The sequence below is a fragment of the Microtus oregoni genome, unplaced genomic scaffold, assembly GCF_018167655.1.
Source record: "Microtus oregoni isolate MIOR12 unplaced genomic scaffold, Mior012 000038F_ref0000394, whole genome shotgun sequence".
Lineage (NCBI taxonomy): Eukaryota > Metazoa > Chordata > Mammalia > Rodentia > Cricetidae > Microtus > Microtus oregoni.
Window position 1 is genome coordinate 348,491 of NW_024543097.1, and position 144,179 is coordinate 492,669.

Below are 144,179 nucleotides of genomic sequence, written 5' to 3' on the forward strand. Positions count from 1 at the left end.
TGGTATTGTGCTTGCATGTATGTCTGTATAAGGGTGTTGGATCCTCTGGAACTGGAGTTACAGACAGTTGCGAGCTGTCACGTGGATGCCGAGAATTGAACCAATGTCCTCTGGAAGAACAAATAGTTCTCTTAACCACTGAGCCATCTCCCCAGCACTAGGGGGAGTTTCTAACACATTGATTTTTTTTTTTTGGGAGGGGGCTTCCCTTATTATCTCTTAATGTGTCATTTTCCTCTCCAGCAGCCTGGCATTATAGGCATCTGTGGCCTGGCACTGCTGCTCCTGTTCCACTGTTGCCCTTAGCAACATTTCAGCTAGGTGCTGATTATGGCGCCAATTCTTCCTGATTTCTTTTTCCCTACACTCTCCATTCTATTATATATCAGTCTGGTGATGTCTCAGAAAATTCGAAAACAACCTGCCTCAATACCCAGCATGACTGCTGTTTGGTATACACCGAAAGGGTCCTCAATAGTGCCACAAGGACCTGTGCTCAGCTATGTTCATAGCAGCGTCGTTTGTCATAGCCAGAACCTGTAAACAACCTAAAAGCCCCTCGACCAAAGAATGGATAAGGAAAATGTGGTACATTTACACAATGAGGTACCACAAAGCAGAAAAAAAAAAAAAACGACATCTTGAAATTTGCAGGAAAATGGATGGATCTTGAAAACGTCATTTTGAGTGAGGTAACCCAGACCCAGAAAGACAATTATCACATGTACTCACTCATATGTGGTTTTTAAGCATAAAGCAAAAAAGCCAGCCTGCAAACCACAATCCCCGAAAACTTAGACAACAATGCAGACATTAAGAGAGACATACATAGATCTAATCTACACAGGAAGTAGAAAAAGACAAGATCTCCTGAGTAAATTGGGAGCATAGGGATCTTGGGAGAGGGGTGAAGAGGAGGGGAGAGACAGGAAGGGGAGTAAAAAAAAGTGTACAGCTCAATAAAAATCAATAAAATTTAAAAAACTACATATTCTTATAATTTGGTTTTGAGGTTTTCTGACCAACATCTTTTCTGTTTCTGTTTTGATTTGTTTTGCTGTTTTAGGCTTTTCTTCACCAGGAGCCTCAATCTTAGGAACAGTCTTCTTCAGTCAGGAGGAGGGACTGTGGAACGGGACAGACCTGAAGTCCAAACCAGGGCTCTTGAGCCCCCTACTATAAGATGATGAGTCTTTACCTTTGTAGGTGTGGTGCTGGGTTTTGTGAAGAATTAGCTAGTGCTAGTGCTTACCACAAATCTCCATCCCGGCATACCTCCTCCCTGCCCCAGTGCTGAGGTTTCTGTGTAGCCCTGGCTCTCCTGGAATCCCCTTTTTTTTCCCTCAAGAAAAGTCTTTAGAATGGCTTATTTCTAGGCATCTCAAGTAGACTCCCCTCACTCTGGACATTTGCCAAGCTCCTGGTACTGTCCAGCAATCCGTGCTGTGGGTTGCAGTCTCCAGTCTGCATTCTGACTTCCCTTGCTCCCAACAGTTGCTTCCTGCTCTGAGGTCTCCTCCTTAGGGTCAGAGCGGCAAAGAGAAGGAAGGCCCCAAATAAGTAGCACAGTCTCCATACTTGTCCCGTGGTGATGCCATTGGTTTCCAGCTGTGAGCTATTCCCCACAGAGAGCATAGGCTAGGGCTGGCCCTGCAGGAAATATCCACTTGGTGGGTACAGGGACCTTGTTCTGCATTCTTTCCCTGTGGGAATTAATGTACTGTAAACCTGTACACCTCAGCCCCTGACCTGGCCATCAGCTCCCATCTGGCTGGCTCTCCTTTGGCAAGAGGGAGGCCCTTTGCTCTCTGCGATCTGTCTGTCTGTCCACATAAGATCAGAAATGCCATTTCTGGAAGGATTTATGGTACTGCAATCAGCAGAATGCTTTGGGGTAGAAGAGGAGGTGACTGGGGAGTTATGTTGTGCAGCATGCAAAACAGCTCCAGACCTTCAGTGGCAGAGCCCTGTGTTTCCAGTAGGGGGTTCTGGGACTGGGTGTGGAAGAGCTACCTGCGGACATTTGTGTTCACAAGCGCACACTCTTCACCGTGTGCCTGTGTTTTCCTCTGATTTCGTTGTGGCAGGAAGACAGACTTAGCTTTGAGCTGACAAGATTCCAGGGAGCTGGTCTTGGGTGCTCCAGTGTGTTTTTCTCTGGATGCTACTGTGGCTAATGATGGTTAAGTGTCAGGCTGGTGATCAGGTGTTCTTCACAGGGGGAACTTACTTTGCAGATGAGCCTTGATTCATAATGAGGTGACACCTTGATAAACGCATTGTAAGATGAACACATCTTAAATTGAAAACAGATTGAATTCGCCTAAGCTACTGCATATTGTTTCTTAGCAACACACCGCACAGCAGAGTACCATTTTTTTTTTCCTCTTGGTGATTATGTGGCTGACTGAGGGCTGTGGTTTGATGCTCTGCCCGATGTCTGAAGTGTTTGTTCTATTGCTAATGCAGGAAAAGATGAAAATTTAAAATACGAAGCATAGTTCCTGATGTCTACATATCGCTTTCTCCTCCAACTTAAAGTCCTAATTCTGAAGCCCATCACCTACGTCTGTGTGTGTCTGTATACCAGCAGCCCACGGGCCTTGTCTAGTTTTTCCCCAGCTTATCTAGGGAGATAGTTACTGTCTAAAACAGCCCTAGTGGTAAGAGAGCAGGTTCCAAGTGCGGCTCAGGTGAGAAAGGAGCAGGCAGGACAACAAAGCCCAGGGGAGAAGAGAATCTCTGTGGTAATTACAGATCCTAGAGAACAAGGGCCCTGCAGAGCCAGTGGGAAGGAGAAGCTGCCCAGAACAGAGTAGCAGACAGTGGGAGGGGGCCAGAAGGAGAGGAGGACAGGGTAGTCAGGGGTGGTGGTGGGGGGGGGGGGATAAGCACAGGATATTACCCCAGCAGGATTCCCGTGGGGGAGTCTTAGTTGGGGACTTTGAGCGGGCAGAATGAGGCTCTGTGGCAGAGGTAGCCAGAGTAGGGAGTCTGAACTCTCTATAAGGGACTTGGGGACAATTCAGTAAATCAAGTAAATTATATCCAGCTGTTCTCTCAGGAGGTGGCTCCAGGACGGGGTGGTATAAGGCAGTGGACTCTACCCATCACCTAGGGAGGCTGGGACAACTGTGTAAAGGTCCATGTGAGACTGAGAGTGGATGCTGAGGCAGGGTCAGTGACCATGACCATGACCGTCCAGTACAGCTTTGTGTTGTGTGTTATCAGATCCACCAGGAGCTGCACTCACCCAGCACAGAGTGGCAAGCAGACACAAGACACTGCTTTAACATCATTCAACACTGTTACTTTCTGGTTGTTCAAAACAGCAAGTGATTTTGTTTTAAAGGGAAAAAGTCAATAAAAAAAAAGCCACCGACTTGAAAATAGAGTGAAGTAAAACCCCACCTACAAAATGTTTTTAGAGCGTTTATTTTTTATTTTATTTTTCAAGACAAAGGTTTTCTGTAGCTTTGGTGTCTGTCCTGGAACTAGCTCTTGTAAATCAGGTTGGATTTGAACTCACAGAGATTGCCTCCCTCTGCCTCCAAGTGCTGGGATTAAAGGTGGGTGCTACCACTGTCCGGCTCAGAGCGTTTATCAAACAGTTGGTAAAAATATTCATTTAGAGGCCAGGGAGGTATAGCTCAGTGGTTGAACTCTTAGCTGGCATGTGTGGAAGGGTTCAGTTCTCAGCACTGAAAAAGGGACTGTCAGAATTCACAGAAGGTAAATGAGCCCGGGGGAAGACAGGATGCATGGTATTAGTTGGTCTTTGTCTTTTCAGCTTCCCAGATATTGGCATTTCACATTTTAAAGCTCTATCTATCTATCTATCTATCTATTCATTTATTTTTTTAGACAGTGTCTCACTGTATCACTCTGGCTGCCTCTGCCTTCAGAGTCCTGGAGCTAAAAGACCCGCTCCATCACTGCTTGGCTGCCATGGTTTTTATTCCTCTCTTCTGAAGGTAGATTTTGTTCTTGGTTGATTTAAGTTAGTTATTGTCCTTTTGTTCCTCATAATTTTTTTCCTTGAATTTTTTTGTTTATAATATTTGTTCTTTTCACATCAGCTACTGTATTGATTGTGTATGTGTATTTAGAGTGCACATTTGGAGTCCAAGGACAACGGCAGAGCAGAGGTCGGTTCTTTCCTTTCAGTTGGAAATTTAGCTTTGTTGTTGCACTGCCAGTAAGTGCTTTTGCCCGGATTTGTCCTCTGTCGACTGCTTTTCAGGTTCATTTAGACTTTCGTCGGGTAGAGTTGGCTGCCTTCACTGCTCTGCCACCTAAACTCAGTTTGTCCCTGGGCAACTGGTATTCAGGATCTTGTATGCTGGGTGCCTGTAGCATTTTGGAGCACTGAAGCGATTCTATGTTAATGGTTTTTCTTCTGCTGCTGGAATTTGAGCCCAGAGTTGTGTGTGCTCTGCAATTGTCTTACTATGGAGCTACATTGATGGTTTTTTGCTTTTTATTTTTGTATTTGTTGTACAAAATTATGGATTTTGTTTTGACATTTCTATACAAACATATAACGCTTTTTTTTGGTCATATTCACACCTCCTGTTTCTTCTGCCATTCCCTTCTCTTTTTCTCAGATACTACTCCTTCTTTCCTGTCTTTAAAAAAGATATGTGACCTCTGTATGTGAGTAAAAATAATCTTCATCCTGAATCGGATGCATTTTTCTTATCCTTAGATCTCTGATTCCAAACATTTTCCTGTAGGTGGCATGATTTGTTTCTTTGTTCGAGCATAATGAATGCTCTGTCGTGTTTGTGTATTCCACTTTCTTTACCCACTCCATAACTTGGCTATCGTGGATAATAAGTTGATAAATGTGTGCGTGCGTCTCTGTGTGTGCTTGTGTGTGCTTTTATTATACGATTTGGTTTCTCTGGGTATGTTCCCATATGGTATACTTGGCTCTTGTCGATACAAAAATATTTTTAACTACGCTTGTTTGTTTATTGCGTGCGCAGACGGATTCGCTCAAAAACACACACGTGCCTGCACACAGTAATGCGGGCCTAAGTACCACAGTGCCCTCACAGAAGTTGTGTGTGGGGGGCACTCCGTTGTTTCCTTCTCTTATATGGGTTCTCAGGATGGCAGCCAGTGCTTTTACCGTCTCTCCAGTTGACTGAAATCGTTTTGATTTGTTTTGTATTTTGAGACAGGGTTTCCGTTGCAATCTGCAGGCCTGGTCCGTCACCTGTGAATCCTGTCCCTTTAAGAGAAAAGCTCCGCCCACTCCCAACTTCCCCCCCCCCTCCTTCTGCAGAGTCAAGCAGGTCCCTGGACTCCCCGACCTCCCGCCTCACCTCCAGCCCTTTTATTTCTTGTGAGGAAATTTCAGCCTCTCTCTCTTCTCCTCCCTTCTCCTCCTTCCCTCCTTGCCTTCCACCTTCATAACCCAGTAAAAAACCTCTACTCCGGCTTTCTCCGTCTGCTCTCACCCGCCTCGGCCTCCCACCCGCCAAGGCTTTGGGTGGCCCGCCGCGGCCCCTCGTGGCCCCAACCTCGGCTCCCCAACCTCGGCTCACACACCGATTCATAAAAGGTAACGGTTTGCCCTGTGCTGCTCTGAATGTCCTGAAACTCACTCTATAGCCCAAACTCGTTTCCAACTCGGAATCCACCAGCCTCAGCTTCATGAGTGCTGGGATTAAAGGCCTGCGACTTCGCATCCTCGCTAAAGAAGAGAGGGTGAGGGCAAAGAGGAACTCAGGGAATCCAGGTAAAACCGTCCGCTGGAGGCGAATCAAGGCATAGCCCATTAGGGGAAAACGAATTTTGGTAGGACGATTCGTCAGAAAGTTCCTTTTAACATTTTCTGTAATGGTTGAACTAACAGGGAACTTCTGTGGAACTTTCCGTGGCCCCTGGAATGCCAGGAGGTTTAGAAAGTGGGGAATTTTGAAGCTGATGATTAAAACCCTTGCTCACTGGTAAATACAGGAAGGACAGTGGGGGGGGGGGGGGGGGAGGAGGTAGGCTTCCCTTGGCTTCGTTCAAGGATTATCACCTTTTGGCTGAGGAGGCTGAACATTCACTTGCTGAGGCGTGGGAGGTTATTATAAGAATGAATTCACAGGGTTTTTGAAAGCGAATGACTCAGGATCCTGTGCCAGCTTTCTTCACAGTGCCGGCAATCATTTGGTGACGTGCTCAATTTTGGAGCTTGTTGTGTTTTTCCTAATTATTTTGATTGCAGTGCCCAAACACCTACCTTTTGTATTTAATTTTTTCCTAAAGTACTACCCACGTAAAACTTTACATTACATTTACAAGACTGACATTTTGCTAGTTAATGTTAAGGCGCACCCGAGTGCGTGGCTGCCTGAGCTTACTGGTTTGAGACCATTTACAATGGTTGAGAGAGAACACGAGGCTCAAGGGCTTCTGCCCTGGTTTGAGATTTACAGTAGTTGCAGCCAGAGCTGAGACTGTTCAAGAAATCGGGTCTGAGCCAGTGATCTTTCCAGTTTTTGTTGGTGATAGAAGATTTTCTCAGGACTGTCCTTTCTGTCCATAATTTTGACTACATACACAGTCAATTTCGTTGGACTAGATCAGATGGTGCTATGCAGGGTTTTCTAATCCTCCATTTTACCGCAGGAGCCAGGAAGAATATTTTTTTTTTTTTGAAAACAGGGTTTCTCTGTGTTGCTTTGGAGCCTGTCTTAAAACCAGCTCTTGTAGACCAGGCTGGCTTTGAACTCACAGAGATCCCCCTGCTTCTGCCTCACTAGTGCTGGGATTAAAGGCATGCACCACCACCGCCTGGCACTAAAAGAATTCTTGATCCCCGAAGGTCCTTAAAAATGTCAATGCATTTGCCTTTTTTTGATCCAAATAGAAGATTTTAAGTCGCTTCAATGGCGGGATGCATTCCCTATGGGTGAAACAATTATGGAAAGTCTGTCCAAGAACAATTCCATTAAATCATTTGGTAAATTTTAATTTAGTCTTGGGGGTTTGGGAGCAATCCTTGGGTGGTGTGAACGTCATAGCAATGCAAAGGTTTAAATGGTAGGACGGCAGCGGTGGCTGCCTAAGATATTTGATGGAGTTTGGAGTTGCTGGGACTGCCGCGGTGTGTGCCTATGATATTTGATGGAGTTTGGAGCTGCTGCAGGGCTTACGGGGAAGAAATTTGCTTTTTAAAGCATTAATAATTTAAATGATATCCGAAGTATTTGGTGACTTTCCCCATTTCCTCATTCCAGATGTGACAAGCAGTTCATCTTGTATAAGATGTTTTGCTTGCTGCTCTGCCTCTCCATAGGTGGATTATTGGAGGATAACTTAGGAGCCCCAGAAGGGTCATTGTAATTCAAGTTTTGCTAGTGAGAAAGAAACAAATAATGTTAGTATAGTAGTGGTAAAGGTCGCAAAAGCAAAGATTTGACCCAAAAGAGTGAATTGAAGTGACATTCCCGTGAGAGCAACTGGGCCACACAGAGAAGTCAGAAAGCCCTTATAGGGAATCAAGAAAAACCATCTAGGGTTAGTGGAGAACCCCACTGAGTCCATGGAGCCCTGAGGAAGAAGTCTAGTTTAGAGGTGTCTTTCAAGAGACACCCAGAATAATGCGGGTCGGCTCTCCATAGGACTGTGTTTCCATTCAAATCTGTTGTAGTAGCTTAGAGCGGTAGGAACCTGGCCAGTGAAGTGACTCAGCAATAAGGCGCTGTGGCCAAACCTGACAACCTGAGTGTGAAGCCCAGAATTCACCAAAGGGAGAGAGAACAGACTCTCTGCCCCCTGTAGTGTTCCATATCAGGAGTGAGTGCACCCCCACCCCGCCAACACACACACAAATGTCAAAAAAAAATAAAATGGTAAAAACGGATTTTGTTCAATACTTATTGACAGGAGCGGAAACAGCTAAGCTCTGTTCTGATTTGGTCGTGCTAAGGGAACGCTGGGAGAGTAACTTCGGAGAGAATTTCAGGAGCCTGGAGAGCAGTGAATCCTGAAGCAGCTCCAAAACAGTAGGGTAAGGAGGTATCTAGGCAGCAGCCACCAGTGAAGGAATGGGGTCCCATAGACCCGCGATTGCTTGCATCTGCTCTTGGGGGGGGTCTCAACTGTTTCCTTCATAAGAATCTGGATAAATTAGTGGTTTCTTCACCTTTTCTATCATAAGACCCATCCCAAACAAACAAAAACACCCATGTATCAATTCTAAAATCCAAGTAAACAGTTAAAGCCAAAAAACAACAACAACAACAAAAAAACCCAAAACAACAGCCAAATAAACAAAAACAAAACCCCCGGAAACATATATTTCCAACAAACATTAAAAATAAACAAATTTTCAACAGCTCTCCCAATTTTACATTTGACTTTTCAGATTTGCAGTTGACTTTTCATAATAATTGTTCAAATGTATTTTTTTAGGTAAAAAAATGTCTTTAATCATAAAGGATTTATTTTTTTCTCACAAATACCTTAAAAGTCAATTAAAATACACATAAACATAGTATTTACACAAATTGGACATCAGAGGACAGTTGTAAAGCTGAGCCAGGGGCTAAGGACCTGGGCACCTGCAGGATGGCTGGTCAGCTGTGGCTCCAGGTGTCCTTAATCATCTCTCTGGGGCAGGTAGAGCAGGGGGACAGAAGGTGCAGCTCCAATCTGATGGCAGCAGCATTACTGGTAAACTGTGGCAGCAAGGCCCCTCTCCAGATGGTTTCTTCAGGTCATGGGGCTGACAGGAGACAGAGCAGCTGGTGGGATCGGAGTGCCTGGGGCAGAGTGGGTGAAGGGTGTTCCTCTCTTCTGGAGGACAAGGGTGACACCAATGCTGGCTGCAGTGCCTTGGGAACTGTGGCTGGAGGCGGAGTTACAAATGGGGGACTGAGGGAGGGCTACAAATGGGAGGGCTATGAATCCAGGTGAGGTTCATAGCTGGCCATTGTGTCAGATGCCAGGGCTGCTTTGGTTTCGACACAGAACATCCTATCTATGTGTGGCCTATCTTCTCCATGAGGCGCAGGAGAAGGAAGCAACTGAGTCACTGTGGTGACTTGGAAAGTGCTTGTTTGTTGGATGCTTGCTACCTCCTAAGGATGAGGTCTGGGCAGCCATATGAGGAAACCAAGTCTTTAACATCCCCTTCCACTTGCAGCAAAGTTCCTAGACAATGTTCTCCCATCTGAAGCTTTCATAAAACACCCACTCTACGCTGGATTTGGTCCATGGCCACACTCTGCTAGAAGTTACTCAATCCTCTGTCGAAGCGGGCCAGTATTAGTCCAATCAGTAGATCTGTGAGGGGCCCTAGGGACCTTGGAGTTTTTTACACTTTTGAGCAAAAAGCAGGTCTCCCTCTGTGATTCATCCCTGTTTGTGTAGACTAGTCTCCAGTTCACTGTCTCTTGATCTTCTGATCCTAGATCCTCACTGTACCAGAGGAGATGCTGTATGTTTGTTGGTTACCAGAAACCCTGGGTCGCTGTCTGCAATGCCTATAACCTAGACTGGGCTGGGCCCCTCCCCTTTGCCCAACAGGGTCTGGCCTGAGCTAGCTCTTGCCTTCCCTCTTATTATCAGAGGGGAAGCTAAAGTCACTGTTGACAGGGCATGTGGAATAGAGGAGGAGGAATAAGGAGAAATGCTAGAGGGAGAATCCATAGGTAGAGCCTGAAGTAGGACCAAAAGATGAAGAGGCTCCTGGAGGACCACAACAGAGAAGGGGCTCACGTAGTACCAGAGATCAGAACCTCCAACTGAAAGTAAAGAGGGAGTCTGCAATGAGAGTCAAAGGATTTGAAAAGGTACCCGGAGACTGGGGCGTTCTCAACAGGGTAACACATTCCCCCCTCCCTCCGCCATCCATTCTCTCTCTCTCTCCCTCTCTCTCCCTCTTTCTCTCTCTCTCTCTCTCTCTCTCTCTCTCTCTATATATATATATATATATATATATATATATTTATTTTTTCTCTTTCTTTTTATTTTTTTTTTTTTTGATTTTTCGAGACAGGGTTTCTCCGTAGCTTTTGGTTCCTGTCCTGGAACTAGCTCTTGTAGACCAGGCTGGCCTCGAACTCACAGAGATCCGCCTGCCTCTGCCTCCCGAGTGCTGGGATTAAAGGCGTGCGCCACCACCGCCCGGCTATTTTGTTTTTATTTTTTTAAATTTATTTATTTATTAAAGATTTCTGCCTCCTCCCCGCCATGGCCTCCCATTTCCCTCCCCCTCCCCCGATCAAGTCCCCCTCCCTCATCAGCTCAAAGAGCGATCAGGGTTCCCTGACCTGTGGGAAGTCCAAGGACCGCCCACCTCCATCCAGGTCTAGTAAGGTGAGCGTCCAAACTGCCTAGACTCCCCCAAAGTCAGTACGTGCAGTAGGATCAAAAACCCATTGCCATTGCGACATTTGCCGCCATCCATTCTCAACAGGAGTAAGAAAAAAACTGGCTTTTTCACCCCCATTCAAAATCCATACCGCTGGCCCACACAGTGCTCCTGACCCCACACAGCCTTTCTTCCTTTGGGTTCAGAGCAAATACCCGACTTTACACCTCTGTCTGCTGTTTGGGGCTGTTTCCTTCCAGACCTCATAGTGAGCTTATCAACCTAAAAAGCCACCCATAGTGGCTCATCTGTGCACAAAAATCCACCAAAGGTCCCTATCTGTTTAAGTGTTTTCTAGCAAGGGAAGGTGCACACGATCTCCATGTAAAATAAATTAGTACAGTTTGTTGGTTTGTAAGCTCAGGACGCGGTTTTGGGTGCACAGATTTTGGAGGGGTATACAAAACAAATGTCTTTTATGGGCTTTCTCAGAGCATTCGCAAGCAGTTTATTTCTACATGCATGTTAGAAGTTTTCTGCCCAACAAAGGCAGAATTGGAGGGCTGTGGGATTATTCTAAGAAGGCTAGACCTGTTAGAAACCCAGTGACTTAATGCCAGTCTGATATTGTTGTACTGACATTGTATTTGTAACTTCAAATACTTGGATCTGATTGGATATACCTAGCAAGCAACTGTGTAATTTCTTGGTTATGTTTTTCGCAGTGATTCTGTTTGTTCGTCAGATACACAGCTGCTTGAAACACTTGAAAATCAGCTTTACAAATGCTTAGTTCGATGTGGAAGATTTTGTCGTTGCTGTAATTAACATTCGTTTGATTGTTTTTCTCCGTGTGTTCGTGTGTGCGTGTGGTACAGTGTTTGTGTGGAAGTCATAAGACAACTTGTGGGATTTGGTTCCCCCACCCCACCCCCCGCTTGTGATTTCAGCAATTGAACTCAGCAAGGAAGTTCCTTATCTCCCAAGCCCAGTATTTGGGTTTTTGTTTTTGTTAGTTTTTAGTGCTGGAAATTAAGACCAGGCTCTCTATGAGCTAGTTCAGACAGCTGAACTACATAGAATTTGTATTTGATATGTGTACCGAACTGGGGCACCGGATTGTGAGACACAATGTAGAAATTCAAGGGCAATACGTTTTAAAAGCCCTTTTTGTTATCAGCGCATGTTGCAAATGGAAAGTATAAAAGTTGTCCTTGAACGGGTACATCAAAACTGCATGTGCTTTGCTGTGAATCATTTGGAAGCCATACAGTTTTACAGGGAAGGAAACTGTCTTTCAGGCCAATGAGTGAGTTTAAAGACTGCTACAGACAAAACACTACAGCCTTTTAGGAGAATTCAGAGAGACCATCAGCTGCAGCACAGATAGTGAAAGACAAGTGTGCCGTTTCTCAGGACTCAAAAACACTTGCACCAACTTAGGGCTGCAAAGAAACAAAGCTAAGGGGTCTCCCTGATGTATGTGAAAATCTGATTCTGAGTGGAACGCTCTGTAAACGATGCATTTTATTAGTCAGTGCTAAAATAACGCTGATAAATTAAGATAGAACATTGGCATTATTAGACATAGTAATACAATTGTGACTCTTGTATTGTGTTCATTTTAATTCTAAGGATATTGAGCAAAATGCTTCGTTTCATTTAGTTCTTGTTAAATCATATGATCTTTGGTGGTTTTATGTACTATATAGGAACCACTTAAGAACATGCTGTTTGTAGTTTAAATATATATACATATATAGATATATGTGTTTTGTTTTTAGATTAAGTTACTTTTGCTCAGAAGAGGGTGTAAAAGAGAACAGCCCTCAACCTTAAGGTTGAGAGGGGCAAGGAGGCCTGCTGCCTGTGAGCAGCGCTGTCTCTAGGTGGCCATTCTCGCCCTCTATCAAGGTGGGGTTTCCAGCAGTATCAGTGATCTTCCATTCCTGAACATGGACCTTCTATTCTTGCAAGAGCTACATGTTTATCGTTTCAAGCCTATTTTACAAAATGTCGCACAAGGAGGCATCAGAGGTTATCATCAGGTGTGTTGGCTAGAACGAATAGGAAACATCCCTGGTGACAAGCGGCTTGCGGAGGGGAGCATCCTAGCGACATTCTCGGTCTTCTCCAGGATAGCCTCCTGGCTCCAGTGTTCTCATTCGGAACCCTTCGCAGTGAGCTGTACCCAGGTCTCCTGGGCAGCCTTGCAGTCCCAGGCTGTCACACTTCCCAGTCTTATCTGTAAATCTCAGTGGCACTTGTGGGTGCCACTCCTGTTGGGAATTGAGGACACCTGTGTCTGGACTGTGCATAGGGGCATAGGGGCACCCAGCTTCACTCTCCAAAGCACTCTCCGCTGTAGCACTGGGAGCACTTGGCTCCCTGTTGATACTGGTCTGAGGAGAACAGGGGACACTGCTGAACACAGGTGTCATCAGTGTCCTCTCAGGTAGTGGTTGGTGACTGTCATCTGTGGGGCTAGAGCAGACTAACAGCTTACCACTGTGGACTTGTTGACTCTGTCTGGCTGCAAATATACTGTGTGGTGTTCTAATTGTTCTAACTAAATACACCCTGCACTCTTTCTTTTTCTTTGTGGTGCTGGGCCCAACAACCTGAACCTGTCCAGGTCTTATTTAAGTTAGGCAGCCACCTACTAGAGCACCCTGTCTACTTCTTCCATACTTTTTTTTTAAATTTCATCTCTATATTTCAGAAAACCTACCTAAAACCGGAGTACAACAAATAGAATATAATTAAAATAATTGAATATATAAACTATTATAATTCATATCTGAACACTGATACTTTAGTCTTTTTTGAGGGTATAGAGTTTATTTAGTGAGTTATGGAGGTGGAAGGGAAGGGGAGAAGAGAGAGCGACAGAAGTTGCCTCTCCAGTTGAAAAAGACCACTATGTTTTTGGGCATGTCCTTGAACTGACTGACACACAAGCCGCTGTCTTCCAGCCTTTGCAAGAATCGCCCTTCGGTAGTAGTATCTCAAAGCTCGTCCCATGGTTTCATCGTTCATATCTGGTTTCTTCTTGTGCTTTCTCCAAAGCTTCCACACGTTTGACTATGCTCTTTTCTGTCTGAGTCCATTTAATATACTTGGGACAACTCCCACAGCGAGGTTGTGCTTCCTTTCCATCTCTGACTTTCTTCTTGATTCTTAGCCCAGGAGACCCATTTGTACCTGGTGACTGCTGGATTTTTGTTTTGCTAGCAACTCTTTTTTTTTTTTTTTTTGGTTTTTCGAGACAGGGTTTCTCTGTGGCTTTGGAGCCTATCCTGGAACTAGCTCTGTAGACCAGGCTGGCCTCGAACTCCCAGAGATCCGCCTGCCTCTGCCTCCCGAGTGCTGGGATTAAAGGCACGTGCCACCACCGCCCGGCCTTGTGGCCAACTTTTATCTTTTCCATTGGTTCATGGCTAAGTGGTAAAGTGGGAATAGGTGAGTCACCGTTGGTTCAGACTCTTCCTAGGTCACCCCCGCTACAGTCTCTGTAATGACGTCTGGATAAACTCTGGAGGGACAAACACTTGCACAGGACCTTTGAATGAAGGGCTTCAGCAGCTTCAGTTGTCTTATCCGTACAGCCCGCATTACTGCTGTGAACTGATGTCTCAGCTCTTGTTCTTCCGCCACATTCTGCACCATGTAAGTGTCCCCGCTATACACCAGAACCTGGGCAGCATAGCCCTGCTCTAATCTTGCACTGGGGACTGACTCCACAATCACTGCGGGTGGGGGGGGGGATAGTTCGCCTCCGTTGCTGCAAAGCTCCAGAACGGAACCTCCACTGTCAGCCAGTGCCGATGTCATTGTTTATTCCCCGAGGAAGTTTCAAATCAGTGTAATGTAATTAGAGCTCATAGATGATGGCCGGGATTATAGGTTTCACTTTCGTGGTTTAATTCTACAGAGATAGAGTAGATTAGACATCCAGAAGTCCACTCTTCTTCAGATGATAAACCAGAGGGTAATTTGAATGTTAAGTAGTCTCAGCATCCTTCATTGCTTTCACAACTTGTCAAGAGCTAAATCTTCCCTGGAACCACTGCTCTCCCTTCTCGGCTCCTTCCCCTTCCCCTCAGGGAGCTGCAGACCAAAGTCGGGCAGCCAAGGGGCCTCCCTGGTCAGGCCACCGCGAGCCGAGCGAGACAAAACTGCACTGCATTGCTCAGCGCTGCGCCCACCTAACTTCCCAGCACACCACCCCAAAAACCCCCAACCGCTGAGGTGATGGAAGCAACACCAGTTTCCATACTTTTATTCCAAAAGTGTTCAGTAGGGCTGTAGATATGATACAGTATCAAGGTAAAGGTACTTTCTGACAAGCGGAAGGATCTCCAAGTTCCACTCGCTGACCCACAAGGCAGAAGGAGAGAATCGAATTCTACAAATGTTCTCTGACCTCGACATTGGTGTTTGTACATTTTTTTTTGTTTTTTCTCACTTTTTTTTTGTTTGTTTTTTGAGACAGTCTTTCTCCGTAGCTTTGGAGCCTGTCCTGAAACTAGCGCTTGTAGACCAGGCTGGCCTTGAACTCATAGAGATCCGCCTGTCTCTGCCTCCTGGGATGAAAGGCCTGTGCCATCATCACCCCCCCCCCCACGTTAACAAATAAAAGAGTACTACTGTTTAAACAAATAAAATACATATATAAAAGAGTACTACTATTATAAGAATGTGCAATTAGAGCACGTGTGTGCTTGCGTGCATGCACAGCAGAAATAGTGGAAATAGTCATGAAATAACTAAATAGTGAAGAAAATTATTGCTTGCAAGATTTTTCTTCCTTTCTTTTCTTTTTGGCTTTTTGAGATGGGTTTCTCTGAAGCTTTGGATCCTGTCCTGGAACTAGTTCAGGCCAGCTTCTAATTCACAGAGATCCAACTGCCTCTGCCTCCCAAAGTGCTGGGATTAAAGACTTGATCCGCTGCACTACTGGGCAGATTTTTTGAAGCTTCCTTTGCCCTCGTCCTGTGGGAGCAGTTTGGGTTCAGGTCCTGACACAGGGAAGGGGCTTTAGTGTAAAGAGATGAATTGTCCTGAATACCAGATGAATTTCACACAAGCCCCTGGATCTGATTAGCTCCAACCGTCTTTATTTATTTAAAAAAAAATTTTTTTTTGTATGGTCCCCAGGTAAAACTCTTTATTCAGTCCAGGCAGTCATGTTAGTACAGTAAACTCAGATTTTGTGAAGAAATGAGATTCTAACCTCACACGCTGGATCAATGGGTCTTCTTGGATAAAAAAAAAAAAAAAAAAAAAAAAAACCCGAATGAGCAGAGCAGAGCAAAGCTGGTTAGAAACCAGGCATTCCCAGGTCGCAGGGCTTGAGTGGCTTTCCCTCCGCTGCGGCTGCTGTTCCTTTTCCTCCTCTTCTTTGTATTTGGTTTTTTTGTTGTTATTTGGTTTTTGTTTTGTTTGTTTTTGTTCTCCCCTTTTCTTTTCTTTCTTTCTTTTGTAAAGATTCATTTATTTGTGCGTTTTATGTATATAAGTGCTGAATCTGATCCCATCATGGATGGTTGTGAGCCCCCATATGGTTGCTGGTACTTGAACTCAGTACCTCTGGAAGAGCAGTCAAGTGTTCTTAACCACTGAGCCATCTCTCTAGCCCCCCCTTCTTAAATTATCTATATTGGGCTATATGTTTTTCCTCCACTCTCCTCCTTTCGTCTCCCTTCCCCTTCTACCCTCTCCCATGATCCCCAGGCTCCCAATTTACTCAGGAGAGCTTGTCTTTTTCTACTTCCCATGTAGATTAGATCCACGTATGTCTCTCTTAGGGTCCTCATTGTTGTCTAGGTTTTCTGGGATTGTGAACTGTAGGCTGGTTTTTCTTTGCTTTATGTCTAAAAGCCACTTACGAGTGAGAGCCATTATTCATACATTGAAAACAAGCATGTTTTTCCATACCAAGGAACAAGTTTTTCCCATCCTCCAACGTTAACCTCTGGCAAAAACAAATATGTCGAAATGTTTTTTTCCCCTAACTTTTACATCAAAACATCTTTAAACCAAAACCAACACTTATCATTTAGCTACGAGTAGATCTGTCACAGTCCTTAGGGTATAGGACATACTCAATTTAAAAGGCGATTGGGAGCCGTGAATAGAGAATGGTCATTTTTCATAACAAAGGCAGGCGTGCTGGAGTTAAATTTGTAGAACTAGTTAACCCTGGGAAAAGCCATTCCTCAAACTGCTGCCTCCAGCTTTATTGTGAATATAGGAACTACGACTCAGTGGTAAAAATGCGTTGAGTCTGGACTTAGATTCTCAGAACTCTGTGGAAGGAGAAAGCCAAATCCTTAAATTGTCCTTTGCTCTTCACGCTCCCCTTGTGGGATGCACACACCATGGCGCACACATGCTGGGACACATGCATGTTGTAGCAAGCACACACTCCATGACACACGCTGGCACGTTTGTGTCATGGCACCCTAGTTAAAAATAAAGAGAATAGAAACTAGGAACTGAGTTCGAGCTGGGTGAGAAGCAGGGGGGGCAGCATTCTCCAAGGAGGAGCACAATCCCCCACACTGAACTATAGAAAATCAACAGTACAGCTTTTCTGGTGTTTCGACTGAAAAGTTTCTGTACCCTGATAAACCTCTCTGCCGATGCAATAATTCGAATCAGACCAAATCAAACCAGATTAGAAAAAGCCCAGGTTTAATGAAAACTAATGCTCCCAGGTGACTCTCCAGCCCCCCAGAGAGGAGACTGGGAAGGAAGACCAGAAACCACTGTTCTCTGGGGAACAATTGAAATACCCTGTGGGAATGGTCATGAGTATTTTTGAGGAGTGGGCATTGTTTGGTGGGCTTTCTCAGAGGTAGACTGGACTGAGGCAACTCCCAGGGGAGTGGGCTTGGGATGGAACTTCCACTCAAACATTCCAGACTCTTTGGGTATAAAGATTCCAGGGGCTGGGGTAAAACCTGAACCCAAACACTGACATTATGGAATTTTCTAATGCTCTTTGCATATCATGATACTTGAATGCCAGTGATTAAATTTTTAGGAATATAGTTTGTGGAAAATAAAATTAACCTCAGTGTTTTCCTTATGGCAGCTTATGTCTACATGGAACAATTAGCTCTCTTCTGTGGTGCCTGGGTGGCAGTCAGCACCTGCTGCCAGAAAAGCGTTGTGGCAGAGCCTGACAGCACGCGTCGCGTCGTATACTCTGAGTGAGGAATGGAAGGGCTGTGGGCTTAGATTCTGGGGTAGCTAACAAGGTCTCCACCAAGCAGACTGTCCTTTCCTCTGCTGGTTGCTGAGTAAGCGTAATTCCTATTAGAGACACAGGCATAAGGCTCAGATCTCTTTGAGGTTGAGTTTTAAATGTTAATTGGAATTTTTGTTTGAGATGCGCATCTCTGACTGTCCTGGAACTCATCCCATAGGCCAGCAGATCCACCTGCTTCTGCCTCTCAAAGGTGTTCTTGGTGATTATAAAAGAAAGGGAGGGAAAATGACAAAGGAAAGATAATTCGTGAATTGATCGAAACTCTACTGCAGCATCTAAGAAAGACCAGAGAATCTAAACTTCTCAGTCTGGGGAAAAGAGAATGCCCTCCAGTATGTTCTGAGAAAGACCTTAAAGGTGAGAGATTGGGGCCGCTGAGGTGCAGCCTCAGTGAATGTAAACCTTCACGAAGCTCTGACGCTAGCTGCTGTAGCTGATGGCCTCAGAGAGTCTGCTAGCTCCTGTTAGCAGTCTCACGTTAGCCTCGGCTTCTGTGTATAATGGTGATGCAGGAAAAAAACATACTGCTAGGCTCCCAGCATGAGCGTGGATGGAGTAACTCCGAGTGCGCTTGGAGTGTCAGACTGCCTAACCCGCGCAGATGCAAGATATTAACAGTGTTTTTGAAGAAGTCGTGCACAACAGGAAAGAAAGCAAAGCTCTCAGTCCGAGAGAAGGCAAGACGTGGAGAACGTCTCAAAGAAAAGTCTCACGAAGATTTTATAATTATTTTAAGCAGGTCAGAAAATATTACCCACTGGAGTTCCTTTTTTAAAAGATATTTTATTAATTTATATAATTTATTTGTGTGTGCGTTCTACTTCCATGGTGGGCATTGGATCAAGCTCAGATTGCTGGGCTTTTACAGCAGGCGATTTTGCCGATCTCATGGGCCCCAGGAGTTCGATTTTAAACACCCAGTGCACAGTGTTCTTTCAGCACGAGGACCAAGCGTCAGGCAGAAAGGGGACAAAGCTTTTTCTTTGTCTCTCTGGATCTCCTTTCCTTTGGCTGTTGGACTGGGGATTTACATTGGAAGACATATGACAGCCTCCATCAGTACAGTACGTTTGATGAGGAATTGGATCAAACTTGCTCTCTCCTAGCATGGTGTTTGGTTGGAAGCGTCACCCCAGCCCCTGGCATCCTTATACCCAAGAGTCTGGAGGGATTGGGTGGAAGTTCCATCCCAAGCCCCCTCCCCTGGGAGTTGCCCTCAGTCCAGACTCCACCTCTGAGAGAAAGCCCCCCAAATGATGACTCCCTCCCTAGAGATGCTCAAGACCACTCCCACAGGGTATTTAAATTGTACCCCAGAGAACAAACATGTGAGTGCTGGTATCCATTAAACCCGGACTTTTTCTAATTAGGTTTGATTTGATCTGATTCGGATTACTGCGCCAAGAGAGAGGTTTGTTGGGGAGCAGGATCTTTTCAGAAGGATTTATGGCTAACTGACCAGCTCGTGAGTTTTGGGTGCCTGCAGCACTTGTGTTTGCCTGTTCATAGATACAGTGTCCCTAATTTAGTAAGAAGAGAGAACAGACACTAAAATTATGACCTATAATTATATCTGTGGGATCAATCAGAAAGTCTGGCAGATGGATGACAACTAAGCATTTGGCAGTAAATTTTCTTTGGATATTAGATATAAACTTTATAAATAATTTTAATATACTAGTAATGATGTTTACAGAATTTAAAAATTATTTATAGAGTTAATTAGTTTAAAATAATTTATATTTGAAAAGAATAAGTAACACTGATATTAAATCACTACTTTCAGGGATTTGCCTAAAGGGAATATTGTGGCCTTATAATTGTATTACCTTGTAAAAAATAAAATGTATTTAGTTTAAATGGATGCTGTCTGTGTGTAAAGAGCACTTGAGTCTATGCCGATTGTTATTAAGTACTGAGTGCCGCGCTCCATGGACAAACCTCACTGTGTGGTTTCTGTGATGTGCAGAATGAGGACCGATCTCGCCGTCAGGTCATCAGCCAGCCCGTAAGTTTTCTGTCTGTGTTCTTCATCATTCTTGATTGCTAGAATTAATCTCATTGTTTGGGTTTAATTTTTATGTGTTCTTGAAATCGATTTTTATTGTAAGCAAATCTGTGCCTACTTTAAAAAAGACTGGAAACAGAAAAGAGAAATCTTTGCCAAATCAAAACAAAGCAACACACACACACACACACACACACACACACACAATCAAACCCAGGACCAAAAGCACCCAAGATTCAGCATCTTGTTTCTTCACTGTTGTGCACTGGCTCTGAAAAAGCCTACATTTGAAGACTGGTAAGGGGACCGCGCGATGGCTCGGCGGAGAGGCAGCCTCTCCCAGAGAGCAGAGAGCTGAGAGCTGCCGGGCTCCTCCACACACACACACACACACACACACACACACACACACACACACAGTCAACACTGCTGCCAGTCCATAAAAGACTGCCGGTGCCGGTGGATATGCTAAGTTTTTGGCTGAGATCAGTTCTCCAAAAATAGGGGAGATGGAATATATTTTTTTTTTTGTCTCAAGTAAGCCAGTGAGGGGAGTTCAATGGTGGGAAGCCTGAAAAGCAGACTTTTCGTGGAGCTGGCGCGATGAAACTCAGTTGTTAAGTGTGTGCTGGAGCAGGCTGTGAGCACTGTTGATGCAAGTTTGAGCCATTTTCAAGTCTGTTTGGATTACAAGAGACCCCTTCTCTCAAAATTAAAAAATTATAAAAAGGAGGGGGCAAGGATCTGTTCATGATCTTGCTTCCTATGTCTTTGCTCACATCTGACACGCAGAAAGAATTTTCTTGTTTGTACCACTATTTGATGATTTACTAATTTTGTACACATGAGCTACTGTGTTTGCTCATGTGATATGGATTTGCTCTCTTGCGGGCTCTTCCCCTGCACTCTGGTTTCCACACGCAGTTACCCTGGCAGCCCCTCACAACGCCTGTCCAGCTCTGCAGCATACTCACCCAGCCACCTTTAGAACGCGTGCTTTTCAGCGACTTTTTTGTTTGAACAGGCGATGAAGCAAGGACATTATCATCTATCTTCAAATTTTCAAAAATCCTTTGACAGTTTCCCACATTTATAGAAAGAATTTTGGTCGTTTTCACTCTCAGTCCCTTCTCTCCAGTTCAAACCCTTATCAACAAGCCCCCCCCTTCTATTTCCATGTCTTCTCTTCTGTGTGACCCACTGAGTTTAATTAGAGTTTCTTGCTGGAGCACGGGTAGGAGGTAATTTACTGGTGCACTGGCCACTCATCAGTGACTACATCACTGAAGAAAATGACACCCTCCTCCCCCATCAACCATTAGCTGTGAATAGTCCCTCAGGGAAAGGTCTGGCCTCTTGGGCCCCTCTCCCATCCACGATTAAATGTAGACAGGCCCAATCTTGTGCAGGTTTTGTGTGGATTGTTACAGCTTCAGTGAGTCCTGATTACAGCAGCTATGTCAAGCACAGAAGACGCTTTTTGCTGTCCGTGCATCTCCCGCCCCGTGGCTCTCACATTCTTTCTGTTCCCCCTCCCCCAGGTTTCCTCTTAGAGCTGTCCCACTCAGGGTTGCGCCCTCCACCGTCACTCGGGCCAGTTATGGGTTTATGCAATAGCGGCTGCCAGCTGCAACAGGCAGCGTTTCTGGTGGTATTGTTGTGCTCTCTGCCATTCAAATGGAATTTTTGTATGTTTCTTAGAGAGGAGACGACAGGAAAAAAAATGGAAATATTTTGTGACCAATCTCATTAGTTTTAAAATTATGATTTAGATGTGAAATGTGGGTGAATGGTTAACCCTGAAAGATGCCGTACACTTTCAGCGACGCTCACGATCAAGCACAGGATCTTGCTCACGCATGTTGAGCAAGTTCTCTACAGCTATGCTGCGTGTGCGTCCAACTCCAGCATACACTGGTTTTTGTTGTTGTTGTTGTTTTGTTTTTCAAGACAGGGTTTCTCTGTGTAGTTTGGCTATTTTGGAACTTTCTCTGTAGATCAGGCGGCCCTGGAACTCACAGGGATCCACCTGCCTTTGCCTCTGCTTCCCATGTGCTGTGATTAAAGGTATGCTCCACCACTGCTGGGCTTTAACATATACCCTTTATTATTTGTTTTTTTTTTTTGAGAATGACTTTCTGCTATAGCCTAGGCTGGCCTCAAATTTGTAATCCTTTAGTCTCCTTTTGTTGACACAGGTTACAGGTGTGCATTGCCCCGATTGCACCTCAACTGCTTTAAAAATATTTTATAATGCGTATGAAGATTGGAAAACAGTTGGCAATAGCTATCTCCACCCACGTTTGCGGGTCTGGAGAGAGAACTCGGGCTGTCAGACTTGGTGGTGAGTGTCTTTACTCACTGAACCGTCTCATCCTCTTGTGTGTTAGGATTACAGGTATGTGTCACGATACCTGGTTCACACTGTATACTTTTTAAAATGGTAAAATGCCAGACCATTGTGTGAACGCTTCCTAGTGACTTCACTGGACTATGAATAGGTACAATAAAGCAGTAATAGATGTGGAGGATGGATAACAAAGTCCCCACATTGATGCTGGTCTAAATTGTCTTATGACTCAGCACTGAGCTCTAGAGTGCCTGTGCAGCCTTTCCCAGAAGACATCAACCTATTGTTAACTGAAGTGACAATAGGAACGTAGATGCTGTGGAAATGATTTCTGGACATAGATGAGCATCCCTTTGATTTAGGGGAGAAAATCTGAGAGAGTACAATCCTAGGATCCTGTTTTTCCAAGGGCAGGTATACTGGGGAGGAGATGGGTTGACTGAGGTGATTTTAGCTGTGTGAGTTCTTGCTGTGGGGATAGCTCTATAGTGCATTGAAAAGGAGTTTTGATCTTCATCTTATTGATAACGAACTCTCCCATCCCTTGTTACCGGCAGACAGAAATTTGATCTGATTGGCTTGCAAATCTGATGCAGAATGACACCTTTCTTACCGTGAATATTGGTGGAGGAACAATTCTGTGCATCAGCCGTCAACACGTAAACATGTAAACATACCCTTCCAGACTTTCTACAGATTATATACACCATACATCATATGTGCATCAATGCATATAAGGAGAGATAGAAGTAAAATTGGTTAAGATGTCTCCACAAAAAAAAAAAACAACCTTTCTTCCATTCAGACCTTAATTTTTGTGAATCATGTTTTGAGTCAGTTGTTGATTGCTGTGATTTTTCCCATCCGGTACAGCCTTCTGTGGCACAAAAATGCCAGTGATTGGGCGAGATGACTCAGCTTGCCGCATAAAACTGACAAAGTGAGTTCAAGCCCTGGAACCTGTGATGGAGGAAGAGATGTGATTCTTCCTGTTCTCTGACCTCTACTCGGGCTCCTTGACGCAGGAGCTCCGTCTCGCACACCTACACATGTGCACTGACACTCCATATAAAATAGTAACAACCAACTGTAAAAGTTTTAAACTTCGGGTAGTGCACAAGATCTTAGTCATTCAAGCAGCCCACCCTATCCCTACCTCTAATTTTGGTGCCAGCACTTTGTTGGTCTGCGCCAATGGCAATGATTTCAGGTAACATCCAAGCCACACTATCTCTGTTTTCTAGTAAAGTTTAAAAGGGATTCTAAGTGATCAGCCTGGCTGTCGGTAATAAAAATGTCAGATATTCAAGGTTTTTCCCCCTTTGGTACAGGATTAGATTTGTAGCCGCATGCCTATTTGTGTTGTGTTTTAAGTCATGGCCTAGCTGTATCACCTGGGCTGTGAGTGACACATTGCCCAGCTACGCTTGTTGTTCCGGCTACAGGTCCCACAGAGGCACTGAGAAGTAACATTCTTGGTGAGTGATTAGGGACTGCCATCAAGGTAATAGGTTTTAGCCCATCTCATCACCTTCATTTCAAAGGACTGGGGAAAACTTTTTGCTTTTAGAGAAATCCTCTTCTCAAGAAAAACCATCCCTTTCCTTAGAAAAATGTCTTCAAGTTTATTATTTGTGTGTGTGTGTGTGCGCGTGCGTGTGTGTACACATGGACGCGCCACACTTTGTGTGCGCTCTCACAAGCTTGCACGCTGTTTTCAAGTTAAAAGGATGCCTGATGTCTGATAATTCCCTTCCTTGTGGGTTTCCTTAAACAATGCATTTTACTTATTTAAAACGAGGACAATTTGAACAGCTGCATACATCTTTTGTATGCGGAAGCAATACTGCCACCTGGCCAACAAAATCAAGAGGCCCCGAGTTTCAAGATGCATTCTGATTTCAGTGATGTTGAAGTGGGAAGATTTTTTTTTAAAAAGCGTGCCTTAGCTGAAATACAGTTATGTGTGATCTGGTTTCTTCAATAATTCCAAGGCTGATTTCTGTAAAACAGTTTCTCTTAAAGAAATTTGTATGTTTGGTGTTTTACAAACAAATAGTCTAGGGACTGGGAGAGTTTTGCCTGGCGTTTGTTGTGTGTTGAGTGGCTGAGATGAGTCTCCAGAAAGGCAAAACCAACAGCTCCTTCTAAAGCCACCAAGAATATTTTTACACAAAGCGTGGCTCCTTAGCCTTGAGCGGTGCTTTCACTCCCAACACGCAGGAGGCCAACGCAAGAGAATTGAAAGTTTGAGGCTGGCCCGAGCTACTTAGTGGACAGACACCCTGTCTGCAAGAGCAAAGAAAAAAAAAAAAGGTAACGATTATCTTCTTTATCACAGATTATTAACATATTCAGTAGTGTGTCTGATTTGGTTTTGTGTCCCTCATGACACTTAATTGGCTTTGCTCACCACAGCGTTTGTAGGAGACAGGGTAATGAGTGTAATTGGGGATAAATAAGTATTTGTTAATATCTGTAATCCTTTCTTGCTTAATATAAGGCTTTGAATACCTTGCCTCTTTAAAGGAGCTTAGGTCCTTGCCTTTGTTAAAGGGGGCTCATAGGATTCATTTTATGGTTACTCTTCAGCAGCGAAACGCAGGACGAGATAGCAGCAACCTTAAAACAGTGTCTAGCCCTAAGTAAACGGATCTTTGAAAAAGCAGCTTTTGGTTGAGACACCTCGCTCGCTGCAGACTCTGGGCAACCAAGCGCTCTCTCGCTCTCTCGCTCGCTCGCTCAATTAACCCTTTGAATGCTGTTCTCCTCGCCCGCATTCACATGTTGCTTTGCGAGACATTTTTCAACTGGTCATTTGGATCTCATTTCACTGCAAGCTGAAGCTTAGCTCTGGGTCCCTGCCTCAAGTCCCGATTCCGGTGGGGGCCGCGTGGGGCGGAGCCCACAGGAAGTGTGCGCTTTAAGAGCGGGAGGAAGGGGCTCGCGGCGGCGGCGGCGGCGGCGGCAGCGGCAGCGCAGCGGCGGGGGCTGGCGCGGGGGCCGGGGGTGGCGCCGTGGCCGTGCGTCAGAAGGGGCCCAGGCTTCGCACCTTGATTGACGTCAGAGCTGCAGCGGGGCTGCGGTGACTTGGCCAGTCTTCGGAGCCTCGTCCCAGTCGCCACTCGGAGCTCGCGTCGAGCGACACGCGCTCCGCTGAGCTCCTCTCCTCGGCCTCCGGCGGGTGTGGCCGGGGACCCGGCGGCCCCGAGACCCCCGCGGCTCCGGCGGACTCCGAGCGGAGCGGCGGGCGGCGCGTCCAGGCCGGCGGCGAGCCGCTGCGGCCCGGAAGGAGTGCGGGCGGCCTCCACGGAGGTGAGTGGCCCCGGAACGCCGCTTCTCGCCCGGGAGCAGCGTGGACGGCTCTCCTGGGCTCCCGCGCTCGGCGCGACGGACTCTGCCGCCCTTGGGCGCGCAGCTTCGGGGCGGCTGCGGGGCGCCGCGGAGGGAGGCGGTGGGTCCCGGGGCTGCAGGGGCGCGGGCGAGGCCCGGGCTGGCGGCGGGCGGGCCGGGCCGGGAGGCGGCGGCGCCACCTGTCCACACACCCCCTTCCCCGCGGTGCCCGCGCGCTCGGTCCCGGGGCCTTCCCGGCCGGCCGCGCCGCGGAGTTTTGCAGGGGACCGTCGATGCTGGGGCGTGCGAGTGAGTGTGTGCGCGGTAACGATCGCTTTCCTGCCCTCGTGCAACAGTTGTGTAGAGCTAATCGAAGACGCCATCGCCCTTACTTGCTCCCAAGGCCCTCCGGTTTTCTGACGACAGTTCTGGCTAGCTCGTGAAAGGAAAGCAAAAGATGCGGGGTCGCAAGGCACTGAAACCGGTTTCTGTCCCCAAGTAATAGTATTTTTTTATGTGTATTTGTTTTTACAGCAGTTGTAATGCTCCGAGGGGCGGCAAGGGGCATGAAGAAAGCCCATAGCAAATTGCATCCACTGGAGAGTGTCCATTAGCAATGTCAGGTTATCGGCCCCTTTTTGAGGATGTATAAGTTTATGTACTCGATTTATATGCATGCTTTACAGAAACAGGATGTTCATTTACTGTTTTCACTTATACATCGAGGACTTTTTCCGTATGCTCTAAAACCAAAGCGTAAAAGGAGAGCAAAAACTCGTTGAAAATTTGATTACGTATTACTGCACTAGCCAGCCTATTGGCTGGAAGAAAGCTGAAATCAGGGTAGCAACCAGTTTTTATAAAATATTGTTTACTCTGCCTAATAATTTGGGGCACTGTTTTTCATACTGCAGTTTTCTACAGGTTGACCAACATCTTTAAAAAAATGAATTAAGGTAACATAGAAAATACCAGAATGTACTGTACTAGGGTATTGTTTTGTGACACCTTAAAAAAAAAACTGCGTGTGTGTGTGTGTGTGTGTGTGTGTGTGTTTGTGTGTGTGTGTGTGAGGGGGGGCGCACGCCTTTACTCTCAAACATTGGGTCGCAATAAAAGAAATTTTATTGTTTCCTTTGGTCTCATGCTAATTAAACTTAAAGTCACCAAAGCACTTTATACGTTTAGAATGGGACAAACGATGGAATTAACCTAAATGTTATTTTTATCCTTTTCATTTTTGGAGTAGTGACATTGTACACCACATTTGATTGTTTATTATTTGTTTTTATCTAATATTAAAACAATTACTTATAAATTATTTCAAAAAAATCAAAAAACGTTTTATAGCTATCAAGGAGCTAAAGCCCCATTTGTTCAGATCACCAGTCACCCTGGTTTTTAGTGTGAGACCTGGGAGGGGACAATATTGTCAGTTTGCCTCCTATCTTTTGATAGGAAAATGCATATAGATTAAGTGCTCACGGTTAGCTATTATTATTTTATCAGGACCCAATGGAAGTGTCCAAGATGTTTGTCGCCATCGGGAAGCCAGCATAGCATGGATAATCCAAAAGGAAAAAAAAAGCAAAGGTGAAAATTGGTTGCTAGTGTAATATGAAGGAACTGACACTGAGTTAAAAATACGGTCTTTTTATATATGGCTTGGCCATGGTTATGATTGCTTCTCATATTTCCTACTGCTAGACAGCTAATTTAGATTATGGGGTTTGTTTGGAGTTTAATTTTTTAATTTATTTCTTATTTTTGACACAGGGGTCTCCGTATGTAGCCCAGGTGGCCCTTGAATTCATGGTCCTTCCGTGTCAGTCTCCCAAACTAGCTCAGACTGTTGTATTCTAAAAGATAGCTTTCTATTGTTTTTATTCATTGATTTATTTATTTATTTTAAAGTTGATGTCTTTTGTCAGGCAGCTGAGAAGTATTTCCTACGAGGATTCTGAATTTCTCTAGTTCTCATTACAGTGACAGTGAGTTGAAAGGCAATATAGTTCTAAACCAAGTCAACAATATTATTGGTTTATCTCTTCGCTCAGTACACTTCTCAGATATGCAAGAGATTTTTTTACAGAGAAAGAAGGAAAGAAAGAAAGAATCAGCAGCAGCAGTAGCGTCCCAGGCAATTCAGATATCTCCATTCACTTCCCTAGACTGGTTTATGCAATTTATCTGTTACAAAATCCAATGAATGTAGAGTGTGAATGCTGTCATTAAAAATGGCATTAGAAATTTTATGAAAAATAAATAGACTGCTTTGGACTAAAAAAAAAGCTTTTTTTGAAAAGCTGTAACTGGGTATGACATCTGGAAGAGGTTGGAAAAGATGGAAAACAATCATAATTTTGCTCCTGGGTCTGAAGATGCGTTTAGGCTCTTGTTCTGTTTCACAGGGGTGAAAGGGAATTCGCAGGGAGCGAACCCTCGGTCTTTGAAGGAAACACGGCTTGAAATACAGGTTAATTTGCCCTCACGCAGAAGAAAAGGCAAAAACTCTCTAAACAGTGAAGCACAAAACCCCAACCCAATTTTAAATATGTATAAACGGATATATTATACATTTTAAGTTAAAATACTAAGATTATGTATATATGTGTTTTAAAAATTATTGGCTCATCAACTACCAGTTCTTATCTTGTTGATGAGAGAGATTTTTGCCTTGCACAAATAAAATGAAGGACTAAATAGCCGTTAAACATTCCAATTTGGAATTATATGTAATGGTGTGGAAAGGTGTTTATTGTATGTTTTTGAACGAAAGTAGAGGGTGATAGAATGGAATGTCCAGTATCAATCCCTTTCTGTAAAACATAATGAATGATTTATATTCTTTATTTACTTGTTTTTACCATTGTGCAACAGAAATGTCTTGAGTGAAAAATAACGTATTTTCCTTTTATAAAATTTCTTTAAACCATTAATATACCTCTTGTAAAAAAATTGCTACCCTTTTTTGGTTGGCTTTTGAATACTGCCGTGTCAAAACGCACCCCACTTTTTCTGTTTCGCTGCCCCTTAAATTCTCAAATCAAACCTTTGGTTCAGCAGAATTTAGTAATTTACTATCTTCAAATATACTTGACACCTTTTTCTTTTTATACCTATGTTTGTTTGCTTCTTGGACAATTTCCCCTAACTTTATTGTAAGTAAATTCTACTGATTCCCAAAATTTGGTTAAAAACCAGTATCTCCCTTTATATCCTCAGGCACCAGATCTCTAACTTGATCCTGTAATTGAGGCCATTATCACATTTTTATTGTCGGCAGTAGTGGAGCCAGGCCAAGCCTCGCGGGCCGGTGCCCTGGGCAAGTGCTCTGGCACAAGCTTTGCTCTGCCTCACGCTTACTATTTTTTTTTACTGTGGTGGTTCTCAGATACCACTTCACACTTTTACACTGATTTTCCAGTTCCATTTTACACTCCTCTGTGGCGGGAGAGCTTGTGTTTATCCCCTCAAACTCCTAAGATAGAGTTCTGCTTCAGGCAGGCATCTGGCAACATATACTTCGAGTAAGAAATGGTCTTATCGGTGCTTTTGGAATTTTCCTTTACAAGTGGTCCTGGGTACAGTTAACACCTGACCCATAATTAAAAGGAATTAAAACCCCCGGCCATTCTGCTTAATTGTTGACTGGCACCAAGAGAGGACAAGGAGTGACTATATACATACAACTTAAAACTAGCATGGCAGCCGAGAATTGGGTGCTGGGCCCAAACTTAGTTTCACAAGTGTGTTTTCCTTTCAGAAATTTACCAGAAACTTCTTTTGGTTTCGGGCAGGTTTTGCTCCCCTTGACTAGCTGAAGGCACGCGTGTGGCCGCACCTTTTACAGCGCCGAGAGTGCACGGGAGGAGGGAAGTGCTTGTTGGGCTCATGGTTGCTGTTCCACTGTTTGCAGAAGTGTGTACAACGTGTGCAAAGTGCTCTGTGTTCAAAATTCAATATTTTCTTCTGTTACTGGATATAATTGCATTATTTTTAAATGTCGGTATACTTGTTCGATGCACTATAGATGTAAGACTTCCTATCTAAAGAGTGGTTTTGTTTGCATTTACAGACGCCCATCCAGATCGATCCAGCTGAAGACATACTTGTCCTTTTCTGCTCAAGGTAATCCTCTCGTTACTTTAAAACACAAACATCCAACCAGGTTCTAGTAGAATCCAAAATCTATATGAAAAGACCTATTGACTCATGCAAAGCAATATAATTCTAGACCCTGGATAAATGATCCTTTTGATAATTAAAATTTTATTAGTTCATAAAATGAGCTGATGTTCTTGGGTCAACTTAGAATCAGCTTGAATATTTTAATTGTGTAATATAAGAGTGTTGTCTTTCTATTCCAGAAGGATTGGATTTGGTAAGTTTTAGGTCCTGGAATGTTAAATTTAATTAAGGACTGCCCACTCACGGTTCTGTTTTGTTGTAACTCACTGACGTGAAAGGCGGTAGAAACGACAGGTGACCTAGCCTTAGGAGCAAAGTCTGCAAGGTTTACTGCTTGTGTACGCGATGGTGCACTCATTTTCCTCTTATTTAGTGAATGTATTAAATAGATATTTAAAGAGTGGCTAAAACATTTCTTATTTTATAATTTTCAAAGTTTAGTTTTATGTTCTGGGATTCGCTTAGCTTAAAAATATATCTATGAGTTTTGTCTTGTTCTCTGATTTTCAATTAATAAATCAGGTAAATCAATGGGAAAATCCAGTTTCAAAATTTCACATATATTATTTCAGATGCTGGTTTAATTGATTTATTTTCCCTATACATGTGGGAAGTCAGAAAAAGCAAAGGTTTTCAGTACAGAGTAATAGGGCAAGTGAATATTATAGCAGAATGTTAACTTAAAAAGGCTTTTGCACTCACTCTCAAGTTATTAGTTTTGAGGCTGTAATTTCATTCTTCAACCGTTTTTTTTAATAGGTAAGCCTTTTACATCGTGGAATAATTTTACTCAGAAGTACTAACGTCCCAGAGCCAGACTTGGTGGCACAAACCTCTAATCTCCGTGCTTGAGAGGCTGAGGGTTAGGAGTTGAAAGGTAGCCTGGGCAATGAATGCATCAGGACCTTTTCCAACTTCTCCCTCTACATACAGCACACTAAATGATTCTGTTGTATATTTTTCAACAGACTAGAATATTTAAATAATTAGAATTAAAGTGAAAAACTTATTTGCAATTCTGTTTTCAGTTGTAACAAACCAGCAAGTACAAGGAATTGAATTTATTAAAATAGCTGCAACTATGTATATATAGTTGCAACTCTGTGTGTGTGTGTGTGTGTGTGTGTGTGTATTAGCAACAAATTAATTGTCTATGTGTCGAGATTCTCTAGGGAATCAGTCTCTTTTTAGCAGAGTAAAGGTAGATTTATTTAGAAAAGTAAGAGAGAACTCCTGAGAGAGGAATACCATTTTATTTTATTTTTGCAGAGCAGCAGGGGGTGTCCTTGAGACGCAAAGCATAAGTACGGAGAGTACACCGAGTACGCCGTTAGGGAGCAGTGTAAGACTCACGAGCCCCCTTTTAAATACCGTGGAGAATATCTAAACATCATGAATCCCAGACGCTAACTCAATCCTACTGATTCAGAGTTTGGGGAATGATTTTAGCATTCAGCTTGATTTTGAGCTTGGATGTATTATGGAAGGCTTATAGTTTATGTGGGTAAAAAAAAAGCTAGTAAACCATTTATTGATCAAGAAATCTCAAAAGACTAGTAATAAAACTTCTCCATTGTATGTGGTTTATACAGTTAGAAAGGTTTGTAATTCAGAGGCCGCGCTCGCTGCTCTTTGTATTTTTAGCCCCTCTGACTGCCACCCGGCATCTCCACTTGTACGATAGAGAATTAGATGTTCTCCATGGTGCCGTAAATTCAGATAGCCTGGAGTTTTTGTTAAGAACTCAGGAGAATAGTCGTTGTTTCGGAAGGGTTGAGTAAGTATATTAGAGTAGTATGATCTTTAGAAACCTAGTGCTGTATTATTTCATCTGGAATCATTTTCTAGCAACTCGGAGCTATAGAAATTGGTGTGAACCTTCCTTGTCTTGAGAGAGCTGCGGCAAGCTACTCTCTCTAGTGCTGCGCACCAGGACGCAGTAACTCGCTCTCGCGCCTGCTTTGTATTGTCTTCCTCACAGGTAGACACAGGACTGACGGAAGTTAGACATGATGGTACATGCTTATTATTCCCCTACTCAGGAAGTTGAGGCAGAGGAATTGTGATTTCCAGGCTAGTTTCTGGATTACACAGTGAATTCTAGGTCAGTTTAAGGTATATAGTGAAATCCTGCCTCGAAAAACAAACAGGAATGACTTTGAGCTATTTTCCTAAGAGTAATAAGGAATTACTGTTTATTAATGTTATTATTATTTTGAATGCTTTTTTTTCTTCCTTTGTAGTTTGACCATTCGAGGCCAGTAGCCTCCTGACTGACTAGTTAAGATGCAGAAAACACAAGGGTATTGCAGCTACTGCCGTGTGCAGTACCCTAACCTGGAACAGGTGAGAGGTTCCCACCGACATGATAAGAACACTTAGCACCTTAGTTGTGAGTTTCTCCTGTACATTCGAATAGATTGGCTTATTCACTCACTGAATGGAATTCATTGAGAATCTGCTGGTTTGCAGATATTGCTTAAGAATATGAGCATATGATCCCAAACAAAATCAGTTTTTTTTCATGGAGTTTACAGTATAGTTTAGTAAGATAGAAAAATAAGTAATCATATAATTTTAATACATAATATGTCAAATTATGATTAGTTTTATGAGGAAAGCAAAATAAATGAGAGAGTGCTATTTAAGCAGAATGGCCAGGTGAGGGTTTAAAAGAAAGTGACGTTTCAGTTGGCGTTTGAAAGACGTTAGGTACTACTGCACGTAGCTGGAAGAAGTGTTCCAGGCAGGAAAAAACCCAGAAGGGGAAGAAGATTATGGTAACCACAAGTCAAGAGGCCAGTACAGCTCCAGTGGAAGTTGGGCGATAGGTGCAAAGTCAGAGGTGGAAAAGGAAGGGTCATTGACTTTGTGAAGCCTAGTGGGTTAGCTGGGTGTGGGGACACCCACCTTTAACCCCAACACAGACGGGTAGAGGCCACTGATCTCCATGAGTTCAAAACTTATCTGCTCTACAGAGGCCTAAGTCAGCCCGAGTCATGCAGTGAAACCCTGTCTCAGGTTAAGGTGAGAACACTGACTTTTCTGCTGGAGAGGTGGGTGGCCACCGTAGTGCTATGAAAAGGGTGGCTGTATTGTTGAACTCATATTCTGGATGCTGACGAGGAGAATAGTTGGTATGGGGATTTTTTTCCTATTATTTTCCTGCGATGTAATTCTTTCAGCATAAACTTCCCCCTATTTAAAGTGACGTTCAGAGATCTTTAGTGCATGCATAAAGCGATATGTCTAATTTTCATCTTTAAAAGGAAACCACATCCCTCTGAACACCCATTCTGTACTCTCTTGGGTCTCTAACCTCTGGCAACTACTAATCTACTTGCTGATTGAAAAGATTTGACTACCCTGGATGTTTCCCCAACATGGATGCGTGTGCTGTGTGCCTTATGTCTGACTTTTCAATTAGCATAAGATATTCAAGGTTCTTTCATATCATAGCATGTATTAACACTTCATTATGGCTAAATAATATTCCATTACATAAGTAATACCACATTTTATTTATTCATTCAACAGTCGATGGGTACTTAGGTTGTTTTTACTTTTTTTTGGCTACCATGAATATTGCTGCTATGGGTATTTGTATATAATTTTTTTGTGTGAACATTTTCAGTTCTCTCAGGTATATATGTAGGAGCGGAATTATTGGATCATGTGATAAGTTTTTTTTTTTTTTGAGGAACTGCCTCACTGTTTTCCAAAGTGGTTCTACTATTTTATGTTCCCTCCAGCAACACGCGAGGGTTCCAGATCCTCCTTCTACAGCCATTTTGTGGATGTGCAGTAGTATCTCACTGTGACTTTGATTGGCATTTACCAGTGTCATTGGCCATGTTTTCATGTGCTTATTGGCTGTTTGTATGCATTCTTCGGGCAAATGCCTATAGAGTCTGTGTATGTTTTAGTTGGTTTGTCTTTTTTACTGATGAATTTTAAGTCTTCCTTCTGGCTAGCAGACCTTTATGAAGTAATATGATTGTGATATTTTGTTCTATTCTGTGGCTTATCTTTCTACTTTGTTGGTGTGTAAACCTTTTAAATTTTGCGAGGTGTGGTAATCCCACAATTTAGGAGGTGAAAGCAGGAATGTTGCACGTTCCGGGCCACCTTGGACCTATTGCAAAAAAAGTTTTAAATTTATTTGTTTTTTAAATTAAAGACAGTTCTTACTATGCAGTCCACCGCCCAGGTGCTGAGATTGCAGGTACTTTGGGTTGTCTTTGGTGAAGGATTGCCCAACCCAACATCATGAAGACATATGCCTAAGAGTTTTCCTAAGAGTTTCATAGTTGCTCTTATAATTAGGTCTTCTGTTCAATTTGAATTAATTTTTGTATGGATGAGAAGTGGACTCCAGTTTCATTCTTTTGCTTGTGATATCCAGTAATCACTATTCTTTTTGTTGAAAAGACTAGTCTTTCCTGTTCAGTTGGCACATCTGTTGAAAAATCAGCTACTTAAAGTCACCGTAAGAGTTTATTTCCTTGTTCTCAGTTCTTCTTTATTGGTCTGTGTATGCATCATAATGCTAGTGCCAGAGTCTTTATAAAACACACATTTTAAACTGGCACACAGTAAGTATTTGTCAGACAGTGGTGAAGTCCAGCACTGCAGACAATGTGTGATGACCGGATAGGATAATCGGCCTGTCATCTCAGACATTTATTATTCCCTGTACTGGGAAATACACAGTTAATCGTAGTTACTATTTCTGTTCTGCAGCGTTAGAAGTTATTCCGCCCATTCACCTACACCTCCCATCCCGTAACCACCCTCTTCTCATCGCTCTGTCCTTGTCCTCATCCATCTGTGGATGGGGGGGTGGGTGGGAGGAACTCCCTTTTTGGCTGTCATGAATATTCTGTAGTAAACAGAAGAGTGAAGATGTTGCGTTGGCATATCGACTTTATTTCCTTTAGATATGCAGCAGTAGTGGGATTTTTCCATTATAAGAGGTTTCGTTTTTAGTTTTCCTGTTGTCTGTACTGGTTCTATGTTTATTATTAGTCTTGCAGCACTACTCCCACTTTGTCACATCTCATTAGAACTTGCCATTTTGAAATCGTTTTGTTAGTGACCCTTATAGGGTCGAGAAAATTGTCTTGCCTTTGGTGATTAGTGATATCAAGCTTTGTCATGTATTGGATCGCTGTTTGTATATTGTCTCTCAAATATGTCTATCTAGGTTAGTTACCCATTTTAAAAACAAATTGTATTTTGATATTGAGTGTTTGAGTTACTTATATTTTCTGGAATGAATCCTTTGAGTGGCCGACGATGGTAGCTCATGACTTCTTAGCAGTCAGGAAGTATAGAAGTAAGAGTATCAGGAATTGAAGGCTAACTTTAGCTACATAATGAATTGAGGCCAGGCAGAGATACATGAAATCATGTCTCAGAAAACTACCACCACCAACAAAGCCCAGTATAAAGGGAGAATCATTTGCTGGTGAAGTAGCTCCATGGGGAAAAGACATGCCACACAAATTGAAGGACTGAGGCAGAGAGTGATGTGCGGCAGTGAACAGCTAATAGGCAGAGATTCTGTTATCTATCTCTGTCTGTCTACTTATATTTTATGCACATTGATGTTTTGCCTTGGGTGTTAGGTCCCATGGAACTGGAATTAAAGACAGTTGTGGGCTACCATGTGGGTGCTGGGAATTGAACCCAGATCCTCTGGAAGAAAAACCAGTGCTCTTAACCACTGAGCCATCTCTCCAGTTCCTGAGACCCTGTTTTTAGGACTCGAGGTTGTCCTCTGACTTCTACATGTGTGCCACGGCACGCTCATGGCTCTCAGATTTTCTTCTAGTAGTCGTTGACAGAGGTTTCTGTACCTCTGGTTCTGCAGCCATTCAGCCCCAAAGAAAGACACAGAGGTTTAATTAATTATAAACTGGTTGGCCTAGTAGCTCAGGCTTCTTATTAATTAACTCTTACATCTTAAACTAGCCCATTATTCTTGTCTATATTAACCATGTGACTTGGGACCTTTATCCTTGAGGCATTCTCAGATTGCTTCCTCTGCAGCTGGGTCACCAATGCAGACTGAACTTTCCTCTCCCCAGGATTCTCCTGTTCTTCTTGTCCCACCTATACTTCCTGCCTGGCTACAGGCCAATCAGCATTCTATTAAACAGGTGCAAGAAACAAATTTTTACAGGCAGGGTAGAATCATTGTCCCACAGCACCCCCCCCCCCCCCTTTAAGGAAAAAAAAAACCCCAAGAACTTTGAATCTAATCTCCTTTGTTTAGCTTTTTCTCCTGACCATTATCCATAACAACTTGTAACCAACACTCTAAACAAAGATAAATATTCATAATCCATTTTTGGGGAATGTGGGCAAAGTTTTCCAGGCTACTTCCTGCTGATTGAGGGCACTGATAATCTTATGGGGACCTAAAGAAAATTTAAGGTTATGGTCAAGTCCTGACTGGAAAATTCTGTGAGGGTTGATCATCTCAGCCAGCAATCTTGAAGCTGTTCTGGATGCAGAACAAAGAGGAAACCCCAACAGAAGTTCTCTGAAACATTGCATAATCTGGGCCATCGTCTCCTATTGGAGATTCCTCAGTGGGGGGGGGGGGGGTCTTTCTTGATCAAACCTGATTTTTCTTAGCCCGGAGTGAATCCACAGCCTCTCATTTCCTGTGGAAACAAAAGCAAAACCTCTTCTCCAAAATAGCTTACCTTTTGGCTTAAATTTTGAAATCAAGGCATTTTAAAAATATATATGTTAGATTAATCCAGCAGCATTTATGATCAAATATCTTTTAGCAGCTTTTGCTCCCTCCTCAGCCATCAAACAATTGAAAGACAACACAATAACATACAGTATCCAGACTCTCTGTGTCTTTTCCATCTTTACGTAGCTTTATTTTAAATTCTATTTCTTTTATTTTTATTTTTAACTTTTTTGTTTTTTGAGACTAGATTTCTCTGTCTATCTTTTTGCTGCCCTGGAGCTCACTCTGTAGACCAGGTTGTCCTTGCACTCAACAGATCTGCCTGCCTCTGTTTCCCAGGTATTGGGATTAAAGGTGTGTGCCACTACACCCAATTACTCCCCCCTTTTTTATTTTAAGGACTTTATCCTTTTTCTTTTCTCTCCCAAGCCTACAGATATTTTTAAATGTAAATCGTTTAGAAGTTTCTTTTGTCTGAATCTGTCCTTGTGCATCTGTAATCCTTTCCTGACATGGTGGAAGTCTGTTCACTGCCTCTGAGACTGCCGGGTGGGGGCCACGCTCATCACCTCAATTCTGGTAACCAGTTGGCTCATGCTGTCACCAAGTAACCTGCAGCCTGTTGCCCACAAACCCCATTCAAGTGCTCAGCCTCCTGAAAGAGCCAGAGTTTGGGCTAGCAGCAAGGCTCAGAAAGCTGACGTTTCAAAACTGTGTGGCTTTATTCAGCTATCGCTGAATCAGAAAAACCTCTCAAAGGAGCCATAGCATTAAGCCATGCTTAACTCTGTTCTTTCTGTGTCTAGAATTACTTTTTAAACTCTCTCATGTTTTAAGTGGATTTAATTGTCCGCGTTGGCACCATTTGTTGACAGAGGTTTCTGTCCGCCCCCCCCCCCCCCCCCGACGCCCCCGTTCTGCAGCAGTTCAACCTCAAAGAAAACTACATTGTTTATAAACTGGTTGGCTTCTTATTAATTAATTCTTACATCTTAAACTAGCCCATTATTCTGGTCTACATTAGCCATGTGGCTTAGTACCTTTATCTGTGAAGCATTCTCAGATTGCTTCCTCTACAGCTGGGACATGACTGCAGACTGTGCTTTCCCCTCCCCAGAATTCTCCTGTTCTCCTTGTCCCGCCTCTACTTCCTGTTTGGTCTCCCTGCCTCTCATTCCTGCCTGGCTACTGGCCAATCAGCATTTTATTAAACAAGTACAAGAAGCAAATCTTTACAGGGTAAACATTGTCAAAGCACTGTAGTTTCATAGTATTGGGTCTTATACTTAGGAGTGTGTCTTAGTTACTGTTCCATTGTTGAGAAGACACACCATAACCAAGGCAGATGATAAAATAAAGTATTTAATTGGGGGCTTTTTTACAGTTTTAGAGAGTGGTAGCCAGTAGGCATAGTGCTGGAGAAGTAGCTGAGAGCTTTCACCTCTTGTTCCACAGGCAGCAGTCAGAGAGGCTGTGTCTGCCATGGGCTTCTGAAACCTCAGTGCCCACCCCCAGTGACATACCTCTTCCAACAAGGAGAACCCTCCTTCAACAAGGCCAGCCCTCCTAATCCTTTTTGTTTGTTTGTTTGTTTGTTTGTTTTGAGGCAGAGTCTCTCTGTGTAGTCCTAGCTTCCTGCTATGTAGACCAGGCTGGCTGGCTTCAAACTCACAGAGATTCACCTGCCTCTGCCTCCAAGTATTGAGATTTAAAGACATACATAACCACTGCCTGGTTTCTTTTTCTTTTTTTCTTTTTTGAGGTGCGTGGGGGGGTGGCTAATCCTTCTAATCCTTCCCAAACAGTTACTGGGGGCCAAGCATCCAAACATAGTACTGTATGGAGGCTGTTCTCATCCACACCACCAGTTGATAATATGATATATTTGCATTGGTTTTGTATATAGTAAGATATTGAAGTCTAGTTTTACTTCCTAATATTTGATTTACCATCATCATCATTATCTTTATTGAGATAGGGTCATACTATATGTAGCTCTAGCTGTCTTGGAACTCACTATGTTGATCAGGCTGACCTTCACTCAGAGAGGTCCTCTGCCTCCAGAGTGTTGGGCTTAAAGGTTTGAGCCACCACATATATAGATGTTGAAGTTTTCCAGCACCATTTGCTGAAGAGACTTAACCTTAGCTGGTGCCTTCTATGTCCTGTCAACTGCCCTTACAGTTAGGTCTAGATGTATCAATTATTCCTTTTTTTTTTTGTTAAGTTTCTTTGGTGCCCCACCTCTTACGTTAGTTACTATGTTAGTTTTGTAATATGTTTTGAAGTTGCTATCATACTGGCTCACCTTTATTCATTTTGCTCAAGATTTTTATGGCTGTTAAGAATATTTTAGGTTCAACATGAAGTTAGAATTTAAATTTATGTGGGATTTTTTTGCTTCTGTGAAGGTCATTGGTATTCTGATATGAATTATAATTGAATCTGAAGATTATTATGAATACTTTATATTGTAATCCATGTTCATGAGCTGTCTTTTTGTGCTTGGTTTATTTGTCATGTATCCTCCTCAGTTTCACTCTTCATACTTTGTTACTTCCATTGTAGAGATCACTACGTCTGGTTAAATTCATCTTTAGATGGTACTATTGTTATTATTATTGCTATTGGTATCTTTCTTGGTAAACGTAGCAATATGTAGAACAGCTGTTTTTTGTATGTTTTTATATCCTACACCTTTATTGAATTTGTGTTTTAGTTTTTAAAATATTTTAATGGAGTCTAGGTTTTTTTTTCCCCCTTTCTTAGTCAGTAAAATTATGTCATCTGGGGCTGGAGAGGTGACTCAGCAGTTGAGTGATTATTGCTCTCGTAGAGGACCTGGATTTGGTTCCCACTGCTTACATGACCATAACTACGATTTCAGGGGCTCTGGCACACTTTACTGGTCTCCATGTGTACCAGGCATGCATGTAGTGCACATACATACATGCAGGCAAAACACCTATAGGCCTGTAAATCTTTTTTTAAAGGCCGCCATCTACAGATGAATAATTTGATACTATATATATTATTTCCTTTTATTGAGCTGATCCTTTTGTCATTATGTCTTGTTTCCCCAGTTTTTGACTACAAGTCTATTTATACTATACAAATGTGGCTATGCCTACTTGGTTTTGTTTACATGGTATGTGTTTTTTTCTGTTCCTAGCCTCTAGGAAGTGTTGTTACTTTTTTGATGAAATAAGTTTCTTAGAGCAGCAAGCATATTATTCTTTTTCTTAAAAAATCCCTATTGAGCCAATCTACATCCTTTGAGAATTTAATGTTTATATTCAAGCTTATTATTGATAAGTAATGATACACTCTTGTTGTATTTTTAATTTTTTTCTATTTTTGATATATATTATTCCTTACTCATCTTTGTGCTTTGATGATTTTCTGTATATGATTCTTCCCTTGTGTATCTGATCAACTGTTGAGTCTTATATTTGCGTATTTTATGATGGTAGTAGTCTTTGCCTTTAATATAGAACTGTAACAGACATATATTTTAGGTATGGATAGACTGATGGTGGGAAATTACTGCAGTTCGGAAAGACTATATTTCTACATTTCTGAAGGATAGCTTTGCTGGGTATAGAACTGTTTGTTTTTCTTTTCTTCAGGACTTTGAATATTTTTCATCTTGGCTAACAAGTTTTCTATTAGTCTAGTGGGAATTATCATTTATGTGATTTGATGCTTCTCTGTTGCTGTCTTCAGAATTCTCTTACTTTTAGTGACTTGACAGTGATGACTGAGAGATATTTGTTATCTTTCTGTACCATAACAAAATACTGAGATAATCAACTTATATGCAGAAGTTTGTTTTGGTTCTCAGTTTGGAGTTTGTTATTGATAGGTTCTGTTACTGTGGGTGTGTGGTGACACAACACAGCTTGGCATGGAGTGTAGACAAGCTGTTGACTTCGTGTCTGGAATGTGAAAAAATAGACAGAACAACAGGATCCCATAGTAGTCACTGGAGGCACACTCTCAGCGACCTAAAACCTCTGAAGGGTTCTACTGCTGCCAAACTACCTTTCAATACATGGGCCTTTAGAGAACGTTTGAAATCTCATCTTCTTTTGGTTACTTTTCAAGGTTTTTTGGACAGCCATATGTTTTTCTAAGATAGAAAGTTTTAGGCTATGAGGTTGAATAGGTTTTTCTTTCTTTTTTTTTTTTTGGAGCACAAATAATACCAACACGTCCTCATTTTGTCATCTCCACTAAACATCATAGGCTTTCTTTCTTCTTTTTTTAAAAAATTTATTTATTTATTAAGGATTTCTGCCTCCTCCCCGCCATGGCCTCCCATTTCCCTCCCCCTCCCCCGATCAAGTCCCCCTCCCTCATCAGCCCGAAGAGCAATCAGGGTTCCCTGACCTGTGGGAAGCCCAAGGACTGCCCACCTCCATCCAGGTCTAGTAAGGTGAGCATCCAAACTGCCTAGGCTCCCACAAAGCCAGTACGTGCAGTAGGATCAAAAACCCATTGCCATTGTTCTTGAGTTCTCAGTAGTCCTCATTGTCCGCTATGTTCAGCAAGTCCGGTTTTATCCCATGCTGCTTTCTTTGTTCTTAAAGTTTTTTTTTTTTCTAAGACTGGGTTGCTTCAGAAAAGCAGGCAGATTCTGATAGGGATTGTGTTGAATCTGCAGATGAATTTGTGGAGCATCCATTTTAGCATTGAGTCTTCCAGTTTGTGAGCAGGAAGTATGTATTTCCATTATATAAAGCTTCTTAGAAACCTTTCTATGTGTCTTGGACTTTTCAATGTACAAGTTTTATACCATTATGTTAAATTTATTCATTAATATTTTTGATGCTTTTGTCTTGTTAAATTCACATATATATATATACATATAGTATATAGAACTATAATAGCTTTTTAAAATATTTATCTTACCTCACTCAACATTGTAGAACTTATTAGCTCTATTTTTTTGTGAGTGTGTAAGATTTTTCCGTGTACGAAGTCGGGGCACTAGTTCCCTAACATGCACACCCTTTTTCTTTCCTTGAACCTCTCTCCAGTTTAGTAGGTAACCAGTAGACGTGGTGAAGAGACATCCTTGTCTCTCTTGATCTTAGGGAGAAAACTTTTATTGTGTCGATATTAAATATGGTACACAGTGTGGTTTTATATAAAAGACCTTGTTAGGTTTAGGAGATGAGCTTCTGTTCCTAGTTACTTCCTAGTTTGTTGAGTGTGTGGACTTGTCACGTGCTTTTCTGTGTTTGTTATTTAAGTGCATTAGTTCAGGCTGCCATACTAAGACATAGCACTACTAGATGGCTTAAGCAACTTGAATTGTTTTCTTACTGCTTTGAAGGCTATGAAGTCCAAGTGAAAGATACTAACTTATTTATTTGTTTATTTATTTCTCTACCTTCCAAACTTGTACATGACTGCCTTTCAGTCTTCTTGTGGTGGGAGGATAATCTCTCTTCCTCTCAAGAGGTCAACAGTCATTGCCGTATTAGAACTTCATCCTTTTGGTGTCATGTATTGCTAAAACTTCCTTAAATCGTGTCCAAATTTAGTCATATTAGGGGTTAGAAGTAAAGCCTATGAGTTTTGGCTGGTTTTAGTCAGGGTTAGTGTGCAGTTCCTCCTGATCATCTTACATTCCTGAGATGGATCTTACTTGGCTATGGCGTACAGTTACTTCTCTTTCGATATTGCTGGATTTTATTTGTTAAGTTTTTGAGGATATTTACATATATATATATATATATATATATATATTTGTAAGGAGTGTTGGTCTGTGACTTTCTTGTGGTGTCCCTGTGTCATTTTGATATTAGAGTAATAACAGTTTCATAGACTGAATTGAGTAGTGTTCCCTTCTATTTTTATTGGAAGAGTTTTATGAACCATTGTATATATTTTGATAAAGTATTCATCGTAGCAATAGCTACTGTTTTCTGACCAGTGTCTCAAGTTTTGCTTCTGGGTCTAAGCTATAATCATGTCATAGGTGAAACAATTTATAATGATATTCTGGTTTTGTAAATGTTGAACTGTTTTTATCTTAGATGATATCTAAGATAATTGTACAATATGTATAAATTCTATGTGGTAGCATTTGTCTTGTTTATCTAATAGGAATCAATCAATTTCCTTGTAAAAATTTTTTTGTTGTGCTTTTTTTAACCCCCTCTATCCTTTTTCAAAAGTTTTTTTTTTTTTAATGCTGGTCATAAACAGGCAGTAAGTAAATAAAGTCTCTTTCTCTTATGATTGATAAATTGTTTCATTATGTGACTGGACTTGTTGAACCTTTGGTTTGGAAAACTACTAAGGCAGTGAAGAAATGGACCTAGACCAAGTGGAGAATTTGATAGAAAACACTGGGAGCCAAAAGAAAGGAAACAACTGCCAACCTAGAATTCTCTGCTCAATAAGTATAACTTTTAACGTAAGGTAAAATAAAAATATTTTTAGAAAACAAAATTTAAGGGAATTTGTCACCAGCAGACCCCCACTAAAGGAAAAACTAAAAGGAGTTCTTCAGGCAGAAGGAAAATGATTCCAGATGGAAGCTCAGAGCTATCAGGAAGTAATGAAGAACAATGGACAGGTAAATATGTAGGCAATCAATAAATCATGTTTGTGGGATTAATAGCGATGTAGTTTGGGAGGGTAGTAAGTGGAGTTAATTTCTAAGGATCTTCAGTTGTTGAGGAGAATAAAATAGAGAATAATTTTATACTTTGATAGTTTAGACTTGTCATTTGATCCTTCTAGTAGACTAGGAAGAGGGTCTGTGACTACTGAGCTATCAAAATGGGGAAATCAGAATAATAAAGAGGAAGAAAGAAGAGAAACTACTCATAAGAATAAGAAATAACATGCTGGAGAGATGGCTCAGTGCTTAAGAGCATTGCCTGCTCTTCCAAAGGTCCTGAGTTAATTCCCGGCAACCACATGGTGGCTCACAACCATCTGTAATGAGGTCTGGTGCCCTCTTCTGGCCTGCAGACATACACACAGACAGACTATTGTATACATAATAAATAAATAAAAACAAAAGAATAAGAAATAACAGAGTTCCGAGCATACCCAAGTGAACATAGACTTACGGCTTGAATTAAAACTGTGTTCAATGGCCGTGTGTGTGCATGTTTACTTTCATGGTAGGGCACTTGCATGCTGTGTATGGCAGCAACTCAACAAAACTATATTTAAGGCTTTATGGGAGGTCTTCGCCATAGAAATAAGAAAGATAAAGATAAAAATGACTAAAATGATAAAGATAATTGGGTAAGAAGATAAAAAACAGTTATTTGTCATAACATGATGACGGACTAGAAACTAAAGAGATGAACTCTTAGAATGAATGACTGTGGTTAAAGCCTGTCGGAGCCGGGCGTGGTCGCGAATGTCTGTGGTTCTGTCTTCTGAGGAGGCTGGGGTAGGAGGATCTTTGATTCTTTCTATGCATTTGGGATTAGCCTGGATACCATTGGGGAGCCTTTGGCTAAAAAACAAAAAACCCATGATGGTTGGAGCAACAGAAAAATCATATTCATATATACAGATACTCTGCAGAAGATGAGACCTAAATCATTTACAATAACATCAATGAATATAAAATGCTGAGGACTAATTATAATGAAATATATATAAAATCTTTACATATAACCTGTAAACACTGAAGGCTGAGGATTTAGCTCAGTGATAGTGTGCTTGCTTTAGCATTCTTTAGGCCCTATGTTTAATCCCTAGCACTAGGTGGGAGAGGGACCTAATATTTTCATGGATTGAAAGAGTTATTATTAAAAATGTCCAATTTCCCCAAATATTTGTACTTACCCAATGAAATTACAGTAAAAAAAATCACATAAATCCTAATGAAAATTAAGCCAATGTAAATACGGAAATGAAAAAGATGAGAACCAGGTAATATTGAAGAAGATCTAAGTGGGAGAATGTAGTCCACCAGATAACCATTCTTACTCGCCTTTACTCTTTAGACAAGGTGGTGTTGGTGTAAAGTTAGAAAAGGCGCAGAAACGCGCTCCCGAGATAGATGACTGTATTGGATCTGTGGCAACGGTGACATTGCAGAGCAACCAGGAACAAGACTTGCTGCTAGTAAATGCTGGTGTGCCAATTGATAGCTAGTTGGGAAAAAATTAAAACTGTTCTGTCAAATCATTCTGTGTGTAAAAATCATTCCAAATGATTTATAGATGCGAGTGTTGTAGGAAACATAATAAAGGAACTAATATCAGACAAGAGAGACTTCATGATTTGTGAGGAGGAGCTTTCAGCTAACAACAAGAACAAAAAAGAGCATGAAAAAAAATTAGGAAAGTTGGCTGCAATAAAATTAAGAAGGTGGTAGATGATTAAGGAAATGAGAAGACCGGCTGCAGGAAGGAAGTAAGAAGACCAGCTACAGAGAGGAAGTGAGAAGACAAGACGAGCCACAGAGAGGAAGTGAGAAGACAAGACCAGCCACAGAGAGGAAGTGAGAAGACAAGACCGGCTACAAAGAGGAAGTGAGAAGACAAGACCAACCACAGAGAGGAAGTGAGAAGACAAGACCAGCCACAGAGAGGAAGTGAGAAGACAAGACCAACCACAGAGAGGAAGTGAGAAGACAAGACCAACCACAGAGAGGAAGTGAGAAGACAAGACCGGCCACAGAGAGGAAGTGAGAAGACAAGACCAGCCACAGAGAGGAAGTGAGAAGACAAGACCGGCTACAGAGAGGAAGTGAGAAGACAAGACCAGCTACAGAGAGGAAGTGAGAAGACAAGACCGGCTACAGAGAGGAAGTGAGAAGACAAGACCGGCTACAGAGAGGAAGTGAGAAGACAAGACCAGCCACAGAGAGGAAGTGAGAAGACAAGACCGGCTACAGAGAGGAAGTGAGAAGACAAGACCGGCTACAGAGAGGAAGTGAGAAGACAAGACCGGCTACAGAGAGGAAGTGAGAAGACAAGACCAGCCACAGAGAGGAAGTGAGAAGACAGACAAGCCACAGAGAGGAAGTGAGAAGACAAGACCGGCTACAGAGAGGAAGTGAGAAGACAAGACCAGCCACAGAGAGGAAGTGAGAAGACAAGACCGGCTACAGAGAGGAAGTGAGAAGACAAGACCAGCCACAGAGAGGAAGTGAGAAGACAAGACCAGCCACAGAGAGGAAGTGAGAAGACAAGACCAGCCACAGAGAGGAAGTGAGAAGACAAGACCAGTTACAGAGAGGAAGATGATACTTGAATGAAGAGATTATACCCAGAACAAGTAAATTCTACAAGTTAATAAAGAAGAAGACATCTGTTTGAAAAACAGGAAAAAGAGCTAGCGTGGTGGCATTTGCTTGTAATCCAATATTCTGGAGCTGATATTGAATTCAAGGCTAGCCTGGACTTCATAATGAAGAGCCTGTCTTAAAAAACCAACATCAGGATGAAATTTGAATGGACACATAACTAGAGACAATCTGGATTGCCAGTAAAAATTAAAAGCTATCATCAGATTGTGGATTGAGGCCACAATATATGGCATTGAACACCTTCCACAATTGCTAAGATGTGAAAAACAGAATACCAAGAGTCAGTGAAGTAGAGCAATGCAAAGATAAGATAGACTCTTGGTTGAGGCATAGACTGTTGCAGTCACATTGGAAGAGTAGGTACTGAAGCTAAGCATACGTGTATTGTATGACACAAAAGTTGTACCGCTAGTAATATATCAATGTGCGTGCCTTGTCACACAAGACAATGAGATTCTTTGCAGCATTGTTTGTAATGTACAAAATCCATCAAGAGCAGAATGCATAAACTTTGATACTTTCATACAAGAGAATACAGATGTGTACATGAAGATGAGCAGAATACAGCTAATGTTGAATAGTGTTATGAATGCATTGTTGCCTGAGAGAAGTTCAGTGCAAACAAATACATGTTGTATCGTGTTACTTATGTCAATTTTAGAACCTTTCCAAATCATAGCATTAGAAATCAGGGTGATAGTTAGACTTGGGGAAGAGAGAAGAGATGTTAGATTGGTGTAAGACAGAAGAGGGATTTCTAGGTGCTTATATTTGGGGATAGATGGTTATGGATGTGTTTATTCTGTGACGGTTTAGTGTGCCACATATGAGTATTTTGTGTTCTATGTGATCTGTATGTAAAGCCGTGTGAGCTTGTCTGTTGTGGTGGCACCTGCAGCTTACACAGATGTGCTACTCCGTGCACATTGTCCTCTCTCTTGCCTTAGCAAAGGACAAGATTAGGTTTCAGTTGAGACTTTGTTCCCTTGTCCACTTGTCCTTTATCTAGCTCTGGTGATGGACACTGGACAGTGGGGGAGTTGTAGCAAGAGGATCTGGAGATGTCCTACTTGATTGCTCCTGGGGATAAGGTAACACTGAAGAAAAAGTCTCATGTCAGCATGACAGGAAATAATTCCAAGAGCTGTAACAGTGGTCAGGAATTAGCAACTTATTTTTTTAAAATAGTCCTTAACTATATTAAAACATGATTTAAAAATGTCGCTAAAGCATGTCATTGTATTATAAGGAACATATGCAATTAATACGCCATTTATACTAGCTGCGTAACAATGGAAAGCTTATAACCTGCAGTTTGGCTCACATTCAGATCCTGGCTTTGCTGTTTGCTTTTATTTTATATTTGTGCCCCACTCTCTTTGTGTCAAAAGAGGGCGCTGTTCTTGCAGAGTGCAAACACAGTAAGCTTTTAAGCTGGATTGAAGAGCCCTGTGTGTGGCATATGGTCTGTTTTAGCCTGTTATCATGTTGCTAATCCACTAATACGGGTGCCTGTGTAAAGCTGAAGGCTTTAATGTGCTTACACTAATATTCTGCCAAGGCAGGATTCTTCTTAGTCACTGAAGAAAAAGAAATGAAGCATTTTTGGAGTTAATCTTTGTTCTTTTATAATACCATAATCCAACCCTGTTCTCTCTTCACAGTTTTTTTTTTATTGTAAAAATACTCACTGGAAAATATAAAAATTTTAAGAAAAATTAAAAATTCTCCATAACCATATCACTTAAAAGCATACTTTTAAGATTTTAGTACATTTTCTTCCATTTGCTTGTCTGTATATATTTAAACTGTAGTTTCAGACAGAGCCATACATACAATTTTTCTTTTAATACATAGTATTTATTTTTATTATGGTTTCTTTATTATTTTAGGTAGCTGCATGGTATTACATTTTAGTCTACATTATAATTTAAGAATATTATGCAGCTTCCAGTTAAATACTATATATGGTGTATTAAGTATACTTTTTGATGTCGTTCTTTGTATTTAGAGGAACGTAACTATATTTAGGGAGACACATTATTACGGTTTTAGATACATATATTAGAAGTGCTACATGGAAAGAATATCAACTTACATTTCTGCAATACATACATGAGTCCGTTCTGTTGGCGTGAATGGCGGTTACTCATTTAGAATACCCACTGCTTCTCTTGCAGCACTTGCTTAGTGCCCAGCACAGAGACCTGACCAGACAGAGTCGGCGTCGGACGACTGCCGACGACAGTTTGATGGAACGCTTCATGCAGGATGTGCTGGACCACCACCCAGACAACTACCAAGACAACAGGTAAGGCCTTTCAATGGAGTATCACCCTATTCCATCCGCCCACCATCTGGCTTTGGAAATGCTGTAGCCCAGACTGGCTTCAAACTGTTTCTCAAGTGATGAGATTATATATGAATGTTTCACCATACCTGGCTTTTAAAGTCTGTGATTGAATTAAAAAAATAAAGTGCAGCTGGGTAGTGGTGGCGCACACCTTTATTCCTCGTACTTGGGAGGCAGAGGCAGGCGATGTCTGTGAGTTCGAGGACAGCCTGGTCTACAGAGTGAGCTGCAGGACAGCCAGGGCTAGACAGAGAAACCCTGTCTTGAAAAATAACAAAGAAAAGTACAAAATTATTTTGTGTTTATGGAACTAGGGACTAAACCTAAGTGCTCAAACAAGGCAGGCAAGCATTCTGCTCTGGCTGTCTTCCCAGCCTTGAAGGGAACTGTCTTCTTTAACCAATGAAAGCAAACAACTGCAAAGGAAAGCCATTGGCTACAGTCTGGATGCAGGGCTAGGAGGAGAGTTAGCACGTACCTAGCCCTAAAGTGAAACTTTATCTAGTAACTGCCATTTTAATGTTTATTTTACTTATGTCTTTAAAGATTTATCTGTAGGGGGCTCTGGAGTGATGTCTCTTGCAGAAGCCCACATGTTGATTGACTGACATCCCCTTTGGACCTCTACAGGCATACATGTGGTGCACAGACATGCAGACAAAACACTCATATGCCTATTATAAGAATACATAGTTTTAATTTGATTTGTGTATATGTTTGCTCTTGCGAGCATGTGCATGCACATATGTGCGTGTGCACCTACATGCTGAGCTTTAGTATTTTCTGGGCTAGGCTGGAAGCCACCAAGTCTCAGCAATCCCCCTGTTTCTACCCATCTCTGAGCTACTTTTACAGGCATGTACAGAGTTCCTAGTTTGTTATATGGCTGTTGGGATCCAAACTTTGGTCCTCATGACTATGCAGCAAGTACTCGTAACTGCTAAGCCATTTCTCCATCTCAGTTGCTTGTGTGATTTTACTATGCGCCTGGGATGCTAGCCGAAACCTAGAGTGCTGTAGTATTAGTGAGTCCCTGGCTTCAGTCCTCAGCCCTGCCAATAAACAATTCACTGCAGAAAATATGCACAAAGCTATGCTTTTTCCTAAATAAATGTCTTAGGCTGAGAAGTGATTATGTGTTATTAAGGTCTTTTTAGGTGTGTCATAGGATTAAATGTTGGGTAGAGGTGGAGCAAAATGTTTTGAAAGATTAGTAACAGAAAAGTTGGTCATAATAAGACAATATAGCCAAAGTAAAAATCTAAGACAATTTTATATTAATGGATTTGTGTGCTGACTGAGTAGAGGACATATTAGATTGAATGGTCTCTTTATGCACTCTGCCAGGATCTTGATGTCTTTTCAAAAGATTTTCAGTTAAATTTTTATTATATATTTTTTTCATCTCTGTATATGTGGAAGTTAGAGGACAACTTGCAGGAGCTAATTTTCTCTTTTAAGTACCATGTATGTTTTGGGAATCATATATAGGCTTGGTGACAAACATATTTACCCTTTAAGCCATTTTTCTGGCTTTCGATAGCTACCCCCACCAATCAGCTTGTTTTGGTTGTTTTAATACAGAAAATTTTGTAACATTTAAAAGTTAATTTTTAATTTCCTGGGCTTAAAGAACCCTAGAAATCAGACTATAACAAGTATGCAAGATAAGCAAAGCAAAATGGGGCATATCTACACAGACTTTCCCAAGGCGCACACCAGTCATAGGAAAAGAAACATGCATTGCAAGACACGAATCTAGAATTTAGAAATGATGAAGATGTTGTAATGGGGAAATGTTTTTTCAAATGTTGTTTTTCAGTAGGAACTGGTAGAAAGATAAGATTAGACTAACCATGGGATCATACATGAGACTTTCAGACTTATAAACCTCATAAGCATTTCTTCAACAAATGTCTGTACAACTGTCTTAGACACCTTAGCCACGGCAACTCATAAAAGAAAGCATTTAACCTGGGACTCTTGGTGTCTGAGGGTTAGAGCCCATAGCGTCATGGTAGGGAACATAGCAACAGGCAGGCCTGGTGCTGGAGCAGTAGCTGAGAGCTCACATCCAATCTACAAGGAAGAGGCAGAGAGAGAGAGGGCACTAACTGGGAATGGTGTGGGCTTTTGAAGCTTCACCTGCCCCAGTGACGCACCTCCTCCAACAAGGCCACACTTTGTAATTCTTCCCACCAGTTCCACCAACTGGGGACCAAGTATTCAGACATATGAGCCTGTGGAGGCCATTGTCATTCAAGTCATCACAGCAACTGTTTCTGTAGTTTAACTTCATAGGGCTTGAACTTCTAGGCGAGAGTATATAGATCATTATAAATCAGCAGGTCTCAAAATATAGGTCATGACCTCTTTGGGGGTCAAAGGGCCCTTTCACCAGGGTCACCTAAGACAAACAGAAAATACAGATTCATAGCAGTAGGGACTGGAGAGGTGGCTAAGATGCACTGGCTGCTCTTGCAGAGGTCCTGAGTTCAATTCCCAGCACCCACATGGTGGCTCACAGCATCTATAATGGGATCTGCTGCTCTTTTCTGGTGTGCAGGTGCACATGCAGACAGAGCACTCATAAAAAATAAATTAATGAAAACAAGGATTCATAACAGTAGAAATATTAAAGTTACGAAGTAGCAACAAAAATTAATCCCAGCACTTGGGAGGCAGAGGCAGGCGGATCTTTGTGAGTTCGAGACCAGCCTGGTCTACAAGAGCTAGTTCCAGGACAGGCTCCAAAACCACAGAGAAACCCTGTCTCGAAAAACCAAAAAAAAAAAAAAAATAATTGAATGGTTGGGGGTCACCACAACGTGAACTACATCAAAGGGTCACAGCAGTAGGAGGGTTGAGAACCCACTGCTGTAAAGGCTTTATTTTTTTAACTTTTCATTTTGGGATAATATATCAGACTTACCAAACACATTGTAAAACGGATAGAAAAACTTGAGCCCTGAACGTACAATTAAACTAGGAACCACTCTTATGGATGCTGCTGGCTTCTCCGTAGTTGTACTCTGGGCATGCTCTGGCCCTGTGCTGGGACCACCAGTGCTCACACGCTGTCCTGAATGCCCTGTCTCCTTAGTCGCCCTCCAACTTTGTGATTTCACTATTACTTATTAACTCACTAAGTCTATGACACCTCTTAAGAGCGCTGTATTTATTTTATGACCAGCAGCCCGGTTTGGACTTGTCTGGTGTTTCCCCATGACTAAACTAAGAGGATACATCTGGGCAGTAATTCCTCAAAGCTGAGCTTGTATCCTTTGGGGCACAAGATATTGACATGTCTAATTGGTGGTAATTTCTTTTAATTACTAAACTCATTTAGGATACAGAAAATACTGGCTTTCATTATGACGTTTGGCTTGCATTCACCCCCTACTGCCTTTGTGCCTCCACTCCTGCTAGTTCATTCTTCAGACATGGATGACGGTAACTTGATTGACTTGTCTGATTAAAGCAGTGCCAATTTACCCACTGAACCGTTTCACTGGCCCTAAAGTTCCCCTTTAGCTCAAGAGCTATGTACAAGTTTTTTTTTTTTTTTTTTTTTTTGGTGTGGTAAAGTGACAAATGACTCGAAATTGAATTATGGTTTGTTGCTATTAAATACAGATAGATAGAAATACAGATGCAAATAGAAGCTTCTAGGTGGTTGTTGCCATATTGTTCTCTTTTCACCTTCTTTTATTTTTGGTTCCTTCCATTTTCTGTATTGCCCCCCCTTTTCTTTCCCTCCCTCCCTCCCTCCCTCCTTTCTTTCTTTATTTCTTTCTTTATTTATTTTTGTGAGATAGGGTTTCTCTGTGTAGCTTTGGAGCCTGTCTGGAACAGGCTGGCCTCAGACTCAGAGGTTCTCCTTGCTAAAGATTTACTTACAAAACAAATAAGGCAGCCAGGTGGTGGTGGTGCACTCCTTCAACCCTAGAAGGACTGAATCCTTTGAACTCAGGAGGCAGAGGTAGGCAGATCTCTGTGTTTGAGGCCAGCCTGGTCTACAGAGCAAGTTCCAAGACAGCCCGGCTACAAAGAGAAACCCTGTCTTGAAAACCAAAAACAAAGCAAATGAAGGTAATGTAGAGTTTTGAAAAAGGTGAAAGTGATTCCTGCATTATCATTTCATTGATTAGATGTCAAAATTGTGTTTTTAACTATAGGGTAATGTTATTTTGATGAGTTTGTAGCACGAATTCTAATTGGTCTTAATAATAAAACCCAGAGTCAGATATAGGGGTTAATACTGAAGATCAGAGAAACAACGCAGACAGCTACTAGAGAGTTCTTTTACCTCTATCAATGCTCAAACTGCAGGAGTGATCCTGTTCTCAGATTGCATCTCCAGACTGCTGTCTGTCTCCACCAAACCTCAGACTGCAGTGAGCTCTTGTCTCCTCCCTCCTTATATTCCTCTCTCCTGCCAGCCATATCCCTTCCTGTCTCCACTTCCCTAGTGCTGGGATTAAAGTCTTGGGACTCCCAAATCCTGGGATTAAAGGTGTGAGCCACCACCGCCTGGCCTCTAGTGGTTTAGCTCTGCACTCTGATCTTCAGTCAAGTTTTATTTGTTAAAACACAAAGTATCACTACATTTTCCTCTTTTTGTCTAAAATGAAAAAAGAAGGTTATAACTAATATAAGAAAAACTACATGCAGTAAGCACAATAACTATACAATATATACAGGCAGTAAGCACATCTGCAATGTCTAATCCATTTGCATTTGACAAATTCAGAGAAAATACTCCATCATCTATCCTATCTTGGTGAGTCCAAAGTGTTGTGCTGCTGGGGAACCTCCTTCAGCCGATGACCTTTGAGACACTGGGGCGAGGCTGGGGGTGGCCTTGGGTACTAACGATTTTATCTTAACAAGCAAGCATCCTGGGGTTTAGAGAAGGAGAGAGTGGCACTCAAACACCAAAGCCAGCTTTAATCTTTAACTGGACTGGGACTACAGAAAGACCATTTGCATTACATGTCTGTAGAGAACAGCAGAAACAAACATTTGGGAAGATTTATGAAATTTTATCTTGGTGGAAATGTGATATACCAATAGGCCAGTTTACTCTTTTTCTTGGGATATTTTTTTCTGAATGATTTGCCATTTTTCTTCAGACGTCTCATTTGTCCAGTGGTCTTTGGATTCCTTAGTTGTATACCTTTATTCTCCTGAAAAGCCAGAAACAAAACCCTTCCCCAACTCTAATTTTGGGGAGGTTCTCTTTTGGCAAGTTATATCTGATCAAGGGAAAAGCATTTGTTAGTTTTATAGGTTAGTTTAAATGAAATGGCCATGCTGCTTGATGAACTATCACCTCTTCTAATTAAGTTAGTTATTAAGGCCAATTAGAATTTGTGCTATAACAATTATGTTTATTACCCACAATCCAAATAAAATAAATTACCAAGGGGCTTGAGTGAGGGCTCAGCAACGAAGAGAAATCAACTGCTCCTGCAGAGGACCCCGAGTCAGTTCCCAGCATCCCTGATGGCTTACAGCCAACTCTCACTCCAGTTCCATGAGATCAGTACCCTCTTCTGACTTCAGCAGTCACAAGGCACACACATGGTGCTCTTAGATATGTGCACATAAAATAAATCTAAAACACTTTAAAAAAGATGACTTTTAGTTTGGGTTTCTATTGCTGCGAAGAGAGACCATAAAGGAAAACATTTAATTGGGGTGGCTTACAGTTTCAGAGGTTTAGTCTATTATCATCATGGCAGCATGCAGGCAGACATGGTGCTGGAGAAAGAGCTCAGAGTTCTACATCCTGATCCATAGTCAGCAGGAGTGTGTCCTACTGGGTGTAACTTGAGCATCTGAGACCACAAAGCCTGCCACTACAGTGACACACTTCCTCCACAAGGCCACACCTCCTGATTTATTGTGCCACTCCCTGTTGGCCAAGCGGTCAACACACGAGTGTATGGGAACCACTGCAGTGACTTATGGAATGAAAACAGTATTACTTCTGAGAGGTTAATAAAAGAGCAGCATAGGGACTTGTGGCTAAAAGCACTTGCTGTGCTTTCAGAGAGCCACCTTTGGTTCACAGCACTCACATCAGGTAGCTCACAAACACCTGTAATTCTACTTCTAAGGGCTATACTGTGTCTTCTGTTCTCTACAGATATCAGGCACACATGTGGTGCACACACATACATGTGGTACATACATGTGCACATACATGCATGCAGGCAAAAACCACACGTAAAAAGTAAGTCTTTAGAAAAATGCCAAAGCCGTTGCTGATCCATGCACACATGCTTTTAGACAAATGTGGCATTTCTCAAGTCTAAAAACCTGGCTGACCAAGAACTTGGTATGTAGACCAGGCTGGCCTCAGATTCACAGAACTCCACCGGCCATGGCCTCCCACGTGTTGGTATTGAAAGAATGCACTACCACACCCAGCTGTAGTTTCTAATTACTATAGACATTTAGAAACATTTGGTTACTAAAGTGCTAGGGATTTGTTTATTACTTTTTATGGTAACACATTATTTTATTACATATTTTAAAAATATTTAATGTAAAAAATACCAATAGCAAAAACACAAGAATAGGAAATCCCTCACAGGTTTGCACATCGTCCTGCAGGGTCATTCCTGTTTCAGTGTGCTGCTGCCAGAGTGAGCACCCGTTTGTTGTGTCTGAGTACATCCCAACACAGCCTTGATATGCTCCAAGTCTCTGGAGTTCTGAGATTGCAGACGTTTGCCACCTTGCTGTTGCTAAACTTTAGGATTATATGTGTGTGCAACAGGCTACAGCTTGGTGCTGAGTGTCTTTGTCTCACCCCCTTATTTTTTGAGATGGTCTCCCTCAGCCTGGAACCCCCTGGGGTCCTACGCTGGTGCCTTAGATGTGCTGCCTGCTCCTGGTTCTCAAGCCTCTACCACTGCAGCGTCTCCTCCAGCTTTAGGCTGGAGTCTTCTAAAGAAAATTGTAACAGAAAAATTAAAAAGTGCTAATAAAGAGAGTTTTTATAAAGTCAGGCATAGTGATACACACCTTTAATTCCAGTACTCGAAGGGAGAGTCAGGTGGATCTCTGCTTGAGGCCAGCCTGGGCTACAGAGTGAGTTCCACCACAGCAGGGCTACACAGTAAGACCCAGTTTCCCCCAAAAAGAGGGTCTTTATAATATGACTTAACTGAATTTATCTAATATTAAATGCCTCACCATTAGTCTGGTACATTTGTTGTAATTAATGAACTGATAATACTTGTTCATAACCTGTCTATAACTTGTTCAAATTCCTTGAGTAATTTTTTTTTAAGACAGGGTTTCTCTGTGTAGCATTGACTGTCTCCTGGAACTCATTCTGTAGACGAGGCTGGCCTCGAATTCATAGATCCCCCTACCTCTGCTTCCTGAGTTCTGGGATTAAAGGTGCGTGACACCACCACCTAGCTTCTTTAGTTATTTTTAAATTCGGTTTTCAAACTAAGATTTCCAGATTAATACCTTTTAAAAAAAGGAGACCAATACATATTATACATATTTCCTGTATTCCTGTTGAGGTCACTACTACTACTACTTCTTCTTCCTTCTTCTTTTTCCTTCCTTCCTTCCTTCCTTCCTCTTCCTCCTCTTCCTCCTCTTCTTCTTCCTCTTCCTCTTCTTCTTCTTCTTCTTCTTCTTCTTCTTCTTCTTTTCTTCTTCTTCTCCTCCTCCTCCTTCTCCTCCTACTCTTCCCCCTCCTCCTCCTCCCTCCTTCTTCTCTCTTTTTTTAAGATTTATTTATTTATTGTGTACACAGCGTTCTGGTGCCTGCAGGCTAGAGGAGGACACCAGATCTCACTTGAGATGGTTGAGAGGCACCATATGGTTGTTGGGAATTGAACTCAGGACCTCTGAAAGAGCAGCCAGCACTCTTAACCTCTGAGTTATTTTGCCAGCCCTAGGGCTAGCTTCTTACGTGTGCATCTGTAGATAGAGTTAACTGTATAATTTGTCTTGTTTGACATTACTCTTAAAAACTGAGGTTCCTGGGTATCAAACCCAGGGTCTTGCACATACTTGGCAAGCGCTTTACCAACTGAGTGACATCCTAAGTCTCTGGGTCAAACTTTGCGACATTTATTGTGATAACTGAAAAATGGATACAGGGATTCATTTACATTTCTGTATGTTCACAAGCCATTTGTTTATGAAATAGCAATTGGTGGACTTACTGCGTCTTCTATACCAGTTAACATCCTAAAGTGTACAATCTGGAGTGATTATTTATGTTCTTTTTTCACTAACAATGATCCATACTGGAAAATAATACCATGAATTCTAAGCAAAAAAACTAAGGTATTTTAATGTTTTTTCCTCATTCATTTTAGCTCTGCACCAAATGAGGCAGCAGCAGCAGCACCACCACCACCAGAAGCAGCAGCAGCACCAGCAGCAGCTGAGTCACCGGAAGTGATTGTTTTGGATGATTCGGATGAAAAGGAGGACGACAGTGAAGAGAGCAGCGGAGAGATGCTCTCCGAGGATTCGGAATCTGTGGAAGAGATAGAGTGTAGGCCTGGCACTTCTCAGGAATGTGCAGAGGTTCCAGTTCGACCATCGGTTATTCAAAGGCTGGAGCGGGGGCAGCAGCAGTCCTTGGAGTTGGCTCGTAGGGTTGAGAGTGGTGTGAAAACAGTAAATGCAGTTGGTGGTGTTCAGGCTACAGCTAGAGGAGAAGGGTTAGTGCGTCCCCCGGTGATCTGTAATGCTCCTGCCAGCTCTTTGCCTAGAGGCTCTGTCGAGAGACCAGTTGCAGCTAACAGTGTTCCCCGGTTAGCACTGGCAGTGGCTTCAGATTCCTTTCCAGCTTGTGACGCAGAGAACCTTGACACATACTTTGACCCCCCAGATCAGGGCTCTAGCAATTCACAGTCTCGACCCAAAGCAAAAGATCCAAAAAAGAAACCTTTAAGTATTAATTTAGACAAATTGCTTGCACAGAGAGATCTCAGAGCTAAGGGTGCGTCTTTTTCCCCTGTTGTACGAGTGCGTGAGCTAACAGGTGCCGAGCTTTGTTCTCTGAGAGTTGAGTCGTCTTCTGAGTCAGGGGCAGGCGCAGTAAGAAACCTCAGTGAGACTGACACACCCTCAGATGCAGCCCGTGAAGGTGCCATTCCAAAGCGTCGTGAGGCATCTCGTTCAAATGTAGTTCATCCCCAAGAAGAAGCAACTTGGGTTCTTAACAGGCCATCACTTCTGAGACAAACGTGCTTGGTGAGTTCTGAAGTGCAGCTCGATCGTGGCTCTCTTCAGCCAGTACCTGGTCATTCCCAAGCTGCCGTAAATGACTTAAGTCATTTGGAGGAAGAGGAAGAAGAGGAGGAGGAGGAGGAGGAGGAGGAGGAGGTTGACCTAGAGTATGAGAGCTATGAGTCTGGAGGTTCTGACATGAGTTTTGATTGTGCGTCCTCTTGCCAGTCACCGAGTCTGCTGTCTGAACTGAGCCCTATAGAAATAAACGAATCAGAAGAAGCGCAGGCTGATGTCCAGCCTAATGATGAAACACCTACTGTTTCCGGAGCAACTTCCGGTAATGGCAGCAGTTCCCGTCATGGGCATACCAACCGTTCTCAAGTGATCACACAGAACACACGGCTCATCCGTTTGGTTGATGAAAGCTACGAGTCTAGCGGCTCTGAAGTGAATTTCGATGGCGAGGACTCTCTTCCGTCCACCAGTCGCGGTCCCCCACTGCTGGCGGCAGCAAACCTTCCTACACAGATGGCTGTCCACTTGGTAGACAGCTATGGAAGCGGCAGCTCTGAACCATGGGAGGATTCTGGGTCCTCAGCTGATGAGATTCCAGCAGCAGTGGGACAACAACAACCTCTGCAGGCCACCCATGCACACCTGGTTGATGAGAACTATGGGTCAAGTAGCTTCAGTTCTGATAGTGATGCGGCTCCCCAAATGCCTGCTCAAGAAAGAAGCCCGAGAGGCAGAGATGCCCAACAGCAAGATGAACGCCAACCCAGCAGTGCTGGTGCACGTCCTGAGCATGATGAGCCCCAGAGAGAAGCAGAAGAACTCAGTGTTCCCAGCCAGAGTACCAGCCGTGGAGATATGAACTGTGAGTCTCATGGTCCTGAAATGGGTTTTCTTGCTGATGCTCAATTAGAGGCTGACCAATCTCCAGTAAACCCTGAGGACATAGATGTTGACCTAGAGGATCAGAGTGTTCACTCTGGCATTTCTAATCTAAGTTTTGATTCCCATGCTTCTTATCAGTCAGCTAATGATGAACCTCAAGGGGCTTGGGATGAAGTAAATCTTGATGAGTTAAATGCTGACATGGACGCTAAGAGCTGTGCCTACTCCAGTTCTGAGTTGACATTTGATTCCGATTCCCCTCTTCTGTCAGCTACTGAGCATTCTCTGCTGGATGCTGAAGGACTGAACGAAGATGACTTTGACCTGGACGAAGAGAGCTGTGTGTCAAGTAGCTCTGACATAACTTTTGATTCCGACATTCCCGATGACTCAGTAGCTGACCAACTTCGAGTAGCTGTTTATGAGGAGGAACCTGTTGATCTGGAAAATAAGAGTTATGAATCTTGTGTTTCTGAAATAACATATGATTCTGATATTCCTCTTCATTCAGGAAACGATCACCCTGAAGTAATCATTCAGGAAGAAGAAAGCGCTCCCTTAGAAGGGAAGGATGACAACCCCAGTGGTTCTGAGATATGTTTGGATTCTAATACTAATTCTAATACTAAAAAGACAAATTCTCCTAAAGAAGAGCAGGTACACATACAACAAAAGGAAAATGAGCCTACTGATTCTGAACTAAGTTTTAATTGCGATACTCCTCACTCAAAGCCTGGATGTTCTGAAGATCCCATGACAGTTCGTGTTTCTGAAACAGGACTTGATTCTCATACCCCCTTTCAGTCAGTCATTCGCAAAGGTGAAGTAACTATCGAAAATGTATGCCCTCAGCAAGAGACGCATGCTCAGTTGCCAAGTCAAAGTGCAGAATCTCATTCTGAAATCAACTCCGCTTCTTCTGCTTCTCATCCAGTGGCAGAACCTTATGTAGGGAAGAAAGCCAAGAGAAAGACGAAGCATCTGGAGGAAGTCAGGAGTGACGATGAGTACAGCGACTGTCAGCCAGCTACTTGGAAAGGGGACCATGTTGACTCAAAAGATGAAAGTACTGAGCCTAGAGGAACTGGAGGAAATCTCAGTGCTACTGGTTGTCTTGATCCAGACATCAGCCAACCTCAGCTAGCTGTGAACGAAAACCATGTTGAACCGGAAGACACAAACAGCAGACCTGGTGATTCTGAAGCAGATGCTGATTCTGCTGGCCACTTTGACTCACTGTCTCAAGAGGACGATGTGATGACAAAGATGAACGAGTGGAAAGAAGAGGCAAAGGTTCTCGAAAAGAAGATCAGTGAACTTATCTATTCAAAACTAATACATGATTCCACTGCCTCTTTTCCTTCTGCAATGGATCAACTTGAACTAGCTCTTAAACAAATAAATCTTGATAGTACCGATCAAATGTCCTTGGAAAACAACAGCCAGGATGCCAGTTCTGCAACAAACTTGGATTTGGATGTCTCCGTTCAGTCAATAGCTGAACCACCGGAAACAGCTGTTTTGGAGCCTGAACACGCTGAACTTGAAGGTAGGAATCACGGGTCTCGTGATTCTGAAGTAAGCTGCGATCCTAACTACTCTGTCCAGCCGGAGGCTGACCAGCACAGTGACAGTCATGAAAACAGAGGTCAGATGGAGAAAGATGACCTGGAAGGTGAGGGGGATGAAGTGCAGGGTTTTGGAGTCACAAGTGCTTCCAGTGTCCCTCAGTCATTGGCTGGCCAAACTGAAGTTGAAGTAGTTGAGGAGATCAGCTGCTGGGAAGACTGCGGTGATTTGGAAGATAACACTGTTGAATCTAGTGAAACAATAAACTTCCATCCTGACGAACCGCTCCAGTCTGCGCGCAATACAGCTCAAGAGTCTGTTCAAGAAATAAATTTACTGAGGGGACAAGTTAGTCCGCATGATAGTGACTGTGAGCCCTGCGTCTCTGCAGTGGTGCCCATTTCAAATGTCATTTTTTGCTCAGTAATTCAGAAGCCACGACATTTGCCTGAAGCGAGCATTGATCCCTGTGATGGTCCTGAAATGGGTGCTGATCCCAGTGATCCTTGTCAGTCAGTAGCAGGCTGTCTTCAAAAACCTGTCCAGGAAATGAATCTGAAGGAAGACTGTATTTACCTGGAAGATAAGAGCTACAAGCTCGTTGATTTAGAACCAACTTACTACCCTGATGATCCTGTTCAGTGTGTGACAGCTCCATCTGTGGACAGTGTGTCTGTCAGAGAAGTAGACGTGCAAACAGAGAATCAGAATGATGTAGAAAATGAGGCCTTTCAGCCATATTGTTCTGAAGCAGTGTGCCGTTCCGGTTCTCATCTGCAGTCCGACGTTGGCCTACCTCCAGTGTTTTGCGGAGAAGCAGACCCCGAGAGGAATGAGCTTGTCACAGCGGGGTCTAGCGAGCCTGCAGTGCTGTACGACTCTGATGTGTCTTTTCAGATAGTAGTTAACCAGCCTCAAACGTCCGACGGAGAAGCAGAATCCCCACAGGTGGTGCTGTTGAATGTTGTGCCCAGTGACAGTGATTGTGACCGGGAAGTCATTTCTGATTCAAATATTTCTCTTCAGCTAGAAACCAATGATACAAATACAGATTCTGCTGGGCCTGCAGCAATGGGAAGGTCCTACTGTAGATTCTGCCGTTGTTATTATGAAGCCTCTCAGTCAGCGACAAATCAATCCAAGGAAAGTTTCAGAATAATAAATCGGAACAACGACTACATTATTCTGGGAGATCCCACTTGTCCGTCTTGTGGTCATGAACTCAGTTTCCCTGCTGATTCCTCTGATCAGCCCTCTACCAGCCAGTGCCACGTGTCTGACCGTGTCTGTGCTGCCCCAGAGGAGCAGAGCCCCCAGCCTCACTGCTCTAGCAGAAGCTGCAGTCTGGAAGATACAACTCGGCCAGTGATTTGCCAGCCGCAGGAACCAGCCCAAGGCCCCAGTTTTTGGGACGTTCCAAGAAATGTTGCCTTTCGAGACAGGAGCTGGGCATCAAGCAGTTTTGCAGCTCGGCATGCTGCCCGTGCTGTGTCGGTGATCCGCCCGACCACTGTGAAGCACATCCCTTTGAAGATACCAGATGCAGATCCAGAACCCGAGCGTCGTCGGGCTGATGGACCTGATCCGGACCCTGACCAACCTCAGCCTGCTAAGAAAAGCCGCGACCTTAAGAAGGTAACTTTTGACATGAGAGTAACCAAGTACGAATATCTACCATATCCTTGGTACCCAGAAGAGTATGCGCAAGCGTATGCAGAAGAGTATGCACGCGAGTATGCGCAAGTGTATGCAGAAGGGTATGCACGAGAGTATGCACAAGTGTATGCACAAGGGTTTGCACAAGGGTATGCACAAGAGTATGCTGAGGGGTATGCACAAAGGTATGCACAAGCGTATGCACAAGAGTATGCACAAAGGTATGCACAAGCATATGCACAAGAGTATGCACAAGCATATGCACAAGCGTATGCACGAGAGTTTGCACGAGAGTATGCACAGGGGTTTGCAGGAGGGAATGCACAGGAGTATGCACAAGAGCCTGCACAGGCACCTGCAGGAGGGAATGCTCAGGAGAATGCAGAAGGGAATGCACAGGCGCCTCCACAGGAGAATGCAGAAGGGAATGCACAGGCGCCTCCACAGGAGAATGCAGAAGGGAATGCACAGGCGCCTGCACAGGAACATGCAGAAGGGAATGCACAGGCGCCTGCACAGGAACATGCAGAAGGGAATGCACAGGAGTATGCACAGGAACATGCAGAAGGGAATGCACAGGAGTATGCACAGGAACATGTAGAAGGGAATGCTCAGGAGTATGCACAGGAACATGTAGAAGGGAATGCTCAGGAGTATGCACAAGAACATGCACAAGGGAATGCACAGGAGCCTGCACAGGAACATGCACAAGGGAATGCACAGGAGCCTGCACAGGAACATGCACAAGGGAATGCACAGGAGCCTGCACAGGAACATGCACAAGGGAATGCAGAGGAGAATGCACAAGAGTATGCAGAGGAGCATGCAGAGGAGCATGCAGAGGAGCATGCAAAGGAGCACGCAGAAGGGGATCCTAATGAACTGGTTCATGAAGCCTCACCTCAAGTCCCTCCGCCATTTGTTGAAGAAACTCAGTCGCAGGTGAGCGGAGATGAGGCGGAAATACACACACAGGACTTTCACGGTCATCTCCACGGTTACTACCACGGTTGCCCCGAGACCGAGAGGGGCGCCGCTTCGGTTCACGCCGCATCGGTTCACGCCGCATCTGTGCACAGTGAAGGTGACGCTGGAGACGCCGAGGACAAACCATCCTGTGCCCCCGCGGAGGGCCGCAGTGTGGCTTCTCAGAACCGGGTGGAAGGAGTCAGGCCTGGAACCCAAGCAAGTCCTGGGAAGAAAAGAAAGATGGCCGGACAAGAGGGAGAGTTGCCGAGAAAGAAGCATTTCTACTATGACAGCCAGAGAAAGGAAAAAGCCCCGAGTGGGAGCAGCGAGTCGCCTGCAGCCCCGACGGCGCCCGTGCAGCCCAATTCCTTGGTCTGCATTTTCTCCTCTCTGTGTATGACGGAAGGTCAGTCTTTGAGCCAACCTAAGGCGAAGCCTGACAGCGACGGGGCCTCGCAAGCCGCTCCCAGCCGTCCACCTACGACAACCGTGATTAATGCTCCGCAGAACCCGATGGGACCGTACGGTGACACAGCTTGGAGAGTTGGCGGGGACCCCGGTCAGAGCGGCGCCAGCGCCAGCACCAGCGCCAGCACCAGCAGGCCGAGCGTGCCTTCGGCATCCATCATGGTAGCGCCCAAGAAAAGAACGATTCAAAGGTTCCTCGAGGATCAGTCTGCATCTGCAGAAAAGCCGGCTACGGGCGCTGCTGAAATTCCTGAAACTCCCGATGCTAATTCCCAGCAGACTCGTTTGAATCGTGACAGTGCCAAAATGTTTCTCAAATCAATCAAAAAGGAGCTTTTGGACAGTAAAAATCAAAAGAAATTTTGGAAAAAGAAGATGGCAGCTACACATCTCAAAATGTGTTTACTCAAAAATGCTTACAAAACAGTGGTTCTCCGGAAAAAATCAAAACTAGCTTCAGAAAAACTGGCTATGTGGATTCAGCTGAAAGCGAACGATATCCTTAGGAAGTACGGTAACAGAGGCCCTGGTGTGCGCAGGAACCGACAGTCAAAGACTGTTCTTATTCGAAAGCAGCTGAGGAAGAAGAAGATGGTCGCCAGGAAGATAAAGGAGGTCAAGAAAGCAGCCGAAGAAGCGCGCTCCCGGCTGAGCCTCTCCATCAGCCCGGCCGTGCCTGAAGAGCCCCAGCCAAGCACCGCTGCAGGGCCCGCTGAGCTGCCTGCCAGTCTTCCCGAGGCTGCAGGAAGAAGGCGCTACCGGAAAAAGTACTACCGCAGAAAGAAGCTTCTTCCTGTGAGAGAGTATGACCTGAGAAGCTCAAGTTCCGCCTCCTGCTCCGACAGGATGGTGACGCGGCTTGCAAGCAAGTCGAAGCAGTGAGGCCAAGTGAAAGCGTAGCCGAGCGACATCAGTCCTTCACTGGACGGAACACCTTTGGACTCCTGACCTTACACTATTTTGCTACAGATATTATTTTTCAGAGATTTTATATTCATTTAAAATTAGTGTTTAGGGTCCTTTTTTTTTCTTTTAAAGATTTAAAAGCAAACTTTGTCCCGTTTCTGTGGAAGAACTTCACCTTAATTTGTCTTATAATTTAGCACAGTAGATAGAATTTTTTCTCTTAACTCATGTTCATATTCATCTCCTCTGAAAACCTTTCGTGCCAAAAAGTTATAACACTGCAAGAATGGACACAGCAAACTTATCAACGCCACCTTTAAACAAATGGACAGATATCTTCTTAGTCACCATGCTTCCAAGTCGAATCATCACAAGGATTCGGACTGGATAAATCAAACAATGACACTGTGCTTTCTCAAGTTTTGAATGTGATTGACTTGAATGATCACAAAAATATATTTTTTCTTCTAAAGGCATTCCATGAAATAATTATTTCATCCAGTTTTTAAGTGCCTGGTGATTTTTATAGACAACAGGAATTCTTTCTCCTTCATTTACATTGGACCTGCAAGTCTATAGCTTTCCTCAGTTACACACACACACACACACACACACACACACACACACACGCACAGAGAGAGAGAGAGAGAGAGAGAGAGAGAGAGAGAGAGAGAGAGAGAGCTGCTCAGTGTTATTAGTAACCTTATACGGAAAAAGATTTTACTGATATGACTAGACTTTTAAACTACCTTTTCCTCTTTACTGGGTAAATTTGTCATCTTACTAATATTTCAGATATTTTAACGTACCGAACTGAAGCTACTGATTTGATAATAGCGTGTCGGCTGGCTATTAATTGTCATTAGTGAAAAACTTTAACATTTCAGAAAACTTAAACTAGTAACTTAACTGAATGGAGACCCATTTTACAAGTGAAAAACAATTTATACATCAATCAGTTTATCTTAAACTATCTAGTTATCTTAAACTAGGTAGCTCAAGGTTAAACCAATTTGACGTTTTTTCTTAAGCAGTTCAGATAAAAGATGCTTTGACACCGTGCGAGCCTCAGGTACTCGAGAATATTCCTTTAAGGGCATTGACTGAGCTGGTGCAGATGCACCCTATCTCTTGTTCAGTCAAGACCTTGATCTTTCTCTGTCATTGATGTTACAAGGAAACACAAAGTTTCCCTTTATTGTGTAACTACTATACTTAATTGAAACTAGAGTCAGTGTTAAACTGTATCTTGATTTCAGAAATAGAACTGTGTTACCTTAGAATTAGTGAAATATCAATGTGATTTTGTTTCAGGGGCCATTATTTAACCTGTGAGTTGTTAATGGTGATAACTATTGTCATATCTTTACTTCTAAATATAAATGCTAATTATATTGCAGAGTGGACAAATGTGTTTTTTTAGTTGGCAAGTAACCTGTTTAGTTTCTTCAACCTTGCCTCCTTAGATACAAAAATTTTTATTCCCTTAAAAAAAAGCTCAATGAGACACTAGTTTTTTTTGTTTTTGTTTTTTTAAAAGAAACAATCATCAAATTTGAATTAAGGAAGACAACTCTGTTTAAAAGTGAGAGTTCATACCAATAGCCCAGCACGTAATTATGTCAGATCATGTCTATCATGATGATGTTCTGCAGTGAGGATCATTCTTAAAGTTCAAGTTCAAAGCTGTTACAGTTTCCTTCATCAAACTGGAAACTCTTTTAAGTACCATTTTAAGGGAGAGCAAGGAAAAGATTCCTATGTAGAATTCTCATCACCCAAATATAAAATGTCTGCTACAGAAATGATGGTTCTCTTTAATACTTCACAAGTGTTTATTACATTCTTATAAGGAATATTATTTTAGGCCAGCTTGGAAACTTGAAATTATAAAACTTGTTAAATTGGAAGTGAATTTTTCAGAGTTTGATAGGATGCAAGATGTGCCCCTTTATCTACATAAATGTTAATAATTTTCAGGCTAGGTTGAAACAATTGGTTATTTTGTGTAGTCAAGAGTGCATTATATTCTTTTAATAGTGGTACATCAAGATTACAACCATAAATGAATATTTTGTTAATCTTGCTCTTTTCCGTATTGTGAGTAGCTTTGTACTGTAGTTGTCCTGGTGTGTGCAGTGTGCAGTGTTGTGTAACGAGTGGTTTTGCATTTGTGCATTGAAATTATTTATGTAGTTAGGACTTTGCGTAACCCCCCCTTTTTTTTTTGCTTAAAGAAAGGCTATATTTAAATATTCAAATAATTATATATTTCGATGTAAAACTAACGTGAAGACTGATGTATTTTTTATAATGCAGTTTAAAGTGTAAGCTTCTTTTAATGTTACCAAGATAAATTTATTAAATATTGAAATTTGTGTGTACTCTCTCCTCATGTTAGAATCTTTTCCTGGAAATATTTAAAAAGAATCACAGAGTAACCAAGTCTGTAAACTCTGTAAAAGGCCTGAGAGATGATAAATACGAGAGGGCAAATGTTGATGCTGGCGAGAAAATAGTCTAACCAAAGACGCACAGCTTGTGCTCAAATCAGTAGTTATTTCAAAAGACTAAACAAGCACTACCTTGCCTGGTAAAGTGATGGGGCAGCTGACTTCGCTTGCGCCCCTGTCCTGAAAGGAAAGGAAGACCCCACACCTTCCATTTGTCCTCTCTTGTAGCTCCATGGCACAGGACAGCGGTGATGGGTGACGTGGGCGACATGGGAGACAAGGGAGATAGCTGGGTTTGACTTTTACAGAATTAGGTGTTAGAATGAGAATTATCTTAATGAGAAATCACTTTTTAGTAAAGGACCTTTATGTTTAGAATTATGGAATTACAGAATTATACACCAAAATGCCAACTTGAGGAAATGGAAGGAAAGGAGATTTAACGTTTCCTCGTCTCTTATTCGAATGAATTCAGATATTAAGCGGGGGAAGGAGAGTTTAAAACATTTCCCTATGTCCTCATACTTTGTATGTGTAGACTTCTAAGTATTTTAAGCCATGGGCTTTGTTTTTAAAAAATTATTTGCTTTGAATAAGGATCAGGTTCAGGATGAAGTAGTTTCTGTTTCTGGGTCTTTACGTTATTTCTAGGTTTGTTTGTTTATTTTAATAAACTTTACACCCGGAAAGCAATTTATTTACCAGATTTGTTACTCCCAAATTTTGTGTATGTACATATTGAGCCCTTGTTGAGTCCAGCACATTTTCCTAAGCTTTAACTATATTTGGGAGCCTTGCTGGAGTCCGTAGCGATTACTATGAAGTGAGAAAATTGAGGCATAGAGTAGTTAAGGCCATCTCGTCTAGTTTCTCCTTTGTTTTGTTTCCCTCTGCATAGTTCATGGAAATGGTACCTTTATGTTAGTCTTTATGTTGGTTTCTGTTTTGTTGTTGTTTTTTGTTTTTTTGGTTTTTTTTTTTGGCCTTGTTTTGTTTATCATGATTAGGTTTTTCTTGTGTTTGTTTGGTTTTGAGAGTCTCCTATGTTATAGCATGCTGAATATTTTGGGGTTTTTAAAATTACTTTTTAGCAGTTAGTTTTAAATTTACTTAAATTTTTATTTTTTTCATTTATGCCTCTGAGAGTTTGAACCCAGGGCCTTGTGCGTGTGAATCAAGCACTCTGCCCTTTTGTACCTCCCGGCTCTCAGAGAGTTTTTAATGATAGCACTGCCAGAATCTTTGTCTCCTGTCGGCAAATGAGAAAGCCAGCGTGAGAAAGCCTTCATGGCTCCTCTTTATTTTCTGATTACTTCTCAAATTCAAGACTGGATAGCGCGGTTGCCGTTTGGGGCGTTTGTGTGGCTCAGTTGAGTGGTGAATGCCCCCTCGACCTCTCCTTTTCCTGGCATTCTTTTCCCTGTGCTCAGTTTGCACCTTGAGCACCCCCACACCTCCTCGTGCTCTCAGTCCTTTCATGAAGGATTGCTTACAGGTAGCTGAAATCTGAGAATGAGAACCACCAAATTGCTGGTTTTAATCAGATGTGCCCCAGAGCCAGGGACTGTGTTGGCGGCAGCTTCTTGGTTAAGTTGTTCTGCATATTTAGATACCGGCAAAACCGGGAAATCAACATTGATCTCATTTATCATCTCCGCAGACCTTATTAAAATTTTGGAAAATTGCTCAAAATGTCCTTTGTAGGTCCTGGATTTGATCCACAATTGTGGACTTTATGGGTACTTCATTGGTTTCCTGGGTGTGGAGCAGTTTCTCGCCTGTCTGTACTTGGTAGCATGGCATTTTGAAGGTACTGGTTTATTTGTGGAATATCCTTGAGTTTGAGCTTGTCTGATGTTTTCCTTTGTACCCTATGCATATTTAGAATTCTGTGTTCTTCTCAATGTGTATTAACTGAAGCCATGTGACGTAAGTTTGAATAAATGTGGTGATAGCATATACCCTGCATTTGTCTTTATTCTATGGGAAAAGTCTTTGGAAAACACAGAAGTGGGGTTCTGCATCTCATAGAGGTTTTTCAAAAATATACACGTAAAATTTTCTTATATCTCTGTGTGTGTTCTGATCTCTCTCTTTCTCTCTCTCTCTCTCTCTCTCTCTCTCTGTGTGTGTGTGTGTGTGTTCTGATCTCTCTCTCTCTATCTGTGTGTTCTGATCTCTGTGTGTGTGTTCTGATCTCTCTCTCTCTCTCTCTCTCTCTCTCTCTGTGTGTGTGTGTGTTCTGATCTCTCTCTGTGTCTCTGTGTGTTCTGATCTCTCTCTCTGTGTGTCTCTGTGTGTGTTCTGATCTCTCTCTCTCTGTCTCTGTGTATGTTCTGATCTCTCTCTCTCTCTCTCTCTCTCTCTTTCTCTGTGTGTGTGTTCTGATCTCTCCTCCCTCCTTCCTTCCCTCCCTCCTCTCTCTCTCTCTCTCTCTCTCTCTCTCTCTCTCTCTCTCTCTCTGTGTTCGTTCACATGCGCTTGTGTGGAGGTCAGAGGACAATTTTCAGGAATCAACTTTCCTCCTACCCTGTGGGTTTTAGTGATCAAATTGATACCATCAGACTTGGCAGAAGTTCTCTGCGCTTGGACACCCATCTCACACACTTTCATACAGATAACTTTTGTGCTGATCACTACTGAAAATTTGGTACTACATGCCTGTAGTCCTAGCCATTTGGGGGAGGCTGAGATAGGAGGGTTCAAGTTCAAGGGTGAGCGTGACCGTATAGTGAGACATCCTGCAAACTGGGGCAAATTGTGATGATGGGGACATTCAGGAGGCCCAACCAGGATCATTGAGAGTACAAGGTACAACAAGACCCCGTTTCAAAACAAAATTTCACAAAGAAAAGTTCATAATCATAGAAGACAGATGGCAAGCTTATGTATTTAGTAAATATCATCTCCCACTCCCCCAATATCCCTACGTGCTTGGCCCAACTGTGGGTTCCAAGAATCCAAATGTCTGCTCAACTGTGCTTCTGTGCTGAAATAGGAGTAGTCTTTCCCTGCATTTCTTCAGTCACAAACTTTACCCAGCATAGGCGGAATCATGTGCGAACGTTCCTTTCCATTACTCAGATTAGAGAAACGTGTTCTATAGAAAAGTATCAGCACTCTGTAGTACAAATCCCATGGAGTTTGAAATACTCTATGGGATAATAATGAGATCCAATTTCTTTTCTTAACCCCTGTCCAGTATTTATGCTGAGCGTTCAATATATAAGCCTCCTGTGGATTTGTATTATATGTTACTTAGAGCTCAGCATTCCAGGCTTGAGAAATTGTCTTCTGAGAGACAACAGATACATGGGAATGAAATACTTACTGGAGATACCAGGGCACAGTGGTCATGGTTTTTGGAAGCATGAAGATTCCAGCCCTGCAGCTGGGCCCATTCTGCTAGTGAACTGCCTTGGACTTGAACATGTGTGAATAGAAGAATACACTACATTTACACAATTTCTACTGTCTCACTTGTCTACAGGATTTCCCACAGCTGATCAATACATGAATGGATTTAGCATCAGTGTTATATTCACAATAAAATACTATACAACCACACCCCCAAAAAATTTACTTAGGACAATTTGGGTCAACTTGGGGAACATTATTCTAAATGAAGTACGACAATGCACATAAACCAATAATAATCTCACTTTTGTGTGGGATCAAATGGGTAACTCAAAAGTGGAGAGGAGAGCCTGATTGGGGGGGACAAGGAAACGAGAGATCTCTGGTCTGTCACCACTCTATAGGCCTTGGGACCTGGAAGAATGGAGCTGATGAACAAGGCTGACTAAAGTCTCCTGCGATAGCCGGTGGTCATGGCTGCTCTGTGGTCATGGCTGCTCTGCAGGAAACTCACTCCCAGCCACTACACCTGGGGGTCGGGGGAAGGCGCGAAAACACACTTCAAGAACAATTCCATGTTCTAAAGAAACTGGGGTCACAAGACTCTTGGGGTTTCCTCACAAGCACTCAGAATTCTCACAGGACTCCATTCCTGGACCATGTTCCAACACTGTTCTACAGGTATAAGGGTACAATCAGGAGAAATACAAGGTCATGATTAATATATATTTCAAAACTGAATGATTTGTTTAAATGCTCTCACTACAAAGAATATCTGAGGTCATGGGTATTGTTGCTCTGATCTTTCTACTACAGAGATAAAACACTATCATTTTTTTTTACATCAAAAATTGTTAGTTAAAACAAAAACACAAACCAATCTATACTTAAAGTGATTAAAATTTGTATATAACCTACACCTCAACTAGGTCTACAAATAATTCTTTCCTAATGCTTGTCTCCACGTCTGTGGCCACAAATTTAGTTTAGAATATCATCTCAGAAATATTTATTTATTCCCAAGAGTCTGGAGCTTCTGGAATGTTAGAATGAAGACCTCTGTAAATAGGTCTCCTCAAGAACAACGACAAAACTGAAAGGTTCAGCCGGCCTTTTTCGGTCTCTAGAAACTGGAGACCTGTAATACTATAAGGGATGTGAAGGAAAATCTTCCAAGTCCCAGGGATGTGTGACTGACAGTGTTTGTGAACTGCTCACATTACAAATCCAGCTCCACTGTAGCTTTGGACCAACAAATCTTGCATTTTGTTGCTATGAAAACCCGTAGCCTTGTGGCTCCAGAGGAGGTATTACTGTGGGGCCTCTCCAAAATCCTGTCCCCAGAACTGACATTCTGACACGCTTCCTGGGAAAGCCCCACTTTTGAGGGGAGTTCTGTGAGTTTGTCCTGATGAGGAGTGAATTCTCCTAAGCACTGCCCTCAGGTCATTTCTGTTGAACACTCCCTGGAAATTGTCTGACATCCTAACTACCTAGGACAGTGTTACCAGATGAAGCAAACAAGAACCGGTTAAATCTGGACATGTTGGGTCATACATAAAGTGTCAACACGAGAGCTCTGATAATTCCCGGTGATCTATAAGGTTACACAAAGGCTGGATTCATGCCCCCAGAAAATCTAGAGAAGTCCTCATCCTTGTCTGACTGACTAGAGACCCTATTTAAGCAGGAAGCTGGGGCTAAGGCAGAGCTGTCAACTGCCAGAGAGCTGAGGGCAAACGCTGACCACACACAGAGAGCATTCTCATGGGGTATTAGCCCTGACCCTTCATTAGCTGACCACTAAGGTCAGTGATTAGAGAAGCCAATGCATTCACAGTATAGGGAGGGAGTACAGACTTCACACCAAAAGCTCATGAAAATCACTAAACTATCAATAATTTTCAGAGTTGTCATATACAAGATACTAGTTTGGGATCTGGGAATGAGGGTCAGTGGAACAGTGATTTTCTGCTGTGCACAAAGCCCTGGATTTGATCCCCAGCAGTACAGCCTTAATAACTATGCTGCCTATGTGGGAGGGTAGTGGGGGTGCAGTGAGGGGTTTACATGTTCTCCTGTGTACACGCGTGGATGCCAGAGACTACACCGTCTGTCCAGAAAGCCCCAGGATCCTCCTGATTCCACTTCTAGCATCATCATACCCACTTTTTTTTAACTGTGGTAGGATTTGAACTCAGGTCCTAATTCTTGTGCAACAAGCACTTTAACTACAGATTCATCTCCCCAATCCTAAAATACCTATTTTTTTAATTAAAAAATGGAAATTCTCAAACAGTAAACTATGACCATACACAGAAGAAGAACCAGATACAGTTAATAGAAAATGTCCTTGAAGGGTGAACTTGCAATGAAGACAATAAGCCAGATACTATGAATATATAATATATATGATTTATAAATATCCATTTAAAAGCGAAACCAAAAGAAATTATGTGTGAGGAATTTTATTAGTCAGAGTTCTCTAGAGTAACATAAAGAAAGAACGATTTACAGGCTGTGGCCCAGCTAATCCAACAATGAACGGCTGTGAACAGAAAGATCAGGAATCCAGTGGTGGTTCAGTCCACAAGGCTGCATGTCTCAGCGGATCTTCAGTCGATACTGGAATCCCAAAGAAGTAAGCTATAATGCTAGGAAAGGAATGGATTTCCTAGCAAGGTGAGGGCCATCAGCCAAAGAGCAAAAGAGCAAATTAAAGGTGTGTGTCTTCCCACCTCAAAGGCCTGGGTTGGAAGTAGATCACCTTACTTCAAATTAAGTAAGCAAAAAAAAAAAAATCCTTATAGGTGCACCCTCCTCTATTTTGGGGTTTTAATTAATTCCAAATATAACCAAGTTGACAACCAAGAATAACCATCACAGAAAGTATGAAAATATTTTCTCAAAGGATACCAATAAAGAGAAATTAGAAAAAACAAGAAATTGAAATAAAAAAGCCATTAAATACATTTTTTTCTATAAAAGTGTGTGTGTTCAGGAGAGTTAGATAGCTCGGTGGTGAAGAGCACTGGCTGCTCTTCCAGAAGCCCTGGGTTCGGTTCCCAGCACCCACTTGGCAGCTCTCAACTGTAACTCTGGTTCCAAGGATCTGATGCGTCGCACAGACAAACATTTGGGCAAAACACCAATATACATAAGACAAATTAAAAAATCTGTATGTTTTGCTTTTCTTGCTGGTTACAGGGCTCTGGAAAGGTGCAATAATTATGCAAGTATGCGATGCTCAGCTTCACGCCAGATGCTTTTCCTTCTTAACACTTGGTGTAACTTGTACATGTGCACTTCTGTGCGCCTGTTTTCCTCAGCGGCACATAGACTTCATCAAAATTGGCTCAGTCTACTTTATTCTCCAATATTTGTCCAGCCTCTAACAATATCTTCCTGGTAATACATTTGCAAAAACTGTGTTGAATAAATTACTTATGACCAAATTAATGAAGGAAAGGAAATAGTACCTCACAGCCACCCGTAGATATCGTTACCTGATATCAGTGCTCCACACATTAATATCCTTATTTTGGAGGTTGGGAAAGTCACTAGGTGTTTAGATTTGGCTGAGATACCAGCTAGGCAGGGGTGCCCTCTATGCAGGCTGGAGTTCCTGTCCTGTCTACTTACCCCTGCTGAGGGTGGTTGTGTGGTTGAGAACCTGCTCGAATCATCTGCAGTGGGCACACAGAAATCATTATTTTCCTCAGTAGGTTAACCCATTTTTTTTTAAATTTTAGTCTTTTATTTTTCTCTCCTACATTACATCCCAGTGACAGTTTCCCCTCCTTCTACCTTTCCTCCAGGTCCACTACTCCATTTCCTTTTTTTTTTTTTTAAGAAAAAAAAAAAAGAGCAGTCCTCCCAGGGATAGCCACCAAACATGGCCTAACAAGTTACGACAAGACTGGGCACAAACCCTCATATCAAGGCTGAATGAAGTGACCGAATAGGAAGAAAAGGGTACCAAAAGCAGGCTAAAGAGTCAGAGACACACCCTGCACTATCACTGCTGGGAGTCCCACAAGAACCCCAAGCTACATAACCATAAGGTATATGCAGAGGACTTAGCTCAGACCCATACAGTGTCTGTGAGCTCCTAAGAGCCCTGATTAGTTGATTCTGTGGGCTGTGTTCTCAAGTATCCTCAAGTGTTCTCAACCCCCCTAGTGTTTAACTGTGGGTCTCTGCCAAGATACCAGCTAGGCAGGGGTGCCCTCTATGTCGGTCACTGATGACACTGGGTGAGGCACTGATCTATGAATATAACAGAATATCATTAGGAATCATTTCATTGACTTTTTTTTTTTTTTTTTTTTTTTTTTGCCAGTTATGGCTTCTGGCCACCCAGGCAGTGTCAGGTACGGGCTTCCTCTCATAGTGTGGCCCTCAAGTTGAACCAGTCATTGGCTGGCCACTCCCACAAGGTCTACACCCCAGCACATGTTTTTTTTTTTTTCCATTCAAAAATTTTTACTTCCTCCCCTCCTCCCATTCTCCTCCTGCTCCCCTACTCTCCTCCCTCACCCTCCAGCCTTAAGTAAGGGCAGGATACCCTGCCCTATGGAAAGTGCAGGGCCCTCCCCCCTCCATCCAGGTCTAGGAAGGTGTGCATTCATATAGACTAGGGTCCCAAAAAGCCAGTACATACAGTAGAAACAAGTCCCAGTGCCTTTATCGATGGCTTCTCAGTCAGCCCCCATTGTCAGCCTCATTCAGAGAGTCTGGTTTGATCAAATGCTCATTCAGTCCCAGTCCAACTGGATTTGGTGAGCTCCCATTAGAACAGGCACACTGCCTCAGTGGGTGGACCAACCTCTCGCAGTCCTGACTTCCTTGCTCATCTTCTCCCTTCTTCTGCTCTTCAACTGGACCTTGAGAGCTCAATCCAGTGCTCTGATGAGGTTCTCTGTCTCTATCTCCATCCATTACTGGACGAAGGTTCTATGGTTGATATTCAATATAATCATCGGTGTGGCTATGGGACAAGGCCAGTTCAGGCACCCTCTCCTCTACTGCCCAAGAGCCTAGCTGTGGACATCCCCGTGGACACCTGGGATCCCCTCTAGAGCCAAGTCTCTTGCCAACTCTAAAATGGCTCCCTTAATGTAGATATCTTCTTCCCTGCTCCTATATCTGCCCTTCCTCCAACTCAGCCCTCCCACTCCCCCAAGCTCTCCCAATCCTTTCCTTTTACCTTTTCTCTCCCCCTTTCCCCTTCCCCCAACCCCACCCTTACCCCTACCCCCACCCCATGCTCCCAACTTTTGCCTGGTGTTCTTGTCTGCTTCCAATTTCCAGGAGGATCTATATATGTTTTTCTTTGGGTTCACCTTGTTATGGGACCTCCTGAAACTGAGAAGCTTCTATAAAACAGAGGACACTGTCATTAAAACAAAAAGGCATCCTACTGAATGGGAGAAGATCTTCACCAACCCCACGTCAGACAAAGGTCTGAGCTCCAAAATATATAAAGAACTCAAGAAACTAGACATTAAAATTCTAAATAACCCAATTAAAAAATGGGGTACTGAACTGAACAGGGAATCCTCAACAGAAGAAGTTCAAATGGCCAAAAGATACTTAAGGTCATTTTCAGCTTCCTTAGTGATCAGGACAATGCAAATCAAAACAACTTTGAGATACCATCTTACACCTGTCAGAATGGCTAAAATCAAAAACACCAATGATAGCCTATGCCGGAGAGGATGTGGAGTAAGGAGAACACTCATCCTTTGCTGGTGGGAATGCAAACTTGTGCAACCACTTTGGAAATCAGTATGGTGGTTTCTCAGGAAATTGGGAATCAACCTACCTCAGGATCCGGCAATACCACTCTTGGGAATATACCCAAGAGATGCCCAATCATAGTACAAAAGCATTTGTTCAACTATGTTCATAGCAGTATTATTTGTAATAGCCAGAACCTGGAAACAACCTAGATGCCCCTCAATGATAAAGTGTGGAATATATATATATATATATATATATATATATATATATATATATATACACACATTGGGGTACTACTCAGTGATAAAAAACAATGACATCTTGAATTTTGCATCAATGATAAAGTGTGGAATATATATATATATATATATATATATATATATATATACACACATACATACACATTGGAGTACTACTCAGTGATAAAAAACAATGACATCTTGAATTTTGCATGCAAATGGATGGAAATAGAAAACACTATCCTGAGTGAGATAACCCAGACCCAAAAAAATGAATATGGTATGTACTCACTCATTAGTGGACTCTAGCCATAAACAAAGGACATTGAGACCATAGTTTACAAGCCTAGACAACCCCAGTACATCTTGTAGGCAGGACAGATTATCCATCAAAGGTTTTGTGTCTGGGTTGATGTCCCAGTCCCACTGCTAGGAGCCTTGCGTGGTTACAAAGGATGACCAGTTTGGGCTCCATATACCTGTTACTAGGAGACATCACTAGGGTCACTCTTATAGATTACAGGATGTTTCCATAGCACTAGGTTTTGACATCACCCTGATTCCAGCAGTCCCTTCCAGTACTGTCTCCCCCCATTCCTCCCACCCCCTGACAGATCCCTCCTTTTTCCCATCCCAGGCAGCCCCTAGTCCACCCTTGACATCGATTCTATTTCCCTTTTCCAGAGAGATCTGTGTGTGTCCCCCTTGAGACCTCCTTGTTACTTAGCCTCTCTGGGTCTGGATTATAGCATGATTATTCTTTACTTAACACCTAATACCCACTTATAAGTGAGTATATACCTTGTTTGTCTTTCTGGGTCTGGGTTACTTCACTCAGGATGATGTTTTTCTAGTTCTGTCCATTTGCCTTCAAATTTCATGATGTTATTGTTCTTGATAACTGAGTAAAACTCCATTTGCTTTATTTATTCTTTGGTTGAGGGACATCTAGATTGTTTCCAGTTTCTGACTATTATGAGTAAAGTTGCAATGAACATGGTTGATCAAGTGTCCCTGTGGCAGAATAGAGTGTCCTTTAGGTATATGATCAACAATGTTATATGTGGTGTGGTTGTTTGAATGTAATTGTCCCGCATAATTTCATAAAGAGTGGTACCATTAGGAGGAGTGGCTTTGTTGGAGTGGGTATGGTCTTGTTACAGGAAGTGTGTCGCTGTAGGGTTGGGCTTTGAGGTTTCCTATGCTCAGGATACTGCCCAGTGTGTAGGTCAACTTCCTATTGCCTCTGAGTCAAGATGTAGAACTGTCAACTCCAACCCCATGTCTGCCTGCATGCTACTGTGCTCCCTGCCATGATGATAATAGACTCTAAAACTATAAGCGAGCCCCCTCAATGAAATGTTTCCCTTTATAGGAGTTCCTGTAGTCATGTGTCTCTTCACAACAATAAAAGCCTAGTTAAGATAGCTGGGTCTTTTGGTAGATCAATTCCCAGTTTTCTGAGGAACCACCATATTGATTTCTATAGTAGCTATACAAATATATATTCCTGCCCTCAATGAAGGAGTGTTTCTCTTACTACATCCTCGCAAGCATGAGCTGTCACTTGTGTTTCTGTTATTAACCATTCTGACAGTTGTAAGTAGAATGTCAAATTAGTTTTGATTTGTATTTCCCTGATGGCTAAGGACATTGGCCATCTCTTTGTTTCTTGACCATTTGAGATTCTTCTGCTGAGATATCTCTGTTTAGATCTGTACCCCATTTTTAAATTGGGTTATTTGTTTTATGTCTATTTTCTTGAGTTCTTTACACATTTTGGATATTAGCCCTTGAATGTGGAGTTCATGAAGATCTTTTTTCATTCTTCAGGCTGCCATTTTGTCCTGTTGTCCTTGGCTTTACAGAAGTTGTTCAGTTTTATGAGGTCCCATTTATTGGTTTTTTTTTTTTCCCTTAGTGTCTGTGGTGCTATTGGTGTTCTGTTCAGGAAGCTCAGGAAGTCTCTTGTGACAATGCATTCAAGGTTATTCTGTACTTTCTCTTCTATTAGATTTAGTGTATCTGTTTTTTTCTTTTCCTTTTTTTTTGAGACAGTGTTTCATTGTGTAGCACTGACTGCCCTGGAACTCACTCTGTAGAACAGGTTGACCTCAAACGGTGTATCTGTTTTTTGATCCACTTGAGTTTGGTTTTGTGCAGGGTGATAGATATGGATCAATTTGCATTCTTCTATATCCTGACATCCAGTTAGACTAGCACCATTTGTTGAACATGCTTTTTGTTTCCATTGGAGCACACAGAAATCTTAAACTTTGGGTCTTTTCATTTTTTAGTTTTATTCCCATTGTCTTATTTTAGGTTTTGCACATACAAAAGTTTCCTTTTATAACAACCATGAAGTTCAAAACTCTTATTAAAAGGCAGAACTAGAAGACATGTTATCTGCTACAGCAAAAATGTACTAACTCCAGTTAGTAATTGTCCACCAAGGCCGGTGTGACCGACAAAGGCAAGGGCAAGACTGGGGGTGCCTCAACTTGAAAGAGAAAAAAGGCCTTACAGATTCACAAGGCCAGGATCCACATGGGGCCTCTAGGGGAGGAACACTAAGACACACTGGTAGCTTTCATACAACCACTTTGGCTATACAGACAAAGGCATGAATCAAAGGGAATCACAGCCTTAGCGAGTTTTTTTTAAATCTATTAGACTATAAGAAGATGATACCAGCTCTTCTGGCCATCATCCATGAGTTTCTCTTTTCCTCTTTAAATAATAAAGAGTTTCTATTTATTCTTTGAGAATTTCATGCAATAAATGTTGGTCATATTCTTCCCTCCCAACCCCAGAGCCTCCCTCACCCTCTACATATCTGACTTCATATATATATATATATATATATATATATATTTTTTTTTTTTTTTAAAAAGCATGAACAAAAACATGGAATCTTGTTGACAGAGATTGCTGTCCTGCTCGGTCCCACAACCAGTCTCAAAGAAAACACACAGAGACCTACATTAATTATAAACTGATTGGCCTATTAGCCCAGGATTCTTATTAACTCTTACATCTTAAATTAGCCTGTGTTAGTGTTAGCCACATGGCTTGGTACCTTTTATCAGCAAGGCATTCTCATCTTGCTTCCTCTGTGTAGGGGTTATGACTGCAGACTCAGACTTTCCTCTTCCCAGAATTCTCCTGTTCTGGTTACCCTGCCTATACTTCTGCCTGGTCACCCCTGTAATGGATTATTAAATGCTACAAGTCCCTGGTAGCTTGCTGCGGGTTGCTGAAAGCAGCCAGTCACAGGGAGGGACGGTGCATGAGACCACCTGGCAGGTCTCCAAAGGTGGCTGGTCCCTGGTGGTAGTGAGCCATGTGGTGGCTGGCTGGCAAGAGACAGACAGATAGGCACACCATGCATATGACATTTAAATATTTAATTATTAAAAAACTTTTCATAACAAAAAGAGACAGTTTGGCTCCTAGCAGCAGCACTCTATTTCCTCCAATGAAGACAGAAGACAAATGGGCACAGAACAACATCCATCTGCAATTCACTTCAACTGCCAAGCGCTGATCACTGGGAAAAACTGCCTTTCATCTAAACTGAAGGTCTCCAGATGTGGACAGAATCACTGGAATCGACAGCCTCGCTGCTCAGGTCAAGGTGGGTTTGTCTTCCTACAGATTTCTTAGCCCACAGGATCTTCTGGAGCCTGGCAGGCCCTGCACTAACAGCAAAAGTCAAATGTGACCTTCAGTGACCAGCAGGACCCTGAGAAGTAGCTCTGGGTGCCAAACAAGTAAGTTCTGTGTCATTTTTTAATCAGTAACTCAAGTAAAATTTTATCCTTCTCAAAGATATCTGATGCAGTCTGACAGCTGAGAGGTTTTGTCAGTTTAAAAGGACAACCTCAATAAACAAATTTCAGATCAAATTTCTCTCTCACGCTGCCTTCCATAGTCTTCAAAATACTTTGCATTGTACAAAAATATCTGTCATAGTCACTCTGACATAAATATGCTACTGTTTATATAATGTATATGTTTAAAACTTAGAGAATTCTCGTGAGTTCCAGGGAACTGAATTGAAGGATCCACTTAAACAGGTCAGATACACCCCCCTCAATTCCCTCCTTCTAAAAAAATTTTTTTAGGGGTGCAATGAACTTTATTGATGGTATTCAAGAGAGTAGGGCTCCCTAAGCCCCCTCCTGCTATTCTGGGGGTCTGGGATGGAAACTGTGAGGGAGATGCTCAGTGTTAAGGGTTAGTTAGGCCAGGGACTGCTCAGCAGCCGAGGACCTCTCTCTTGCTGTGTCCTTGCTGGGATGGGTGGTCCAGGGCGGGCTTCTTACTTCTCGGAGGCCATGTAGGCCATGAGGTCCACCACTCTGTTGCTGTAGCCGAATTCATTGTCGTACCAGGAAATGAGCTTTACAAAGTTGACATTGAGAACAATGCCAGCCCCAGCATCGAAGGTGGAAGAGTGGGAGTCACTGTTAAAGTCACAGGAGACGACCTGGTCCTCAGTGTATCCCAGGATGCCCTTTAGTGGGCCCTCAGATGCCTGCTTCACCACCTTCTTGATGTCATCATACTTGGCAGCTTTCTCCAGGCGGCATGTCAGATCCACGACGGACACATTGGGGGTAGGAACACGGAAGACCATGCCCGTGAGCTTCCCGTTCAGCTCTGGGATGACTTTTCCCACAGCCTTGGCAACGCCAGTGGACGCAGGGATGATGTTCTGAGCAGCACCACGGCCATCTCGCCACAGCTTCCCAGAGGGGCCATCCACAGTCTTCTGGGTGGCCGTGATGGCATGGACTGTTGTCATGAGTCCTTCCACGATGCCAAAGTTGTCATGGATGACCTTGGCCAAGGGGGCTAAGCAGTTGGTGGTGCAGGAAGCGTTGCTGACAATCTTGAGGGAATTGTCATACTTGTCATGGTTCACACCCATCACAAACATGGGGGCATCGGCAGAAGGGGCGGATATGATGACCCTCTTGGCCCCACCCTTCAAGTGGGCCCCAGCCTTCTCCATGGTGGTGAAGACACCGGTAGACTCCACAACATACTCGGCGCCGGCATCCCCCCATTTGATGTTGGCGGGATCTCGCTCCTGGAAGATGGTGATGGCCTTCCCGTTGATGACAAGCTTCCCATTCTCAGCCTTAATTGTGCCTTTGAACTTGCCATGGGTAGAGTCATACTGGAACATGTAGACCATGTAGTTGAGGTCGATGAAAGGGTCATTGATGGCAACAACGCCCACTTTGCCAGAAGTGAAGGCAGCCCTGGTAACCAGGCATCCAATACGGCCAAATCCGTTCACTCCGACCTTCACCATCGTGTCTCTGGAACGAGGCTGGCACTGCACGAAAAGAAGCAGCTGTCTCTAGAACAGGGAGGAGCAGAGCCAAAATTTTTTTTTCCTTAAACTTAACTTTGTCCTCTGTTCTGCCAATACCTTAAATAGGCATAAGAGACACCAGACATTTCCATGCCACCAACACTGGACAGAAGCAAAGAGACCAGCTATGCTAGGATGTGACCAGCACCTAGCCTTCTCAGGTTACCCCACAAATAAGCAGGAAGAAGTCTTAAGAATCCACCGCCCCAATTCCTTTAACTTGCGGTGCCTAACCTCCTGCCTTTTTTATTACAAAAAGAGATGGGAATGTAATGATCTGTCTCTTTAAGAGACAAGCCATGCCCACTTCCTCCCCCATCTGCTGAGGGAAGCTGATCTTCAGCTTCCAGCCTAAGTTCTTCCTCTTTTCCATCTTTTCTCTGAGAGGCAGTTTCCATCTCTCTCTCTCTCTCTCTCTCTCTCTCTCTCTCTCTCTCTCTCTGACTCTCTGTTCTTCTCCCCTTCTCCCTTCCCTTCCACAACCACTAAATAAATATCTAACCTCACTCTGCCTATCCATCCGTCTCTTGCCTGCCAGCTGCCACATGGCTTACTGGCACCGGGGACCAGCCACCTTCGGAGATCTGCCACATGGTCTCATGCGCTGTCCCTGCCTGGGACTGGCTGCTTTTGGGATCCCACAGCAAGCTACTCAGGGATCCTGCAGCAATTTTTAATAATCCATTACAACCCCGCCTATACTTCCTGCCTGACTACTGGCCAATTAGCGTTTTATTAAAACAATGCAAGTGACAGGGTACAAGGCCATTGTCCCTCGGCAACCACTTCTGCGGATGGAGCCTGCCCTGGCAATCCACAAGTTTTTTGTTGTCCCCTAGATACTGGTGAGATATAAACCTTTCTATCTCGTGTATTTGTAATATAAAGACTCTAAAAGCACCCTGTGGCAGTCTAGAATCAGCTGACCCTTTTGGTTTTGAGTAGTCCGTTTTGTTGTATGGGAAAGGGAGTCTATGCAGCTGGAGCTTAGGGTGACCCTTCATCTATGTAAGTAATAAAATGTCTACATCTCAATAGACCTCAAGGCACCAGACTGGTCTAATTGGCTGAATGGCTAATAGCGAGGGAGAAGGTATGGGTGGGACTTTTGGGCAGCGAGGATAAGGAGGAGGAGGAATTTAGGCTGGGGGAAGAAAGGAAAAGAGCTTCCAGGGGCCAGCCAGACAGACATGGAGGAAGCAGGACATACAGAATGAAGGAGAGGTAGAAAGTCCCTAGGCAAAGCACAGATGAAGAGAAAGAGGTTAAAATAAATTGTAAGAGCTAGTGGGACAAGCCTAAGATAAGGCTGAGCTTTCATATTTAATAATAAGTCTCTATGTCTTTGTTTGGAAGTTGGTTGGTAGCCCAAAGAAAAATTCCAACTACAATGCATAAGAGGTATTTTCTTTCCTTTTCTTTTTTTTCTACTGAATTTCAGGGAACTAGTCCATGACCATTATGGTGGGGACCACGGTAGCAGGCAGGTAGACATGGTCCTGGAGCAGTAGCTTTGAATCCTGATCTGCAGGTAGGAGGCAGAGAAAGAGTGAGACTGGGCCAGGAACTGGCTTTTGAAATCTCAAAGCCTGCCCTGAGTCACACACTTCCTCTGACAAGGCCAGACACCCTAATCTTTCCCAAACAGTTCCACCAACTGGGAAACAAGTATATTTAAATATGTAAGCCTTTGGGGACCATTTTCACTCAAATGACAGAGAATGCCGTCGGATCAGTATGGATTGTCACCTGTGAAAAAAGAGGGTGAAGAGAGAGTTACAGACTGTGGTGCCAGTTGGAGGAAACCTCAGTTAACTTCTCCCCCCAGGAGTTCCAGTATAATAATTGTCCAAGATTGAGTTTCAAGTTCTCAGTGATGGTTTAGTAGATGACACATCTGGGAAGATCCTGGGCTCAGCCTAAATGTGTAGTGGCCCCTGATTTGCTGGAGCTGGAGATTGTCTGCTGGCTGTTCATGAAAGCAGAACCACAGAATTCAACGCAAGGTTACACTCGTGTTCTCTGGGTGCCCTGCAGATCCAAGGCAATAGACAGGCTCTTCCCCCAGTCAGACAGAGCAGGCTGGTTGCTTTTCAGGTGGTATTTCTGTATGGGTTTTTGTTTGTTTGTTTGTTTCTCTTCTTTCTTTTTTTTATTATTATTATTATTTTTTTTTGAGACAGGGTTTCTCTGTGTAGCTGTGGCTGACCTAGAACTAACTGTAGATCAGGCTGACCTCAAACTCAGAGATCCACCTTCATCTGCCTCCCGAGTGCTAGAATTAAAGGTGCGAATCAGCACGCTCAACTCCTGTGTTTTATGCCTGCAGAATGACCACTATAAGATCTAAAACCATGGCGGTGACAAGAAAGACGGAAGAAGGAAGATAAGGCCAAACTGTACATAACTGTCTGCACCTGAGAGAATGCACCATCATCTACTGCATGACACATAGTGTCCGTGGTCGTCAACTTGCGACTAAGTGACTAGCTGTGTTCTCTAGTGTTGGCAGGCTTGATTAGGATCCCTTGTTGTTAACCCATATGCTGCCTCCTTGTCTGCCATAGTGACAAGTTTGTGTCACTATGTGCGTCAGTTTCTCTGGTCTTCAAATGAAGGATTACTGGCATTTACTGACTGAGCCGTCTCATTTGCTTAGTTGTTTCTTTCCTCTTCTGTGGTAGTTGCTTTCTGGTAGACTTTAATGTGTGATACAAAATGTATACTTCATTCTCATTCCCATTGTTCACCCATTTGCCTCTACTCTAGAATTTCTTAAGGTAGCTGTGTTAGTTAAGCTTTCTATTGCTGGAAAGAGACATTATGATCATGACAAATCTTATAAAGGAAAATATTTAATTGGGGCTGGTTTACAGTTCAGAGGTTAGTCCATTATTGTTATGGCGGGAAGTATGGTGGCAGGCAGGGAGACATGGTGCTGGAGAGAAGCTGAGAGTTCTAACTACATCTGGATCAGCAGGCAGAAGGAAGGCAGCATGAGCCACTGGGCTTCTGAAACCTCAAAGCTGACTCCCAGAGATCCATTTCCATCAACAGGGCCACACCTACTTCAACAAAGCCATAGTTCCTACTAGTGCCACTCCCTGCGAGCCTATGGGGGCATTTTCGTTCAGATTACCACACTAGCCTTCCTTTCATTGCTGGCCATGATTCTACAAGATAGGTATTTCCCTTTATTACTTACTTGCTGTGGCAAAATATCTGATAAAAGCAACTTAAGAAAGGAAAGGTTTATTTTGGTGTACAGTTAATGGGTACAGTCAATCATGGTGAGGAAGGCTTGATCGACAAGAGTATAAGGTGTCTGGTTGCATTGCGCATGCAGTCAGACAGCAGAGATAATCCTGGTGTGCAACTTGCTTTTGACCTTTCACCCAGCCCAGGACCTTAGCTCCTAAGACAGTGATGCTTGCATCCAGTGTGCATCTTTCCTCCTTCAAGGAAACATAGATGTGTGCCTGCTAGGTAATTATTACTCCAGTAGAGTTGACAGTGATAATCAAACACCGCCACTTCACCCCTTATCAACCTGACACCCAAACACAGAATTTTTAATTCATAATCTTCTACTGCTGACTTTCAAAGTTTTATGTTTCTTGTAATGTATAATGCATTCTGTTCAGTTTCAAAAGGTTTCTGGTCTTTAATATTCCCAATACTGTTTAAACATCTAAAGTCTCTTCTGAGACTCACAAATTTTTTTAAAAAAATGCTTAAAAAATTAAATGTATATGAATGTTTGCCTGCACGTATGTATACAATGTATTTCCTGGTACCCAGAGAGGCTGGAAAAGGGAGTTGGGCTATCTGAAACTGGAGTTAACAGATGATTGTCAGCTGCCATTTTGTTAATGGAAACTGAACTCAGGTCCTCTGCAAGAAGAGCAACTGCTCTTAACTGAGGAGTCACTCTAGACCCATCTGGACGAATTCTTAACTGTGACCCCTTGTAAAGACTTTAAGTTATAAGCTTCTGGAAAGTACTGGTGTTGACAGAATACATCTTAAGGCCAACTTCTCAGCACAAAGGAGATTTATTTGCCCCAGAGAGATAAAGACAGGAGATGGAGGACAAAGAAGAGAAAAGGCACAAGGAAGAGGGGGGAAGGGATGTTTGTCCCAGAGGGACAAAGGACTGCCTCTGGATTGGGGAGGAAAGAGATGTGGCCCATGGGCAAATGGTGGTTTATAAAGGGAAAATGGTATTGGTTGGGTGTGTTAATCAGGGCATCAAAAAGGGGGCTTTTGATTGCTGGACTTCAATATTTTGATAGCTAGATTTTGGTGGTCAGCCTCAGGAGGAGGAAGTGGCCAAATAAGGGAATAGACCTTGCTGTCTGACTTTAGGAATGGCAGAGGGAATGGAGACAAGGCAAGTGCTGCCAGAGCCACGTTGGTCATGCTCAGACCTACCAGAGCCCTTCAATTGCACCATACAGTGGCACAGAAAACATCCTCACTCTGAGAGGGAGGAATGGGACATAGCAAGGAATGACTGGATCAAAGTAAGACCTAAACCCAGCAAAGAAAGCACCAAACCCTGTAGGTCCATGTCCAATATCTGGGGCTTGTGAAATCATCATCTGGGCTCCAACAGAGTTGGGTCATTGTTCTGACTGGTTTTGTGTGTCAACTTGACACCAACTAGAGACATCAGAGGAAGGAGCCTCAGTTGAGGAAATGCCTCAGTGAGATCCAGCTGTAAGGCGTTTTTTCATTTAGAGATCAATGGGGAAGGGCATTATTGATCTGGTGGGTGGGGCCATTCCTGGGCTGCTGCTCCTGGGTTCTATAAGGGAGGAGAAATATGAAGAAAAGGTTCAAGACCATGATGGGGAAACCCACAGAATCAGCTGAACTGAGCTAGTGGGACCTCAGGGACTCCAGACTGACAGCTGGGGAACCTGCATAGGACCAAACTAGCCCCGCCTGCCAATGCAGGTAGACAGTATGTGGGGCCACTGGTAATGGGACCAGGCTCTAACCCTAATCCATGAACTGACTTTGTGGAGAGACACTTTATTCAGCCTAAGCATGAGGGAAAGGGGCTTGGTTCTGCCTCAATGAGGTGATCAGACAGACTTAGTTGACTTCCCAGGGGAAGCCTTACCCTCTCTTAGGAGTGGATACGGGGTGGAGTGGTGAGGAAGTTGGGGGAGCAGGAGGAGAAGAGGGAGGGGGAACTGGGATTCGTATGTAAAATAAATAAATTAATTAATTTAAAAAAATGGACCGAGCAAGCCATGGTAAGCAAGCTAGTAAGCAGCACCCCTCCATGGCCTCTTCATCAGCTCCTGCCTCTGGGATTTGAGTTCCCATCTTGACTTCCTTTGATGATGAACAACAATGCTAAAGTGTAAGCCAAATAAACTCTTTCCTCCTCAACTTGCTTTTTGGTCATGGTGTTTCATCATAGCAATAAAAATCCTAACTAAGACAGTCATCATACCAACAACTCTGTTGCCTGTAGCAACCGTGACCTCTCTCTGGGGTCAGCTCCACTTGCCTTAAGCTTTTCCTAGCAGACATCCCATGTTCTGGCATTGCCAGACCGTTCTGGGGTCTCCATTACAGAGTAGCCTCACCTTCACAGCTGTGCAGACTGATCTCTAGAGAACGCTTTGCTAGGGAATCCAACCATGATACATCCGCCTAGCTTTAGAGACTTTCTGGACCCTTGGTGGGTACCTCCATGATCCTGCATCACTTGGCGTTTTTCATGCCTAAAAGCCCAGTATCATGTGGACAACACTGTCAAGTTCAACTGTCAGTTCAAGAAACAGTCTTGGTGTTCAGCTTGCTCTCCCTTTGCTTTTTAGCCCAGGTCTCCAGCCTATGTTCTCTGACTATCTTCTCTCCTTAGTTAAGCCTCTAGAAATGCCTGCGCTCACATGCCCGAGTGCATGTTTCTTAGGTGATCAACCATCACAGTCACCTTGACCATCTCTTCCCTACAAAGCCAATGACCTCATGTACTGGCTGGTGGAAGCTCATGAGGCCTCTAATGCTCAAGTTCACCTCTGATTGGAGCCATGACTCAGTCTCCATTTATTTCTTGCTTTGATACCCCGAGCTAATTTATTTGTAAATGGCATTCAGGTTTTCTTCTCTTGCTTTAGCTGGTCATACACTCTAGGTGGACAATAAAGGAGAAACCTTAAAATAGGAGTCTTCCTCCTCATGCCACTTACATGTGGTGGGTGGTTCTGCATGTGCTCAAGCCCAGATGTACCTTTTCCAGCCTCTGCGAGACTTGTACTGCACAGCTGTTTCTTACAACTGGACTCTACTGCTCCAGAGCAACATTGCTCTACATGAGTCACTGGGTGATTGCCTCTCCTACTGCCGGCCTTAGCTGGAACCCCTTTACAATGTTGGTGCCCTTCTTACTGCTCTGCTGATGTCCTTCATGACTAGAGTGCCACTTGCGTAGTATAAACCACTGATTAACCTTCTGTCCTAAGCAATATATCAGAATGCTCCATTCCCCAATTCTAATTATTTTCTTCACTTCCTCCCAAGACAATGCTCGCATTTCAAGCTCATCCAGCGAAGGTTACTTTTTTCTTTAAGGTTTTAAAGGCACTTTACCAATGAGTTTACTCTGTGTCCTTGCCAGGCTGTGAGATCCTGCCTTCTGAGAGTGTCTCTCCATCAGTAAGCTCATTGCTTGGACAGGATTTGATTGAGCATACTTGAAATCTAACCTTCTGTGCCTTCTGCTAGAACATCCTATCTAATCTCCTTTGCCATTTTCAGCACGCACACACAGTTGTGTTGGGTTGGGCTTTAGATCCTAGTAATTGACTTGGCAGGTGGGCAGCGGGGGTGAGCTTCGGAGAGCAGAGACAGCTAGTTGCCTTGCAAGGAATCGTGCGGTCATTGTAGCATTTTACTGCTTAAACAAAGGGCTAAATCAAGCTGTTAATTTGGGGAAGGTGCATTGGGGCAGGTGTGTGTGTGTGTGTGTGTGTGTGTGTGTGTGTGTGTGTGTGTGTCTGGGAGCCTCTGGGAGTCTCTGGGAGCCTAAGCCTCTGAGGATTCATCCCTTTCTCACGTTTCAGGGTCCGGCGCTTTTTATCCAGAGCATGGGTCTTCACACAGCCGTCTATTACATGAGTACTCAATCAGCTGGGAAGTTTGGCAATCCAGGATTTGTTCCACAGCTGTGTTTGTTCTCTCACTGCAAGACATAAAGCGTTTCTGGAAGCTGCCAGGGAGGCCCTTTGGCTCTCCCATTTAGGTTTTAAATGTTTGCTAACTGCCTTCATTTTCCCATTATCCCTTGTCTGGCATCAGTACCATCCAGTAACATCCAGCCATTTTCATTACCTTTGTGTGCACCGTTCACTCACACACCTGAACTGTCATGCTGTCCCGAAGAATCCTTTCCTGACTAAACAAGCAACTTTAGCATCAAGGTCTTCACCTTGTGCCTAGTTTTCTGGAGTTTATTCATGGCACTGGGGCAAGGGGTCACCATTCCCTGCCGGTGAGTGAGTGACCTAATGCTAGTCCATTCTGCTGCTTTGGATCACTCCTGGTATTAACAGGCAGAATCACAGTCGCTTGTGAGGAAGATGCCAAGCTGAGGCTGACAGAGCAAGATCTTCACAGGAGTAAACCTGTGACGTGAGAAGGAAGAATAACAGTAGAGATGGCAGCTGAGCTGAGCGGGAAGCGCTAGCACTCAGTTCATTCAGTGGGAGTTACGGCATAAATGCTACTTACTGACCGAGTGCTCCCAAGTTGAGCAAATGTCTGATCACTTACGTACCTTCTATACTCTGTTATTGCCTTGAAGCTGACTAGGAAACATGTGGCTTCAGTTTAGTGTGTCAGTTTAAAAGTACTGTGCTAGGGGCTGTCAGTCAACCATGCTGAGCCACACACTCTTTCTTGATGGAAACCCAGGTACACACATCTATAGCTGAGACAGTGCATTAGTGATTAGTTATTAGTTGAAAAGTTTGCCAGTGGTGAGTCAGGAGAGGACCTGGTTATACTTCTCTGGTGGTGTAACCATTTAGTTATATGAGAGAATAGTGCTTACAAGGGCAATAGCATGGGTTGGATTTTATTGAGTGGTATTGGTGTCAATCAAATAGATAACAGAAAAATGAAGGCAGCCAGGAAGCTGTGAATGAGACTGTGCCAGGTTGATGATTCTCAAGGATATGCCCTTCCTCCTCTGTGAATGCTACCTTATCTGTAAAATGGGTCTTTTCAGATGTAATTAAGGGCATTGAGAGGGTCTGGTGACAGAGAGAGAGAGAGAGAGAGAGAGAGAGAGCAGAAATGAAGATGTTCTAAAGAGACACCTGTGTTTTTCAATCTGCTGAAAGGATGGACCCCAAAGAAATGAGAATTCCTTCAGAAATCTATGCGGGGAGAAGGAAAATGCGTTAGCCTGAAGGGGGAACATGTGGTTCTAACCACTGGTCAGAGCATCTGGATTTTCGTTTCAGGATTAGAGGAGAAACAATGAAGACCTAGGCAGAGACTGAACTAGCCTCTTCTCTCAGCGTGTCCTCAGAAGGAGCAGAGACTTGCTGATCCAGCGACTTAGGGCTTTTGATCTACAGAACTGGAAGAAAATAAATACTTGTGTCCTTGGGGGGGGGGGGGGAGCACAGGTGTTAATGCATTTCTTTTTAAAATTTTTTAGTTTTTTTCTTTTTATTGAAAATAGATTTTTTTCTTTTTGTTGGGCAATGGTGCGCAGTTGGTTAAAATCTTTTCCCAGTCTGTGGGCTGCTGCTTTGTCCAAACGACAGTGTCCTCTGCCCTATGAAAGCTTCCAGTTTCCTGAGCTCTTATTTATTAATTGTTGATCTCAGTCACTGTGCTAATGGTGTCCTGTCCACCAAGTCTTTCCCTGTGAAATGAGTTCAGGACTATTCCTCACCTCCTATTCTGTCAGGTTCAGTGTATCTGGGTTTCTTGAGGTCTTTGATCCGTTTGGAGTTGAATTTTGTGCAGGGTGACAAGCATGGATCTATTTGGCTCCTCTAATGCACATACCTAGTTTGACCAGCACCATTTGTGGAAGATGCTTTCTTTTTTTCCTGTTGTATACGTCTGGCCTCTTTATAAAAATTAGGTGTCCATAGATGTGTGGATTTATGTCCGGGTCTTCAATTTGATTCCGTTGATCAACATTGATTGTTTTTGTATCAATGCCATGTTGTTTTTATTACTATAGCACTACAGTGCAACTTGCAACTGGGGATTATGATTCTCCCAGCAGTTCTTCTTATTACTCAGGATTGTTTTAGTTATCCTGTGTGTGTGTGTGTTTCCACATGGAGCTGAAAATTGTCTGTTTAAGATCTATAAAGAATCGGGTTTGAAGGTTCATGAGGATTGCGTTAAATCTGTCGAGTGTTTTTGGTAGGATGAGCATTTTTACTTTGTTAATCTGGCTATCTGTGAACACGGGAGATCTCTATCATCTGGCATCTTCTTCAGTTTATTTCTTAATGCTGTCTTAGTTATGGTTTCTATTGCTCTGAAAAGACACCATGGCCATGGCATATGCCACCACTGCCCGGATTCCCATGGCTTAATGTTTTAATCATATAAGTCTTTCACTTGCTTGGTTAGAGTTACTCCAAGATATTTTACATTATTTGAGACTATTGTAGAAGATGCCATTTCCCTATTTTATCTCTCAGTCCATTTGCCATTTGTATATAGAAAGGCTACTGATTTTTTTTTTAAATTTTATATCCAGCTAGTTTGCTGAAAGTGTTTATTAACTGTAGTTTTCTTCCAGTGGAATTTTTTGGGGTCGCTTATGTATACTACAAAATCATATACAAGTAAAGATACTTTGATTTCTTCCTTTTCAATTTGTACCTCCTTGATATCTGTTAGTTACTTTTTTGTTCTTGCTAAGTTCTTAGCTAAGTAAAGCTAAGTACTATGTTGAAGTGATACGGGGAGAGTAGACAGTGTTATCTTGCGCCTGATTTTAGAGGAATTGCTTTTAATTTGTCTCCCTTTGAGTTGATGTTGGCTGTGGGCTCACTGTGAACTGTCTTTATCATATTTAGGTGTATCCCTTGATTCTCTAATCTCTTCAGGACTTTTATCATGAAGGAGTGTTGGATTTTGTCAAAGATCTTTTCTGCATCTAATAACATGACCTTGTGGTTTTTGTCTTTCAGTTTTTTTACAAGATGGATTACATTTACCAGTTTACATATGTTGAATCATCTCTGGGATGAAGCCTGCTAGATCAGGGTGGATGACAGTTTTGATGTGTTTTTGGATTTGGTTTGCAAGTATTTTATTGAGGTTTCTGCCTCTGTGTTCATAAGGGAAATTGATTTGTAATTCTCTTTCTTTGTTGGGCCTTTATATGGCTTGGGTATTAGTATAACTGTGGCTTCAGAAAACAAATTGGACAATGTTCTTTCTTTTTCTATTTTGTGGAATAATTTGAGGAGTATTGGCATTAATTCTTCTTTTAAAGTCTGAAAGAATTCTGCAATAAATAAAGCAATATGGCCGTAAGCTTTATTTACTTATTTATTTTTATTTTTTAAATTTTGGTTGGGAGAATTTTAATAACTTCTTCCATTTCACTAGGGCTTATAAGTCTGTTTAAATTGCTTTTTAAATTTTGATTTAACTTTGGTAAGTGGTACCTACTGAGAAAATCATCAGTTTCTTTTAGATTTTAGGTTTTTAACATATGTCCTTATGTTTTTCTGAATTTCCTCAATGTCTGTTATTATGCCCCCTCTTTTGTGTCTAATTTTGTTAATTTGGATATTCTCTCTGCCCTTAGTGAACTTGCATAAGGGTTAGTCAACATTATTCATTTTCTCAAAAAATCAACTTTTTGCTTTATTTATTTTATTGTTTTTTGTTTGTTTGTTGTTGTTTGTTTCTAGTTTATTGATTTCAGCCCTAAGTTTGATTATTTCTTGTCATGTGCTCCTTTGGGTGTGAATTTTTTCTTTTTGTTCTAGAGTTACTATTAAGTTACTAGTGCACGATCTCTCCAGTTGTAAAGATCTAGGTGTTTAGTGCTGGTCTCTTAGAGCAGCCTTCATGTGCCACACACATTTTCACTCAGTTCTAGAAAGTTTTTAATTTCTGTCTTGACCCACTTTTCATTCAGTAGTGAGTTGTTCAGTTTCCATGAGTTTGTAAACTTTCTGTTGCTTCTGTTGTTGATGTCCTGCTTTAATCCATGGTGATCATAGAGGATGCAGGGTTATTTCTGTTTTTTATATCAGACTTGCTTTGTGTCCAATTCTGTGATCAATTCTGGAGAAAGTTCCAAGAGGTGTTGAGAAGAAGGTATATTTTTCTGTGTTTAGGTAACACATTCTATAAATATCTGTTACATCCATTGTTTAGTTTCTGTCCGGGTGACCTGTCTATTGGCAGGAGTGGGGTCTCCCTCTCTCAGTGTGTGAGGATCAATGCGTGATTTAAGCTGTAGTAGTGCTTCTTTTGGGAACTTGGGTGCTCTTGTGTTTGGTGTATAAATGTTATAAATTGCAATGTCCTCTTGGTGAAATTTTCCTTTGATGAGTGTGTGGTCTCCTCTATCTTTTCTGAGTAGTGTTGTTTGAAGTCTGTTGTCAGATAGTAAAATGAAATGTCCACTGTCATTTCATTTTACCAGTTTACAGCTGATTGTTACAACAGACATGGAAACGATGCCACCATGTTTATAATTTCGTTCATTTATGTGTCTTATTTATATCAAAGTATAATTAATATGTCAAAAACTTGCATTTTAAATCTATATAATTAAGGATCATTAACATGGTCACGGTTGTATAGACATTTCTATTCTCTATTCTGGAATATAATTATTACTCCAAAAGAGTTCATACACCTGTCAGCAGTCATTCCCATTGTCTCAAACCCTATTTCCAAGTTTTGACTAATTTGCTGTCTGTCTCTGTGGCTTCACATATTCTGAGCTTTTTCCATATATGGAATTACGTACTATATTCTATTTCTACTAGTTAAACTTTAATCTAGCATGTTTTCAAGAAGCATCCATGATGTAATATGATCATTGTTTCATTATTTAAAAAACTAGTTTATTTAAGTTTATCTTATGTGCATTGGTGTGAAGGTGTCAGATCCCCTGGAACTGGAGTTACAGACAATTGTGACCTGCATGTGAGGCTGGGAATTGAATTCGGGTCCTCTGAAAGAGCACCCAGTGCTCTTAACCTCTGGGCCATCTCTCCAGCGCCCTCATTACTTTTTTTGAGACAGAATTTCTCTACATAGCCTTGGCTGTTCTGGGACTCACTATGTAGACCAGATTAATCTCCAGTTCACAGTCATCTGTCTGTTTTGACCTCCAGAGTGCTGGGATCAAAGATGTGTGCCACCATTATCAGTATTTTATTACTTTTAATAGTCCAATAATATTGCATTAATGGACAAACCGTAACATTTTGTTTATACCCCAGAGATTAGCATTTGAGTATAATTTCTTCTTTAAAATAATTGTAGGGCTGTGGAGATAGCTCAGGCACTACAGTGCTTGCCACACAAGCACAAGAGGCTAAATTTGATTCCTGGGATGCATTTGAAAAAGTCAGGCATGCTGGTGCACTTTGAATCCCAAAGACAAGCAAATCTGGGGCCAACCGGCCTGTCTGACCTAACTGGTAAGCCCCAGATCAGAGAGAGAACCTATCTTAACAAAAGGTAGCCAGGTCCAGGGGATGACTCCAAGACTGGCATCTGGCTTCCACACGCAGGTATACACTCATGCCCATTACCCTGCACATGCTTGTGCACAACAAAACACAAATAAATTAGACCTTTTAAAAGTATAAATATAAAAATATGAAGATGATACATGTTAATGAAGTCTCAATGATGTTTTATTTAGGTACACACCGTGTGTAATCTTTAAGTCAATTTGAATAGGACTAGAGATATAGTTCAGTGGCAGAGTGCAATTGAAAAGTAACTAAGACACATGTCCATATAAAAATTAAAATCTAGACTCTGCATAGGAGGTAGAACACACAACATTTGTCCTTTGGGGTCTGGTTTACTTCACTTAAAATGATTTTTTCCATATCTACCCATTTTTCTGCAAATTTCTTGTTTTCTTTCTTTTATAGGTATGCATAAAATTCTCTTGTGTGTAGGCACACCATTTTCATTGCCCATTAATCTACTGATGATTATCTAGGCTGGTTCTATTTCTTGCTATTGTGAATCGAATAGCAATAAATAAGTTTCTTTGTTGCAGAATTTGGAGTTCTTTGGTTGCATGGCTGGGTCATATGTTTGTTCTACTTTCAGTTTTTTGAGAATCTTCCATAGTGACTTCCATAGTGACTACTCCGGTTAACACTCACACGAGAAATGAAAAAGGTCTTCTTTCTCTGTATCATCACTTGTTATCACTCCGTTTCTTGTCAAAAGCCATTCTGAAAGGAAAGAGATGAAATCTAAAAGATGTTTTAGCTTGCATTTCCCTAATGACTAAAGATACCCAACACTTAAAAAATACGTTTCTTTTTAAAGAATCATCGATTTGGTTTAGAGAGATGGCTCAGTGGTTAAGAGCACGTGCTGTTCTTGTGGAGTAACCTGAACGTGGCTCCTACCTCCCACGTGGTGGCTCATCCTCATCGGTAACTCCAGTTCCAGGGCATCTGATGTCTCCTCAGGCTCTGTGGGTACCAGGCATGCATGTGGCACCCACATGTGGCGTAAATACATGAGGTGAAACACTAGCGGTTGATTAGACAACATTTTAGTATTCAAATCTTGCAGTTCTTTATACAGATTAGACGATAATTCTCTGCCTGAAATACAGTTAGAAATTTTTTTCGCATTTAATAAGTTGTCTATTTTATCTGCCTTTTAACTTTCTGCAATTCTATTTGTCAGTTCTGAAGTGGCTTTCTGTGCTGTTGGAGTCTTTCCCAAGCATTCTTATGTGTGTGTCCAGAGCTTGAGAAGTGTCTCTCCTGTGTTCCAGTGTCACAGTGAGAGATATGGATCCACTTTCATTCTTCTGGATGTGGGATCTAGTTCTTCCAGGACCATTTGTTCAGTAGGGTGTTGTTTTTAATCCCGTGCATTTTCTGACACCCGTGTAAAAACTTGGATAACCTTAGCTGTGTGGGGCTCTCTCTGGGTGCTTTCTTCTGTTTCATTGGTCTGAAGGCCTGTTTCTGTGTCGGCGGTGCTGTCTTGGTCAGTATGGCTCTGGAGTATAATGTAAGGTAAGTATTGTGAAACCTGCAACAGTGATCTTTGTGCTTAGAGTAACCATGACTATCTGTGCTCTTCTGTGCTTCCATATGAATTGTAGTATTATTCTGTGAAGAATGTTATTGAAATTTTTATGGTGTCTTATTGAATCTATAGATTATTTTTGGCAACATAACCATAATCACAATATTAATTTTTCCAAGAGAATAATGGAAATGTTTCCATTGTCTAGTTCTTTCTTTGGCTTCTTTAAATTTTCCTTATAGAGAGGTCTTTACCTCCTTGTCTGAGATTATTCCCAAGAATTTTTGAAGTTGCTGCAAATGGGATGTTTTTCCTAATTCTTTCTCAACAAGTTCCTTATAGTATACAGGAAACAAATGATTTTTGTATGAAGATTTTGCAGCCTGTACATTTACTGAATATAGTGGTATTATTTGTGTTTCAACAAATAAAGCTTGCCTGAAGATCAGAGAGCAAAGCAGCCTGTCTAATACTAGTCAGCCGCACACGCCAGGGATGGTGACATAAACCTTTAATTTCAGTACTGGGAGACAGAAGTAGACAGAGGTAAATCTCTGTGAGTTCAAGGCCACCCTGGGCTACACAAGATTGACTCTGTCTAAAAGAGAAACAGAGCTCACACAAAGGTGATCCCAGCACTTGGAATCACATGCCTTTAATCCCAACACTAGACAGGTAGAGACAGTAGTGATATGGCTGGGCAGAGAGAGGAATATAAAGGGGAAGAGAGAAAAACTCAGTAGAGGGTGGAGCCTGAGGTTGGTGGAGAGCATTGCAGGATCTCCCCTTTGTTTGTCTGAGCCGTGGTAGAAATAAGATCTCTCTAGTGGCTGGTTGGTTTGTTTTTCTGATCTTCAGTTTGAACCCCAATATCTGTCCAGGGAGTTTTATTATTTGTGCTACAACTTAAAGTGTTTATAAGGTCAAAAGTTTTCTGATAAAAATCTGTAAATATAAAATTTTATCATCTATAAGTAGAGATAATTTATTTTTTCCTTCACTGTTTGTATCCCCCCTTCCCATCTCACTATTATAGTTAAGAATGCAAGAATTATATTCAATAAGCCCAGGGAAATGAACACCTTGTATAGTTTCAGATTTTAGGGACATTTAATTTCCAGTTTTTCATGTTTTTATTTGTTATAGTTTTGTCATGTATTGTAGCAATGCAATATTATGAAAATAGTTTTATGTGAGAAATCTTGAAACATTGAGTCCTAAACAGGATGTCTCCATCAAATCCCTCTCCTCAGGCCTCAGAATTATGCAGAAGTGGTGGTGTAGAGATTATAAAAGCCACAGGGGATGGTTGATACCAAGGAAAGAGTATCTTCTAGACACAGCATGACCGAAGCACTTATCAGCTCACAGAGACTGGCAGCATTCACAGTGCACAGATCCAAACCAAATGGGGTCCCAGTGCTGAGATGGGGAAATAGAAATGAGCTCCTATCTCTATCCAAAAAGCTATCTCCAATTGACAACCACCACTAGGAAAGGAGAAACTCATTTCTCCAGGGAAGTCTCACTGGTCATACAAACCACAAAACAGCAGGCCCCATGCCCAACAGTAGATGGCCAATACAAAACAAACTCAAGGGTATTGTTGGAGATTTTTTTTTTGGCCTTAGTTGTCTTTTGCTTGTATATTCTGGCTTCCAATTTTGAGTCTTTATGGATTTTGTGTGTGTATGTGTCTGCATATATATGTGTGCTTCTTGTGCTCTTTCTTAGTTTCTTTTTTCTCTCTTCTTGTTTATTTGCTTGTTCATTTTGCTTTATCCTTGTTTGTTTGACTTTCTTAAGAGAGAAAGAAAGCATGGAGTTGGAAAGGTAGCGAGATGGGAAGATCTGGGAGGTGATAAGGGAGGAGAAACAGTGATCAGAATATAGTGTATGGGAAAAAATACTTTATTTTCAATAAAAATTCAAAGAAGAAGAAAGTAACTCTTCAATTCTTAGAGACTGAAGCTTTTGCAGGATTCCACAGCCAAAGTTAATAATACTCCTTGGGGTCACTTAAGACTTAAGACAGCTATCTTACTGTGTAATCAGCCTGTTTGTTTAACGGGCTCTTAAGAGAACAATATAATAATCAACCTTACCTGCTTTGGATTTTCGTGTGTTTAGCTTTCCTAACCCAAGTGAATGCACAGCTGCAATCTTGTTATTTATTCTCCGATGCCTCTGACCCAGAGTAGAGTCCAGGTGTTTGTGTGTATTATGATCAACCTTTGCTGAAAACAGAACACTGAGCTAGAAAACAACCTCATAAAATGAATATCTACCCTAAATGATGAAAGTAGCATCCAGATATTATTTGATAGTATTTATTTGCTTACTATTTGGCTCATTTAGGGTCATTTGGAGTCAGTGACTTAATCCCTTGTTAAACTCTGGTAAAGATTTCTGTATCGTGTCCCTCATCCCTTCTCTATGTGAAGGAACAAAGTTGTTTTGGTATAGACACACATGGAAACACAGAGACACAGGGACAGATTCACAATACAGCTGTCAGGCAGGCATAGGTTCAGACACAACAGACAGGCTGGGGTGACAGAAGACAGAGGGATAGCAAAGTAGAGAATTTAAATTTAAATCTGGGCTTATTCTTGGTTAAATAACACCAAAGGGAAGTGCTTTGATTTATTTTCTCATTTTGACACCAACACAACTTGTGATTGAGTTTATTATTAATGCTTTTAAACCAATCTCATTGTATAGCTTTATTACATTGATATATACATCTTCTGCTGCTAATTTTTTTGGGGCTTTTCTCATGAAGGGAATTTGTATTTGTGTCTTTTTTTTGCATCTAGCAAGATGGTCATGTACTCTTTGTCTTCAAGTCTATTTATATAGTGAGTTTACATTTATTGATTTGTGTGTATTGAAATGAACTTACATTCTCTGGGTGACACCAATGTGGTTGTGATGTATGATATTTTTAATTTGCTCTTGAATTAATTTTGTAGAGAAATTTTTAATCAGTATTTGTTGGCGGAAGGCTGCTTGTTCATTCCCAACTGTCCAGACCACAAAATAATTACACAGAAACTATACTTCTTGCAATATTGCTTGGCTTAAGTGTATTTATGGTTTACTCTTATATCTTAAATTAACCTATTTCTATTAATCTGTGTATTGCCATATGGCTCTGGCTTACTGGCAAGGTTCCACCCGGTGTTTGTTTTCCAGAGAGGCTACATGTCTTCTCCCTGACCCTGCTACTCTCTCCCAGCATTCAGTTTAGTTTTCCCACCTAGGTTTATATTTTGCTAAGCCACTTGCCAAAACAGCTTTATTCATTAACCAATAAAAGCAACACATACACAGAAGGACTTCCCACAACAAATATTCATAAGGGAAATTCATCTTTTGTTGTTGTTGTGTTTTATCCAGTTTTGGTATGAGGGCAATATGAGTTTCAAAGAATATATTTGGTAGTGTCCCTTCCCTCTATGCTTTATGAAACAGTTTGTGAAGTATTAGTGCTAAGTTTTATTTAAACAATTGGTAGAATTCAGTAGTAGATCTGTCAAGTCCTAAACTTAACTTTATGGAGAACTTTTATTTATTGCTTTAATAGTATTGCTTGTTAGGGATCTATTTCAATGGTTTGTATCTTCTGGATTTAATTTTGATGGGTTTTGTGAGTTTAGACATTTATTTATTTTTCTAGATTTTCTATGACTTGGAATATAAACTTTCACAGTATTGTGTAATAATTCTCTAGATTTCATTGGACTCTAATGTAACAACTCTCTTTTCATGTTCAATCTATTGGTTTGTGTTTCCTTATCTTTCTTTGGGTTACTTTGGATAGGAGTTTGTCAATTTTGTTAATCTATTAAAGAAAACATTCCTTGACTAATTGATTATATGTATTGTTCTTTTATTTTCAATTTCATTAACTTCTTTCTACTTTTATTATTTCTTGCAGCTGATGTATTTAATTTATTTACCTGAGAGCCTCTCAACTCTTTTTTTCTTAGGACAGAATCTTGGGTCTGGATGTGGAGGCCCAAAACTGTGAGCCTATGTCCACCTTGACCAAAAGTCAGAGAGTTGGAACTCACCTCTATTCCTTCAAGGTTATTGTGTTTCTACCTCAAGCAAAGATCCCACCTAGATTCAGATCAGAGAGTTCTGCTCGCTCAAGGTTATTGCAACAGGTGTGACTAATAGTCAGGTCTTGTATTTCAGAAATAGAGAAGTAGATATGTTTCTACTTCAAGCAAAAGTCTAAGGATCCAACTAAGTTCCAGTTCCCTTTAAGGAAATAACTTTGAATTCCACCCAGGGAGTGGTTTGCCTATGGAATGTTTTGGTCTAGAGTGTGAGAGTGACTTGTTTTGTTCTAGCAACAGAATGTTTAACTATGAATATAGCCCACCATCTTCAATTGGTATGTTCATTTCCTTGTATCATGGTAGTGCAGTTTTTTGTCTTACTCCTACCTCTTGGGTTCAGAGGTATTTTAAACAATTAAAAATTAAACACAGGCAATTGCAACATTCTCTGGAACTCCCTCTCAATATTATTCTATGTTTTTCTGTCTTATTATTTTCGTGCCTTCATATTCTTTACTATATTTCTAAATCCCAATGTCCCTATCCTGGCAAGAGGTATTTTTGTTGAGGCTTTTCCACGATATCTAGAGAGAAAGTTCAGCATTTAAGAGACCTTGCTGCTCTTCTAGAGAACCCAGGTATAGTTCCCAGCACCACCGTGGTGGCTCACAACCACCTGTAGCTCCACTTCCAGCTGACACTCTCTTCACACACACGTAGTATGAAGACATATATGCAGGCAGAATACCCCCATACGCATATAAAGAAAATAAAGATTAAAAAAGATATTTAGTATCTAGTCCAGGCTAGCCTAAAACTTGCTATGTACACCAGATGGTCCTTGATCTCCCAGAGATTGACTTGACTCTGCCTCCTGAGTGCTGTTATTAAAAGACATCATGGCTTTTTAACTTGAGCATTCTCTGAAACAAATTCTCCTCTTACAGGTGGATGTGGTGGCACACACTTTTAATCCCAGGCAGAGGAAGGTGGGTTTCTGTGCGTACCAGGCCAGACAGATCTATATAATGAATTTCAGGACCCCAGGACTATACAGGGAGACCCTGTCTCAAAACAAAAAAACAAAAATCCTATCTTGTCTTATATCCCTGAGATCCTTACAAGTTGTGTACCATTTTTATTTGATTCTATAAGTTTAAAATTTCCCTCTCTGGTTTCTCATTATTCATATAGAAGTTCACCGTTTAGTCTCCAAATATTGAAAATTTATCTAATTATTCTTTTATCAATAAAAACTTAGGAGTCAGCCGGGCGATGGTGGCGCACGCCTTTAATCCCAGCACTCGGGAGGCAGAGGCAATCGGATCTCTGGGAGTTTGAGACCAGCCTGGTCTACAGAGCTAGTTCCAGGATAGGCTCCAAAGCCACAGAGAAACCCTGTCTCGAAAAACCAAAAAAAAAAAAAAAAAACAAAAACAAAAACAAAAAACTTAGGAGTCAGATTTTGAGGTAAGAACCTGGTTGATCAGAGAAGAAATGGAGAAGCAACCAGTGACCTCCTCTCTGTCTCCTTCCTTGATCCAAAAAGACAAGTGTCTTTCAAAGCCTCTCACTAGGACTGCCTGTGTCTCTCTGTTCTCCAAAATTTCTTTGGCTACTTTTGGTCCACTAGTAGTTAGCTCCACCCTCTGACTCTAAATAAACTTTGTTGTCAATCTCAAGAGTGTCAGAGTTGATCGAAATAGCCCAGAACATTCTTCCCTTTTTGTCCAAATAAAAGGGAAGGTTTTAACTGCAACACAGTAAAACTATGTGCGATAAGAGAAATTACCAGGTAAGGATTACATTCACAATGTCCAGTCTGTGAAGGCCCCCAAATGTGACCTTATTCCACCTTGTCTGAAGATCAGAGAGTTTGAGCTTGCTCAGAGTTGTGGACAACAACTGTGGCCACACACCCTGACCTAGGGAGTGGTTACTTGGTGTTTCGGACGTGAAGATGGCCCATAGGGGTAGATCCACTCCACCCTGACCAAAGGTCAGAAAATTCAAGCATACTTCTTCTCTCTTTTGAAATAGGAGGTTTGCCTTCAGGATTCTTGGTCTAGGGTAGGTTCACTGCCTAAACAACAGAATGGTTTTCTCAAGAAATAATGACTGAATGTCCCAAGTATTGTGGCAAGTGACTTCTAGTTGTCCTTTGCGTCATGTTAAAGCGGTCCTTTGCCTTCTTCCCCGTTTTGTATTGGGGGATAAAAGTGTATGGAAAATTGTGGGTGAACTCAGAACTCAGTATGTAAGAGGTCCTGAGTGGCCCTCCTGATACTAGCCTACGTCTCTGCGTTCCTTTCTTATTTCTGCTCCTCCTACCTAACATTTCTAATGCTCACACCCCTAACCTGGAACATGCCAACCTGCCATAGTCAGAATGGCAACGGAAGTCACCCCAAAAGTGGCACCTGACACCAGTCCATTTATATTTGTCAAATTCAGAGAAAATATTCCACTATCTATCCTATTTTCATAAGTCCAAATTTGGTCCCTAATGCACTTTTTATCCTGACTTGTATTGCCACACCTTCTGCATGTTCCAGGCTGGGACTTTCTGTTTGAGTCTCTAGGAACACCTTGCCTACAATCCCTCTTCAGATGATCTGGTTTACCACAAATTAAAACATCCAACCTTTTGATTTTTCTTAAATTTTTAGAGATCACTTCTCTTATCCAAGTATCACTAGAAGTGTCAGACCCATTACCAGCTGTGTTTAAAATCTATTCTTCTATTGGTGCTGATCTTGTCTTTAAAGACCCAATCACCCTTTTGCATCATGAGTTAGCATTTTTAAAAGCCAAAGAGTCAATTAATATTTTTCTGAATTTTTGATTTGATATTTCAGTATTTGATATTGAAGTCAATATTTTTAAAAAACTCAGTGATGGCTTCTTTTGGGGCTTGTATAATTTAGTAAATGACTCAGTCCTCTTTCCTGATTCATCCACCCTCTCCTAAGCACTCAAAGCTGCTGTATGGTGTAGGGCCAAGGTGTGGTCATCAAATCTAAACTGTCTTTGCAAATCAGCATGCTGTCACTGATAAGCTGATTTTTGGGAAATTTCCATACTTCTAGTCCTACCTCATTATTCTCTGACCCTCACGTCCTCTCTCACAATGTTTTCCATTGTATTTCAGAAACAACTTCCAATACTGCTATAACTAAATCTTTCCAGTCTTGTGGAATAATTCTGTTCCAAGCTGCTCATGAATTTAGCATCTGTTTCACAAAAGGTGAATGCATACCATACGAAGTTACTGCTTTCTTAAATCTCTTCAAATCTAACATTTCTTCAGGATCCGAGTTAATTTCTGCATAGCATTGGATATGTGTATCCTATGGTGGTGATTCTTGAATGATAATTGCATAAATTAAAGTTGTTTTCTAATAACCTTGGGCTGCTCCTCTTCAGTTTCAAAATACTATGATATAGTAGGTTCTGCTCTAAACTCCTCTGTCTCTGTGTGAATATTTTTCTTAGTTTCATTAGTAGATTTTTCTGAGAATCATATCTGATCAGTCAGTTTTTTGTATTTGGCACCAATGTCAAACCCAAGGCTAAAACATGAATTACCAAACTGATAATAATTATAATCAACATTATGTCAATGCCAGCTAAGTTGATTGTCTCTTCATTTAATTTCTTTGTTTTCAAACCATCCATTGTGGAATAATATAGAGACCTAACCCTGTATCATAATGTTGTTCTCCTCTCTTAAATTGGAGAAAACATTAAAAAAAAAAAAAGGAAAAGAAAAAAAAAACCCAAAACTAATTCTCCCCTTTAAGAATTCCCAGTTGTTCCACTACATCTGCTGATGAGGACAGCAAATCGCGATGCTGGCTGTTACGGTGCCGCAAGGCTGGTCAGAGAACTCTGTGGTGCCTGGCCAGGCTGAAGGAAGCTGTGGCTGCTTGTGTGTGGCGTGTGGGTGGCGGGTGGGGTGGGGGGTTGAAAGTGTGTAGGGCTGGCAGCAGCATCAAAAGCCCGAGCTGGTGTTGAGGTGTCTGACCTGGTGTGACAGCATCTGGAGGAGTGGGTCTAGGGGAAGCCTGCAACCCATGGGAAGAGGGAGCTAGCCACCTGAAAAGTGGGCGTGACGGTACGAGAGGAAGAAGCCCAAGTGATGAGAATCGAGGGCAACGGTACGGTCTGAATGACAGAGCTGGCTGGTGGTGGGCAGATAACTCAGGTATGGGGTCAGTTGCTTGTGGCATTTGGTGCCAGGGCCAGACGGCAGCTGGAGGATGCAGTAGAGACTGCAATGGGAAAGCCTCAGACTTATGCAGAGGGCCTTGGAGGAGGGAGGAAAAGTCAGCCTTGGTGGCAACTGTGGGAGCTGCTGTCTCGTGATCTCCTGCCGCACCTCGGGCACCAAATGAAGTGTTTAGCTAATTATTCTTTCATTAATAAAAACTTGAGAGTCAGATAATTGGAGTAAGAACCTGATTAATTACAGAGTCCGGTGGAGAAGGAACCAGTGACCTTCTCTCTCTTTCTTCCCTCCAAAAAAAAAAAAAAAAAAACCTTTCTAAGCCCTTCCCTACTACTTCTCGTGTCTATCTTTATGTCCTCAGTCCTTTATGGCTAATTTTGGTCAACTAGTAGCTAGCTTCACCCTCTGATTCAAAGTAAACTTTATTGTTAGTCTTGGGAATGTCAGAGTGTGGTCATGGTTTTTAAGGTTCCTCTGTTGTGGATTTAAAGTTTTATTTCACTGTAGTTTTATTTCAAGGTATTTTGTCTTTCCTAAGGTTTAATTTGTGGCTTAACATGACTGCTTTTAAGGCTCTTGATGTTCTGAGAAGAATGTGTATTCCTTATCTATTGAATGGAATATTCTGTAGATACCTCTCAATTTCAGTTGATCTATGGTATAATATAAGTAGGAAGTTTCTTTGGTAATTTTAGTTTGGAAGACTTATGTAGATTATGGGCACAGGGTACTAAAAAATATAATCACTATTTCATCAAGATCTATGTGACAGTTTTTTCCTTTTTGTGTTCGTTTTGTTAAATTGGGAACCCCGATGATTTTTTTTTGCATAAATATTTACAATTGTTATATATTCTTTTTAATAGAAGATTCTTTATTTCTCTGGTGAATGAACAATATCAATGCGCCATTTTTCTTTTGTAGAACAATTTAAATAACAAGACACACATTTTAGATTTTTCAGGGAATGTGAAGGCAATCAACTTTTGATGAATAAGGAATGAGTAAATAAAAATTAAATATTTTAAACCTGATATTTGGTTTAGACAAACCAGTAGTATGAACCTCATATATGAAGGAGTGTGGTAATTTAAAAAAATTCTTGACATGCCAATGATATTTAGGTTAAAGATGTTTAGAATATTGTTTCCTTTTTGAGTAAAGGAATGCGATACAATCATCAACAAGCTGTTATCATAACTCATTTTAAACTGAGGAAAAGGGTCTGGTCTATGACACAGCACACACACAGACAAACCTGGTGAGAGAGCACCTTTATAGCCTACAGTGCACACTGACGGAGCTATCAGTCCCTCACAGTTAGTTAGAAAAGTGTCTACCCTTTTTTTATGGATGTAAAAGTGGTAGACCATCACATGCTTTTTTTTTTTAAAGATTTATTTATTTATTTCTTATGTATACAGCATTCTGTGAGCATGTATGCCTGCACACCAGAAGAGGGCACCAGATTTCATCATAGATGGTTGTGAGCCACCATGTGGTTGCTGGGAATTGAACTCAGGACCTCTGGAAGAGCAGCCAGTGCTCTTAACCTCTGAGCCATCTCTCCAGCCCCATCACATGCTTTTAAAAGGGGCACATATTTATACTGTGAGGTTATTAGGAAAACATTTTCCCACATAAACTATAAAAAGATAAATTAAATCTCAAAAATTAGCCAATGAGACGGGTAAGCAGGCAAGGTGTTTGGGAGGCGAGCATGCTGTGTGGACCAGAAACACCGAGAACCCACGTAGAGCTGGAAGCAGAGAGCATACCCTACAAAACTGTCCTCTGACCTCCGCAGGGCTCTGTGGCTTGTGTGCTCTTCCCCAAAAATAAGAAATAAAGAAATTTAAAGATATGTGGGTTTTGGTTTCACAATATTCTTTCAAATACAGGGAAACCCTAAGAAAAAGAAAGACTACTACAGCTTCTGCATAGCAACACTTACTTAGAGGCTGCTGAATACTTAGTATCCTTAGGAAGAGAAGATCTTCCAGTTCATATTTTACCCACATATGTCTGCTTTGTTTAGAAGTGTTATTGATGTCAATCTCCCTTAATTCAGTTTCTTGAACAATGAAGGAGTATCTTTGCATCTTCAAGAGGACTATCATTGTAAACACCTGTATCTGAGTATGCTCTTCAGTTTCTCAGAGAAAATGAAGTAATCATATTGATTTTGATTTTGTAACAGAGCAGATTCTCCTGTCTAAACAGCAGGAACCGATGAGGAAAAGGCAAAAGGCAGTTGAAATATCTTGATTGAAACTTGGTATTTGCTATCTTTTTTTAATTGATTTTTATTGAGCTCTACATTTTTCTCTGTTCCCCTCCCTGCTTCTGTCCTCCCCTTCAGCCCTCCCTGAAGGTCCCCATGCTTCCAATTTACTCAGGAGATCTTGTCTTTTTCTACTTCCCCTGTAGATTAGATCCATGTATGTCTCTCCTAGGGTCCTCATTGTTATCTAAATTCTCTGGGATTGTGATTTGTAGGCTGATTTTCTTTGCTTTATGTTTAAAAACCACTTATGAGTGAGTATATGTGATAATTGTTTTTCTGTGTCTGGGTTACCTCACTCAATATGATGTTTTCTAGCTCCATCCATATTCTTGCAAAATTCAAGATGTTTTTTTTTTCTGCTGTGTAGTACTCCATTGTGTAAATGTACTACATTTTCCTTATCTGTTTTCTGGTCAAGAGGCATTTAGATTGTTTCTAGATTCTGGCTATGACAAACAATGCTGCTATGAACATAGATGAGCACGTGCTCTTGTGCCATGATTGAGCATCTTTGGATATATACCCAAAAGTAGTATTACTGGGTCTTGAGAAAGGTTGTTTCTTAATTTTCTGAGAAATCGCCACACTGACATCCAAAGGGGTTGTACCAGCTTGCATTTTCACCAGCAATGCAGGAGTGTTCCCTTTTCCCCACAACTTCTCCAGCATAAGCTGTCATCAGTGTTTTTGATCTGGCCATTCTTACAGGTGTAAGACAGAATCTCAGAGTTGTTTTGATCTGCATGACTAAGAATGTTGAGAATTTTCTTAAGTGTCTTTCAGCCATTTTAGATTCCTTTATTGAGAGTTCTCTGTTTAGGTCTGTACTCCATTTTTTTAAAATTGGATTAGTTGTTCTTTTGATGACCAATTTCTTGAGTTCTTTGTATATTTTGGAGATCAAACCTCTGTCTGATGTGGGGTTAGTGAAGATCTTTTCCCACTCTGTAAGCTCTTGTTTTGTCTTGTTGACCATGTCTTTTGCTTTACAGAAGCTTTCCAGTTTCAGGAGGTCCCATTTATTAATTGTTTCTCTCAGTGTCTTTGTTGCTGGGGTTATATTTAGGAAGTGCCAATGCATTCAAGTGTACTTTTCACTTTCTCTTCTATGAAGTTCAGTGTGGCTGGCTTTATGTTGAGGTCTTTGATCCATTTTGACTTGAGTTTTGTGCATGGTGATAGATATGGGTCTATTTTCATTCTTCTACATGTTGATATCCAGTTATGTGAGCACCACTTGTTAAATATGCTTTCTTTTTTCCATTTGATATTTTTTGCTTCTTTGTCAAAAATCAGGTGTTTGAAGGTATGTAGGTCTTCTATTCAGTTCCATTTGTCTTCCTGTCTGTTTTTATGCCAATACCAGGCTGTTTTCAGTACTGTAGCTTTGTAGTAGAGTTTGAAGACAAGAATTGTGATGCCTCCAGAAGTTCTTTTATTGTACAGCATTGTTTTGGCTATTCTGGTTTTTTTCCTTTTCCATAAGAAGTTGAGTACCATTCTTTCGAGGTCTTTGAATAATTTTGTTGTGATTTTAATGGGCATTGCATTGAATCTGTAGATTGCTTTTTTTTTAAGATTGCTATTTTTAATATGTTAATTCTATCTACCCAAGAGCATGGGAGATCTTTCCACTTTCTGGTATCTTCTTCAACTTCTTTCTTCAAAGATTTAAAGTTCTTGTCATATAAGTCTTCCATGTGTTTGGTTAGAGTTACTCTGAGATATCTTATGCTATTTGTGGCTATTGTGAAGGGTATTGTTTCTCTGATTTCTTTTCCAGCTCTTTTATCATCTGTGTACAGGAGTGAATTCTCTGATTTCTTCATCAGCCCTTTAATCATCTGTGTACAGGAGGGCTACTGATTTTTCTTTTGTTAATCTTGTATCCTGCTACATTACTGAAAGTGTTTATGAGCTGTAGAAGTTCCTTGGTAGAAATTTTGGGATCGCTTATGTAAACTATCATCTCATCACCAAACTGTGAGAGTTTGACTTCTTCTTTTCTGATTTTTATCCACTTTATCTCTCTTTGGTGTCTTATTGTTCTAGGTAGGGCCTCAAGAACTATATTGAATAGATATGGTGAAAGTGGACAACCTTGTCTTGTTCCTGATTTCAGTGCTCCTGGGTTTTGCTCTGCTCCCTTGGAGTTTGCTGTCTCAGGCCTACTTTGGCCTAGGTTACCGGCTTTGATCTGTTTCTGTAAATTCTGATCTGGATCCCCTCCTGCAGATGTCCCTGGCTTGGAGCGTCATTATATCATTGTGATTAATTGTTCCCTTTATTAAAATGCAAATTTCCTCCTTATATATTCTACTATTGCTTTAAAGCATCACTTATCACAAGTGACAATCACTGTATCAGCTTGGTTACACCTTCTCTTGGTAGACTGCTTTTCATCCTGGACTCTCAGGTGGGGATGTGGATGACAATGAAATATATTTCTTGGGAAAAAACTCAGAGAGTTGAATCTTGTTTTTAAATTCAATTAATCTGTCTTTTAATTGGAGAGTTGAGCTGCATACTGCGGCTTTCTGCAGTTTCCTGGGGTTGGTTGGATTATTTATCTTCCTTTCTTTCCTCCTCTGCTCATATTAGGGGGATGGTTCACTGTGTTAGACATGATTAACTCCTTCCTGGCTCTCTTCTCTTTACCTTATGAAAAGTACTTTTTCCCTGTGTTTTCAGGAATGAAACTTTCTGTTCCTCTGTGTGCAATATCTCCTTAATTAATTGGCACTTGTCTTGAGATGGTATTATTTCTCCTATTTTTTTTTTTTGAGACAGGCTGTCACTGTGTAGCTTTGTCTGAGCTGGAGCTTGCTCTGCAGACCAGGCTTGACTCAATCTCATAGAGATCTACCTGTTTCTGCCTCCAAAGTGCTAGGATTAAAGGCAAGGCCCTACCATGCCTAGCAAGAATGTTCTTATTTCTCAATCAATTTTTGAGAGGTAGCATTTCTGGATGTAGCAATGTGGTTGAAAGTTGGTTGAAATATCCCAATCTGCTTTTTTAGCTTTTAGGACTGCTGGTGAAGACATGATGTCATTCTGAATCAGTGTTTCCCCTTCACAGATACTAGCATTTTTTTTCTCTTTGTGATTTGATATTTTATGTTGTGTTATGGAGTGGTGGTCTGGTCATGTCTATTTGGGTTCTAAAATGCCTCTGTGTTTGGATGTCCATTTCTTTTTCTAGACTTGGGGATTTTCTGCTATAATTTCACCAAATACATTGTCTATACCTTCAGACTTTGTCTCACATCCTTCTATGTCACGGATTCTTAGGTTTGGTCTCTTGAGTGTATCCCAGTTTTCAAAGTTTGGTTATGTTCATTCCTTCTTTATTACATATTCTGAATATATTATGGCTTCTTTCTTGCCCTTCATTCTTGATATTTGTTCTTTTGCTTGGTCTTGATTGATAATGCTTCCCATCTTGAGTGTGTGTGTGTGCATGTGTGTGTTTGTGTCTATGGTGTGTGAGTATGCCTGTGGTATATGAGTATGTGTGTGTGTGTGTTTGGTGTGTGTGTATGATGTGTGAGTATGTGTGTGGTGTATGTGTGTGTTTGTTTTAATTTTCTAAAATTTCAGTTTGATTATTTTTCAGAGTCTCAATTTCCTTACCAAATTCTCCTCTGCTTTGTAACATCTCTAACTTGCTGATTGTTTTCCCACTTTGAAGGCTTTCTTGTCTAGATCCTGCATTGGTTTCCTTACCTTACTCACTTTCTTGAGTTATCTATATGGTCATTGATCTTTTCTGAAGAGCAGAACTCTTGTTTCTTTTTTCAGCTATTTTATTCTTGATCTCATTATCCAGTTGTGAACAGGTGGAGGTGTCATAGTGGGTTGTATCATATTTTTGACATTTCTTTATTGTATTTTGCACAAATGTTGAAGTTGATGTGTTATTTTTGTTTGTTTTATCTAGCATGCATCCTTCTGGTCAGTTAGTTTCACCCGGTACTGCATTTTTCGTTGCCATTTAGACAGGGACTGCTTTTCCAGCACTCTTGTGTTCGATTCAGACACTTTTACACTGACTTGTGTCTTCAGTAAGGTTCAGAGACTGGTACTTCAGTACTGGTTGGGGAAAATGTAGTTCATGTGCTTTTAGAGGTAAGAGTAACCTTTTTTTGAGCAGTGAAATGAGGAATAGGAAAGGTAGGTAAGGGGCTGAGTGTGAGAGCTGAAGGTATAGTAAGGTGGGTAAGGGGTCGAGTATAAATGAGAGATGAAGGTATATGAGTTGGAGGTATGAGGAGTAATAGATAGCCTTTTTTTTTCTTTTGAGACAGAGACATGTAGCTTTGGCTGGCCTGGAACTCACTATGAGTTCTAGAAAGACCTTCAACTCAGATATCTGCTTGCCTCTGCCTCCTGAACACTGGGATTAAAGGTGTTTGCCACCAACCCTGGCCAGAAAGATTTAGAAAAGATGTAGAAAAGAAAATTGTTATAGGTAAATGTTGGGAGGTTCCCTGTACGGGCCACCACTTGTCACGCCCACCTCGACAAGAAAGGAAGACGCAACACCAGAGCTCTTCCTGCAAGCAGTTTATTCAGGACCTTGTTCTCTTTCTCTCTCTCTCCCTCTTTCTCTCTCTCCCCCCGGGCAAACCTCTCCCAGCCCTTAAAAAGGCATGGGCCGCCAACCCTGGATTGCCAGGTGGGCACTGCCCATAGGTCCACACATATGCAAGCAGCTGACAATCATTGTGTGATCAGGCCTTAGCCATAATAGGAGTCAGTTGTGGCTCCACGCAGCTCTCTACAGGTAAATAAAAAAGAGAAGACAGTCATAAAAATCTTTTTCAGCGAGATAGACACAAGTTAAAACATAGCATCTTAACACAGTACAAAATCACAAATAATAATCAAAGCATTGGACAACAGAAAGCTTTAGAAGTTAATAACACGAAATGGAAGGTATGGTGCCCCCCATCAGTGGATTTTCCTCATTTGAGATATCGTGGTTTCTCCTGTCTTTGGATTGTCGTCTGTATCAGTCCCAACAGGCAGGATTACTGGTCTCAATAATGCAAGTTAAGTCAATGTGTTCTTCCAGATAGCAAAGATTTCTGTTATTGACACATATTTTCTGCTAGAACCCACTTCACTCCCTGCAAGTCACAATCTTACCTCTAATGAATTAGGGCTTGAACTTTGCATCTACAGGGCTATATGTCTCTCAGGATCTGAAGGTATGTGGAAGACCCGGCTTGTGTGTGCCCCAAGGACTCTGTGCTGAGTTCCACAGTACCCTTCCAGTGGCATCATGAAGCTTGTCTCGGTGATGATGGGGGATTAAGGTTCATTTTCTCGGACCTTCTGTCTTAGCTTCAGGCTTCCTGGCTACCCTCTTGTTCATCACTCCCATTACTCCCTGCTGTTTTCCACTCTCCATGCACACCCAGTCCAGCCCCTGCTTGCTTTTCAACAAGTTGCTTGCTTTCTCTCTTTGGCTTTTGTGGTAGCAGTATGAGATGGGTACAGCCAGTGCCAGTTGATGGGTAGAAGAGGAGGTAGGGGCCTCTTCCAGCTATTTGGGATGTCCAGTACACAGTCGCTATTAATATTTGTTCTACTGTGCAGTAGCATTCCAGAACTTCTTGTTCCCATCTATGACCCAATACCCTTTTAACAGTTCATTCCTATCCTTGCTTCCTTCCTCCTTACTCTCCTCAGCCTCTGCTAACCTCTCTGCTACTGTCAACTTATGCCATATTTATCTTTCTATTACCAAGAAAATGCCCAAACAAAATCTAGCTTGATTTGCTCTGGGTGATTTACAGTCCACTAATTTTGGTGATCTCATGTCCGAGCAGCATATTATTAACTTTTCACTAGCTTTACCATAGGTAACACGTCTGCTCTGTGGGTCATGATAACATTTACAGTGCAGAGACTTAATGGCTATTTTTGTGGAAAGCAGTGACTCTTCCCTTGGGCCTACAGACGTCTGATCGGGTGACTGGAACAGCTAGGAAGCATCTGTGCTGTGATTTTGTGACTGTCTCCTTTGAGGCCTGAACTTTTTTTTTTTTTTTTTTTTTTTTTTTTTTTTTTTAATTTATTTATTTATTAAGGATTTCTGCCTCGTCCCCACAACCGCTTCCCATTTCCCTCCCCCTCCCCCGATCAATTCCCCCTCCCTCATCTGCTCGAAGAGCAATCAGGGTTCCCTGACCTGTGGGAAGCCCAAGGACTGCCCACCTCTATCCAGGTCTCGTAAGGTGAGCATCCAAACTGCCTAGGCTCCCACAAAGCCAGTACGTGCAGTAGGATCAAAAACCCACTGCAATTGTTCTTGAATTCTCAGTATTCCTCATTGTCCGCTATGTTCAGCTAGTCCGGATTTATCCGATGTTTTTTCAGACCTAGGCCAGCTGGCCTTGGTGAGATCCCAATAGAACATCCCCATTGTCTTAGTGTGTGGGTGCACCCCTCGTGGTCCTGAGTTCCTTGCTCGTGCTCCGTCTCCTTCTGCTCCTGATTTGGACCTTGAGATTTCTGTCCGGTGCTCCCGTGTGGGTCTCTGTCTCCTTTCATCGCCTGATGAAGGTTAATATTCCTGAGGATGCCTATGTGTTTGTCTTTGGATTCACCTTCTTATTTAGCTTCTCTAGGAACATGAATTATAAGCTCAATGTCCTTTATTTATGGCTAGAAACCAAATATGAGTGAGTACATCCCATGTTCCTCTTTTTGGGTCTGGCTTACCTCACTCAGGATAGTGTTTTCTATTTCCATCCATTTGTATGCAAAATTCAAGAAGTCCTTGTTTTTTACTGCTGAGTAATACTCTAATATGTATATATTCCATACTTTCTTCATCCATTCTTCCGTTGAAGGGCATCTAGGTTGTTTCCAGGTTCTGGCTATTACAAACAATGCTGCCATGAACATAGTTGAGCATATACTTTTGTTGTATGATAGGGCCTCTCTTGGGTATATTCCCAAGAGTGGTATTGCTGGATCCAGGGGTAGGTTGATCCCGAATTTCCTGAGAAACCGAAACACTGCTTTCCAGAGTGGTTGCACAAGTTTGCATTCCCACCAGCAATGGGTGAGTGTACCCCTTTCTCCACAACCTCTCCAGCAAAGGCTATCATTGGTGTTTTTTATTTTAGCCATTCTGACAGGTGTAAGGTGGTATCTTAAAGTTGTCTTGATTTGCATTTCCCTGATCGCTAAGGAAGTTGAGCATGACCTTAAGTGTCTTTTGGCCATTTGAAGTTCTTCTGTTGAGAATTCTCTGTTCAGATCAGTGCCCCACTTTATAATTGGGTTGATTAGCCTTTTACGGTCTAGTTTCTTGAGTTCTTTATATATTTTGGAGATCAAACCTTTGTCAGTTGCAGGGTTGGTGAAGATCTTCTCCCAGTCAGTGGGTTGTCTTTTTGTCTTAGTGACAGTGTCCTTTGCTTTACAGAAGCTTCTCAGCCTCAGGGAGTCCCATTTATTCAATGATGCCCTTAGTGTCTGTGCTGCTGGGGTTATACATAGGAAGTGGTCTCCTGTGCCCATGTGCTATAGAGTACTTCCCACTTTCTCTTCTATCAGGTTCAGTGTGTTCGGACTGATATTGAGGTCTTTAATCCATTTGGATTTGAGTTTTGTGCATGGTGATAGATATGGATCTATTTTCATTCTTCTACAGATTGACATCCAGTTTTGCCAGCACCATTTGTTGAAGATGCTCTCTTTTTTCCATTGTATACTTTTAGCTCCTTTATCGAAGATCAGGTGTTCATAGGTTTGTGGGTTAATGTCAGGGTCTTCTATTCGATTCCATTGGTCGACTTCTCTGTTTTTATGCCAATACCAAGCTGTTTTCAATACTGTAGCTCTGTAATAGAGTTTGAAGTCAGGGATGGTAATGCCTCCAGACAATCCTTTATTGTATAAGATTGTTTTGGCTATCCTGGGTTTTTTGTTTTTCCATATAAAGTTGATTATTGTCTTCTCCAGATCTGTGAAGAATTTTGATGGGATTTTGATGGGGATTGCATTGAATCTATAGATTGCTTTTGGTAGAATTGCCATTTTTACTATGTTGATCCTCCCAATCCAAGAGCAAGGGAGGTCTTTCCATTTTCTGGTGTCTTCTTCAATTTCTTTCTTCAAAGACTTATAGTTCTTGTCAAGTAGATCTTTCACTTCCTTGGTCAGGGTTACCCCAAGGTATTTTATGCTATTTGTGGCTATCGTGAAAGGTGATGCTTCTCTGATTTCCCTCTCTGCTTCCTTATCCTTAGTGTATAGGAAGGCAACTGATTTTTTGGAGTTGATCTTGTATCCTGCCACATTACTAAAGCTGTTTATCAGCTGTAGGAGTTCTTTGGTAGAATTTTTGGGGTCGCTTATATACACTATCATATCATCTGCAAATAACGAAAGCTTAACTTCTTCCTTTCCAATACGAATCCCCTTGATCTCCTTATGTTGTCTTATTGCTATTGCTAGAATTTCAAGCACTATATTGAAGAGGTATGGAGAGAGTGGACATCCTTGTCGTGTTCCTGATTTAAGTGGGATGGCTTTGAGTTTTTCTCCGTTTAATTTAATGTTAGCTGTTGGCTTGCTGTAAATAGCTTTTATTATATTTAGGTAGGACCCTTGTATCCCTATTCTCTCCAAGACCTTTATCATAAAGGGGTGTTGAATTTTGTCGAATGCTTTTTCAGCATCTAGTGAAATGATCATATGGTTTTTTTCTTTCAGTTTATTTATATGGTGGATTACATTGATAGATTTGCGTATGTTGAACCAGCCCTGCATCTCTGGGATGAAGCCTACTTGATCATAATGGATAATTTTTCTTATGTGTTCTTGGATTCGGTTTGCCAGTATTTTATTGAAAATTTTTGCGTCGATGTTCATGAGTGAGATCGGTCTGTAATTCTCTTTCTTGGTTGGGTCTTTTTGTGGTTTTGGTATCAGGGTAACTGTAGCTTCATAAAAGGAATTTGGCAATGACTCTTCTGATTCTATATTGTGAAATACATTAAGGAGTATAGGTATTAGTTCTTCTTGGAAGTTCTGGTAGAATTCTGCATTGAAACCATCTGGTCCTGGGCTTTTTTTCGAAGGGAGATTTTTGATAACCATTTCTAATTCTTCGCGAGAAACCGGTCTATTTAGATCATTCACCTGGTCTTGGTTTAGCTTTGGTATGTGGTACTTATTTAAAAAAATGTCCATTTCTTTTGTATTTTCCAGTTTTGTGGCATACAGGCTTTTGTAGTAAGATCTAATGATTCTCTGAATTTCCTCTGTGTCTGTGGTTATGTCCCCCTTTTCATTTCTGATCTTATTTATTTGCGTGTTCTCTCTCTGTCGTTTAATTAGTTTGGATAGGGGTTTGTCGATCTTGTTGATTTTCTCCAAGAACCAGCTTTTTGTTTCATTGATTCTTTGGACTGTTTTCTGTGTTTCTATTTTGTTGATTTCAGCCCTCAGTTTTATTATTTCCAGTCTTCTACTTCTCCTGGGCGCGTCTGCTTCTTTTTTTTCTAGAGCTTTCAGGTGTGTTGTTAAGTCCCCAATGTATGCATTCTCCGTTTTCTTTAAGTGGGCACTTAGTGCTATGAACTTTCCTCTTAGCACTGCTTTCATTGTGTCCCATAGGTTTGAGTATGTTGTCCCTTTATTTTCATTAAATTCAAGGAAGACTTTAATTTCTTTCTTGATTTCTTCCTTGACCCAGGTGTGGTTCAGTAGTTGACTGTTCAGTTTCCATGAGTTTGTCGGTTTTTTGGGGGCAGCGTGGTTGTTGCCTTCTAATTTTAATCCGTGATGATCTGATAAGACACAGGTGGACACTGATATTTTTTTGTATCTGTGGAGGTTTCCTTTGTTTCCGAGTATGTGGTCAATTTTTGAGAAGGTTCCATGAGCTGCAGAGAAGAAGGTATATTCTTTCCTATTTGGGTGGAATGTTCTATAGATGTCTGTTAAGTCCATTTGCTTCATTACCTCCAATAATTCTCTTAATTCTCTATTAGGTTTCTGTCTGATTGACCTGTCCCTTGGAGAGAGAGGTGTGTTGAAGTCTCCTACTACTAGTGTGTGTGGTTTGATGTCTGCCTTGAGTTCTAGTAATATTTCTTTTACATAAGTAGGTGCTTTTATATTGGGGGCGTATATATTCAGGATTGAGACCTCCTCCTGATGAATTGTTCCTGTTATGAGTATAAAGTGACCGTCTCGGTCTCTTCTGATTGATTTTAGTTTGAAGTCAGTTTTGTTAGAAATTAGTATGGCCACACCTGCTTTTTTCTTAGGACCATTTGCTTGAAACACCTTTTCCCAACCCTTTACTCTGAGTAGGTGCCTGTCTTTGTGGTTGAGATGTGTTTCTTGCAAACAGCAGAATGTTGGATCCTGTTTTCGTATCCAATCTTTTAGCCTGTGCCTTTTTATAGGTGAATTGAGCCCATTAATATTAAGTGATATTAATGACCAGTGGTTGTTTACTCCGGTTATTCTTATTGCTTTTGGTAGTAGAGATTGTCTCCCTTCTTTGAGATGTGCTCGTGAAGGGTCATTAGATGCCTGGGTTATTGTAGGCAGTGTTGGCAGTGTTGGATTCCTTGGGTTGCGATTTTCCTTCTATTACTTTCTGTAGGGCTGGATTTGTGGCTACGTATTGTTTAAATTTGTTCTTATCCTGGAATGTTTTGTTTTCTCCATTGATAATGAATGATAGCTTGGCTGGGTATAGTAGTTTGGGTTTGCATCCATGGTCTCTTAGCTTCTGCAGAACCTCTATCCAGGATCTTCTGGCTTTCATAGTTTCCATCGAGAAGTCAGGTGTAAGTCTGATCGGTTTACCTTTATAAGTTACTTGCCCTTTTTCTTTTGCAGCTCTTAATATTTTTTCTTTAACCTGTATATTTTGTGTTTTGATTATTATATGGCGAGGAGATGTTTTTCTTTGATCCAGTCTGTTTGGTGTTCTGTATGCTTCTTGAATATTTAAGTGAATATCTTTCTTTAAGTTGGGAAAGTTTTCTTCCATAATTTTGTTGAAAATATTTTCTGGGCCTTTGAGCTGTGACTCTTCTCCTTCTTCTATTCCTATTATTCTTAGGTTTGGTTTTTTTATTGTGTCCCATAGTTCCTGAATGTTTTGTGTTGAGAATTTGTTGGCTTTGCTGTTTTCTTTGATCTGTTCGTTTATTTTCTCTATGGTGTCCTCAGCATCTGAGAGTCTTTCTTCTAGCTCTTGTATTCTATTGATTATGCTTGTTTCTGTAGACTCTGCTCGTTGGCCTAGATTTTCCATATCCAGCTGGTCCTCAGTTTGTATTTTCTTCTTTGCCTTCATTTCAGTTTTCAATTCTTGAACTGTTTCCATTACCTGTTTGATGGTTTTTTCTTGGTTTCCCAGGGTATCATGTACGTATTTACTCATTTCTTCAAACTTTTTGTTATACTTCTCATCCATTTCTATAAGGGCATTTTTTACATGTTGTTTAAGGGACTCTATTATCTTCATAAAGTCGATTTTTTCCATTTCTTCTGTGTTAGGTTGTTCAAATACTTCTGTTGTAAGATCATTGGGTTCTGATGTTTTCATGTTGTTTTTCGGATTATTGGGAGAATTCTTGCCTTGGCGCCTGCCCATCTCCTCCTATTGATCCTATCCAATGGGTCCTTTAAAAACCGGATCAGGTTTCCCTGCTGGCCAAGGGCTCCGCTTACAAAATGCCCTCACTCTCTTTCGTGGTTCCTGCTGCAGGCCAAGAACCCTCTCACCCCTCTGAAGGATCTTCAGGACAGGACCAGGCTCCCCTTGTGCCAGTGACCTGGCCAACCAAAGGCCTACCTCTTTGATTCGATTGTAGTAGGGCGATCTGCTCTCCTTATTGCACGCCTGTTCCCGCCGCTTGGGTCTGCCTCTGCGCTGGTCCCCGAAAGCCTCTTCCTGTATGCGGTGTTGCTCCGCCGCGTCTGGCCGCCGCCGCTCCGCCGCGTCTGGCCGCCGCCGCTCCGCCGCGTCTGGCCGCCGCCGCTCCGCCGCGTCTGGCCGCCGCCGCTCCGCCGCGTCTGGCCGCCGCCGCTCCGCCTCTGTGCGTCTGGCCGCCGCCGCTCCGCCTCTGTGCGTCTGGCCGCCGCCGCTCCGCCTCTGTGCGTCTGGCCGCCGCCGCTCCGCCTCTGTGCGTCTGGCCGCCGCCGCTCCGCCTCTGTGCGTCTGGCCGCCGCCGCTCCGCCTCTGTGCGTCTGGCCGCCGCCGCTCCGCCTCTGTGCGTCTGGCCGCCGCCGCTCCGCCTCTGTGCGTCTGGCCGCCGCCGCTCCGCCTCTGTGCGTCTGGCCGCCGCCGCTCCGCCTCTGTGCGTCTGGCCGCCGCCGCTCCGCCTCTGTGCGTCTGGCCGCCGCCGCTCCGCCTCTGTGCGTCTGGCCGCCGCCGCTCCGCCTCTGTGCGTCTGGCCGCCGCCGCTCCGCCTCTGTGCGTCTGGCCGCCGCCGCTCCGCCTCTGTGCGTCTGGCCGCCGCCGCTCCGCCTCTGTGCGTCTGGCCGCCGCCGCTCCGCCTCTGTGCGTCTGGCCGCCGCCGCTCCGCCTCTGTGCGTCTGGCCGCCGCCGCTCCGCCTCTGTGCGTCTGGCCGCCGCCGCTCCGCCTCTGTGCGTCTGGCCGCCGCCGCTCCGCCTCTGTGCGTCTGGCCGCCGCCGCTCCGCCTCTGTGCGTCTGGCCGCCGCCGCTCCGCCTCTGTGCGTCTGGCCGCCGCCGCTCCGCCTCTGTGCGTCTGGCCGCCGCCGCTCCGCCTCTGTGCGTCTGGCCGCCGCCGCTCCGCCTCTGTGCGTCTGGCCGCCGCCGCTCCGCCTCTGTGCGTCTGGCCGCCGCCGCTCCGCCTCTGTGCGTCTGGCCGCCGCCGCTCCGCCTCTGTGCGTCTGGCCGCCGCCGCTCCGCCTCTGTGCGTCTGGCCGCCGCCGCTCCGCCTCTGTGCGTCTGGCCGCCGCCGCTCCGCCTCTGTGCGTCTGGCCGCCGCCGCTCCGCCTCTGTGCGTCTGGCCGCCGCCGCTCCGCCTCTGTGCGTCTGGCCGCCGCCGCTCCGCCTCTGTGCGTCTGGCCGCCGCCGCTCCGCCTCTGTGCGTCTGGCCGCCGCCGCTCCGCCTCTGTGCGTCTGGCCGCCGCCGCTCCGCCTCTGTGCGTCTGGCCGCCGCCGCTCCGCCTCTGTGCGTCTGGCCGCCGCCGCTCCGCCTCTGTGCGTCTGGCCGCCGCCGCTCCGCCTCTGTGCGTCTGGCCGCCGCCGCTCCGCCTCTGTGCGTCTGGCCGCCGCCGCTCCGCCTCTGTGCGTCTGGCCGCCGCCGCTCCGCCTCTGTGCGTCTCGGCCTAAACTTTTGTACTAAGGACTCCTAGCGGCCGTATGACTATGACAAAGACACCAGAAGGCAATGACAAGAGTCGTCACCTAAGTTCCAGGGTCATCTGTCTGTGCTCCATCATCAGCTTATCTCCCTCCCCTACTTCCTGTCCTCTGTCACACTTCTGTTTCTTGGAGCTGAGAGGCTGATCTGCGAGCAGAGGCTCTCTCCTTCCATGGTCAGGATGTAGGCTTCCATTCACCAGCCTTCTCCTGAGTCATCAGCTTTATCAAGCGGCTCCCAATGCAAGCCTTTCTCAGTTATACCTTGATGACTGGCTTCTTCCCAACACAATGATCTTCGGTTCCTCTCATGCTGTTGCAGTGTTGGACTTCCCACTGCCTGGGTAGTTTTCCACGATAGCATGTTTGCTTTGTCCGTCTCTCAGCCAATGAAAACTTTGGCCATTTCCACTTTTAGGACTTCTCTGCATAGTGCTACAGTAAACAGGAGTGCAGATGACTTCAATGTATTTTTGACGTATTGATTTTATCTTCTTTTGGTATCTATCTGCCCAGCAGTTAGGGTGCTGTATCATACAGTAGTTGAATCTTTTTTTAAGAAGCTGCCCATTCTGCTTTCTGGAATAGAGGTTTTACTAATGTAAAGCAAAAAGAGCAGAAGAATTCTCTTTAGCTCACATTTTACCTGTGTTTCCTGTTTCTTGTTGTTTTGAGAGTAGCTACCCTTTCTAAATGGTATCTCACTGTGGTTTTGCTTTTCTTTCCTTGAAAATTCATGATATTTAGCATTTTAAATATATTTATGAGCAGTTGTATATCCAAGGGCATAATATCTTGAAATCAAATTGCACAGGACCAAATTTCTATTTTAGTCTTGTGTTAGTCAGAACATAATTTGAATCATCTCTTTTCATTATTTTGAATAAATCCCATTTTGAATTTGGTAGAAATTTTAGAATGCCCATCGGTTTCTACCGATTGTTGACTGGGGGAGGGGCATGAAGAAGACCTCCATACTTGTCATCTTATTCCTGTATCTTGTATGTCTTAAGGCTGTTCTTATTCTGAATAAGAATATTCTGCTACACATTCATTAGCCTATATTCACATAGTCCCCGTCCTGGAGTTGAACTCATTTCTTTCTTCCCTGCATTATTTCTAACTTTATTTTTAAGTGACAAAGCATGAACTCAAACTGGGCTACATAAAATAAATATTTCATGATCTTAAGAAGTGGCCTTCATGCTTCTGGTGCTTAAACTCTTTGCTTTTCTTTTTGCAACAGAATCTCACTATGTAGCTAGACTGGCTTTTAACTTGTTACGTAGCCCAGGCTAGACTTGAACTTGTAATCCTCCTGCCTCAGTTTCCTGAGGCACTGAGATCACAAGCATCTACTATTACACTGGGCTTCTTGATTTCCTTAAAAATTGTTGACAATCCATACTAAAAAACTCCTTTGTTTGCATGGGTAACATGTATCTATAATAATTTTATATTAGAAATTAAAATTAATTTTTATTTATTAATTCAATTATATAAAGTAGTAACCATCCCATTATATGTTAGAATAAAGGACACATTTTGGTCAAGTACTTAAGAAAACAAAAAAGTCAGTGAGAGACTGGCACTGTTTTATTGTCCTGCATTTAACCTTTTGCAATATGTGGAGTTGGCTGAATTATGAAGAAATTTACAGAGATACAAATTTAAATGAATAAGGTGTGTTTTAATAGCCATTCCCAGTCATTGTGGATTTTGTTCTTTCAAATCACACAAAACACTCAACAAGTGTAGCTCCTTAAATGTAATTACAGCATGTAGTCTAGTGGAGCACAAATGATCTTTGCATTCTTTGTGTCTTAGCTTCTTTGCCTGTTTGATAAAATATTCTGATGGAAGCAGCTTTTCCTCTGCTCAATCACTTAGTTTATCTTTAGGCCAGTGTCACTCAAATTCTCAGGCCATGAGTGTAGAAAGAAATCAGATCCTTTGTGAAGTTTCACATGAATGAACCATATCCCAGTTCCTGATAGATTTTTGTTCTTTTTTAAACCCTCATGAACTGGGCCTTCACTGTCTGTGTTTCTCTCAATATTCTTGTCCTTCATGTCCCCAGCAGAATAGTACAGTGAGCTCTGTTTCCCGCATGCTAGGACTTTTGTAGCCCAAAGTTGCAGGCTCTTCTGCATTCCAAAAGGCCTGAGAACCACACAGTCAGATTTACATCAGGAAAGGTATTACTTCTCAGAATTATTTAAAAAGAAGATTTACTTATCTATTAATGTATTGCCTGTGTGCATGTGAGTGTGTGTATGCTCACGCTCACATGTGCACCTCAGGGAGGTTTGGTCAGAAGACAGTCCCTGCTTCCTCAGTGCTGGGATCCCATGTGTGTGACACCATGCCTGGTTTTTGTTGTTACTATTGTTGTTGGTTTATTTTGTTTTTCCTTTTACTCAGGTTCTGAACATGGAAATTTTGAGACAAAGCTTCTCTGTCTAGCCATGGTTACCCTGGAAAGACTCACTTTCTGGCCTTGAATTAGACACAGGCTTGCCTCAAACTCAGAAATCAGCCTGCCTCTCCCTCTTAAGTGCTGGGATTAAAGGCATGCACCACCATGTCCAGCAACAAGATTAAATATTCTTAAACCAAGCATGGTGGTTCCTGCCTGTAAACCTAACATCAGGGAGGTGGTAGCAGGAGGATCATTTTAAGATTGAGGCCAGCCAATGTTACAGAGTAAGACTCTGTCTTAAAAAAAACCAAAGACAAACAAACTGAATTTTTTGCTGTTTCAGTAAGGGCAGTTAGTGAAACCCCCCCAGTTACATTTTATGAAGTATACAATGATCACAAGTGCATTTTGGTGCCATTTTCTCAATATGTGCTTGGTTACAAGCAGTTTTATTCATTACGACTTCATATTGTCAACAGAAACGAATCCCTCCAAATGATATCATAACTATTACTGGGGAATTAATTTCTTATCTCCTGGGTCTCCTGAGAGCATCTCTCAGATCCCAGTGGTCCATGGGTTATGCTTTTGTGGCATCCTTGTCTCTACATGCAAAATCCTTCAGGGCCCAGGTCCTCATGGGGCTCAGAGAGCAGAAGAAGGCAGACATCACAGTTTGTCACTGAAGCTAGCCACGGACAAAATGGTTTGGAATTGTTTAATTACAAGCTTTTATTTATCATCAGACTTATTTATACCATTTGGTTCATGTGCTCTCTTAAGGTACAGTGATGAGCACACCAATGAAATTTTAAGGCTATTTTATAGTTGCTGTGAGATTATTGAGATAAAAGACCAGACTTCAGCCTGACAAACAACGCTGCTCAGGTTCTAAAGAGCTCTAGATTGGTCAAGGACAAACGTCATTTACGAGAATAGAAACGGACAGAAATCAATTCTAATGTCTCACACTGAGAGTACATTTTCCCATCCCAAATTTAATTATCGTCACACTAGAAACTAGCAGGAGAACGCCATCAATATGAACACTCTTTTCATGAATACTGTTGAAATTGGGTGGCACTCATCGACAAGCAAATTCACAGAACACAAGAGACTTTCATTTTTTTAAGCACACATTTCAATTTAGGCCACTTTCTGTCTAAGGACATGATGAAGAAGCTGCTTAGTAGGTATAGGGTTATACTGGAAACATTCCCAGAATGGCCATGGGAATTTGTAAGAAGAGAATTCCATTGTGTTTTTCTGGAGACAAAAGGACTTGCCTTATTCAGTAGTAGACAGTGAAAAAAAGAAATACCAGAAATTATAGATACTGTTCTTTCCATAGAACCAAGACATGCCTCAATATGCAGAATGAATGGAATATCTGATCAAATCTCTGTCAAACAAAGATATAAAACCTCATTATCAGGTGACCTAGTGCACCTATCCAAACGTCTTCCTAAAATTTGTAAATTGGACACCTAATATTTTTCTAAGAACAAGTAAAAATTACAAGTGTGTTTCCTCCTGTGATGTCAGAATGAACCAAAAGCTTAGTGGTGATTAAGAATCCCAGTAGCACACACAGAATGGAAATACAACATGAAGTTGCCTGTAGATACGCAATGCTCATCACTCTGTTCTTATCTCCCTCTCCTAGACTAACTTGCCCTTTATTCTCCTCTGTTTTTTAATCCTTTGCACGCCTCCCAGGCCTTAGGTTCCTCTCCTTTTTCCTTTTCAGTTACTTATTCAACAAACATCTTTTGGACATTGTTCATGAGCCAGCCTTTTGGCAAGCACTAAGGGCACAACCACAAACAAGGCACAAGGCTCCATTTGACATGTGAGCTAGTCTAGCTCAGAAGAGAGCAATTAAATATTTGCAAACCAACAACTACAATCATGAGAAGTCTTAAAAAGAGGGAGCGGGGAATGGAAGTAGCTAGCTGATTTGCTCTAGTCTTTGAGGTGGGAAAGCTAGATTTTGTTATGTTTTCAAGGCAGGCAGTCCAAGTTCTCAGGTTAATAAGGTGTGGAAGCCCAAAAGACCGGGGGACATAGAAGGCCATACAACGGTGGTAAACCATTCAGCTTCTGGGACTGAGGGACTTCTGGGACCCAGGACTTCTTTCTTTTAAATATAGTATATTTATAATTCTTTGAGAGTTTTATATGATGTGTTTTAATCATACTCAACCCCTGTAACTCCCCAGCTCCTCACAGATTTTCCTTCTCTCCCTAGATGGAACCTGGGATGTCTAAGTATTAATAGTTGGGAGATCCTGGGTAAGCTATGTGGGTTAACCTGGTAGTCCCATCCCAGGAAATTGCCTGTTCAGTGAGAGACTCTATATCCCTACAGACTTTAACCTACAGTGATACAGAATTTTTCCTCCTTGCCATCCAAAGGGACTGGTTGCAAATCTATACATTTGGCTCAAGCAGTGAAGCACAAGGACAAGTCTCTGTCACAGCAGGGCACTGGTTTGCAATAGCATTGGAAATTTCTGGTGGCTCCAACAAGCCTTGTACGGTTTTTTTTTTTCAATTATAGCAGGAGTTATGGTTAAGTGACTCTTCTATTCACATCTCTAGCTTGAAAGCAGCAATGAGGCAGGTCTGGTTTCCTTGGCAACAGACTCAAGAGCGAGATTCTGTAGCAGATGATTTATTAGGACTTGCTTTTAGGAGCAAGGAAAGCAGAATTAGTTGAGAGGGGTAGAATGGGTGATGTACCCTCAGCCTAGAGATGAAAACTCAGATGAACTTGCAGCCATGGAGACGCAGGCCAGCTGGGTCCATTAGTCACTGAATCCAGGTTACCCAAGAGGCACAACCTTTTAGCTGTGGCCGTTTTCATGAAGCTCAGACAATGAGTACCTTTGCCCTTGGTATGTACATGGAGGTTTGATTCTAGGGTGCTCCAAGGATACCAAACTCTGCAATGTTCAAGACACTTATATACATTTTCAGGTAAATCTATACAACCCTCCTGCATATTTTATTTTATATTTTAAGCAATATCTCATTTAGCCTGAATTGGACTTGAACTTGCTATATTGTTTAGAGTTGTATTGAATTTCTGAAGTTTCACCTACCAAGTGTTGGAACCACAGATGTATCACACCATGCTTGGAACTCCTGTATATTTAATCTCCAGATTGCTTATAATACTTAATATAATGTAAATTCTATACATATAGCTTGTGTATTGTGTTTGTTTAGGCAAGGAAGATAGTCTTTACGTATTCAGTGGGGACTTGGCTTTTTCCCCCAAATACTTTTAATTCATGATTGATTGAACCCATGGACGAGCAATCTGTGAAGATGAAGGCCAGTTGTATTTTTTCCTTAAACCAGGGAGGAGGGGATGGAGCAGGGGGACATAATGACTCTGCATAACACACAGTCCAGCACACTAGGCCACCAGCTTTCAACTCTGTGTTTTTCATTCTACCATGTGTTACCACTTATCAAGAATTGCCTGTAGACATCTGCAAGCTTTTAATTTAGCATGTAATTGAAATTTTTTTTTCCTGGCTCCAGAAAGATGCTGATCAATAATATAAATTCCCAGAGCTGTTAATAATGAATGAGTCTGTGGATGCAGATGGTGTACTAGGTAGTGCTTTCACTGAAAGTACATTGATTATCTCAGGTGCAAGTTGATTTTCAAGATGTAAACTGTGACGTGTCCGTGAGTATAGAATCAAGCATTCCTAGAAGGCTGGTGTTGGCCATGGCAACACAAGAAAACACTTTTTTTTTGCTAGTTGAGGAAGTACTCCACAGATTCCAAGAAATTTTAATACAAAGTTCATAAGAGTTGAGTTATATCAATAACATAGTTTAAGCAATAGCTTCACATCTAAATTTCATTATATAACATTAGTCTTTTTAGGACTGAGTCATTGTAAACAAAAGATGAATAATTCCTTTTTGGCTTGTAAATTTTGAGTGGTGAAACTGCAGGGCAACAGCCTTCAAACCAGGCTGCACACTAGACAGGCCTGAGGAACATAAGGACTTCTTAAGTTAGAATCTTAATGAGGGGCCGAGAGTTTGTATTTTAGCTGAGTTCCCAAAATAGTCTGTGCAGCCAGCCAAGCTTGGCTTAGTGTCCTCCTTCTCTGGCATAGAGAGCTTCAGTTGTGGGACCACATTTTGTTGTAGTTGACGTTAAAATTTTTATTATAGTAAAATATATAGCATCACAAAATTGGATATATTAGTCAATGCAACTGCATGGCTCAGTGGCATTCAGCAATTTGAAGAATCACCATCATCACCATCCCTCTTTGGAACCTTCTTCGTCTTCCTCATGGACGTCCTCTCTATTAAACAACTCTGGAGCCCCTCCTCCTTCTCATACCCCCAACATTCATCATTCTGTCTTCTGTCTAACTTGGCTATTCTCAGTTTCGTGTGTAAGTGGAGTCACCACGTATGTGTTCTTTTGTGACTGGCTCATGCAACTTAGTCTAATGTCCTCAAGATTCAGTCTTGTAGTGGCATACATGAGAATTTTCTCCCCCCTCTTGAGGTTGTTCCATTGTAATTGTCGGGGACCAGTCTCAACAAAAATACCTCTTGCCAGGGTAGAGGTGTGGGGATTTCAAAACATAGTAGAGGATATGAAGATGTGAATGAAAACAGAGAAACATAGAATAGTATCAGAAGGGAGTTTCAGTGAGAACTGAAATTCATCTGCATTTAATTTTTAATTGCTTAAAAATAACCCTTGGTCACAAAAGGTAGAAGTAAGACAAAAACTGCATTAACATGATACGTGGAAATAAAGATACCAGTGGAAGGTCAAGGGCTACATTCTGTTGCTAGAACAAAACAAGTCACACTCACACCCTAGACCAAAACATTCTGTAGGCAAACCACTCCCTGGGTGGAATCCAAAGTTTTCTCCTTAATGGAACTAGAACTTACTTGGATTCATAGACTTTTGTTTGAGGTAGAAACATATCTACTTCTCTGTTCCTGAAATACAAGGTCTGGCTATTAGCCATACCTGATGACAATAACCTTGAGAGAGCAGAACTCTCTGATTTAAATCTAGTTGAGACCTTTGAGGAAGAAACACAATAACTTTGTAGGGATAGAGGTAAGTTCCAACTCTTTGACCTTTGGTCAATGTGGAAATAGGTTCACAATTTTGGCCCTCCACATTCCTCCCTTTTTATTAATTGTAATAAAGCCTGTTCTTCTACAACAGGACAGTTTATTGTGTCTGCCCTAGGTGAATACTTTTCCATTTCCCAAACTTACCCATTTTTGGAAATGCATTCAAACTATGTAAGTCCATGTCTTAGGTGCCTGGGGGTGGGGAAGGGATGAAATCCATCATTGACTGTTGACCTCTGTAATCAAAGGGTTAGGGGAGAGAGTACTTCTGTGCTCTGTGTCTCTGAGTCAACATCTGTCAAGAGAATTCATCTGCAATTAGCTAATGGTGAACAAGCAAACAATACTTTGTGCTATGTGCATTTCTAAGGCTATAATATCTAATTAAAGGACTGGAAGATCACTAGGGTTGGGAATGCCCACTTTGAACTGGTGTAGAGTGTTTTTTAACAGTATTCAGCTGTATCAAAATCTAAACTTGTCTTATCAAATGTGTCAAATTCAAGAGTTCAGTGGTAATGCCAAACCTTTCTTAGACAAGTTTTAATCTTTTTCTAATCAATAACATCTTATAGTGAACTAAAGCACTAACAGGTCAAGACCATAACACAACTTAACTGGTCCATAGCATAACATAATATCAAATCACTGTCCTCTTGGATCCATTCTAACCAAAAGACAAGAAAAGATTTTGTAATGGGTGAGAGTCCAAATACAATGCTGCTAGTTTTGCAATTGCAACACTCTTCCATTAGAAGAACCGTCTGTAAAAATTAACACAGCATCCTTTAAGGGATCTTTTGCTACAACTGTAGAAAATAAAGGAATGTAGCTGCGTGAATTACAGCAATGGATCGGCTGGAAAAAATTATTAATGTGGCCTTCAAATTGTCCAAGAATCACTATTTTGAAATAACCAATCAATCCGTTGCCCAGTATAAGGAACATTGATCATAGCAGGTTCTCTGCCAAAATATCTCTTAGATTCCATCCTGCTCTTCTGTGCTAAGCAAACTACTGCTTCAAAATTAGGGTTTAATACCTTAATTGCCAAAACAGGAAGGCACAGCCATAAAAGTGGACCGGTTTTTCATAAAACTGCTGTAGGAGTAAGCTTTATAGGTAATATACCTGCTTGCCAAGGCTGGTCACAATTAATATAATGTACTTCTTCTTTCTGTATAGCACACTCTACCTGGGAGAGTACCTGTCTGGCAGCTTCTGTAGGCTTCTAGTAGAATTCGGATCACTGCTCCCTTTAAGAATTTCTTAGTGGTTCAAGGTCTCCCGTAGGATATTTTAAATAAGGTCTTCACCATTGGATATTTTACTAAAAGTTTGTAAGCTATCTTTCTAATCCAACTGCAAGTCTGCCTAGCTGACAGGCATGACTTGCTCATTTGGTCTTTACAGACACTAGTCTGGCCTGAAGCTGCAGTTCCCCTAGGCTACTTTTTTGCAGTTTGCCCATCAGGCCAGGAAACAGGGATCTGGGCTTAAAGCGACAGGGTGCAAGTCATGCTCCTTCCATTGTTTGGCCGTCCTGCCTGGGTCCCTCATTGCCTGTTGTGCCTGGGCAGGACACAGGCTATGTTCAGCGGTCCCACTACAGACCCTGATTTGCCGGCAAATTAAGCTCAGGTTGCCTGGTGCTCGCCGTTGTAGCGGCTCTGAAGCCGCCAAGCGAGGCCACTAGCTTTGGCGGGTTCAGCCACGCTGATTTTTATCATCCCTGCTTTTTTATTTTAAACCTTGCAATCACAAAATTAGGAGCATTCCTGAGTCCTCTCCTCTGTTAAAAGCCAAAGATTTACCCATATAGGTTCCTTGAATCTTGGATCAGTTAGCTTTGAGGCATTTCCGTTGACAGACTCCAGGCGCTGCCTTTCCTGACTCCACACGGCATGAGTCAGACTCAGCTGGCCACAGTGTGTGTGCGTGGACTGCCACGCTTTCAGTGGTAACCCAGACCACTGCTAGGTCAAACCCTGCATTCCCTTCACTCTTCTGAACTTGCTCAGCAGGGATAGAGGCTGTGGCTAGGAAGAAGGCGAGGCCTCATTTTGGCCTCTCTCAGTCCTAGAGCACACTGAAAGCAATGGTGGAAATGCCGCCAGTGCAGGGTTGGGAATATAATATTGACAATTTCTAAAAACCTCTGATTAGTTTCTGCTGCACGTCAGCTCCTCTAGGTATCACAATACATCCATGAGACTGTACAGATAGTTGAATATTATTTCCTTGCTCCATATTTACAAATATTTACAGTTTTCCTCCCGGTATTTTGTGCCACCTTTCTCTTTCCTCTTTTATTATCCACTATTTATTTATCTTAGAGTGCTCATTACTCACCTCTCCACCTGTGCTTCAGTTTTCTTGCAGTGTCCCCCAGGTACTCCCTTGTATGCCTGGCCACACTTCTGTGTGTTTCGGGGTTCACTGATCAGCCCCAGATTGGGCGCTATATACTGGAACTGCCTCCCGATGCTATTCTATGTTTCTCTGTTTTATTATTTTCATTTGCATCTTCATATTCTTTACTAATATTTTCTAAATCCCCACACCTCTACCCTGGCAAGAAATATTTTTGTTGAGACTGGTCCCTGATAGACAATGCCAGGTTGTAAATGTAAAATGACTCATTTTTCCTTTCATGAGAAAGGGCATACATACCTGAGACCCTGCTTCTAGAAGCAGAACTGCTTGCTTATATAGTAACAATTTTCAATTTTTTGAGAAACCAAATTATTTTACTATTTTTACAGCAATTGGATCATTCTACCTGCTGGCGACGCAGAGGGCTTTGACTTCTCCATATCCTCACACGAGCTTTCTTTCTCTCCCTCCCTCTTTCTCTTCCTCCTTCCAGAATCTGTTTTGACATAAACTCACTGTATGGCTCAGTTTGGACTCAAACTTCTGATTCTCTTGTCTTAGTTTGTCCTGCGTGCAGACCTGGCACTTTCTTTTCATAGCCATCCTAATATGCACAGAATGGTAATCAGCAGTGTTGGTTGGCATTTTCCAAATGATCAGAGATCCAGAGAATCTTTGTTTCCTTAACTAAACTTAGGTTCTTCTGCCCCATTCTCACAAGTAAGTGGGAATTCAGGCACCCATCATTATACCTGGCACTTTAGATCTTCATATCTTTAAAGATATACATTTTTAGCACGGTGCATATTAACATAGTCTGGAGATTTATAAAGCAGGCAGACACTGTAGGCATTATAAGTTCAGTCAGCAGCTGTGCTTAGGAGAAGGATGTCCAAGCAGACAAATATCAAGCTGGCCTGGTAGTGTGTACCAGGCAGAAGCACCAGAATCTATACATTTTCCACATAGCAATGCAATCTGATAAAATGATTACAAGAGTAAAGATATCAGGTGTATGTCCAGTTGAAAGTGAAAAACTGGAGGGAGAAGGTGCTGAGTGGATCATCTGGTATCCTTTAAATCATACCATGTACAGAGATGACCATCGACTTTGCATTTCTGAACAACTGGTTTCCAACATGAATAAGCAATGTCTCAGCAGGAGTCAGGAGTTCTTCTTGCTTTAGAGAACACATTGAGTTGCTTGTGCTGTAGCGTTTCTGTCCCTGAGCTCAGCCAATGGATTGGCTTTGGAATGGGGCACTTCACATTCAGGTCTTCCCTTCTCTCCAGGCAGCCTGCCCCACTTCTACCCTTTTCTTCATTCTCTTTTCTCCACTCGCTTCCACATCTGTTTGCACTATTTTCAGAATTCATTGTTCTAGCCAAGTCATTTTGACATTACTGACTCATGTGACTGGTTAGATTAATCACGGGTTAGAATATGTCTTTATGGTACCAGGTTGAAGCTATCATAAGGAAAATGTGTCTTTTGAACACATTCTCCTCCCCTCATTCTCAGCTCTATTTGCATTTTAAATGAGAGGACCGTAGAGCTGTCTTTTCGACATTGTTCACAATTCTAGTTTAATTCACAATTCTTCTTCGCTGAGCTGAATGGAGTTGAACTATTTCCTCCATTTTGGAAGAGGTATAGAATGGTGAGACATGATTCAGAATTAGAATACGCTTTGGCAGAATGTGCCTACTTTACAGTGAATGAAATGATTATAATCACTGCATGGACTCGCAAGCTGTTCAGGTCACGATTGACCCGTATGTCCTCAGAGGAGCTACATGTGATATAGCCTAGGCAGCGAACTGTCTCAGAGCACAGTCCTTTGATCACATCCTAGAAATATAATAAGATGTGATTGATAGTGTTTCTATTTTCAATTTTTTGTGTGTGTTTATGTGGTTCATGTGTGGAGGTCCGAGGGTAACACTGGGTGTTCTCGCCTTCCATATTGTTTAGAGACAGTCTCCATGTGTGGGCAAGGCACCTGGTTTGTGAGCTTCCATGGCTTCTTCTGTCTCTGCTTTTCTTCTTACTGTAGAAACACCAGGATTATAGATGCAACTGGCCTTGTGTGGGTTCTGGAGATTTGAACTCAGGTCCTCATGCTTGAGCTACAGGCTCTTTGCCCACTGAGCCATCTCCCCAGCCTTGTTCAGCTTCAAATGCCTAGCAATTCTTTATTAAATATAGAACTGGAGCTGGAGAGATGCCTCAGCAGGTAAGAGCACTGGCCGCTCCTATAGAGGAGTCAGGTTCAATTCCAGCACCCACATGACAGCTTACAACTCTCTGTAACTCCAGTTCCAGAGAACCCAGCATCCTCTTCTGACCTCCTTGGACATTGCTAGAATGTAGTGCACAGGCAAACATGTAGGCAAAACACCCATCCCATACACATAAAATAAAAATAATTTTAAAATTGAAATAGATATAGAGCTGATATGAGGGAGTTTTTCTTATCAATATCCTTTATATCAGCCATTGGTGTGTATAGTGTGACTTAATGAGATACAGCAAGGTCCTTCTGTGCCTGTCCCTCAGTTTTTACCATTCCAGTTTGGCACAGGACCTGAAATCCTCATCATTACAACTACCCCATAACATGCTTCTTTAGAAAGGACAAGGACACTTAGTGCTTCTTCCGGGTACCCACTGTTGCTTATCTGCCCAATACAATGGTTCCCTCTTGATGCTCCTCTCCCTTTACCATCCACACTTCCTTAAGAGCTTGTTTGGAGGTTCTAGCAGGGGAACGCAGCTACTCAAATACCCTTGACCAAAGATGGATCCTCCTCTATTGGGGGAAGGTCATTTTCTTCAACCGAGCGCATGCTTTGGGAGGGACGCACATGGAGCCGTGAGGGAGGAAGGGGAAACCCGCCTAGCCAGCCAGATCAGTCGAATCAACCTTGGAGACCAATGGGGTGACAGACGTCCCAGCCAGATCGCCCTCACATCCCACACTTCCATATAGATAACGTGGCGGCTGTCTCTGTGGGCAATGCTTGACGCATCTTGAGCAGGATTTAGTGGCTCTCTGCACATGTACTCTGTGCAGAAAAGGGAAGGTAGGTTCTTATATTATAGATCCCCTTACAGAACTCGCCTTGCCATCTCCAGATGTTGCATCAGCTCTTGTTGGTAGCACTCTTAATTTGGTAGATGTGTGGATGGCAGGTGTTTCTGTCACCTCCTGTGCTGCCACCTCTGCTTCAGTGGGATGAGGCTCTCACAGATAGATAGTGTCTGTCTTCACAGAAATCAGCCAGACTCAAGTCAGCCTAGGATTACAAGTGTGTCTGCCAGTATAAACAAACTCCCTGTTGAAGCCTTGGTGTGAGGCCATGAGAGGCACACTCTGATATTTCCGGCCACCTCCCCGGAACACAGGGCATGGCTAAGAATTACGCTAGTTGCTTGACAGTGACCGCTCTCAGGATGAAAGTAGAAGGGAATACAGTGGTCGACACAGCGAGCAGGGCATGTGGTCACCCCTGAGGCCTTCCACATGTTGTCCTTCTGCCTGGCTGGAGCTCCCACGTAGATAGTAGATAGCACTGTTAACAGTCCCACCACTGTTGATGTGTGTCTGTGTTGTTGTGTGCTATTTCCTATGACCTAGGCTGCCAAAGCTTCCTTCCCTAAATTGGATGGGTCCTAGAGAGTCCGAATCCTTTCTAGCACCTACCAGCTGCCACTCGGTAGGACAAGAGGACAAATGTTCTCGCTCTGACTTTGGGTTCCTGCAACAAGAAGTGCTAGTCAGATTTGAAATGACTTCCCTAGGAAGGCCATGCTCAGCCTAAAAGGCTTGTTACCAAGGTGGAAGGGAGTAACTCCCATGAAAGAAGTCTCAAGCAGATAAGGGTCAGTACAAGGCTTGCAGAATAGTATAGGGAGATATTTTCACATTATTATTAATGTGTGTGTGTGTGTGTGTTGAGCATCCATGCTACATGTCTGGAGGTAGGAGGAGAACTTTCCATAGTTGGTTTTCTCCTCCCACTGTGGGATTCTCAAATCAAAGTTAGGCTGTTTGGTTTAGCGCTCCTACCCACTGAACTACATTGCCAGTCTGAGATCCACTTCATTACACCATAGAGTAGAAAAAAAAAAGAGTTTTTCTAGGGCAGAAATAAATGCAGAAGTGGTCAGTTAGCCTTTGGAAAGTCTAACTACAATCTTAAAAGCATAATTTTCCCGATTCCTTTTGTCGACCTCATCTAACCCGGTTGTCCTTCTGAAAAGCCGCAGATCCGTAAAGTGTGCCCCAGAGGCTGGGACTGCCCAGCGCCACTCTTGCTTGATTTGTTCCTCACTGGGACTCACTAATGCCATCCCCAAAGGGAACTTGACTCTTTCAGTTAGTGAACTGAAGAAAGATAGTTTTCTTACCAATTTTCAAAATTTCGCAGAAGGGCAAGATTCAAGGGAATAGAGACTGATCTGTCACTAGTTTTATGTGGTTGGTCTCTGCTTGTCCCCTACTCTTCGTTACTTCTTAGGCTGACAATGGCTAATGTTAGCTTTGGGAGACCCCAGGGGAGCCAGGTCATAAGGATAAATCTCTCTGTGTCTAAGTATGTATGTATGTATGCATATATCAAATCCATATCTGTCTCTATCTAAATATGGGAGGCAGATACATAGCAGAGCCTGGCACATATCATAGTGTTAGCTACTTTCAACAATAAGACTATTACTATTGGTCTTCTAATTAAAAAGTCTTATTCCTTCTCAGCAATTGGAAACATTCAGGAAACACTGGGCCAAAGGAAGAGATCTCAAATTGTCTTGTGCCAAGTAGACACACAGGGCTCCGAGGTGGCAAGGCAAAGCGTCAGGTGGCTGTGTGTTTGCGTGAGAGGCCACTGCAGCTCTCTTGCTACTCTTGCTCACCTGCAGTCAACTCTGCCGAGGGAGTCCACAGTTCAGAGGTTCAACTTCCATCATAGCTGCAATGTGAGTGCGCTGATCTTAGTATTGTCTTCACCATTTCCGTTGAGTTGGCAAAACAGGATTTGTCACTAGCATCCTGAGCCTTCCACATGGTCAGCTAAAGTTCTTTTATAATTTCTATTTTCAGTGTATCCTCAACTGGATGGTTTAATAGAATTCAATACATTTTTTTATTAAAAAATTCGCACACAATATATTTTGATTATGTTTTTCCCCTCCCCCAACTCATCCTAGATCCTCCCTACTTATTTCCCTCTCTACTTACTTCATGTTTTCTCTCTCTCTCTCTCTCTCTCTCTCTCTCTCTCTCTCTCTTAAAAACAAAACCTCTAAGGTCAAAACAATGATAAGAAAAAAAGAAGTAACAAATCAAAAAGCATTCACACAAAAACATGGAGTCAGTTTTGTGAAAAACCCTGATTTTTTTCTCTCTATACGTGTCAGTTGCAAATAGATTCTGTATTAGAGGTGGGACTTGGGGTCCACATTCCCATTTCTGTGCTGGGATTTTGCTTGGGTTGAAGCTGTGCAGGTCCTGTGTACCTGCCAGTCTCTATGAGTTCATGTGTGCCTCACTCCTGCTGTGTCTGGAAGATGCTGCTTCCTTGGAGACATCCACTACCTCTGGCTCTTAGAATCTTTCTTCCTCCTCTTCTGAATAGATTTGGGATTTTCGTTCTTCTTTATTTGTGCGTAATACCTTATGCCTTCTGGTTAATGCTCTACCACTGAGCTACATCTCCCAGTGGTATAACTTTTACTCTCATAGAACCAGAAACATGAGACTTTAGGTTTGGATGAGAAGATTTTGTGTGCCTGTGACATTACAAGAGGCCACACTCTCAGTCGATACCCAGTCCACAGATGACTCTTCCTGGAAATAGAAAAGAGCTGGTGGCATTTATAAGGGATGCTATTTCTTCCATCAGTGTGTGAATTAGACCTCTACACTTCATCCTTGAGAATATCCGGACTGCATTTATAGTCTGCTTACAATTGAAGTGGGAAGAATGATGGGGAATGAAATATAGCAGCTCTGTTGAATTTGAACAGGAGCAAGGGAATGCATTGTGACAGATGACAGCTCACTGGAGACTGGCAGAAGCCCATGGGGACATTTTTCAGAAAATCAGATTTGTGAGGTAAAATGTAAAGGAGTAAAGCAGAGAAATTATCTATAAGCTTTAGGACTACAGGAACATCCCTATGCATTAACAGTAGAATGAAACCTGAGGGAGAGACTGGAGAGATGGCTCAATGGATAAATGACTCGCCGTGCAAACATTTAAGTTTGTATCCCTAGAGACATGGGAGTGTGCCTCTGCAATCCTAGTGTTTCTAATGGAGCTGGGAGCAGAGAAAGGACAATTCGGAAAGCTTGTGGGTAAGCTAGCCTGGCATTCTTAGCAGCAAACAGCGAAAGGCTTTGTCTCAAACAAGGCTGTTGCTAACAGACACCCGAGTTGTCCTTTGACCTCAATATGTGCACCTCAAGACAAGCGCTCACGCGCACACACACACACACACACACACACACACACACACACACACACACAGATATTCTTGGGATAGGATATTCACTGGAAGTTTGTAATTGTAAACTGACTTCTTTGTCATGCTGGGCAGTTCTTCACATTCAACTCCCCATTGAGACATTTAGAACTTTATTTAAGAATTAGACAGTGAGAGAGTAATTTTTCCAAACAATGGGACTTTATTCATTAATAAGATTCACTTATTCATTATTCATGAATAAGATAGAGGTAACATTGACATAGGAGTGCAGGAATGAGGAGGGAACACCGTGTACTAAACCAGGTGTTTGTTCTTTGTTTGAAGTCTGAAGTTCCAAAGTCCACTACTGTTTGCCCCTTTCTGTTTCTTGTGTTGTGTTTTAGGCATTTAACCACCTGAAGCTTTGGCTCTTAGTTTCTGTGTCTGCTCCCAAAGAGGAAAACAATATCTCACAGGGAACGTGGAGTGGGTTCTAGTCACAGCTTCTCCCTGGCAGCCTCAACATGGGAACCCTAGCCCCCCTTGCTGTACAGACTTTTCTTTTTAAAAGAAAAATGTTTTAGAGTGGTTTGCATTTCAAGATGACTTAAATTTGATTTTGTTCTTTTTGGATGTTATCTACCAAATTCCTATTGGCTCCCAAAGGCCTTGTAACTACTGGGCTGGGAACCTCTAGGTTCTTGGCCTCTTATTCAAAGAATCAAAATATTCAAATTGATTTAACAAGAAGTAAGGTAACTTTACCCAAAGGAAATTGATAGTACAGGTCAGAAATACACCAGGCCACAGGAAGGTGCTTAAGGGTCTGGATAACTATCTGGGACTTCCTTTATGCAGTTTGATTGCCAAGGGGTATAGCATTGGTGGGTTTCCTATTTTGATTGGCAGATTAATATCATTTTTATTGTTCATGTTCCTTCCTGCAACGCATCTGATTTTAGTCATATGCATATCTAGTTATGCGTAGGCATGAGATGATAAAAAGGGCATTCTCTCTAAAAGTTCATGTTGAAGGCACAGTTTGCCTTAGTGCATGTGCACAGAAAACTAGTGTAAGCTAGTTGGGCTCACTGTCCATAATTTTACGTTGTATTAAAATGTATTGGGAATATTTTTGAATAGAAAGTCTTCAAGTTTGATGGTCATTAAGGGGAGGAGAAACTTATTCCATTGTCCAGAGAGGGATGTAGCTAGATGCAGCTGGGGATTCTAGGTTACTAACAGGTTGCTAGGTGTATTGTTCAGAGATGGGTATGTGTGCATAATATATGCAGGTTAAGGTTTCAGACTACCAAATACATTATTAGTAGGTGGAGTTTTCCTGTCCAGACCACCTGTTCCCAAATATCTGGCAGTCACTTTCCAAAGAAGTGACTTGGAGGCTTAATATAAATTATAACTGCTTGGCCAGTAGCTCAGGCTTATCACTAACTAACTCTTACATCTTAAATGAACCAATTTCTATTCATCCACATTCTGCCATGTGACTCTTGGCTTTACCTGTCCTCCAGTGTGTCCTGTTCCCCCTGAGGATCTGGTGACTCTCTTGACTCCATCCTCCTTCTTCCCATCATTCTCAGTTTGGCTTTCCTGCCTAACTTCCTGTCTGGCTACTGACCTGTCAGTTTTTTATAAACCAATGATAGTAATACATATTGACCATGTACAGAAGGATTATTCCACAGCAGGCATGTATATCCCAAATCAAGGGAAGCCCTAATTGGTAAGCTATTTTGTATGTTTGCCTGCCTCAGCCTTGATTGTGAGCAGTAGACTCCTTGAGTGGCTCCCATGTCAGCAGGTACCTCCCTCTCTGGGTTCAAATCTTCCCCCATAGACACAACACTAGGGAAGTCAGTTTTCAAGGCCTGACTTCACTGCCTGGTTCGGAAGAGCTGAGGCACTTGGCCTAGGTGGTTCATACCTCTTAATCAGCTTCTCACATCCCTGTGAAGAGCGTGAGGACAGAATATTTTGGCCTCTTAATCAGTTAATCCCTGAGTTCCCTCATTCATGTTAGTATTCACACTCTGAGAAAGCTCCAAGGTTGCAGGACACAAGGCAGCAGAAGAAAAGCAGTTGGAAACAGTGAGGACAGACCCCTGCTACCAGCAACAGGTCTCCCCAGAACTCAGTGCAGAGAGATTATGCTCAAGATCTCTATTTCTAGCCCTAACAAGGCTGGGGCAGGAGGATTTTGAGTTCAAGGCTAACCTGAGCTACTTATTACCGAAGGCTAGGAATATAGCTCAGTGATAGATCAGGTCCCCAAGTTTCACATCCTCCTCCCCACAAAAAACAAGCAAACAGGCAAGTGAGGAAACCAAACCTCAGTGCAATGGAAACCGTGGAAGGGAGTTCACTGGGTAGAAAAAGAAGTGGTGAGATTGTTTCAGAAGGTGCTTGGCCCTTGTAGTTTTACATGAGACTGAGGGGCTTAGACACGTGCGGCAGACTCTGTAGCAGTTGAAGCAAGGCAAGAACAAGACAGCTAGGTGTGCAAATAACCATTTCCTGTTCTTATGAGAGCAGCACCCGAGGAAACCAGACAGATGTACAAGGGGTTTGGGGCGTGTGCTACTCTCCGTTCCCAATGAATTCGCATGGCTGCCCCAGCCCTAAACAGCCTCAATATTTTTAGGTCTTAACAAGTTTTTACAAATATGGAGGGTAAGCCAAATCAGGCAAAACTGCATGAAATAACTACCTCCTCCTCTTCAGTTTCCTCCGCCTCCATGATTATCACCCTCTTTGGCTGAGTGAATTGTTGCTATGGTAGATAATTAGAGTTAATATAGCGAGCCATCAGAGTTTAAATCAATACACTTTGTGTATTTGGATTTCAAAGGCAATCTTTAATGACTTTGAAATAGATGTTCGTGTTCTAGTTATAATAAATGGACAATTCAAAACAATGTCCAAAAATTACCTTTCTTACTCAAATGAGAAAGAGTTCTAGTGCAGCAGCTACTATTTTAGGCGTGAAAAGGTCTTGAGGGAAATTTGTTCTAAAGCTATATGAACTATCAAAAAGGCATTAGAGCTCTCTAGAATGTGGAAAAATCAGCGTGGCAATTAGACATAGAGAAACGAGCCTGGCCCACTTTTTGCAGTTAGAAATAAAGTAAGGAAAATGTTTTACTTCGTAGACTGAAAGCTGAGATGTAAACATCTTCTGGGCATTCCAAGACTTCCTCTTACTTGAACATCCATGTGTGTGATACTTCTGCATTGTGCAGCAAGAAGTAAACAGAAAATCAGTTTCTCAGCCCTCTGTTGCTATAGCAACCACCAGGCAAACATGGTGTTTTGCCTTTTAAGTGAGATGTAGAGGGACAGTCCTCACAGATGCCCTTCGGTTTTGCCATTTTTTCCAATGCCTTCTTGGCATTGTGTCTTTCCTGGCAGTCTGGGGGCCAGCATCCCCCTCCAGTTTTCAGCAGGCTCTGAGTGTCAGCAGCACTTGGATCACCGCAACCCCAGCCTGGCTACACCCAGATAGGAAGATGCATCTTTCCAAGTACAGAATACTGGTCTCATTTATGTCAGTGTGTGTGTGCGTGCATGTGTGTTTAAAAAGACCCTGAATTCAGTCTCATACACCCCTGGCAAAGGTTTAAATTTGAGAATGTCTTTTCAAAGTTGTACTAATTACCTTCTAAACAATAGTTCATTATGGATCCAATTCTTATTCTCTCTAAGATGTGGCATCAATCTTAAAAAGTTTATCCAATCTTATAAGTATGAAATAATACCACACTACGGTTTCCAATAGTATTTCCTTAATTAAGACTAAGTGATAATTAAGTGCATTTGAGCCTCTGATTTTCCTGCACACACACACACACACACACACACAATTTCATATTCTGCTTGGGAATGGTTGTATGTCTAAGAGTTTAATATAAATTAGGAACATCAGCTGTTGGTCATACATGCCATGAGTATTTCCCCAGGTTACGGTTTACTTGTTGCATTTTTATGTCTTAGAATCCTTTATAACAAAGCTTAACACTTTCTTTTTTTGTTACTTGGATATATTGGTGACTTTTCTTCAGGTCAATGGTACAAAATGTATGTGACATTAGTCAACCTTGCGTGAACGATCGGGAGACAGTGGAGGACTGTGGACTCAACTGGTGTTAATGTGGGGGCCAATTGCAGGGAAAGAGCTAGAAAAATTAAGAAAAGTTAAGAAGCTTTTAAAAGGCTGCGTGCTTGAGTCTCTTGGGAAATACAAGGACGCTGGAGTCAATCTCCGTGAGCTCCAGTCTCAGAAGTATATTTACAAATGACTTGGAGGAATAGGGGCAATGTGATGGTTCATTAACGTCTAGATCACCTAGGAGACAGGCTTGTAGGCGTGCCTGTGATGAATTGTCTAATTAAAGTGGGGAGATCTACCTTAATTGTGTATGATACCGTTCAGTGGTCAGAGGTCCTGGATTGCATAAAGAGAGAAACTGAGCTGATTCCCAGTGATTCTCTGCTTTGTTTCCTGGCTGCAGATACAATATGAGTAGCCCCTTTAAGCTCTTGCTGCTATGACTCCCACCATAATGGACTGTACCCCCAAATTGTGAGCACAAATAAGCCCTTTCTCCATCGAGTCCATCAAGTTGCTTTTTCAGAGTGTTTTTCAAGGGAACCAGAAAAATAACTCAGACGGACAGCTCGTTGAGTGTCCTGTCGTCTGTCTGGAAGTGCAGAACCGTGGTAAAAAAGCAGCAAACGAATAGAGGGACCGTGGAGCACAGAGCTTCCATAGACACCAGAGACCACACCTTCATGCTTAATTCTTAGCTCTGCAGCGAGGAAGACGGCAGTGCTCGTCTTCATACTGTCTGCCTTGGTTTCTACACTTAAAAAACGTGGGAGCTAATCCTTAATTTAGTTTTAGAGACAAGTTTACTCTGAACTAGAACGATACAGATATAGAATGTTACTAGCACAGACCGGGTTAAAACACAGGAGTTATTAATCTTTGTTTTTGTGTCCTGCCAGATGCTTTTAAAATTCTCATCTCACCTGAATTTCTAGGGACACGTGTGATGGAGGAAGGTCATTGGTTAAAAAAATAAAGAAACTGCTTGGCTGGCCCTCATAGGTTAGAACACAGGTGGGTGGAGAAAACAGAACAGAATGCTGGGAGGAAGAGGAAGTGAGCTCAGACTCGACAGCTCTCCTCTCGGGAGCAGACGCCTCAGGCTAGCAGGCGGCCGGGGTGCTGGGGACGCAGCCCTGCCGCTCCTTATTACTACACACGGGTTCCTTTCTGTAGGCCTCCACCTATGGCTAAAACATTGTTTATGGTTTGGCCCTCGATTGTTGGGCTGATTCAAGTCTGTCCTTCCATATTCTGTATTGTTCTTATTTTCTGCTAATCTAATAACATTTGATGTTATTAATAGGCATTGATAGCCTCATGTTATCCCTCCTAGATGACATTCACATTTTAACAAGTGCTCTCAAGGCCTTGACTCAAAGGAGTGACAGATGTGGTTATTTTGGATCTCCTGACAGAGGGTGGACCTTCAGCAGGGAGAGATTTTCTAAACACTAAATTTACACCAAGCCAGCAGCTGTCCACTCTGCTTACTCAGGGCGTGATGTGGGACTTATATTGGTGATAAGGGAGTAATTTGAATCAATTAACTAATAATTTTGTCACCAGGAACTATATTAGGCAGAGTGGGAAAGACTATGAAGATTAATAATCCTTGTTTCAAGAAATCTATAATTGAGTCGAAGAAATTAAGGAGTGATAAATGACAGTCTCATTTGCCAATATCTGGATAGACCTAGAATATTGCCTACCTGTTAGTATCTTGTGTGAGGCTCTGAGGGCTCGGTGGAAAGTGGAGGGAGTTGGCTCAGAAGGAGATTTGTATATCTTTATCACCACAGTGTCCACGCAAGAGCAAATGGTCAGACATGGAGCAGGGTCTGTGTCAGAGCACAGTCAAGAATGACAACAGTGCATCAGGCGCAGGGTCCATGGGAATAACTGAGAGCCTGCATGAGGAATTGAGAGTCCAAGAGCCTGGTGCTATGACGGGGTGCAGGACAGGTCTAGATGGGGATGATGTCACCTGGTAGAGGAGCCTTGTCCAGGAATTCTTGTGAGGCCTTGTCTTGATGATGTTTGGAGAGCTGATGAGTGAGCATCCGTACTACCCATGACCTCATCTGTAAAGCAAGGAGAGATGCTCAGGATTAGGATTGCTCAAGAATTGCCAAGTTCTAGATGTCTTAAAAACTTGTGTGTTTGTGTGTATGTGTGTCCAAGTGCGTATACTGTGCATCTGTGTAAAGGACAGAGGTCAACAACCCCTGGTGCTATTGCTCATGAACTCCTTCCACCTTATTTTGGTGCAGGGACTCTTATAAATCTGTGCTCGACCAAGTTGGATAGGCTTGCTGGTCATCAGGCCCCAGGAACCCTCCTATCTCTGCTTCTCCAAGACTGGCATTATAAGCATATAGCATCACATTTAGCTTTTAAAATATGGGTTCTGGGGTTCAAACTCAAGGTTCTTGTGCTTTGTGACAAGCAGTTTGCAGCTGAGCCATCTCTAGTCTCTAGTTGTCTTGGCATCAATTATGTAAGGCTGGAGAGTAAGGATGTGATAAATAATATTTGAGTGAGCCCTATAGGGCCTTGGTTTGTGGTTTGGTTTTGCAAACCACCATCCAGCAAGGCTTTTTCATTTACTTGCTGTAAAATCTTTTGCTAGTCTTATATTGTCACTTGAATCTCTTCAGAAAATGGAAATTCATTATTTCTCTGAAACTGAAGTAGTCATATTTTTTAAGGCAGAAGAAAGAAGAAAGCTCATTTAGCACAATTCAGAGATTTTTTTAACAATAGTTGTTTTGATCTTTGGTTTATTTATTTGTTTGTTTCTTTGTTTTTGAGACAGGGCCTCCCTACCTAGCTCTGGCTGTCCGGGGACTCACCATGTAGACCAGGCTGGTCTCAAACTCTTAGAGAGATCCACTCGCCTCTGTCTCTGGAAAGCTGGGATTAAAAGCGTGCACCACCACATCTGGCCTGATTGTTGGTGTTTTAGATCTTATTATTCTTATTCAATATCCAGAAGAGATCTCAAGGGACTTACTCACAGAACCTTCCAGCTCCAAGAGATTCCGTGTTCTTGAGATCACAGTGTCTTCTGGCTCCTTAGAAATCTCTGTGGTCACTTGATTGATGACAGGCCTGAAGGACTTCAAGGCCGAAGTTCCTGCCTGCTACGATTCTTGTTCCTTCTATCTGGCTTAGTCAGACCCAGGGACTTTTCTTGAATGACTGGACTCGATTCCAATCCTGTGGAAACTTCTTGAGAAAAGATTGGCTTCCCACACGGTTCTGATCCAAGAAGTGTCCCCTGAAGTGTCTGGGCCCCTGACCAGCATTTTCTCTTTTAACCCCATTAGACTTTCAACTTTAATAAGCTCGTCTTCAGGTCCACTAGCCCCAAACCATGCTCATCACTTGGTTTGCTTTGAGAGGACTTTGTCACTAGTGTGTAGTGGGCAACCAACCAGGAAATGATGGTGTCTCAGATGCTCAACACAGAGTAGCAAAAGTCTTGATCACAGAGGCCCTTGATTTATCCACATGTTACTAAGTTCTTTTAACTCTTTGCCCATTCAGTGACTATATATTTAGAATCTTCTAGTGAGACCTTTGCTAGATGATGGTGACATAATGGTAAATAGGACAGAAACTCTCCAGCTCCTGCAGTTTATAGACTAATGGAAGGCACACGATAAAGAGATCGGCCAACAAGTAAGTAGGTGTACTGTGAGTTAAATTTGTTTCCAAAATTTCATGTGTTGGAAACTTGGTCTCTAAGTTCACATGTATGGCGTTTGGAGGTAGGACCCTCAGGTGATGACTGAGCTTAGATGGGTCGTAAATTTGGGTCCTCAAGATGGTACTAAATGGATTTCTAAGAAGAAACAGACATACTCCCTGTTTTTTATGTAGGCCTCCCTGGAACTCTGCCAGAAAGATGATCCTCCATTGCAAAGTGCTGGCACCTGAGATGGCAGGCAGTGGCTGGGAGGACCATGACTTAAATCTATACCATGTTGTGTGACCATCATCCTTTGGCCCAAGTGATGTTTTTAATGGAGTTAATACGCATCATGCTTCCATTGTAGTGGTCTGGCTTCGAACTTCCCCCTTTATATATCTATATCTATATCTATATCTATATCTATATCTATATCTATATATCTCTATCTCTATCTATAGTGTCCAGTGAGTTTTGGTATATTATTCTACTCACTCCTAAGTATTTTCAAAAATTTTCCTCTTGTGATTTCTCCTTATATGCATAGGTTAAGTTGTCTTGTTTTTCATTTCTACAAATTGACGAATTTTCCATTTCTTGGGGTTCCTGATTTCTAACTTCATCTCAGTGTGGTAGGAGAAGATACTACGTATGGTTTTTGTCTTTTAAAATCAGTAGAGACTTTGTGGCCTCATGCATGGTCTACACTGGGCAATGCCTCACGCTGTGATTTTGTTTTAGCCGCGGATGCCGTCAGATCGGGTTGATGAATGACGGTGTTCGTCTCCCCGTTCTCCCACTCATCGCCTGTCTGGCAGTCTGTTCATTACTGAGTAGGCTACCGCAGTCTCCAGCGGATACTGTGCAGCTCTCTCTCTCTTCCACCCTGTCACCACCTCGGCTTTATTATGCCATGATCAACAAATAAAAATGGTATATACTTAGGGAGTACGTCAGGACCTTCACACACACACAACGA

General features: G+C 42.3%; 2 protein-coding genes and 1 pseudogene across 2 annotated transcripts; 1 reads left to right on the top strand and 2 right to left on the bottom strand.

The window, feature by feature from the left end:
• Positions 1-8,608: 8,608 nt before the first annotated feature.
• LOC121433361 lies at positions 8,609-9,657 on the bottom strand (annotated as a pseudogene).
• Positions 9,658-31,768: 22,111 nt separating this feature from the next.
• On the top strand, positions 31,769-64,056 carry Zdbf2 (zinc finger DBF-type containing 2). The gene is made up of 3 exons (XM_041631743.1): positions 31,769-31,828; positions 47,673-47,803; positions 56,206-64,056. Exons 1-3 carry the CDS (start codon positions 31,769-31,771, stop codon positions 63,509-63,511), a joined length of 7,497 nt encoding a protein of 2,498 aa, XP_041487677.1. The 3' UTR covers positions 63,512-64,056.
• Positions 64,057-79,653: 15,597 nt separating this feature from the next.
• LOC121433498 (glyceraldehyde-3-phosphate dehydrogenase-like) lies at positions 79,654-80,655 on the bottom strand. Its single transcript, XM_041631948.1, has one exon. It carries the CDS (start codon positions 80,653-80,655, stop codon positions 79,654-79,656), a length of 1,002 nt encoding a protein of 333 aa, XP_041487882.1.
• Positions 80,656-144,179: the final 63,524 nt, after the last annotated feature.

What these genes read in the sequence shown, in the direction of transcription:
- LOC121433498 (XM_041631948.1), bottom strand. Translation starts at nt 80,655, where the DNA reads ATGGTGAAGGTCGGAGTGAACGGATTTGGCCGTATTGGATGCCTGGTT.
- Zdbf2 (XM_041631743.1), top strand. Translation starts at nt 31,769, where the DNA reads ATGCAGAAAACACAAGGGTATTGCAGCTACTGCCGTGTGCAGTACCCT. An exon ending in AGTACCCTAACCTGGAACAG is followed by an intron (nt 31,829 to 47,672) that starts GTGAGAGGTTCC and finishes CTTCTCTTGCAG; the next exon opens with CACTTGCTTAGTGCCCAGCA. An exon ending in GACAACTACCAAGACAACAG is followed by an intron (nt 47,804 to 56,205) that starts GTAAGGCCTTTC and finishes CATTCATTTTAG; the next exon opens with CTCTGCACCAAATGAGGCAG.